Source organism: Genypterus blacodes, unplaced genomic scaffold (genome assembly GCF_046128005.1).
Source record: "Genypterus blacodes isolate CSIRO-AG114 ecotype Tasmania unplaced genomic scaffold, CSIRO-AGI_Gbla_v1 ptg000017l_1, whole genome shotgun sequence".
NCBI lineage: Eukaryota > Metazoa > Chordata > Actinopteri > Ophidiiformes > Ophidiidae > Genypterus > Genypterus blacodes.
In genome coordinates, this window is record NW_027466831.1 from 7,028,421 (window position 1) to 7,170,000 (window position 141,580).

General features: G+C 43.8%; 8 protein-coding genes across 16 annotated transcripts in view; 6 read left to right on the forward strand and 2 right to left on the reverse strand.

Moving 5' to 3' along the window:
• The first annotated feature begins 1,289 nt into the window (after positions 1–1,289).
• On the forward strand, positions 1,290–29,005 carry sox13 (SRY-box transcription factor 13). Of its 4 annotated transcripts, none has more exons than XM_076140999.1 (14): positions 1,290–1,835; positions 18,079–18,295; positions 18,401–18,503; positions 19,935–20,021; positions 20,274–20,449; positions 20,846–20,914; positions 21,097–21,211; positions 22,922–22,998; positions 24,051–24,216; positions 25,291–25,409; positions 26,683–26,788; positions 27,317–27,487; positions 27,925–28,141; positions 28,720–29,005. In XM_076140999.1, the coding sequence occupies exons 2-14, from the start codon at positions 18,080–18,082 to the stop codon at positions 29,003–29,005; spliced, it is 1,908 nt and encodes a 635-aa protein (XP_075997114.1). In that variant the 5' UTR covers positions 1,290–1,835; position 18,079. The 4 variants fall into 4 exon arrangements, with proteins under 4 accessions (XP_075997114.1, XP_075997116.1, XP_075997115.1 ...); XM_076141001.1 differs by having other exon boundaries at positions 21,100–21,211; XM_076141000.1 differs by having other exon boundaries at positions 20,277–20,449.
• Positions 29,006–32,140: 3,135 nt separating this feature from the next.
• etnk2 (ethanolamine kinase 2) lies at positions 32,141–42,259 on the reverse strand. Of its 2 annotated transcripts, XM_076141004.1 has the most exons (10): positions 41,850–42,259; positions 39,629–39,766; positions 39,404–39,525; positions 38,831–38,971; positions 37,363–37,505; positions 37,080–37,163; positions 36,806–36,966; positions 36,625–36,698; positions 36,090–36,195; positions 32,141–32,490 (listed from the first exon to the last, which is right to left on the reverse strand). In XM_076141004.1, the coding sequence occupies exons 1-9, from the start codon at positions 41,994–41,996 to the stop codon at positions 36,123–36,125; spliced, it is 1,083 nt and encodes a 360-aa protein (XP_075997119.1). In that variant the 5' UTR covers positions 41,997–42,259; the 3' UTR covers positions 32,141–32,490; positions 36,090–36,122. The 2 variants fall into 2 exon arrangements, with proteins under 2 accessions (XP_075997119.1, XP_075997118.1); XM_076141003.1 differs by lacking the exon at positions 32,141–32,490 and having other exon boundaries at positions 32,619–36,195.
• Positions 42,260–44,043: 1,784 nt separating this feature from the next.
• setmar (SET domain and mariner transposase fusion gene) lies at positions 44,044–46,262 on the forward strand. Its single transcript, XM_076141080.1, has 2 exons — positions 44,044–44,191; positions 45,302–46,262. The coding sequence occupies exons 1-2, from the start codon at positions 44,105–44,107 to the stop codon at positions 46,094–46,096; spliced, it is 882 nt and encodes a 293-aa protein (XP_075997195.1). The 5' UTR covers positions 44,044–44,104; the 3' UTR covers positions 46,097–46,262.
• Positions 46,263–53,515: 7,253 nt separating this feature from the next.
• On the forward strand, positions 53,516–110,816 carry itpr1b (inositol 1,4,5-trisphosphate receptor, type 1b). Of its 4 annotated transcripts, XM_076141016.1 has the most exons (61): positions 53,516–53,684; positions 55,094–55,207; positions 57,779–57,849; positions 60,217–60,332; positions 60,450–60,536; positions 61,081–61,239; positions 61,479–61,577; positions 61,730–61,813; positions 61,944–62,090; positions 62,260–62,364; positions 62,510–62,554; positions 62,676–62,705; positions 63,262–63,416; positions 65,604–65,703; positions 65,793–65,953; positions 66,140–66,281; positions 66,365–66,523; positions 66,609–66,781; positions 67,101–67,220; positions 67,302–67,496; positions 67,584–67,835; positions 67,918–68,059; positions 68,148–68,301; positions 68,449–68,642; positions 68,734–68,860; positions 69,008–69,062; positions 69,167–69,332; positions 69,496–69,663; positions 69,797–69,868; positions 69,975–70,112; positions 70,209–70,334; positions 70,440–70,640; positions 70,790–71,041; positions 71,361–71,486; positions 71,707–71,835; positions 72,855–72,975; positions 73,084–73,268; positions 73,696–73,844; positions 73,954–74,065; positions 79,055–79,090; positions 80,838–80,967; positions 82,352–82,536; positions 87,990–88,173; positions 88,391–88,653; positions 89,182–89,382; positions 91,376–91,486; positions 91,920–92,015; positions 92,089–92,223; positions 92,570–92,677; positions 93,143–93,374; positions 95,482–95,607; positions 100,077–100,252; positions 100,597–100,761; positions 100,914–101,103; positions 101,373–101,465; positions 102,361–102,509; positions 102,591–102,756; positions 103,741–103,901; positions 107,983–108,144; positions 109,540–109,627; positions 109,907–110,816. In XM_076141016.1, the coding sequence occupies exons 2-60, from the start codon at positions 55,116–55,118 to the stop codon at positions 109,624–109,626; spliced, it is 8,265 nt and encodes a 2,754-aa protein (XP_075997131.1). In that variant the 5' UTR covers positions 53,516–53,684; positions 55,094–55,115; the 3' UTR covers position 109,627; positions 109,907–110,816. The 4 variants fall into 4 exon arrangements, with proteins under 4 accessions (XP_075997131.1, XP_075997133.1, XP_075997132.1 ...); XM_076141018.1 differs by lacking the exon at positions 79,055–79,090 and having other exon boundaries at positions 109,540–110,816; XM_076141017.1 differs by lacking the exon at positions 62,676–62,705 and having other exon boundaries at positions 109,540–110,816.
• A 2,703-nt stretch (positions 110,817–113,519) lies between these two features.
• On the forward strand, positions 113,520–117,008 carry bhlhe40 (basic helix-loop-helix family, member e40). 2 transcript variants are annotated; one of them, XM_076141094.1, is made up of 5 exons: positions 113,520–113,990; positions 114,113–114,176; positions 114,307–114,414; positions 114,648–114,771; positions 114,883–117,008. In XM_076141094.1, the coding sequence occupies exons 1-5, from the start codon at positions 113,914–113,916 to the stop codon at positions 115,704–115,706; spliced, it is 1,197 nt and encodes a 398-aa protein (XP_075997209.1). In that variant the 5' UTR covers positions 113,520–113,913; the 3' UTR covers positions 115,707–117,008. The 2 variants fall into 2 exon arrangements, with proteins under 2 accessions (XP_075997209.1, XP_075997210.1); XM_076141095.1 differs by having other exon boundaries at positions 113,521–113,990; positions 114,648–114,772; positions 114,887–117,008.
• Positions 117,009–121,438: 4,430 nt separating this feature from the next.
• LOC142990941 (N-acylethanolamine-hydrolyzing acid amidase-like) lies at positions 121,439–124,370 on the forward strand. Its single transcript, XM_076140829.1, has 11 exons — positions 121,439–121,685; positions 122,147–122,311; positions 122,412–122,535; positions 122,622–122,712; positions 122,796–122,881; positions 122,968–123,140; positions 123,229–123,291; positions 123,386–123,452; positions 123,540–123,568; positions 123,922–123,991; positions 124,108–124,370. The coding sequence occupies exons 1-11, from the start codon at positions 121,504–121,506 to the stop codon at positions 124,123–124,125; spliced, it is 1,068 nt and encodes a 355-aa protein (XP_075996944.1). The 5' UTR covers positions 121,439–121,503; the 3' UTR covers positions 124,126–124,370.
• A 4,640-nt stretch (positions 124,371–129,010) lies between these two features.
• On the forward strand, positions 129,011–133,010 carry LOC142991208 (EF-hand and coiled-coil domain-containing protein 1). The gene is made up of 9 exons (XM_076141251.1): positions 129,011–129,791; positions 129,987–130,431; positions 130,530–130,664; positions 131,304–131,386; positions 131,564–131,702; positions 131,786–131,936; positions 132,027–132,134; positions 132,275–132,344; positions 132,446–133,010. The coding sequence occupies exons 1-9, from the start codon at positions 129,203–129,205 to the stop codon at positions 132,616–132,618; spliced, it is 1,893 nt and encodes a 630-aa protein (XP_075997366.1). The 5' UTR covers positions 129,011–129,202; the 3' UTR covers positions 132,619–133,010.
• Positions 133,011–135,897: 2,887 nt separating this feature from the next.
• The window catches only part of slc41a1 (solute carrier family 41 member 1), a 15,699-nt gene continuing 10,016 nt past the window's right edge, over positions 135,898–141,580 (reverse strand). The window contains exons 4-11 of the mRNA XM_076141253.1: positions 139,893–139,964; positions 139,158–139,302; positions 138,789–138,935; positions 137,623–137,767; positions 137,434–137,513; positions 137,197–137,331; positions 136,897–137,045; positions 135,898–136,706 (exon numbers count right to left, since the gene is read on the reverse strand). Coding sequence (XP_075997368.1) covers positions 136,521–136,706; positions 136,897–137,045; positions 137,197–137,331; positions 137,434–137,513; positions 137,623–137,767; positions 138,789–138,935; positions 139,158–139,302; positions 139,893–139,964 — 1,059 coding nt within the window. The 3' untranslated portion in view covers positions 135,898–136,520. The remainder of the gene's footprint in view (positions 136,707–136,896; positions 137,046–137,196; positions 137,332–137,433; positions 137,514–137,622; positions 137,768–138,788; positions 138,936–139,157; positions 139,303–139,892; positions 139,965–141,580) is intronic.

Genomic DNA, 141,580 nt, shown 5'->3' on the forward strand with positions numbered 1-141,580 from the left:
TTGGCTGAACTGTTTTGCCATATTCTTTTGCCTACTTGCATAAAGTAAACAAACCATGGGCTCATTTTATCGAAGGCGAGTTCAGCCAAAACAGTAGTTCTGTCATTTATGGAGCCGGGGGAGCTGTAAAGATAGCTGATAAACATTCTGTCACAAATGCGTGTTTGTTGTGCATGGGTCAAACTTGATTACACTAATAAGATGCATCAAAAGTCTGAGTATGTGTGTACACTTTCAAGCTATCTTACCACTATAATTGCAGTGTGTGGTTGTGTAGGCAATGTGCACCAGTCCTCTGACAGCATCATTGACATGAATGACGTCACATATGTTAATGACATCGCCATGATGTCACCAGAATGAATGATGTCACCGCACTACTTTGAGAGCACATTGGAGAACAATGGAAGCCGGAATTGCTTTTCAATGCCTGCTCCGTGCGGATCTACAGCAGGAACACACTGCTTTGAGAACACTTTGGAGAACATCAACAACAGCATTGCACTGGCCTCTGCTCCACTAAGTCCTCCTTCATCCACTCTGCACTTGACGCAGGGGGAGGAGGGAGGGTCAAGGGCCCAAAGGGTGCTTGGTCACTTTAAGAGGACAACTTTCTGTCAGGTCAGTTTATGTTTTAGCATATGTTGTGTGTCCATAAGGTAAGTCAGATGCGTTGTCCTTTACCTATTTTTCTGTAGTTGTTATTAGATAAATGAATCAGTATACAAGTATTTAGCATCTGATCAGCAGTTCATCAAACCCTAATCAAATCACCATTCTGTGCTTGTGAAATCATCTGAACAGAAACAGTTAGATAAGTCAGTGAGAACTGATCTGTTCAGCTATGTATCACACACAAGTGAACAGGAGAGGCAATGACACCAATGACACCTCACAGCGAGAAGGTCCTGGGGTCAAACCCGCCTGAACTCACCGACAACCTATCTAGCATCCTCACGTCTGGCCAAGGCGGACGCGGACATCAGGAAAAGTAGATGGATCAAATAATCTACAGTAATGATTAATCATTATCATGCTTATTGTATGTGGAAGAGAAATGGATGACTGAGTAAAAAGAGAATGAGACAGAGTCATCACACACACTTACACACGCACAGTATACTCTGGCATAGTTTACTGTTTAGTGACACCTCTGTAGCTCTAAAGTTATACTAAACTTTAAATGTTTGTATGAGGGAGCCTCTCTCTCTCTCTCTCACACGGAAATCTGTCGCTCTCCCTTTAAGTGGGAGGTGAGCAGTGGACGGTGAGTGTTGGAAACCCTGAGCCCTGCACAGAAAGTCAGCGGCGACAGAGAGAGAGACGGGGGGAGAGAGAGAGAGAGAGAGAGAGAGAGAGAGAGAGAGAGAGAGAGAGAGAGAGAGAGCGAGACAGACAGGGAGAGATAGAGAGTGAGTGAGAGAGAGAGCGAGAGAGAGAGAGAAAGAAAGAGAGAGAGCGAGCGAGAGAGAGAGAGAGAAAGAAAGAGAGAGAGAGAGAGAGAGAGAGAGAGAGAGAGAGAGAGAGAGAGAGGCGGGTCGCGCTCTCTCCAAAACATTACGCAGCGCAGCTTACGTCTCTTTTCCTACCGTCATCTCCACATCCAGCACTTCTACCTCCGCGAGGGACCGGAGCACAAGTCCTGCGCTCGAGCCGCCTCCGTCCCCCCTTCACGCGCCGCCGCCGCCGCCGCGCTGTGCACGCGGTGACCAATTAACCGGGGAAAGGAAGAGGAGAAGACAAGAGGACGGAAGTTTTTCAGTTTTGTTTGTTTGTTTCGTCGTTTTTCTTCTGTTGCGTGTGTGCTTGGAGAGCCTCAGGGCGCACCGGGACTGGTGAGTTGGAAGCGCAAATCGATGAATTTCACTCTCACTTGACTCACAAACTGAGCGTTGTTTCGTTGTGATTGTTGAAAGTTGCGGGGAAACTGCGTCTGTGTGAAAACTTCCTAAACTACTGAATTTCACGAGGGGCAAAGTTCCGGTGTGTGTTATGATTATTAGATGTAGTTCACCTAACTGTTATCTTAGTGAGGTTTTCACTTCCAAAACGCATTTCATTTTCATTTATGCGTTGCTTTACGTGTGATTTAGTCACATATGGACGCCTTGTACATGTAAAGTTCACCTGAGCCATCGTGTCTGAGTGTGATCATTCCAGCCCTTCGTGTGAAATCCTTTACATTTCCCCCTGAAAGTGTCTGAAAACTGAGTTTGACAGCATGGCACAGCTGGCAGCCCACACAATTATCTTCTGGCTGTGATGAGTATGATGATGACGATGATGTCAGCTCTGTTGACACATGCAAATGAGTGGTTATCAGCAGGTTTCACCAAGAATAGGCTCATGTGTGAGCATTTTTTACAACAGGTTTCAACACCCTCGTTTGTTCGACGCGGCTGATTTGCAAAAGTTTGAGTCACGGGGCTTTGGGAAGAAAGATAAAAAGTTTCAGGAGGGAGGTAGACTGACCCTGACAGGTTGTCTAGGCGATGAAGAGGTCAGGGTCGAGCAAATGTAGCAATGTTGTCGTCGTCCATCATAGAGTCTGAAATGTAAGCCGTAAAGTCTGCGGTCCCATTCGGTAGCTCTTTGAAGAGGGTCCTGTGGGTGCCATCATGTGAGGAGGGTGTGTGTGTGTGTGTGTGTGTGTGTGTGTGTGTGTGTGTGTGTGTGTGTAGGGGGGTGGTCTGTCTGTCTGTCTGTCTGTCTGTCTGTCTGTCTGTCTGTCTGGACACCTCCACTTCAGACGCTGGTTTTTGTTTTGCACCGACCAGTTGAGATGAAAAGCCTTGATCTCATCATTCAGCAGCAGCAGAGTATGCAGCATGTAAAAGCTGGTGGGGGTCAGTTGTGTGTGTGTGTGTCTGTGTGTGTGTGTGTGTGTGTATACGTGTGTGAGCGCTTCTAGTCTTTACAGTGGCTGGCTGCATACAAAGCTGTCCGTCAGTGGGGAGTCCCTGACCTTTCATTCCGTCAATCTCTTTTCTCTCTTCACTTATTTTGCTCTTCCATCTTCACACCCCCTACAGCTGCAGCCTCTTGTCTTTCTCTGTCTTTCTCTGTCTCTCTCTTTCTCTCTCTTTCTCTCTCTCTCCTGGACTGGTGAGAGGTAGGGCTGTGTGTGTTTATTGAGTGCCGTCTAAATTGTCCTTGTCCGGTTGTTTTTCTCAAGCCAGCACAAGAGCAGTTTGATCTTTTTCTAGGGAGGCAAACTTGTTTATTGGTAACAACGTGAGGCATTTGCATGATTTTGCTGAGTTTGACACCTTGCCTGGTGAGCGAGTGGACAGAGGGCAGCGCTGCCTGCTGATATCCAGCCTGCAAACTGCATAGAGAGAACATGCGCACACTCACACACTCCCATCGTGCTCTTTGATCTCCACAACAGACAGAGGAGTGTATATGTGAGGAGAGCCTGTCTACACGCACACACAGACACAGACGCCCACGCACACGCACTCACACGCACGCACACTCACACGCACACTCACACGCACACACACACACACACAGACATAATAATCTCTAGGAGTAGTTTGGTATGTCACCCTTCACCTCTGCACTTGCCCTCCCTTCCCCTCTTTTGGGGCTTTGTCTTCCCAGGTGAATGGGTTCATGTAGGACGAAAGGTGACTCGGGTGGACTCTCTCTCTCTCTCTTTCTCTCTCCCTCTCTCTCTCTTTCTCTCTCTCTCTCTCTCTCGCTCTCTCTCTCTCTCGCTCTCTCTCTTTCCCCTCTCTCTCTCTCTCTCTCTCTCTCTCTCTCTCTCTCTCTCTCTCTCTCTCTCTCTCTCTCTCTCTCTCTCTCTCTCTCTCTCTCTCTCTCTCTCTCTCTCTCTCTCTCTCTCTCTCTCTCTCTCTCTCTCTCTCTCTCTGTGTGTGTATGCACTAACAGGCTAAACAGACCCCGCTGTGGAAATGCGGAGAATGCTAATATTTGATTGGCTGGTGTCTGTTAAAAGTGTGTACCGCAACACCTTAAACACATTACTGCCAAATCGTACTAATATTAAACAGTAGGTAACCACAGCAACAAGGTTACCAGCGAGGTTTGTTATTTGTTAACTCAGCAGGGAAACAAATTTAATCATGGGATAAAATACATATATATATATGTAGAACAAAATAATTGGGATTCTACCTTTCTTTTGTAATGTGGCTGTGGTCTAAATGCAATAATGCACTGTAAGGTGTCCTGATGTAACAAATAATGCATCCTGCGAGTGCATTATTGTTTTAATTCCATTATAGTAGAACACCTGCATTATTGCTTGCACATTCATCCTGTCACACCTGTTTGAGACTTAAGTATTTGTTGTTCTAAATACTGTGTGTGCATGTGTGTTTGTGTGTGTGTGTGTGAGCATGCACACACACACACACACACACACACACAAACACAAACACACAAACACATTTTCTATGCATCAGGCATCTCCATAAGGGCAACAGCGCAGATAAAGGTTTTCTCTCTCGCTCTCCCTCTCTCTCTCCTCCTGACCTCCTATACGCCGTAGTCATTGTTCTCTGCACCCTATTGAACGAGAGAAAAGGCACAATGGAGAATAATGGTGAGTGTGTGTGTGTCCATTTTGTGTGTGTGCGTGCGTGCGTGCGTGTGTGTACGCCTCAGCGCGGTGTGAGGCCAAGCCAATCACACGGAACAATGTGAGATTAAGGGAAGCCTTGTGATCCCGCCGCATTGTCTCCTTTGAAGCATCACAAGTCAGTTGAATTGAAAAATTAGAAAAACTCAGCGTGTTCACTGATGGCAGCGCCGACAGCTCACGTTTTTATTTACATGACGTGTCTGATGTGCTGTTAGGGTTCAGCAGAATCGTGCAAAAATCATTTTAGTCATGGAAGGAAGTAATGAAATCTGCTCTGCTACGTTTCGGAAGCAGATGGATTTTATTGCTTTTAAGCTGTGATGGTTGAAGGATTTGCTTCCGGATGAGTGTGAAGGTAGAAGTACTAGAACTTTAGAAGGGTTGTGTCATAGACTGGTGACTTGTGTGATGTTTTAAGGGCTTGGGTTTGTTTGTTTATTAGTTCTCGACCGAGGACGATGTGTTGGAGCCAAGGTAAATGTTAAGCAGAAGCAGAAATACACAAATATTTCAAAAAATAAAAGTAAACATAATTATAAATTCTTCAATCATAAAATAAATAATAAATAAATAAACAAAATACCAATAAATCATTTAATTCATATTGCTTGGAATGCACAATAAAAATATGATTGAAAATGAAAAATACAAATAAAAAAAAATAAAACATTTCTTGCATTTCAGATGTTTTCGGGTATTTTTGAGAATTTACTAAAAAATATATATATATTTGTCACATATTCATACTATTATCAAATTGATGGGTATTTTGTTGCCCGTTTGACCCTCTGAATTCCAAAGATACATTCAGGCCTTTACAAACGGCAAACAGCCTTCCGTGCCTGAAATGTAGATAACCTGAGTTGTTGAGTTGCGGCGGGTTCATTATCCGCTCCGTCTTTGAAGTGACCCATGAACCTCAAGTCTCCTATAATTCCCTGAACCAGCATCACCAAAGACTAGCGCTTTTCACTTTTCTTCTATGTCTAAGGTGTGAAGTCGGAGCTTTTTTAAACCGTTGGTCTTCCTGTTTGGTCTTGGAGGAAAACAGGGTGAGAAAGATTAAGCAAAGTATAAACTGAGATGTGAAATGTTAGGTAAGGAGCGAGCAATCATTATTCTATAAAAGTGCAAAAGTCCTGTTGTCTTCCTGGGCTGATTAACAGTTAAGAAGATTTCTGTCTTTTGCCTTCAGTGGTGGAAGGAAAATCGCTGTATGGCCTTTAGACATAACACACACACACACACACAGATTAGAAGACACACTTTGATTCATGCTGGAGATAAAGTGTGAATCTCAAAGTGGTAAAGGTCCGCCCTCAAAGACGGAGAACAAAAAGACACCTCCAGAGCCCGTAGCTGAGGCACACACTCCTCCTTTCCTTCAAGGTAAGATTCCTGCTTTACTCAACTGCAAACTCGCTGAACTCAATCACTTAACAATCCTGCATTAACCTGATTTGTATGCCTCTCTGTTCACAAGGTTACATGGTGTGTGTGTGTGTGTGTGTGTGAATGTGGCGGGCTGTTTGGATTTTGAAGCAGGTGCATTGTTGAAACATAATAACTTGCATTTAGTTTGCTGTAGTAAGGGGAAATGATGCGGGGGAGCTGATTCTGAATGAAGCGTCTCACGTGGGAGCGATTAACAAACATGCTGTAGTGTTTTCATGCTATCAGGGCCATTCATCCACAGAGCCAGACTACGCTTGAAAAGTTTCCAAAAGAAGAATAGATTTTTGACAGGACCAGGAAAGAAAAATAGCCGATGTGATCTGATCTTGTTTTTGACTTTCAATCAGTACATTTACAGGCAGATTAAAACTTTTACAATCAAAGTAATAAATCAAACCTTATGTTGATGATGTACTCCAAGTAGCAGACCCTGATGGTGCAGTTGTATAAGGTGGAGTCCTATCCTCTCCCAGTCCATCAGTGCATGTCTTACGTCTACGTGCAGGCAAACATCAGACTCGTCATATAAATGCACGAAATGTGGCGGGATACTTTCTTTTACTTGCATATTTTGGATGCAATCAAATAAGTAATGAATGAATCTTTTCTTTAAATATGAGTGTTGATTCTTCTCTCTGTATTCTCCCAGGAAACGCGGAGAGCCATTTAAAAAGAAAGAAAGAAAAGTGTGTTTTGAATACATAGAAATGGACAAAGTTCAACGCGCATTTCTGTCTGCCAGAACAGAAACTGTTGAAAGAAAGCCGGCAGCTATTCATGTTTTCGACATTATTTCAATCAAAGAAAGTGTAAAATAAAGTTAAATTAATTTCCTTAATGCGGTTGAACAAAAATGAAGCGTAGAATTCCTCCAATGTAAAGATTCCACTTCATTTTTTTTTACCTTTATGCAGGAATTGTTAGGCGTCTTTGGCGTGTGTACCTTAAATATGTACGCACTTGTCCATGAATGTGATCATAAGCTCATAATGAGGCACTAATACCGCGGGAGGAGGCTTGTGCTTTCAGCCGTGGCAGCGCTTTTTATCACGACCTCCGCATCAGTATGAAGAAGAAAGAATGGAAGCATCCTTGAACGCTGACCTACTTTTGTACACTTTATAATCCCTGTCAAAAACGTTGTGTACTTCAGGGTTTTCTCAACGTGTGTGTGTGTGTGTGTGTGTGTGTGTGTGTGTGTGTGTGTGCTCATGCAACACGTGCAAATGCAAGCTCCTACAGGACTAAGGTGTGTAAGAGGGAACGTTTTGTGCGTGTTGCGTATTCATTTCTGGTGTGCCAAAGTAACACGATGGCCGCGACGGCGTTCTTGCTTTTGGACTGTTAAAGGAGCTCATATAGAATCGACCCAGAGAACTTGTGGCGTTGAAATAAGGGTTAGATACACACACATATCAATCACACTTACACTTTTACCTGAAGTCGGGGCTCTAAAGGCCATTTCAGCGACTTTTACAGCTTTTTTCTTCCCCGTCGATGCCCGGTTCATTTGCATGGCTATCAGAGAAGTGGGCACAAACAGATGTGTTGTGTTCACTGCCACCCAAGATAAAGCTAGAAAATCGGTTCGTTGCCATCATTTCTTCCAGAGGATTTGTTTATTTCTGTGGCTATCGAGAGAATTCACAACCACTCTATTGATGCGTGGACTCACACGCAAACAGAGTTTCCTTCTTCATTTACATGCTTTTTGCCTGCCCTCGGACAACGCCGCTCTGTTATCACTTGAAGCATTAACTTATTTTTTTGGTTATAGGACCCCTACTCATCAGTTGTGTGAGTATGTGTGTGTGTTCCCCGTCGTTTGCAAATGACCAGAAACCGTTTTACTGTGCAGCAGTCCATTGGCAGAATTTGCATTTGTTTTAGAAATGAGAGAAATTTGAAGCAACAGTCGTTTTTACGCGTCTGATTTGTTTAACTTATTTGCATCCATAAAACAAACACGTGTACATTTGTGTTAACGGTTACCTTTACATCCATAAAAGTACACATCATGTAAGTCATTTTTTCACCCTCATCACTTAGCAAAATCTCATTTATGAGAGAAATGAACAGAAAAGGTGCATTCCTGTTTTGCGTAGAAGGCTGAGGCTCAACCACAGCCGCCTCTTCCTAAATCAGACTCCGGCCTGACGGAGTGCACTTTATGTTGCTGCTCTGCTCTGCTTGACTGGCGGTAAATAAAGGCCGAGTGATTTATCAGCAAGACGATATTATTGGTCGATATTCGCTTATCGGAGATGAATGGTGTGAGCTGGAAGATGACGTCATTTTCCTGTTTCCTTTATTTTCTTACCTGGGCTTTAAATTTGGATTCTTAAATGTGTATGTATATTAATGTAGTTAGTATTCCCATGTTCATTTTGTGTTGATGAGCTCTCTCAGCTAAACTATCTATCATCCATTCAAAGGATGAATCATCATCATCATCATCATCATCATCATAAAGCATCTTTTCTGTATTGATTGTCTGTACTTTTTCTCTGCAAGCTCAGCGACATCAGTCAGGTCACAGATCCCCTGGGAGACAAACCACTGTGCGTCTTTAATCCATATGGGCATCTTTAAAATAGTGACATGTACACGTTTTATGGCTAAAGACAAAAGACTTTTCCCTTATAAAGCGTGGCTTCAGTATAGACAGTGCCGGGCCTACACATAAGCAGCTGCTTGGGGCCCCTGGTTGGTGAGGGGCTCAGGGGGGCCTGTCATCATTTTATGGTGGCCAGATTGGGGGCCCGATGTTAAAGTGTGCTTACGGCGGCTAAAAGGCTTGGGCCGGCACTGTGTACAGAGGCAGTTGACCTGTGGTTTATGTAATCAGTGTGTAGTCAGATGTCATGACAGGCGAGTGAGACCTGAGCTGGCGTGTAAAGCCGGGTGTCATGTCGTCACGGTGATCATCCCAAAACTTCAGACATGATCTGTGCCTTGTTGGAGCTGGTTAAGACCAATGGCACAAAGTTGTTTGTAAAACAGGCAACTCAACTTGTCGCACACGCACACACACACTCACACACACACACAGACTAGACCCCCTGCTGCTTCTCAATGCTGAGACGAGCAGGCCCTCTGCAGAATCACCTGTTGTGCTCCTTACTGCTCAAAGGCGTTTCCATAGCAACACCTCAGAGCCCTGGACCCTTGGTCTATAAGACCCTTGGCAAACATAGAGACCCCCCCCCCTACACACACACACACACACATACACACACACCCACCCCATACACACACTGCCACCACCACCACCATAACAAACTCCATAAAACACACGCACGCGCTCACAGTGCACACGTGGGTGCTCTCAGGCAGAAGCGGTGAATGGAGTGAGGATATAAAGTGTGCCGGGCTAAAGGAGGGAGCACATTGTGAGAGTCGGGCCTCCTTTGTCTGAACTCGCCTGAAGGAGCAGGGGGGTAGAAAGGGTGGGGGGGCTTTGTGAAGGAAGAGAAGAAAGTGGCTCTATACACATCCTTTCTTCCCTTTCTCTTGTTCTATCTCTTTATTGGGACCGTGTTTTGTCTTCTCCCCCCCCCCTCCTCCTTGTCCTCCTCTTCCTCCTCCTCCTCCTCCTCTGATAAATGCCACAGTAGCCTTTCGCTAGCCGCCACAATAGACGACCTGTTTCAGAGAAAGCGAGGGAGAGAGGGAGAGAGGGATGAGAGGAAGGGAGGCATGAAAAGGAAAAAATGGCTCGCTTTTTAACCTGTGTCTTTGAAAGGCAGGAGAATAAAGGGACTGCGACTAAAGCCAGAGTCCTGTTCTCCTCTCCTTTCTTTGTCTGCTCGGTCTTTGTGATGGGCACAGTTGTGTCATCAGCCTATTTATACATCTTATTTAGAAAGCCTGGAGTGGAGTGGACGGCCAGAGAGGAGAGAGGGAGAGGGAGTGCAGAGTGTGGTGGAGCAGCAAGAAAACACACCTGTCAGGATGTGTGAATTGGGCGAGAGACCAGAGGATGTGAAGGGAGAAAGTATTTAATCAGAACAGAGGTCTTTGTTTTCCAGGCAAAGAGAGGAAGCAAAGACAGACCAAAATTTGAAAAAGAAATAAACCCACAGAGACACAGACAACTGGAGGTTCAATCAAACCATTTTACCTGAATTCTGACATGGATTTGAAGTGGAACCACAGCTCCACCAGATCCTCTGTGAGCACCTCACCACCAGAGATGACCCCTGGGAGGAGAGAGGGGGGGCATGGAGGGTGGGGATCCTTTACCTGGATCCATGTGGACATTGTCTTCAGCCACCTGTGTAACCAATCAATGTTGAGATTGGGTTTGGTCAACCAGGAATGGCCACATAGGAACCAAAGGGGAGTCCATCCCAATCTCACCTGTTGAGAGTTCTTCCCATAGATCAGGAGTGGAACTGGGACAGCCACAGGTGGAAACACATTCATGAATGGAGAAGTTACTCCAGACTCCAAACAGGGAATCTTGTTGTGGAAACCATGGGATTTGATTGTGAGCGTACCTATAGAAGAAAGTGTTTTCTAAAGTGTGAAATTGAGCTCCATACACTCTGCTGTCTGTCCTCTCAGGGTCAGATGTTATCTGACAAATCGTTTCTGCCGGTCTGTTACCAATCTTTTTGATGGGGGTCACAGATGGTATGGGAGGGAAATGAATGTGGGATAGTGATGTGTGCTCATGCATGTTGCGGTGTGTAAATGTGTGTGTTTAGTGTGAGAGGGCCTCTGTGGGGCAGCCCCTGAACTCCACAAGGAAAAGGGGAGTAAAATGTGCTCTTTGTGATGTCTCTATCACTCAATCGCAGCACTGGAGTTCCCAACACGGCTCTTTGTCTGACGAACTGACCAGCGACCGCGCAGAACAACAGCGCCTTATCAGGGCTTGTAGCTCTATGAACGCTGCTCAGCACACACACACATGTACCACACACACACACACACACACACACACACACACACACACACACACACACACACACACACACACACACACACACACACACACACACACACACACACACACACACACACACACACACACACACACACACACACACACACACACACACACACACACACTCGCGCGTACACACAGTCTCAGTGCGATATAAAAAACAAAAAATTAAGGAAACCCTGTGTGTGTGTATCCTTGATGAGCTTATTCATTGGACTGTGTGCAGCCCCTTTGGTTCAGTACCCTTGACATCAAAAGGCCAAGAGAACAGAGGAAGAGAGGGGAAGGAAAGGAGAAGAGAGTGAGGCTTTTGTGTCTCCGGCCCTGAGAGCTCATTCTCTAATGAGGCCCAGTCAGCAACGTAAGAAAGCTTTGTTTGAGAACTCTCTCTGTGTGTGTGTGTGTGTGTTTGTATGTGTGTCTCTTACTAACCTCGCCAAAATAAAAAAAAAACAAATCTACAACATACACAGTTGACAGACCATTGAGCTGCGCCATCTTAAGAGTGTCCAGTGTGAAAACAAAAAGCCCAGTGTATGTTCAGACCTGTGTGAGCCTGAAAGCATCGCTGATCATTGAATCATCTGTGCTGAAAACAGATCAATCAGCCCTCCCACCTGTCAGCTACCCCTGGTTTTGTCAGTTTCGGTAAGTTACCAAACTGCTTTGATTCTTAGCGTTCAAATTTATGACAGTCTATTGACATTTGTAACTGTCTTTGCGTTGAAAATAATGAAGAAAACAGATGTTTAAAGTTTGCGTTGAACATCGTCGCAGCAGATTGATAGAATAAGAACACAAGCAGGACTCCTCATGCTTCTCATTGAATATCAGTTCAGCTTAAAATCCTCCTAAGTAGCAAAGGAAACAAAGTAAAAGCTTCAGTAGAGAACAGTCATCAGATATAAATACGTACTGCTGGCTGCAGTATCCATGGATATCCATGACGGTGTTTGGTTGAGACTTGACAGTTTCTCCACTTCCTCAAAAAAAAAATGAATACCCCATACATTTTGATTCAGTTTGTCTGTTTGTTTTTATTTTGCCATTGCCAAGCTACTTTTTTTTTTTTTTACTGCTTCACTTTGCCTGTTTCCAGTCAGGTGGGCAGGAAATCGTAACCCGGAGAGAAAGCAGACTTTGTTAGAAAGCGTAGACGGCGGCTGAATGCTCTTATCACCGCCTTTCACACCTGTTGGCGGGTTGATATTCGATCGGCATCAGCATCGAAGGTAACTTGCGACAACATGCTAATTATGCAAATAAAGCTCTTATATGGTGGGATTTGAAGAGTCTCTTTGTACTTCTCTCCCCCCCCCCCCCCCCCCTCTAGAGAGGAGAAAGGGGGGTGGGAGAGAGGGGCAGAGGTAACGGAGAGTAGAAAAGACAGGCGTTGCGTTACTGGTGAGGCAGAGACACGGACTGGACCAGGACTTGAGACCAGGAACTTGTCCAGTTAGGGAGCCTTGTTGGATCCCCTCACACTCCTCCTGCCAGGTCAGTGCTGAAAACGTAGCGGGACCCTCAGGGAGGGGAGAAGAGGGGGGGGGGGGTCAAGGGGGCTGAGGCGGGGGTTAAATTCTCTCTTAACAGTCCTGTCAGTTTTCTCTTAAATGCTTGGGGATTTCTTTTCCATCAGATGAGTTCTTCTCTTTTCCTGTTGCCTCTAAAAATGTAAATCTGCCTTTTAAAGGGACGGTTATTCTTCATTCTCCTCAGATGCAGATGAGTCACAGAGGGGCTTTTTTTTTTTTTTCTGAAGAGACACAGTATCAGTGATGTTAACGAGATTCAGCGTTGTGTCGTGGGAGCGTTTGTTAGCCGAGCCCTGTGGGCAGAGAGAGAAAGAGAGAGAGACTGTCGCTGGCACAGGATGCTGGATTGTTTTATCATCCCTAAGCAAATAGTGCAACCCGCTAAACATCTCCCCAAACATTTGTTTATACATCGGTTCACACTTGTCCTAACACGACTGCCCAGCAGGTTTTCAAACTTAATCGTCCCGCCGTCACCGCATAAAGCTGTGAAAGGATCTGTGTGAGACTTTGTCCAAATGTTTTTCAAAGTGTGAGGGAATCTGTTGTTCTGTCTGTGTGTGCGTGTGTGTGTATATGTGTGCGTGTGTGTTGTTTTGTATTAATTTGTGCTCCAGCCAGCTGACTGAGATGTGTTTCTCTCTCCTTGACAAGTTCCTGCAGAGAACCTTCTGCCATTACAGCTGTCACTCTCAGCTTTTACAATGAGAGCGTCTTTATTTGTTTAGCGCCAAGTAAACGGCTTTAAATGTCTTAACACTTTATCCTGCTGCTCTCAACTAGTGTAGACTGGCTCCTCTCCCTCTCTCCCTCCTTCTCTCTCTCTCTCTCTCTCTCTCTCTCTCTCTCTCTCTCTCTCTCTCTCTCTCTCTCTCTCTCTCTCTCTCTCTCTCTTTTGTGCACTCCCTGTTATTCTCCTTCGGGCAATATTTGGAAAATGACAAAGATGACACAAACCCAACAAACTGCTTCTGTAGGGAGGGGGAGAGAAGCCAGTGAGTGAAAGGATAAAGAGACAAAGAAAGAGAGAGGGAAAAGAAAGAGACGGAGAACAACAGAGAGGATTTGCATGACCGAACCCCCGGGGGGGAAATGTTGGGTTTTTACGTGTTACAACTTGTTTGGTAACTGAATGTTTTGTGTGAAGTGATTCTTGTGTCGTGGGAAGTGTAAGGTTTCAGTGTTGTCAACGCTCAAAGGGAAGGAGCCGATCTTTATCTGCGGGTAAAGATCAGCTCCATCCAATGTCATCCTCCGTCCTGCAACCAGAGCATCCAGCGGGACGGGCCGGAGCGCCCCAGCGTCCATTACCGCGGTCACAGTGTCGCTAAGCCACAATGGACTGTTGTTGTCGCATTCTTTTGAAGTTCTTAGATTTGCCGTCTCGCTCTGTAGGAACGTCCTTCTTCTTTACATACGTGCCACAATCAAAGCGGCGTGTTGGCGAAGTTTTCCTGTGCAGTTGAGCCGGTTTCACAAAATGTCCTTGAGACAGTTGTGAGACAAAGCAGAACCGAGCACGTTGCGACAGTAAATGTTGGAAAACGACTTGAAATATCCTCCGCGTGTGTGTGTGAGAGCTGTGTGTGTGACTCTGCGTACTCGGTTGCGTCTCCAGCCGTTATTGTCATGTCAAACCTTTTCCTTTTGTCCCGATTGTCTCCCGGATTTCCCGCGTCTCATTGTGCCTCATCAATGGGTGTTTATGGATTAAGGTTTAAATGCGGGGTTTGGGATCCAAGGTAAACCGGGAGTGCAGGTTGTGTTATAAAATGATCTTCAGCGTGTCTCAAATTAGGCTGGAACCTGCATAAAGTCACAGGCATAAATCATAAGTGTATGTCTGTTTACACAAGTATAAAGATGAACTCGTCTTATAATTGATGTTATCTTCACACATATTTTCCTCGCCTGATGTGTTTGCTATTGTCAACCTGGCAGTGCACAGGTATGTGTGTGTCTGTTTGTCATCACACGCAGTAGTGCATTCTGTAATGGTGTGTACAGTTCACAGTGCGAGTCCATCGGCTCCAGACGTCACCGCTCCACAATCCTGTTGTGTTCACATCAGCAGCTGGTCGGAAGTTTGCTTTGCTCTTATTTCTCGGTGTGTGTGTGTGTGTGTAGAGATTCTATAAAAGCTGGGCACAGCTGTGGGTGGCAGGAAAATGGGCCTCAATCAGATAACCCTAAGAAGAAGGCAGCGCTATTCAAATCATGTCATAGGTGGAACAAAACATACATGCATGAAATCAGGTTCCACACGCAGCTGCAGGGAGGCTTAAGTGTGTGTGTACAAGAAGATGAGTTGATGTGGAGTGAAGCGGTAACCTTGACTGGCACGCATTGTTTCAGCCATTGTCTTACAAAAAACTTAGCCCCACTTGTTAAAGAAAACACACGCACGCACGCGCGGGCTCGTGCACAAAACACACGCGCACCTTGACGCATTCCTCGCTGTCAACGGCTCCATGGTTCTTTGAGATTCTGGGAATACCTCTGCATTGGGTGACACACACACACACACACACACACACACACACACACACACACACACACACACACACACACACACACACACACACACACACGCGCGCGCACGCAGACTCGGGCACACACAGATTGTAATGCAGACATGACGCGTGTGAAAGCCACCTGTGGCCGCTCTGCAGTCCAGCCTCTTTGGAACGTAGAGGGGGGAGACCCAGGAATAACTTCCAGCGTGGGACAAAACTCCTACCACAGACACACACACACACACACACACACACACACACACACACACACACACACGCGCACAACCCCCCCACCCCCTAAGCATCACACACACAAACACACTCTGACCACTTGCCGACAGCAACTGCTTCAGTGTCGCCTGAACAGTTTCCCACCTCTCTTTCTTCATCGCTCCATCTTCATCCCTCTCTAATCCTCCAACCAACTGTGAGGCACATGACAGTCAGATTTGGTGGATTTCAAGATGAAGTCACCACAGATTGGTTCTGGAAAAGAGCTTCTGTTTGCTTCACTTTGACCATTATGATCCACTTTTTCTGCTAATCTCTTCAGTCTAACTACTCATAATACACAGGGTCATATTTGGGATTAATCAACCTGACTACAATGGATGCCTGTAGGTTGAGAGCTGTATCATTATATAATCAATGGAAGCTAATATTGCATCATTTGTCCTGTAGTTTGTTTCCTTCAAACCAAAAACCAACAGTTCCTACTTGTTCACTGCTCTACATCACCTTTCCAGATGGATTTGATGTGATTTAGGTTTGGATTACACACGTATAGAAATAATAATCCACACATTCCAGCGTTGCTCGCGGGCGTTCAGCCTTGGCAGACAGGTGCCTTTGTGCTGAAACGCAACAACAACATTATTATGCTTTTGGCAGAACTGCAGTGTTTTTTCCTCGTGTTCCTGAGGCGAACAGGCAGAGCAACAATCAACTTTAACTTTAACTTGGTTGATCACAAGGACTGACTGTATGTGGGATGAGGTGTTGGTGGTATTAGTGTTAGTAGTTACAGGGGGAGGAAAAGTTGTGATAGCAGTGTGGCCCAACGTGGCCGCGCCTGTTCCACAAATCACTGAAATCAAACACGTTTTACGATCCGGCCCGGCCCGGCCCAACATCCTGTAGTTTTTGGAGCTGACTGAGGACACAGGAGTGAAAAAGGGACAGTCCAACATCCACGCCTCCACCTGTCCACGACGTCACACGTTGTTGTTCTAACACAGCTAAGTCGTTCCTGCCCACCATCTGCTGTGTTTGTTTACCCTGCAGTCACATTCGATCTGGGGTTCGATCGCGAGAGATTTGGTGCGATTTCCTGTTTGGGAGATTTGGGAATGTGGCTGAGGGGGAAGAGAGTCTACCAAATTGCAAAATCATTAAGTGTGTTTGCTCCTCACACACCAGAGGAGGAAAAAAACGTGAAATTTGAACGTCTCTCGCAATTTCAACATCTCTACCTCTCAGTGTGAGACGGTGTTAGTCGACAGGAATATTGATCACTAACTACAAATGCAGTCGTGTCTTTAGTAAAACCCCCCCATGCATTAGGACTGAGATGAAACTGAGATCTTCATCCTCGGTCCAATATGAAAACAAATCAATAGTCAAGGTCGTGAACCTAACCCCAACCAATCTTTGCAGCAGACAGACAAATGCCAGTGATGACGACACACCTGCCTGCTGCAAGATATAGCAGGTAGAAGTGTCTCAGTTTAACTAAATGAACTGATTGGTTGATTTCTTCCAGCAGTCAATTGAAAAACAATGAAGTAAAATAAAGTTTCCCCACCTGTGACCATACAAGGATCACACTTCTATTTACTGACACCACTGCCGTATTTTCAAACACACACACACTTTGGTATATATATTTATATGTATATATGCAAATGCAGTGGAGCCGTCCTCATATACATGCATGTACAGTACATGATGATGTCTGGAGCCTTGGACCCCGGCAGACAGGTGGCCTTGCTGGGAAAGATGTAAAGGCTGGATGAAGGGGGGGGGGGTCTGTAATCATTATTATGCTTTCCGCAGAATGGTGGCGCTCCGCATTTTTTGCCGTGTTCCCGAGTTGGTCGGCACATTCCGCTGGCATTGTTATCCGGCCTGTTTCCTGCGGCCGGCGGCTTTTGTCAGCCTCTCCCCCATTGTCCCGGCTTCCTTTGTTCCCCAGCTCCAACAATGGCTTTTTTCTGCCTCTTTATATATATGTGCACTTTTTGCCCTTGTGTGTTCTGTTTGTTTTGTTCTCCTGTCTGCTGTGTTTTTCTTTCCTCCTGCAGCAGACCTGGGAAATAACACACGCACCGGCAGACACACACACACACACGCACACACGCACACAGCCTGAGTTGATTTGTTCAAGTTCATTGTGGTCAAGCCTCCCTCACTCAACCTGCCTTTCCTCCTTCCCCCCCACCTCTGTCTCTTTCATTGAGGCATTGTCTCTCTCCCTCCCCTCTAACCCTGTATTATTCACTGTCACACACACGCACGCACATACGCACACACGTGCACACACGCACACGACATATGACTCATGACAATGACACTTGTTATGACATTTAGGTGGTGGTAACAACAGCACCAACTAACCCTTTGACCTTGAACATCAGCAGTGACATAAACCTGGCTTGTTATAAGAAAACAAATATTTTCACTCAGAAACCTCATCTAATGACTCGACTTAGGTGAGCTGCTTCACCGTATGTGTCGACCAAAGTCCCAGTGAGCTGCTGCAGTGGTTATTGATAGAAGTGATAAAGTCTCTCGCTGGGATAAATGATGACATAAAGTTAAGGAGAAACGGTTCAAGCATCCAGGATTCCACTGGCAGACAATAGCTTCCAACTGCGATAAATACTTTTGATCATAATTTTGGCTTGGTTGTTGTTTTCTTGCCACACCCAAATGACACCCAGCTCTCTCTTCCTCTCCCCCTCCCCCTCTCCCCGTGTGTGTGTGTGTGTGTGTTTCTCTCTACAGAATGGTTGAGCCCAGCCCTCCAGCACTGCACCTCCACCCGAGCGGGGATGTCAGCATGGCGGGTGTCGGTATCAAAATCGAACAGGAGGAGTCTGGCGGAGGGGGCGGAGTTATTACCTGCACCGAGTACCCTAAAACATCTCCCTCACACAATTGGTCAGGGAATCAGATGGTGGAGACTCGCCAACTGACCCCACCGCTCTCACGTTCACCTTCGGTAAGAAAAAATGTATGAAGTTTAAGAAATGAATGAAATCTGTGAGCCTCGTGTTGCTGATGTCCCCTCTCCTCTGTGTGTGTGTGTGTGTGTGTGTGCTGGTAGGAGGGCTCTCCAGGTAAGGAGATGCCACACAGGCAAAGCCCCGTGGAGCTGAAGGAAGCCAAAGTGCACGAACGATCACAAGGACAACACAACTTCAAAGAAGGTACAACAACGAGGCCATACGTACTCACATTCACTTTTATGTCAGAGTGCAGCAGCAGCATCAACCGCCGACATCTCCACCGCTAACTAACATGTCAGATAAGCCCATAAAGAATGAGCTTGGCTTTACAATTCTGCTACATTTGTCTATCAGTCTTGAACGCATTGAGCACTAGAGGCCAAAGTAGACACATGCACATCCCGCCGAAATGTAAATCTGAGCTTTAATGTCCCACTCACCGTAGGATTTCCGTATTCATTTTAATTTGATGACGGTAACATGCATATGAAACATTTTCTATGAACAGATTGACATGATTTTTGTGCACATAGGTATACAGCCATAATCGCAGCCAGTGCACTTGTTGCTCTCCATGTGGTAGCAGTGGGTTCATGTTGGATAATGTGCACTAAATAGCAATGCCAAATGCTTTTTTCTCATAAATACTTAATAGTGTGGTCAACTTAATAAAGATTCAGTACACTTTATAGTGCCCTTATGTGTGCTTTGCTCCGTTTCTGAGTGTGGTCATGAATTACACCATTGTCCCACAATGCAGCACATGGGGGAAAGGGGGGAACATTGAGTTTGTACAGGGAGTGTGTGTACAGCAGTTCTACTCTAGTAGTGTACAGTAATGTTATATTGTAGTTGTAGTGCATAGCATTACAGCTTTGGGACACAGCTGTGATATAAAGTATAAAGTACTGACTGCCTTCCTCAGTTTCTGGTTCTGAAGCTGTGGTGTCGATGCAGCTGTTCTCCTTTCTCTGCCTATTTTCTCTCTCTCTCTTACACACACACACACACACACACACACATTCAAAGCACTTTAACGTCTCATATCTCATGTGTTTAAGTGCACTACATTTTGCTGCTATTCAGCATTACACAATGCAGTTTGCTGAAGATCGATGCATGAAAAGGGACGGTTTGTCTGGCGAGGCGAGCGTGTTGTTTTGGTTGCTAAATGCATGCGGGGGATCAGGGTGCTTGACGATTTGTTTGATTTGTTCGGCGCCTCACATGCGGAGTAGAAGGCTGCTCTCTGAGCCACTCCCGAGACTCTCCCTGCCCTCCAGTCTTTCACCAGCCTGCACTCCTCGCCTTCGGTTTCTCTGGGACCTCTTTTCTCAGCTCTTTTGTTTAAGAGTCCCGCTCTTCAAATCCTCACCCAGTACCTGACCTTGGATTGTTCTCTGTCCAAATATTGATCCACTCAAACACTCAAAACTTCTCTCAGTCACACAAACAGCCTCTGCCCTTCTGCACCTCCAATACCTTCTTCAATCAATGCCATTTGGAAGGCAGAGGAGAGGCTGAAAAAGTAGTTTGGTGTCAGATGTGATTTATTTGACAGAATGTATTTTTCACACCATCTAGTGCAACCCAGTGCCATTCTGCTGAGTACCTGTTGTGTCTTGTTAACAGTAATGCCGACCATTGAGAAGCTGCTGAATGCTGACTGGAAGGAGAAACTCCTGGATAAAAGCACTGTGGGGGCAGGACAACTCAAAGGTCAGCTTTCAGACACCGCTATCCATAATACACAACACCTTTACACCTTTTAAAATACCATTTTCATCGCCATTCCATTACTTTACGGCTATTTACTTTTTTTGTAAGCCAAGGGACTGCATAAAGCTGATCCACCAACACAGATGAGGTTGTAGATGTATAAATGTAGAGATGAAGGGGTCATCAATGTAGTTAACTACAAATCTGTCCTCTTCTTCTTCTTCTTCTTCCCTTATTTTTATGTGATTCTAGCAGGTACCCAGGACTCTCTAGCTGAGAAGGAGCTGCAGTTGTTGATGATGATCAACCAGCTGAGCGGTCTGAGGGAGCAGCTGCTGGGCGCCCACTCTGAGCAGAGGAACATGGCCGCCCTCCTGCTGGAGAAACAGCAGCAGCAGATGGAGCTGGCTCGACAGCAGCAGGAGCAGGTAGATCACCAAGGCTATGCTCCCCACAACAACAACAGCTAAATCTCTGACATATGATCATTGTGTTCATTATGAGACAAAGGCCACAGATGACAGTAGTTTGGAAGGTGTTTGAAACCACAGATAAACATAGACAGTCTGCATAACCTGTTGGCTTTAGACTAAATTAAAACATTTACTGGACTAAATCAGGAACTACCAAGAGTGGGAACTATGAGGTTCCTACTTCCTTGATCATGTTGGCACCACATTTCTGGTGACGCTTGTGGGAATTGGTGTTACTATTATCACTAAGTGGATATTCAGGTTGAGTTTGACTGAGTGAAGACCTAATCACAACAGCTTGGCACAGTACAGAAAGCATGTATGTGAGAATGAATCCGTCTTGTGTCTCAGATCGCCAAGCAGCAGCAGCAGCTCATCCAGCAGCAGCATAAAATCAACCTGCTCCAGCAGCAGATTCAGGTAAGCACCTCTCAAGACCTTAACGCCTCCTTTTGCACCACAGCAACGCACAGCAGCAGTGTGTGTGTGTGTGTGTGTGTGTGTGTGTGTGTATATATATATATATACTGGAAGTGCTGATGTTCCCATTTCACTCTTTTGGGGTGTTGTATGTAAGTTCCGTTTGTCCTGCTTTGTCCCAGCAGGTGAATATGCCCTATGTGATGATTCCGGCATTCCACCCCAACGCCCAGCACCTCCCCGTGACCTCTGACCAGCAGATTCCCATGCCATTGCAGCCAATCCCCTGCAAGCCAGGTTAGTGCTCAGCCAAGCACAGAGACTTCAGCAGGGACTAAGTAGCTTCCATTTAATGAGACATATGATGGTTTTTGCTGTTTGCTCTCATTTTTATAGTGGAATTAATGTAAACATGTAGGAGGTTGGAATTACCTGCTTACACACACACCTGGTTAGAAACAAGTACAAGGACAGTGAGCAATTATCTATGATTCACAGCCTGTGGGTGTTGTCAGCTTCAGCCCGACGTGGTTGGCCAATCAAGAGCAGATCTGGTTTTTCAGGAGGAATCCTTAAAGAGACAGTACCTAAAATTGTTTTCACTCAGTGTGGATAGCACTGCTGCAGCAAGGGAGAGTCGGTGTATTTCAAGTGAGCATTGAAAACGTGGCACTGACCAAACCAGATCAAATGAAGTCATTGTAATGAGATCAATAAAGAGTTTTATGTTTGAAGGTGTCTTGGTCTCACCCACACCCGGGTTTGTCTTAGCCAGGCATCTGGAGCCTGGAACACGAGGCTTTTTCTCAGAGTGTTATCCTTACATACCCTGCTGTTGGAAGAGTTCACACTGAGCCCCTCAGACATTAGCTGTGTAGTTTTAAGGCCAGAAACTTAGTACTGACAGTTTGTCTCCCTGTGTGCAGTTAAATGAGTTGCCAGCCTCGTTCCCTGAATGTCTCCTCACTTGAATATTCTTGCCCGGTAGCCTCTGCTTATGTACTATATCCACTTCAACTCGAGGTCTATTTTATAGAAAATGGAAATGCCTCAATGAGCTGGGAATGCAGGCTTCAGGTGAACAAAGTGGCTGATGGTACCTCTCACACACACCTATGCTCGTACAGTTGGTTGGCTATAGACGTACAGCTTTAGAAAGCCACTGCTTTGTGCAAATCGCGCGTTCAGTCTTAAAAGCTGTGCTCATGAGCGACCTTGTGTCCGCTCTCCTTTCAAAGCCCAAAAGACACAAGGCCAGTTTTTAAAAATGAGAGATAGGATTCAAGGCTTGGAATTCATTCTTTTCTTTAGAAATCCAAAGTAAATGTGTACATGTTCGAGCGTTTTGATGAATGCGAAACATTTTGAGGAAAAGACGAGGCCGAGTGGTGTTAGGGTCACAAAGGACCACCGTATTATTCAACTGATTATCTGCTTCGGAACAGCACACACACATTCCTACAACATTTGAGAATCCGCTTCTTCAAACGCAAGCAAAGTAAAGCACAAAGCACCGTCCTTATATTTCCTTTATCACAGCAGGTGAGTTACAAAGTGTTCAGTAGCAGACACAGATGTTTGCACGGCTTTGCTCTCTGAATCTGCAACTACATTGAGCTTATAAGTTCAGTGTGTGTGTGTGTGTGTGTGTGTGTGTGTGTGTGTGTGTGTGTGTGTGTGTGTGTGACGGCTGCACACTTCAAAATGTACAACATCGTGTTTCATACACAGGACACAATTTCAGATGATTCTCTCTCTCTCTCTCTTTCTCTCACCCATTCTCTCTCTGTCTTTACCTTTGCCTCAGCAACATCATCACATTTCGTTCCACATTCTGATTGGCTGTTTTTTTTTTTTACAGTAGTTGGAAACTTTCTGAGCAGAAGAGAAACCACTTCCTGTCTCACACCACATCCTATCTGTTAGTGTATTTGAATGTGTTTTGCATGTATGCACATTAAACATAAAGCATTGCTGTACAGAAAATTATCGCTCTCTCTCCCACAGCCGTGGACTATCCCATGCAGCTGCTGTCGAACCATCACGCTACTCCTGTCAAGAGGGGCGGCGGCTCCTTCCGACAGGTAGAGTACGCAGCTGCAGCACATGCATGTTTACACGGGTGTGACCTTGGAGGAGCTATTTCATTGGCATGGGGTTCAATTCTGTTTTGGAGCACCGTTAAGTGTTGGAGCACGGTACAGGAATTGATGAATTTTTAGATTGATAGAGTGAAAGGTACAAGATCATGTGTGTAGTGTGAGGGAAGTTAAATGTAATTCCAGGTAAGCGCTGCAATGAAAACCATCCAGGCGAGTGAAAGTGTTGTGTTGCCAGTGATCATCAGTGGCAATGCTTTCTGAACCGGTTTGCCGCCCCCCAATATTTTCCACAGTAACAGCAGCTGAGGCTTATGGGTAATGTAGAAAACCTCACGGGAAGAGATTTTTTTAAAACCAATGCCTATAACATACTGGAACCGTGTGGAAAGAAGAAAGAACGTTTTAGATCCCAGAGAGTTTAACAGTGAGGGGACAGTGAAGGAATCATGTGAAAATATGAATGAAAGAAAAGATTGTGTAACTGTGTGCATGCGTGTTTGTGTGTGTTTATGTGTGTGTGTGTGTGTGTGTGTGTGTGTGTGCTCCCTCGTGTCCATGTATGGGTTCTTTTCGGGAGAGGATGAATCATGAAACATTCAATGAACTTTTCTGGTATGTAGGACACTGAAAGACTTTCCGAGTCCACCACACCCTTTGTTCAAAGGTTTTATGTGTGTTGTACAGGTGTGTGTGTGTGTGTGTCCGTACGTTTACTTGCGTGTGTGTGTGTGTGTGTGTGTGTGTGTGTGTGTAGAGTGTAGAGTGCACTATGGTCACACATTGTTGCCACTGCATCTCCTCAAGAGGAGCGAAAGCAGGACAGCTTAAATAAACAAAAGGAGCGGGAGGATAAGATGAAGACAAAAGAGGATAAACGCTACGAAGGTGTGACAGATGCGCTCCGACATGCCAAATCTTTCGTGCATAACCAGAATACGTGAACACCCTCGCCCTTTTGTGGTTAGGCCTACATGTGTGTGCCACTAGCCCCACCCATGCTCTCTCTCTCTCCCTCTCTCTCTGTGTGTCTGTAGGAAAGCAGTCAGCCCTTGAACCTGACCTCCAAGCCAAAGGGGTTGGAGCTGGGGAAAACGCCCAGCCCGCAGAGCCTGGAGCTGGGAGCGCTGGTGCTGCAGGGGGCTTTCAGACCCAGAGACTTCCACAGAGAGCTGTCCCACAGCCCGCCCAGAACGGCCCTAAGTGAGTTACGCTGACAGTTCCGCCGCTATGATAGAAGGTGGGAACATGTTGGCACAGTCGGTTCTGTCCTCACCTCTTCAAATTAAAAAATGGTGCGACACGGTTTTAAAGGGAGACTCCACCGATTTCACGCAGCGAGTTTTGTTTCTGGTTCCTGAGAAGCAGTATTCAACACCTGAAAAGAGGCGTGTAAAGGCTTAGCTGACTTTGTGTTGATGTTTTAGACAACAACCTTGAAAATGAAACGAAGAAGTCGAGCAATCTAAGTTGAACAATCTAAAAAGATCACAGAGGTTCGGTTTCTAAGTTGTAGCACCAAACCACGTTGCAGATCTCCCTCTAATTTCACAAAAACCTCCTTTAAAAAGCCTCCATGGTCAAACCTCCACATCTTTAAAGGCGTAAATGAGTATAAAATGATAGGTAAATGTCACTTTCACTGCCAAGTGGCGTGCCGGTGTGTGTGAAGTGATCTCCGGAGAGCGACACAAAGTTGCAATGAGCACAGCTGTGTTGCATTCAAACAATGTTACTGCTGTGTATTAACAATATAAATACTGACTTTTCATTTCATTTCAAAACATGGAAAGAATGAGGACTTCAGTTTGCCTCAGCGTGTGCCAACGTGGCCTTGGCTGCAAAATAAACCCTCCTTTTCCAACAAAAGGCGCTTTTTGCCAATGTGGAACTCAATTGAGTACATAAGTCTATTTAACACCACCCCTTTTGTCAATATGACAATCTGAAACTAACCTCAAGGGATTCAAGAAACACACAGGTCCTTTCAAAGTGTGTATTCTGTCATTGAGCTCAAACAAATAAAGGAAAGACAAAGGGAAGGAAACAAGCCAGGTTAGATAATCAGGCAACATTGCAAACATTACTAACTCTCTCCCTAACAAAGTACATAAGATAATTAAGAAAAAGAAAAATTGTTGTTATACGATCACTGTTCTCTGACAACATTTCCTCCTCCTTCTTCTCTATCGCCGTCACGCTCTTCATCAATACTGCCGTCCTTCTTGTTATTATCATCTCGTCTCATTTTTCTGCTCTCTGTGTTCCTGCCCGCAGGTTTCCTTGGAGACGGCGATGTGGTCACACAGGCCATCCACGATGCCCAGCAGCTCCTGAGGAGCCACAGCACCACGGGACGAGAGAGGGAGAGGGAGCGAGACGGCATGGGGAAGATGGTGAGCTGGGGGCCAAACTGTTCACAAGACCCGGTTGTTCTGTTCGACCCGGTTGTTCTGTCTAAATGTGGATCCCATAACAAAGCCAGACAGACAGCAGTTAATCACCATGTAATCATTGAAAAGTCACTGTCACTATTTCTGGGCTCTTTCCTCATAGAAAGCCGTGTGTAGACTTATAAGAGATGCAAAACAATCTCCATGGAAACCAATAATACCAACATTGAGGTCGTTAGCAACAACAAAATATAATTTGTGTACCCAGTCATTAAAAAATATGAATACCACAACACACACACACACACACACACACAAACACACACACACAGGGGGTTACAGGAGTGTTTAGGGTTACAGGGAGTCGGGCTTTACCTCCGCATTAAACCAACTAACAAATATCTCATAAGCCATTTCTCCGAGGCTCCTTCCTGTATTTGTTACATCAGTCACAGTAACACTTGTGGTTTATGTGAAGATGTAATAAATGCTGTTATCCTTCCATACAGTAGAATAACAGCAAAGTGGCTTCTTGGCTGACGTCTCTCTCAAACATGTCCGGATCACATTTTTCTCCTGGTTGTAAAAGCCCAGTTGTTATTTTAGATTACTGTTCCTGTAAAAAAACACTCTTCTATTCTGGTCCTCTGGTTTTCATTCTTTGAGGTGGTTTTGGTCTCCGCCACGTCGGGGAGCAACAGCTGTTGCCGCCTGACAATACCACAAAGCCTGAGTGTGGCATTGACTGAGCCACCTGCCCTCTTTCTTTGTCCACTGTAACACTGGAGACTGCAGCTCTCCTCCATTGTCCTGCTTTGTCTAACCTCCATGCTCCACATTTTCAATTACACCCATACTGACCAACCTATCCCGGTGTTACCCTGAGTGTTGCAGCTCTGCACAGGGACGGCGCTGTTTTATAACCCTAGAACCGATGATAGTATAGCCGGGGTAGGATAGCTTTGCAAATTCGGAGTTCTTGTGCCGCCGCCGCCGCCGCTCGCTTTGCCCCTCAAACAATAAACACCATTCTTCCTCCTCCACTGCGTTATAATTTCTTTTCTTTGCATTTACTGCTCTGCATTTAAACACCAGCTGATACGGCCGGCGTCCCATTTCTTTACCTTAAATAGCGCCGCGGCGACACATGCACGCCCCGGGCTCAGCTCTTAAACGCCGAGTCACCGTTTTACTGCAGGCAAATTCAAATATCCTCTTTGTGATGCCAAGTGTGAATATTTGTGTGTAACATCACCTGTGTTTGGTGTGACTTTAGGAGTACAAAGATGCTTCCCGCAGCGAGAGAATGTCACACTCTGAGCGCGGCGAGGACAGACACCGCCTGCCGTCCGCCGATGACCATCTCAGCAGCGATTCTGAGGGTAGGGGGCCGCTTCAGTTTAAGAGCCAGACGTTGGTCCTTTTAATGTTTTTAGACTGATGTGTATTCAGAAGTAGCTGCTGAATCAGTTTATCAAAGTACATCGTCATCTTCTGACACTGAAGCAACTCAATTAAGAAATCCTTCAGGTTGGAACGATGTAGGCGGGGTAAAGTGGAACGACTTGAATGTGGAGGTGAAGGTCGTTTGTGGTTTTTTTCCACATTTATATTAGCTTCCTGACCTCTTAAAACACATTTCTTACTTATCATTTTCCTTTGTGCGTAACTACAAACTCAAGTATGGAGTCTGCAGCTTTTTAGTATTTTTGTAAGCCAATTGATAACAGGTTGGCACTGTTTTATTTAGAATTATTCATCAAATACACAGATATTTCTGATTTCTGGCTTCCGCGTAGTCTTGTGACTGAATCCCTCTCTCTCTCTCTCTCTCTCGCTCCCTCTCCCTCTCTCTCTCTCTCTCTCTCACTCTCTCCCTCTCTCCCTCCCTCCCTCCCTCCCCCCCATAGGTGCCCTCCCTGCCTCGGTCCCTGGGAGCTACACGGAGGCCCGGCCCCCTCCCTCCTCAGGCCACATCAAGAGGCCCATGAATGCCTTCATGGTGTGGGCCAAGGACGAGCGCAGGAGGATCCTGCAAGCCTTCCCCGACATGCACAACTCCTCCATCAGCAAGATCCTGGGTGAGCCGCCAGCACCGGAGTCTGTTTACTCTGGGGCTCTATTCTGAGACGCTGCTTGGCACAGGAGAGAGGCGAACAAAAGCCGCACACACGCACACGCATGCATATGCTTTCCAGTCGTGCACCATTATTCTTAGTATATATGCCGTTAGCTGTGCAGAGCTCAACTTCACTCACACACACGGCAAAGGCTCGTTGTGTTTTAACTCCTTGATGCTCCGTTTAAAAATTCTGTTTATGCATTTTTATGAAAATCCAACTACAAAAACAACATCTTAAACTGAACCAGCAAACGCCTTTGATTTGGTATCGAATGAAACGTGCAGACTCTTTCTTTGACTCTGAACCTTTTGTATGATCTCAATCTGTCCTCTGGTGTGTGTTTGTATGCGTGCACGCTTCCGTCTTATTCCCATCTGCCTCATTACTGTACGCAGGCTCCAGGTGGAAGGGCATGTCCAACCAGGAGAAGCAACCTTATTATGAGGAGCAGGCCCGGCTGAGCAGGCAGCATCTGGAGCGCTACCCCGACTACAAGTACAAACCTCGGCCCAAGCGGACCTGCATTGTGGAGGGACGAAGGCTGAGGGTGGGCGAGTACAAGGCCATGATGAAGAGCAGACGGCAGGAACAGAGAGCCACGTACACACACAGGTAACCAATCACAGCCACCGACCAACGGAAAGAGGAGATAAGTGCGCCTCACACAAGTCTGACATAATGCAGAGAGAGAGAGAGACTTTGTCCCTGGCAGACGACACACACTCCACCATTTATTCCCTCAGCAGCGGTTTGCTCCGTTCTTCCACACACTGAAGACAAAGATGCGGCTCCTTCAGCTTTTTTCCCCCCAAAGTCACAAACAAAACTAGAGTAAGGAGACAGCAGCTGGGCTTTTTTTCTGTCTGCGCTCCAGCATGAATAGCATCCCTCTACATTGTTTCCTTCAACTTGTTAAGCAGGAGGAGTTTCAGACGGGAGCCGTCTCAGGGTCTGGGATGTGATGGAGCGTGTTCCATTCCATTTATTCCCTCTTTTCCTGTTCTCTATGAGTTTAAGGTCCTGGTTGTTGATATTTCATGGATCACCCATAACGTTCTGATCACAGAGCATCAGTGACTGACGATCAGCCCAAACACACACACCGGCACATCGACAGGTGTCAGTCTTAGTTAGGGCAGCCGCTTCCTGCTCTGACTCCAGCATGCCCGTGTCACTTCCTGTCGTTTCAGTCAAACGGACCCCCAGCAGATCCACTACGCCCGCAGCGACGGCCAGTACCCGGGCGGCGCCGGCTCGGTCTCCGTGGCGACCATGCCCTTTCACCCCGCGTTGCTGGAGCATTACCTGCCACAAGTCCCGCCCACCTCGCGTCGCTCAGAGGGCCAGGCCGCGCCCACGTCGGCGCCCGGCGAGAGAGATAGGGAACAGGAGATGGAGCGGCCGCCGTACAGCGAGGGAGAGGAGAGCGACGGCGGGGAGAGGAGCGAGGGAGAACTGGTGCTCCTCACAGACTAGGGGAGGGAGGGAGGGAGGGGAGTAGATTGTGGGGAGGGGGGGAAGGAAAGGAAAGTTTATTCTGGAGAAGGAGGTAAGGAATGGGGGACCTGAGGGTAGCAGAGGAGAAACTTGTAACATGTGTTGGCAGAAACAAAGAAGGGGAAGCAAAATCAAATCTGTCCCTTTAGGCGGTGAAAACAGTTGAGATGGAAGGAGCTGCGTAATTCTGTAATTTTGATAAAACATCCACGCCATCACAAGGAAAGCTGAGGGACCTTAAATCAACCGAGCGTCATGACGTTGATGGAGGTTTAGGTGTTATCTGTATGCACGTGCTGCCCCCTGCTGGCTGGGCTGGTTGCTGCATGGAGAAACTCAGCTGTGCTCCAATCCCAGACTACACAATAACAGCTTCCAGTTTGGACTACAGATAAATCCTCAAAGTAAACAGTTCAAGAAATGAAAACAGTCCATTGATAATTACCTCTTATATTTAATATTTCAATGCTCATGAGTACTTTCAGACACGGAGGGAATTTACTATGAGTACTGAGGTTTGCAGTACACACGCTTCATTCTCACACGTGTGTAGAGTTGTTAGGTAGCATGGGATAGGATCACAGTCTGGACCCGTCTGAGATCAATGTCCCTCCCATCAGAATGATCCCTGTAGCTCGTGTGATGTTTGTGCCGACCGGGGTTTGACACAATCTGACACAATCTGACACAATCTGACACGCGGCGCCCTCATCTCTCCTCTGATCTCTGTTTAGACACGAGAGATCGAGAAAAGGGACAGAGATGTATCGATAAATTCAACAGGGGAGGGGAGGGGGGGAGCTGGGTTTGCATCTCAATCAGGCTGCTTTTCAATTTGTTTTCGAGATGGCACGCATCAAAATCCTCTTCCTCCTCCTCCTCCTCCTCCTCTGGTCCCTCTCAGTGTGGGCTCTGTATATGCTGTATTTGTGCGTCTATCATTTCCCCCATCCACTGCACGGTGGGTTGACCTCATCCTTTTGCCTAATTTTTGTTTTATAACTTTTTTGTGTTTTGCCTCTTTTGTGTGTGTTTTTATTAATGAATGTTGTGTTGAGCGCCTCCTATCTGTGTAACCAGACAGTCTGCTGGTATTCCTCCGGAGATGCAGCCTTAAGATACACTGCAGAGAAAAAAAAAGAGATTTTAAAGACTTATCAAATGATTTATGGAATTTTTTGTTGCAGTGTGGGTCGGCCTCATGTTGTCCCAAAGGACTCAAGTGTTGTTCTCTTCTCTTCACCTGTGTGTGTGTGTGTGTGTGTGTGTGTGTGCGTCCCTGTTTCAGATACATAACAGGGACTTGTGTGTCTTATGGCTTAGCTAGGCTTTAGACATGACTCATCTCTCCTGTCGACTAAGGTCAGGTGATACCAGCTGATATTATTACTATTGTTATTACTATTATTATTATTATTATTATTATAGCACCGCCCAAAGTGAAAGGAGGACGCAAGGTTTTGGGGAAAACTGCTCTACTGGCCAACGTCACGAAAATAGGAGAACGTAACAACATCTAATGAACTAAAGAACAGTTTTGATGAATTTGAGAAGCGTTCATTCAGATTTAATTGTTTTTAATGTTCCACAAAGTAAAAAGACACTTTGTACACCTCTGAGCCCCACCCCCCTTATATTTGTTATGGATCTGTACATCATGTTTACATACAGTAGATTGTGTTTGCGTGTCTGTGTTCTCATCACTCATTGGTCAATGGGGCGGTTGAACCTGGACCTGTGTATTCCTTGAAAAGCTCTGGGGGTTAATCCACTATTTTACTGACTGCAACATGGACAAATCAAAAGTGTGTGTGTTTGGGGAGGTAGGGGAGGGGGAGGGGGGGTTTCCAAATTTCCGACCTCAGGGTTAAAGCAGAAGCCCTTATCTGATCCGAGCTGTGTTAGAGTTCATATGCTGGCTTTGTGTATAGACAGGAATATGAGAGGAGATGTTTTTTATGTTGTTTGAGCGGAGACGTGCTGAGGAGTCTCCTGTCGTCACCCCTGCTGATGTAAATATAGAAAAGAGACTTTATTTTGTTTATAAGAGCCTGTGTAATTTAAAGGTGTACATTTTCTCTATGTTTTCAGAGTCTTGTGTTCCTTTTTTTTTTTTTTTTCTTGAAAGACAATAAATTTGGATGTGTTAACTCGCAGTGGTTTATTAATAAGAGTGTAAATGACTCATGTGTGTGTGTGGCTCTCTCTCTCTCTCTCCATGGGCCGCGGAGGGCTCAGTAATTAGTTTGTGCCATAAATCGAGATGTCCCACAGGGTGTTTCCAGGGTAACGCACCACCACCACAGCTGTTTCTAGCTCATCCACAGTCAAGGATCAGATGAATGTGGAGTGTGTGTTCTTTCTTCTCTGAGGTCTTTCTCAATATGACTCAGTTACTGGAAATCTGAGGGTAAATTAGCAGGGCCAGTGAAGTTATTATCACGTTATCACCATGTCATGTCGTGAAGATTCTGTTCTGCTGCCTGACACACACACACACAGTTTGACCCTTATTTAGCCACCTCCCTTCAGGCATCCCATCCCTTTATTTGCAGCACTGGTGTTGCTTTTTGCTGTCATATCTTTATAATCTTCGTACACCTGTTTCATTCTTCAGCTCTTCAGATGTGAAATATGAAAGAGTCGCCGTTAACTAAGCCAGTTCATAACCGGCACCATGACACCCACTCGGCCTGTTTGCGGTGCTCAGGCTTTGTCAACCCAAAACAAACACAAACAAAGCCCGAGTCTGTTAAGCTTCCTTCATAGTTCACTTCACTGGTTCCCCAGAAATAAAGATCATACAGAGGAGACTGTCCACTGAGTGGGGCTGTAGCACTGGGGCAAATGGAGGGGACAGGAAGGGAGAAGTGATACTTTCCTTACCCAGAGAAACTCCCTCCCCTAGGTTAGAAAGCTACAACTTCACAAACAAAGCTCAGATTTACGCAAACATTGACTTTGACAATACAAAACAGCTGAAGGTTATTTAGTGTGGGGACAAATTTGCGGCCCCACCAGTGAAGCTATGATGAGTTATTAGTTTTTGCATGTTAAAGACTAAACTTAGTAAACAATGCTTTTCTCCTTTAGTGATGCTTCCATGCCTTCACTTCACCAAGACCTCACACACATAGATTGAACTTTGCTGTCTTTTTAATTAAATTTTTTGTTCCTTTGACAGTAAATGTTGCTCATCACAGATGCAGTTCATCACATTGGTCTCGTTTCCCTCCAGTGGAACATTCCGGCATATTTGTTCGTCCACTCATCCTTTCATTATGATGCTGTGCTTTCCATTTAATCCCTCTCATGGCAACCAATTCACTTTTTAATTAAGCCAGTATAATGAAATAGTGAGGTGGGGAGCGGAAGGCCTTCACAGTGCCGTGTGTGTGTGTGTTCTGAACCGGACATCCACAGCAGCGGATTTCCTCTTCCTCCCTCCTGTCAAGGCCACAGCTCTGGGTCATCCAACAGACAAACATACAAGGAAACCTAACAAACACGTGTAACCCAATGACGAACAGATGAACCCGACAATCCTGCAGCTTAACAATCAGTCAACAAAGTTGCTCTGGAAACCTTTCAGTCATTTTAAGCATTTTAATGGAAATATTTACTGACAATTGTTAAATACCTCTGGTCACTCTTCCAGAGGTGTGAAGGATCACTGTACAGTCAAACTTTTCACAGTATTTACACGCTCCATCTCAGCTGGCCTCACGCGTTAAGCAGAGCCTCGCCGTTAGCAAAGTACAAATACAAAGTCACATTTGCAAGCCGAACGCCGGGTCTCCTACACACACACACACACGCGCGCGCGCGGCCTTCAAGTCAAAAGCATGTACAAAAACGTAAATACAGGCATATAAAGGAGACGGATCAGTCATCTGTACAGTGTTTCTTAGAATGAAGCCAAGTTAGTACATTCACACACACACACACAGAGAAACAACATGAGTCAATCTGAACTGAATGAGGCTCGACATTTTGGTATAGTTTCAGTTTAACAAAACAACTAAAAGAAACAGTGAGAGAAATACAGTACAGTGCTAGATTTACCCAAGAAGTTTAAAAAAAAAGAGAATGCAGTGTTTGTTTGTTTTTTCAGCCGACAGGGAGCAAGAAAACGCAGATGACCAGTCTGACTCAATCATAATAATAATAATAATAATAATAATAATGATATAAGCTATTTGAATTATTCAAAGCATGTCAGAGAACCTTTTCACATCCAAGTGTCGTGCTGTTTTCGTGATGTGTGGTCTGACGATTCATAACTTCCGGTGGACAAAAACCTGAATCTTCATCGTCAGCGCGGTCGACGGTACCGACGCCTTCACCGACTCCTTCATCAGTACGGTACCAACCAGTACAATTAGATATCACTAAACACCCCAGTGTACACCAACAGACAGGAGATTAAACTGTTATACTAAGTCTTATTCAGTGGGGCCGGAAGTTTCTGCCACAACAACGATCTTAATTTTTTACTTCAGTGACGGCAAAAACCTGTGCATCTTTAACCAGAATCATTCAATATGTACATGTGGAGTTTCAGAGTTGGACTTATCGGACACAACATTTGTATTTTGTGTTGTTTTTTCTTCACATAATCACAATGGAAAATACGGTTTCCTTTGGTGGCGGGTCCTGCCGTCACACACTTGCCGAGGTGTGTGACAGGGCTTCAAAGTTTCAAAGGTAGTGCTTTCCTCTTAAGGAGTGCAAAGGTTTTAGGATGACTTCCGTCCAAACATACATACATCTGCAGCCTTTAAACCCTCCACCAATGCCGGCTAGTTGGCTTCTAAGGTGGAATTTCAAAGGGAAACGCAGCGGACCGGAGTCTGAATCCGCTGCGGGCTGAATGGAGTAACTCATTCCGTACTCACGGAGACCGGATGTCCTTTTTTCAATCTCGACTCCTTCTAAAGTACGCGTTAGGAGTGCTGTGCGTGCAAGAAGCAATTCGACGTTTGCCTGCGACTTTGCCGCCTTTTTTTTTTTGCAGATTATTCCACCGCTACTTTTCACAATAAGAGCATGATTGGGGCGATTTCAGCATTCACACTCACAAATTCACTCTAAATGTGCTTCGGTGTGGTTTTTACTGTTTTACACCATGATCCCATCAAAACAACAGGGCAGATATCCTTTTTTTCTTTTCTTTCAACCTCTTCATTAGATACGCATGCCTAAAGTGACGGTTGGATCATCTCCCGTGTACACACACACACACACTCTCACACACTGTACATGTGAAGACATCAGCAGAAGGCCGATCCCCACTTTTAACAAGAACCACTGACATATCTGTAAACCAAGTCAGATGTTGGTTTTTGTGCGGCTTGGTTGTGTAACATTTACAACGATTCCCTCTCTGCTCCATCCGGCCGCTGCTCACCTGGTGAATCATTAAACCTGTGTGTTTACGCGAGACCAGCAGACAGTAGGACAGACAGAAGGTGGCAGCCCAGTGTCGCCCCCTGCTGGGCCTCTGAGGGGCGAACCAGCGGAGAGGAGTGAGGGAGTGAATCCCAGTTCATCGCGATAGAACCAACTGGTGCTTCCTGTGGCCAAAGGGCTCTTATAAATGTTCATTTAGAAAGAAATCTCTGGTGCATTATGGGAACGTGGACGCAGAGCACCAACATAAGACACCAGTGTTTGGTAAGGCCTCTAGCCTAAAAGGGTTTACTTTAATCTTTCAAAACGTTTCTAAATGAGGTTTTCTTTTCAACTCGTTGCATTTCATCTGATGGTGACCGGACCCAAGCTACGCTGCGTTCAAAGCAACTTGGAGCCCAGCTGCTACTGCCAGAGTCTCAACGAAGGCAGGGAGATGTGCGCAAATTGGGGGAGTGGGAGGACACTGGGGAGAGCGGCGCATCCAGGGAGGGAGGGCGGCGGACAGAGGAGGGTGAAGGAGGGGGGAGGAGGAGGAGGAGGAGGAGGAGGAGGAGAGGGAGGTTGGGATTTTCCGATTGGAATGGAAAGTTTAACAGAGCGATAGCTACAACCATAAAAGCTAAAAAGGTGGAAAGTGATGAAGAGGTGACCAGGGACGAAAAGCACATGCAGTTCAGAGCAACAATAACTTCAGTCCCTCACGTAACCACCATCACGACGAGACCACCTTCAGGAGAGAGACAGAGCCCAGAGGATTTCACCTGAGGTGGTAAAGAACCCACAGTTTTCAGAGATGTAAATAAACCTTTCCTCTCTCTAACACTGATTGCCAGTAGACAGCGGCCTGACCTGTAAGCCGGTCTGTGACAGCTTCTACCTGTACCGTTGGCGTCCGGTTGGTCCCACAGAAAGGCAAAGGTTGACATTTCTAGCAGCAGATAAAAAGTAAACAGAACAGACGAGTCGACGAGAGACAACAGACAGAGAGACGGAGCGCCGCCGAACGCGAGCCCAGACTCTCAAGAACCATGTACAAACAGGAATGTTCTATGAACTATACACATAAGACTCTGAACCGTGAGCCCCAACCAGAACAAACGACCCTTGGATCAATCAGGTCTGGTCCCCGTGTTGACCTCCGTCTCCTCGGCTAGCGCCTCAACACGCAGGTTAAAACTTGAGATCAAACACGATTAAGGAAATAAGTCATTGTTTTTCCAACGTTATCGGAGTAAATCGTCTCTGGCGCACTTCCAGGATCTAGATTTCGCAATTTTTAAGTTTATTTTGTGTGAAAGCTCTGCATTGGTTTAGATTCTGCTCGTATGCGAAGGGAGCCAATAATTTTGTCCACTTATGATTTTACTCCGGCTTTCTGACCCTGGAGTCAGACCACTACGCTGTCTCTATAGCAGATAAATTAAACTCAATGCACACATACACACACACACACACATATATACAGAACACGTGGAGGTTTGAGGGACGCGGGCCGAATGGAGGAGGGGTCAAATCATAAATGCGCGTGTAAAAAGGAAAAGCCCGGTTGGACCATGCAAGAGGGCCAGTTGATACCGTTTGAAGGAAAACTCCCACCCGTTAGAAAGACCCCAGCGTGACACCCGGGCCTCGTGTTGACCCTCCTCACGTGTTCTCTCCTGTGCGCGGCTTCTCACGCCGGTCACTCCGGGATCTGCAGGGCCATGACTTCAGGTTTGATCTTGAAGTAGTGGTTGAAACGCAGCACGGCGTACCTGCGGGGGAAGGACGAGCAGAGGAGCGACGATGAAGCTCAAGCTTCACACACACACACACACACACACACACACACACACACACACACACACACACACACACACACACACACACACACACACACACACACACACACACACACACACACACACACACACACACACACACACACACACACACACACACACACACACACACACACACACACACACACACACACACACACCTCTCTGTGTGCATTAAGTTATGGAAAGTCACATTAGAAAGGAGAGCCGTGTTTGCTTTGGCGGTTTTTGGTTTCAGTCATTCCTTATTCTCCGTTTAACTCACACAGAGAGATTATTTACACACACACACACTCCAACTGACCACTTATGCAATATCCCACACAGGGGGTCGCCCCCCCCCACACACACACACTCACTTACCCTAAGAAGTCAAAGTCAATGGAGGAGTATTTTGCCTGGATGAGCGCCCAAAAGCCCCAAAAGAAGTGAGAGGCCTTGAGGGACAAACAATAGAACAGATTAAGTAAAGTAATACTCCACGTCTCTGATCTGGAGATGTGTTTGTGTGGGTGTGTGTGTTCGCCGCCATAATCCTCCTCACCAGGGCGAACTTGTTGACCTGCACGTAGAGCGTCTCCAGCTCCCGCTCGCTGACCTCCTCGCTTTTCTTGGTGAACATCTTGTACGCCTGCAGGTAAATCTGCAGCCACTCCATCTGCATCTCTCTGCTGGGGTACAGACCGTAGTCCAGCTCGCTCATGCCTAAAACACACACACACACACGCACAGGCACAGGCACATACACACACACCGGTGAACTCAGCCGTACTTCCAATGGCTCCCAAATGAACTCTGGTGTAGTTTTGGCCACAAACCTGCAAACTCGTTGAAGTGGTTGCCGATGTCAAAGGCCTGGTAGTTGTAGCTGGAATATTCATAGTCGATGAAGCGAACGTGACCTGAGGGACAGGAAGTGAACTCATCACTCACACACACACACACACGTCACAAGCAGGGTTTCAACTCTCTGAAGCGTATTTGCAGCTTTAACCCAAGTCAGTAGGGGAAAGCTGTCAGGAACCACATTAAATGTTGCGACACTGGGCTGCATGATGGTGAGGCTTCCCTAAGGGGGCGGAGCTGCGGGGGGGTACCTACCCTCCTTGCTGTTGTGGATGATGTTCTTGCAGAGGAGGTCGTTGTGGCAGAGGACGACCGGGGAGCCCAGTGTGGAGAGATGCTCCTTCATCCAGGCCATCTCCTGCTCCAGCACCTCCTTACTGGGCACCTCCTGCTGGATTCTGAGCCAGAGACATAGGACAAAAGGTTACATCAGCCAATTCCCTCAATCTGGTTTCATTACTAAGAAAGCAGAAGTGCAAACACAGGAAATGTAAGAGCTCAGCATGCACGGGCACCACAGGGTCTCAGCGGGGCTCTGGACCGTGGCCCCCCTGAGAACGCAAGAGAAGTGAGGCCTCAGCACGCAGACGTCGTTTTCCAGCGTGTTTGAGTCGCCAGAGCGTCATCATTTGGTGCCATCTTTTTTCAAACGGCTGTAATTGAAACATTTCCCTTCACTTTGCTGCCTTCATGTTTAACAACAAACTGCACCCTGTCTGTGCTTAGTGGGCGAAGGGTTAAATGGCCGGGCTGAGCGTCTCTCCCAGCGAGGGCCGGGCAGTGAGCGGCGAGGTCGTTGCCGTTGCCTACGGTAATGAGCTTTTGTGGCTTAATCCATAGTCAGCCTGATAGCAATGAGAGAGAAAGAGAGAGGAAGGTGGAATTATTACTCCCAGGAATTCAAACACACACCCTCTCCCTGGAGATCTGCCTACTCCTACCTGGATAGCTGGCTTACCTTCACACACACACACACACGCACACACACGCACGCACGCACGTTATCGTCTGAGCTGGCCTCTTCTTATCTGGTTTATACTGCTGTGCAACAAGTGTCCGTTGCCAAGGACGCGGGACACTGTAACTGTCTGCGTTACCGAGGAGGAGGACAAAATGTGACCTGATAAAACGAGGCTGCACAAACATCTGCCGGGCTGCACGCACGCACACACACGCACACATGCCTCAGACTCCCTAATCTAGCTGGCTATTATTGATGCAGTTATATAAACCACACGCTGGACTGAACACAGCCGTCTGCACAGAGACATCAGAGGCCGGGTGAAACCAAGGGGCCCATCTCAGACTGGAACACGGGGCTGAAGGTTTCCCAAAGAACAAAAGACAAGAGTTTGTGTCGGCCGGTAGGTGAATGATTGATTGATTGATGCGGGTCACTTCCCATAATGGTTGAACACTTCCTGTCAGAGCGGACTGTGATCATATTACTCTCATACCTCATCAGCACAGCACTTAATTGCTTAGAACTTCCGGAAAGATGGTTCCACGTCCTTCCTGGTCATTAATAAATAAACCGCGTGACGTAAAGCAGTTATGCGATCCAGGAAACGGCTCCACTGGGTGTTCCAACTGCTTCTGTCCTCATGACCGACGTCGCAGGCAAACAAGGCTGTAATCTGTCAGTCATTTGAATGCTTCTCAAATGTTATGCAGATGTGCGGATGTACGTAGGGACGTGCAGACAGTGGACACAGACGCTCACCTGATGTTGGACGCCTGCTCTGTGAACTCTGTGGCCACCAGGGAGAAGTATTTACGCATCTTGATCCAAAGGTCGGGTTTGGGGACGCAGCCGTTGTGCGCGTGGATGGCGTGGATACGGGCCATCTCCCTGGCGATCAGTCTGAGAGGGAGATACAGATAAGACGGGTAGATAAACGACACAATAATCTAATCTAATCAAGTCGGGATTCCAATATGAAACTAGGACATCGTTAGATACATTAGCTCCCCGCAACAAAGCCACTAGACAGTTCATCCAGACACTTTCATCTCCATCTTAGATAAGAATGAAGAACTGAAAGTAAGAGTAAGAATCACACAGTGGAGTTTCAACCCAAAGCTAAATTGCCTTTAAGTTATCCTGACGCGTGTTTGCAGGACGGATCTTCTGTCAGTTATCCTTTGTGTGCCTATGACATGTGATCACCACATTTGTTTCTTTCCTTTCCTGTGCGTGTCTAAGCTTTGCATTGAGCAAACAGTAACACAGGGATATTTAAAAATGTTTCAGCTCCATTTTTGAACCGAGTGAAAACCCCTGACGAGTCCTGACCTAAGAAGCGTAGGATCCCTGACGTCCTGCGTCCCGAGAGCGTCACCCTGCATGAACTCGTAGCAGATGCCGTTCTGGAAGGTGCAGTAGAGGCGAGGGGCGCAGCCATTAGCGTGTAGCACCTAGAGGTCGGACACAGAAACGCAGAGGAAAGACGAATTAAACGGTGAAAACAAAAGCGATTCTCAAGCTCATATTTAGTGTCCCAGTTGTTGTAAATGCTACCTGAAAGCTCTTGAGCTCATTGTCTCTGTCCACAATCAGCTCGGTTTTGTGGCCGTACACTCGGACGAGGACCACGTCTTCTGGACTGTCCTCCACGTAGCAGCCTACCAGCTTGTTGGTGGTCCCGTCGGTGAAGAGCTGTAGCAGGGGGAAGAGAGGAGGCTGTTAGCTTTCTTTGCAGAAGTAAAGATGCAGAGAAACAAAAACACGAGCCTGTCACGGATGTTAGGTCGCAAGTTGGCGTGTTTACTTAAATTAACTTCATCTGTGTAAACGTGTAAATGTGTGTGTCATGCCCGCAAACTGAAACAAGCTGAATAGGCGACTCCTCCTTTCAATAGGACTGAGAAACAGATGTGTTCTTTGATGAACGGAGACTTCAGGCTTGTATGGTCTCATTCATTACATCCTCTAAAATGGAAGACTCAGCTAAAATACGGCAATGACCCGGATAGTGCCTCACACTCCGTGACTGTTGACCTTCCTACAGGGCGATGATGACACACCAGTGAGTCAGCAGGGTGTGGTCTCCTCTAAAGTAAAGTGTATCCTAATAGTGATGTGGATCTGTAGAAATGAACGACATCGTCTCTCCAGTGGCCAGCAGATCCCACCCAAAGCTCAGACATCCACCCACTTCATACATAACTTGCATTCCACATGTGGCTGACCACGCCCAGGCATCCATGTTGTGGCCATACCTCCACCAGCAATAACGGCTCTTCTACCACATGACTGATCTCGTAAACAACATACAGCTGAGTACATCATCAGAAAGACAAAAAGCTCTGAACCAGGCGGAGCTAAACAACATTCCCTCTCCACATTCTCATCATACTGTGTGCTGCCTGAGTGGAACAATGACGGTTGACGATTCTTGTTTCATACATTTCTGACAACCGATGAGATTCCAGGTTTGGTAGTCTGACAGGTAGGCTTTGTGGGCGGAGCCTAATATTAACAACAAACATGAGAAACTTTGGCTGTTGCTGCTTGAGGACTTCGACCATCAGGAGCTTCTGTCCACAGCTCTGACCCACATCCTCACCATATTAGTCAAATAACACGTTTGGACGAAACTTAATCAATCTTCTGATTTTAACCTGAAACTCCCTGCAGAAAAATCCTTTTAATTCATTGTCCCTCTTGTTGCTGGGGCACAGGATCACCACAGATTCACCACTAGGCTGCAGACACTCGGCTCCTGTGTGTGATGGCCTCTGAGTAAACGCTTCTTTGTTTTTTGGTCACAGCCATTCCAAAAGCATTTGACCTGGGCATGAAATATGAATCACCTGAGGGCCATAAATTATGCATTTCCCTTTAGCTGAGAATCGAGAGTCAAATAAACGTTTTAGCTTTGGAATGAAGAGGCGTAACCTTAAGAGAAGGCTCATGCAAATGTGGAGGAGCAGGTATTTACATTGGGAAACAAATTCAAAGAAACTTTAAAACAAGAACTACCGGTTGCTTGGAAGATTCAACATTAGTCAAACTAGGGTAGTGAACATAACCGGGGATGCATACTGATACACAACAGTTAAAAAGAAAAGCTGGAACCGTGTTTTAGAGTTTTAGTGTTGAGGGATCAGGCCATAAACCCACTTGTTATAATGAATCACTATGAACAATATATCCATTGTTAGATGTGAGTTAGTTGGGCAAGAACCTAAAACTGCAATCATATAAAACCTCCAAGAATCAAGAGCCTCAAGGGGCAAACTTTGAGTGTGTGTGTGTGTCCTCCCCCTCCTCTTTAAACACAGTTCACATCCTGCACCTGACATTAAAGCATCCCCGTGTTTCTCCGTCACGTCACCACCAGCTGGCCTCTGGCACGGAGGTGACAGCTCGGCTCTCCTACTAGATTTGGTATACGCGTTTACGTTTGAGTGTCAACAAACTGGAATCAAATAGTAAAATCTATCAATACACTTGTCAATTGTTTGGGGGGGTTTAACTATTTACTGTCTGTAGCTGACGTTAGCTGGTCACGAGCGTGTATCCATCCTGCCGCTATCACATCAAAACGTCTTTATTCGCAAAAATACAATTAATTACAGGTTAAATAAGTTAATAATGATATAATATGAACCCCTTGTTATTTGTAATTTAACGCGGTTCTTTCTTTCTGGAGGCTTCGTGTTGCTCGGCGGTGCTGTTCGGCTGTCAAGTCTAGCCTAGCATACCGCGTACAGCTTAGCTGGGCAGCTAACGTTACCTTCGTCTTGACTTGATTCGCGTCCCACGCCGGTCTCAGTTGTTTTATGAGCTTCATCGCTCCATCCGTCACGTTGTGTTCGTCCACGAAAATGGGGATTTTCTTTATTACCGGCGAGCCGACGGGCACATGTATTTGCGTCTCCATCCCGTTCGTCTTTGACGGTTTTTACCTGCGAGCCCTCTACACAGATGTTTCTTGAAATCGGAGCATACAAGTGTCGGCTCGGTATGTGTTGTATTCTGTGAAGGGTTGGTTTCTACGAGATGTAACAGAAGCGCTTTATCGTGTTTACAGCTGGAGGAGTGATGATGGTGGTGATGAAGAGGAGCTAGACACGGTGTTAGTAGCGCTCTCGTACTTAAAGTGAGCTGTATGACGCCAGACTGCCGGCTGCAGAGACTCGTCGCCGGTTGTATTAGAGAAGCTCAGCCCGACCAACCAGTCACTTCCTCCTACTTGGCCCCGCCCACACGGGATCATCCGATTGTACCGCTGCTGTAACGACAAACCACATTTGAGCACGCCCACTGTCCCGACTCCCGAGCGAGTCCGACTGTATCCGGAGATACCCGAGTGCATGTGTGGCAGGATCTATGGTACTCCAACAATTTTACACACCAGACTAATTTTACTGCAGATTATCTCATGAATTTGCATACTTTGTTAGTCTCGGTTTTAGCAGAATTATATTTTATTATTATTTTATCGTTTTAAACATTATTAGACACAGAACTTTTGTAACCTTACAAGTTTCCGTTACAGTATTTGGAATGCTGAAGACTGCAAGGTTGAAAACTAAAGCCTATCCTAATAGTTTTCATACATTATCGTCTTTTCATTTATTAGAAGCACATCAGAAATGTGCAGAACTGACAATGCAGATGAATTGAAGTGAATTAAGTATACAAACAACATATAAAACTAATTAGCAAGTCAGAACTTTCCTTTACACAGTAGTTGTGTGATCACTACCAGTATATTTACACCTTGCATACAACTTGCATTGATTATGTATAAGGCATTACCTGGCACCAGTGTACTATATAGAGAATGTATTGAGACTTGTGGGACGTTCCTGGTTTATTTTACATTACATTACGATCATTTGGCAGACGCTTTTATCCAAAGCGACTTACATTACATTACCACCCTTCGCAGAGGGAGGAGCAATTGAGGGTTCGGTGCCTTGGCACTGAGCCACTGCCTCCCTATTTGTACATTGTGGTGTATTTTGCTGTGATCTAGCATCTCAATAAGAACGTATATTCATTCTACTAGGGAAGGCTGTACAGCTGACAAATGGACAAAGGAGAAGTGTACCTTAGGCCAGTCTAAACCGGACAAGTGATGTAAATAACATAGAAGGTCAAGTTTAGGGAGGCAGTGGCTCAGTGGGTAGTGCTTCCGCTTGGGAACCGGAGGGTCGCCGGTTTGAGCCTCTGCCGAGGTGCCCCTGAGCAAGGCACCGAACCCTCAAGTGCTCCCCCCCTGCGAAGGGTGGTAATGTAATGTAAGTCGCTTTGGATAAAAGCGTCTGCCAAATGATCGTAATGTAATGTACATGCCAAATAAAGGCCATTACAAAATGAACTGTCACTCCCTCAGGATGGCCACGTAGTGTTTACAGTGGCTCAGGTGTTTTGTCAATACCCACTGAACAGGTCTTTTCTGATTGAGAATCAACTGTATAAATATGTCAGAAAGTTAGAGTTCGAGAGCGACTCATTCTGGCTGCAGAGTCTCTCACAAGCATTCCATGGTGCTTGTTATGATGCTGTACTTTGTATAATAAAACCCTATTATACAAGCAAAGACAGTGTCAGCGGAGATCCTTCCTTCCTTCATCTTCACATCATCGCAACCCAAGATTACACTAAAACATGAAAATACATTCAACAGCAGCTCTTTGGCAAACACATAGGCATCCCTACTGGCTTAATACTTCCCCTACTGAAGTTTGCCACCTGCTGGCCAAAGCACATACTTACAGTGTAACAACTCGGAAGAAAGAAAGAAAGAAAGAAAGAAAGAAAGAAAGAAAGAAAGAAAGAAAGAAAGAAAGAAAGAAAGATATTCTATGCAAATTATATAGAATATTATGGAAATCAGGTACATAATGCTGTAGGGATCCACAATTACCGCTAGAGGGAACCAAGCGCTTCTAAAATAACCGGAAGTTCCGCATGTAGTTTCGGGGTTGTTGACATCCTGTCTCTGGCCTGTTCATTCAGCTGAGGTTTTTATACTAAACCATGATGTTGGATTTGAGTAATAACCTGGAGAACGTTCCTGTTCTGCTGGAAGAGAATACGGCTTTGCGGACATTGCCTGAATTCGAGGTAATACCAACACAGCCAGCACGACAATCGCGTTACTTTTGATCATATAACATGATATAAAGTTGTCTGTTTGCTCTTCAATTTAGAATAAAGTAAACGAATGGACTAAAATAATGCACCATAACACGTGTAATATTAAAATTCAAAGACCATTGGTCATCCATACATGAATTGTTTTGCCCCTACAATGTTTTCATACCAATTGGGGGCAGATCGTTCAATTTGAATTAGTATCTCCGGTATTGTGAATCTTCTAATCCCTAATTCAGTTTAAATGGGAAGATGTACTGCTCTGCTCCATTACGTCACTGTGTTTACCCAAGTAAAGAGGGGGAGAAGCAGCTTTGTTTGCTGCTCCTGGCACCGACATCTTCCCCTTATCTTCTGTTGATGCTGCTGCTGCTGCTGCTGTCACTCCCTCCTTTGTCTATTCAGTTTGACATTTCCATTGAGATCTTATCTGTAGATTGGCATTAACACGGTGAAGAGGCATTTCGTGTAGTGATGGGTCATTTCCATTCACTAACACTGATAAGAGGAATAATTATTGAGCCGCCAAAACTACACGACAGCCAATAAGACACACACAGATACATGCTTTACCATTAAATGAAATACATCAGGGAAATGAATCCAAGGTTGCCCCTGGAGACGATATCCTGTGTTGTTTTATCAGCTTTAAGTGAAAAGTTTAGTCCAGTATGCTCATCTGGGACTGTTTCATAGACTATTGAAATGTTCTGTTTTACCATGAGATGGCAGCAAACCATTACAGGGCACCACTGCACCAACTAACTGCAGTACAGGGAATCAAAAAATAACCTCCCTGTCCTGAACCAGAGGAGTTGTCCTACTTTACAGGCCTGATCCAGAAGACTTCCCAGTCAACACAATGCAGCACATTAACAGAACAGTTGGATACATTATAGTGTTGTTGAAATAATGAAGCTGTTAGATTTCCCTGTTGATGGGGTTGTTAATGATACAGACCTGTGTGGTTTAACATTTCCCCTTAATGTGACTGTTGGCCTAATTTAAAGAGATTAGGTCAAACTGGTATCACAACTTTTTTTCTCGATCTTTCATTGCGATTCCCTTTGGCATTTTCAGTATTCACCAGAAAATATTCAGGGACCAGGATGCACCGTTGACCCCAGCGAGGTCATACTTCCTGGATGTACCTGCCTTTCCCACTCCTGTAATCCTGAGAGCTGCTCCTGCTTACAGAAATATGGGCAGGCGTACTGCCGCTCTGGGACCCTGCTGAATCTTAACGGAGCGGGAACTGGTTACTCTACACCTGTGTTTGAGTGCAATGCTCTTTGCACCTGCAGTGAAACCTGTTCCAACCGGGTGGTCCAGAGAGGACTCGGATTCAGGTTGGAAGTTTTCAGCACAAAGGAGAGGGGCTGGGGCGTACGGACACTCGAGCCGCTTCCACGTGGGACGTTTGTGTGCGAGTATGCGGGGGAGGTCATCGGTTTTGACGAGGCCAGACGCAGACAACTTGCCCAGGGATCCAAAGAAAATAATTACATCATTGCCGTAAGGGAGCATGCAGGTAAGGACCACGTCACCAACACATTTGTAGACCCGGCCTCTGTGGGAAACGTAGGCCGCTTTCTCAACCACTCCTGCTCGCCCAACCTGTTCATGGTGCCAGTCCGTGTTCACTCTATGGTCCCTAGACTGGCACTGTTTGCTGACCGGGACATCAGTGCCCACGAAGAGTTGACTTTTGACTATTCAGGAGGCTACAGTAACCAGCCTCCCATAGAGCCGTCTGCACAGAGCGACGCTGCTCTACAGACCAGCAGGACAGACGCTCTCCCAAGGAAAACCTGCTTCTGTGGTACTGACAGCTGTGCTCAGTTCCTTCCACTGGATTTATCTGTTCTCAGCTGATCTCATTGGGTTCAAATTTTGCATTGTGTCTGTTTTGCAGCTGTTAATGTCTTTTTAAAGCGATAAAGTAGATTCAAATGACAAATGATTGTGGCTGTTTTTTTCCATAATGTGGTTTCAAAATTCTCTATTTAGTCGAGCTGCAATCTGCAAATTGCTGATATTGTTTGTGAATGAAAAGGGAATAATGCAGTTTATCTGTGGAAATACAAACGCAACAGGCTGAATGAGTCACGTCTGTGCTGTCACTGTTTACGATTTTGCGACTATGTCCCCCGAGATTTCATAATGCTGTAACACACTCATTAGGTTAGCTGGCGCAGTGAAACTAAATCATGAGGTGCGAAAAAAAGTTTGTGAAAAAGTAAACCTGTTAACACCATTGACTCTCCTGTATGTCTTATTCAGTTTGATCAATCTTGAAATGCTTCTTCTATATAGGACATGTCCCACTTGACTCACAGTCTCAAAAGGGTCATCTTGTCCGCCACATGTACGTCTCATTTCTCACATGATACAAGAATCTGGATGGAACAGGGACATCATTAGTGAATTAAGATAAATGTGTTCCTTTAATAGCCATATAACTGACAGGGATCATCTAATTTATAAAAAGGAAAGACGAGCTGTTAACCAAAACAGGAATTCATCCAATCTACAGTGACAGAACTGTCTCTCTCCTGCAACCTGACATTTCAGTCTGTCTTCTGCAATGCAGTCTCACATTGTAAGTGTTCTCACCCTGACATCACTCTCAAACCTCACGAGAGGTGGGACCAATTAAAAAGGGCCGGAGGGTAATTTTATATAGAAACATATTTTATTCCCCTGTCAAAGGAGGGGTGAAGGTGTCCCACTTTAGTGTGACCATTCTCAAATCAGGGCCTTCTCTCTCAGTCTGCCCCATTTCCAGTCAAGAACTGCTTTCATCTTATTAATATCCACATCTGGGTTAATTAGAAGGGAGACCGTGTTTCATCCAGAAATGGGACCAGTGCTTGAGCCACGTTGAGGCTGAGAGAGAGACAAAGTGGTGGGGAGATGGGAGCCTGTTGCTGATCAGAGACCTCCGCCAAGTCGATTGTTTTTTGTGTCACCCAGCAGAGAGGCAAACAGAGGAAGCCTTTGTGCGCTCCGTGTATATAGTTCCTTTGTGAGGATTGTGTTGAATATCTTTCGGTTCAGTTTCTGTTCTATTTGTCCGAACGTGCCACAATAAAACAAAACAATAGAGCTACGGTCAGGGCCTGGGAGACAGCTTGGTCAGGGCCTGTGTGAAAATGTCCAGATACTTTTCAAACCATATGGAATCTAAATAGGATGTGATTGGGCAGATGTACGCAGACTGTTCCCTAACTGTTGTGTAGCTGAGCTGCAAAATGAAAGGTTGGTTTCTGCACGGTCACCTAGCAACCACCACTTAATCACATGGGGTGAACTTCTCCCCCTAACCTTTTTACCCCTTCACACAAAAGCGTGTTGAGGATTTATTCAGTGCTAAAGAACAGAGTGTGATATTTTGTTTGTTTGTTGTTTATATTCATATTGATTGAATGCTCTTCAGACCGTTGTGGTGACTCCAATCAGCCATAAAAGCAAAGTCGATGAACAACCTAAGAAATTCCAAAAGCAATTGACCTGTGTAACAGGTCAAAATGTAACAGTAGCAGTAAGTCACAAATCTGAGGTGTGGTGAGTCCAGCTTTGTTTGGCTGAAGTGCAGTGAGATTTGGAATTTCATCTCACAGATGGAGCTGACCTACATACATCCATTTTTTATGCACCAGGGAGTGAAGAAAACTTGTATTCATCAGCAGCACTGTCAGGAAGTTGAAATTCTCCAGGATACTGGCTTGTTATGTCTATTTTGAAATAAGCACGTTATAAAGTTCAACTAGCAAGAATAGCAAAATGCATAGATGCACTATGGACTTCTGTGTGTCATCTGCCACATCAATAAATGAAACACACACTATTTCAGGCTGAGAGACCAGTGGAGAAATTGTGACTGGCAGTCCATTTGTTCAAAAATGGAGCACCTCTCTGATGAGGGCACAGATGTCCTTGCCTCGATTTATGTATGCACACACACACACACACACCCATAGACACACACCACAGAGATGAAAGAGCAGCGATCCGCTGTGCCACAGAAGGCAAAGGCAATGAGGAGTCAAATTTAAAGCACAACTCTCAACTCTTAACTTTGTTGTGACGCTGTTTGCAAGTCGGGGTCTATTTCACAATTTTCTAAAAGCATCACATGTACGAAAGTGAGATTGCGAGAGAGTTGTGTAATTCTTCACTAATCAACACACAGGATCTTTATTCAGTATCTGTCAAGTGCACATGTGTCACCGTAAACTGCAAATTAGAGCAGGAGCATAAGAGGACTTCAATGAGGGTTTCACAGTAGTTCCTCTCCTCGCAGATGTTGTGATAAAATAGAACTGTGACATCTGTGGGGGGCTCAGCAGGAAGTTCTGGTGCCCAAAAAGCATCCACAACTGCAGCTGCGTCTAACACCTGTACACACTGAACCTCCACTAGCATCACAGTGCACCAATTCTCATGCATAACATCTATTTAGTCTTCTTTCAGTATTTTTGCTAGTGTACTTAAGTTGATACAATCTTTCCTGGGGCAACACTACAAAATTCACTGTCACTGCAGTCACAGTTCATAATTAGGGGTAAAGCCTGTAAATGATTGCGCTATGACAGTCTCATTACCTCTCACTCACCTCTCACATCACCTTTTCCATATCAGATAGCACAGATTCTCTTTAATAAAATATTATTTTTGTAGGATAGAGCATAAATTAAACGGTTTAGGGGTTAAAATCTGAGTGACTAATTATTATTCGATGTAATGGTCTTCTATACAGTACATGGACAGACAGTCATACCTATGAGATCAGGCAAATTAAAGCATTAAGCGAAAGTTAAGTCAGCCGTCCTTCGCATCCGACTGATCATATTGGATTACGAGTAAAGCTGCTTAAAGAAACTGCTTACAGAACACATTCTTCAGGTTAAAGTGGCGAGGTCGTGACTACTGCCCCATTAAACGTTGTCCTCTATCAGTGTAGTGGAGAACAGCAGCGTGCCAAACCCCATTGCATCTGTTTCCACAAATCATGCACCTGGAAGATAATTTCCTCTGGCATTTGTGTAGCGTCTGGCATATTGATTATGCTGTAACCAAGGGGATGAGGTGCAGTGATCCTCCACTCTGCACCCAGTGTACGTAAAGAGTTCTGCAAAAAATCAGATAAGCTTCGTCATATTTTATATTCCAGATAATGTCAATCAAAGTATGTTATTTTTGTTTTGTTTATTACTTTAGAATGTTGTATTTTTAACACTGTGTCACATTTGATTGATATTACTGGGAATGCAAACCCTCCCCGACACGAACAGGATCTGTTTTTGCAAACGAAGAGGAGCCTGGCTGAATGCAGACGGTAATTTGGTCAATGCTTTTGAACAAAACCTTGTGTTAGAGCCGAATGTGGAGGACAGAACATCATTATCTGAGGTGTAATATCTGGAGTTGCAAACAAACAAAGTATATTTGTCAGTGCCCACAAATCCTCTCCTTGGCACAGGTCAAATCACTTTTATTCCACAATATGAAACGCAATTTTTATACTGGTAACTGTTGTAAAAGTAAGACCCCTAAAACACAAAGCCTAATTAGAATATCTCTGCTGCTGGTCTAATCAGACTGTTCCCTTTGGGTGTATGAAGGTCATTATACCAGCGTAATTGTCTTTTATTTTTAGTGAGGTGGATCTCTACCTTGTAGGGTGTTGAACCAGTACCTGGTATTTTGCAGGGTGGCAAAGACACAGAATCAGCAGGATGAAAGATGAGAAGCAAAAAACACCACAAGGTTTTTTACTGCACATTCATCCCTGGCATGATTATTCAGCTCCAACCGTTTTTTGCAGAGGATCCCAACCAAACTCAAAAGGAAGTTCTTTTATCACCCATACACGTTTTAAAGAAGGGGCTTCTAACTATAAGAAATGCACCTAACACATTTCTGAGTCAGAGTGTGTGAGATTGAGAGTGAGTAAAGGGAAGTAAACCTGATAAGCTTTGAGTGTGTAACTGACTCTTCACAGAAAGGTGGTGTCCTTCACTGCCCCTGTGTGTGTGTGTGTGTGTCACAGACTCAAAAGACTGGCAGACAGAGAAAGATTGAGGTATAGATTGAGACTATTGTTTCTATCAGCTTCTATTCACAGCAGAAGGCTCTAAGCACAGTGAGGTCAAACAGGTGTTGTGTGATTCTGGATCACTCGCCAACACCATCTTCAAGTTGTTTAACTTCATTTTTGCATAGTTCTTATTGTCAAGTCATTTACGTTTGAACAAAGGAAATGATTACTTCCACCAGGATTTTCATTCAGTTTATCAATAGTTCTGTGTGTCATGTTTGTCATGGTTTACTGCGGCAGATCCACAGTTAGATCCTGTTGTGTTTTTTATAGCCTTAGCTTACTCTCTTTTAAACAAACAAATTAGAGTTTGTACAATAGCACATTAATAGCTTTGTTTGTGTTTATATTTAGTCCCGCTGTGATATTTCTGATGAATGTCGGGACTACATTCAAGGCCTGGCCCACACAGAGGACTATCCAAGCCTCAGACAAGAAAACTATCAACCATTGTGCCCACACATCAAAGGGAAGTGAAGGCCTGAATGTGCACACGAACCAATTCACACTCACACACGCACACAATCTACGCGCCCACACAAATGGTTGCTGTGTTTTGTCATTCTACTGTCTGTTGGGCATCACAAGCATGCAGAGGCTTTGTTTATAATCTGTTAGTCATTTGTGAATTATGTTGGAAAATAATTAATGAATCACCTCTCCCTCACACCTTATGTGTGCTTGCTCATGACCCTCACAGAAAACCAATCGGTCTTCACAACATCCCATCCCATCTCATATCAATGTTCATGTTTGTTTGTTTTTGCAGTGATGTACTGCATGAAAACCGTAATAACAGGTTCAGTCAAGTTACTATAAAAGTGCTCACCAAAACACCCAGAGAATTAAGAAAACATTCCATTTATCGAGCCACAGTAGCACATCTACAGCAATACAGACATAATGTACCATACTGTGGCTGTAGATATTTGTAGACAGTCAGCGAATTCATTATCTGTTATGAAAATAAAACATTTAGTGACACCAGACTTCCCAAAAAGTGCAAACCACAGCAATTAAGTACATTGGTAACGTATATTAATGCCCATACTTGCTCTGTGCTCGAGTTGCAGCGAGTGTACACCGTATCCATGACAACTGAGAACTCACTTCACGTTGCACTCAATGGAAGCCTGGAAAGACTTTTAGTTAAAGAAAAGGCTAGCCTCTCATACATATTTATGATCTTATTGTGCTTTTAGTCAGACTTGCATGATCTCCATCTATAAACCCTAAGTGTCTTATATTTCTGCTTAGATTAATATGAACCAACAAAGACACAGCCTATCTTCAAAATTTTGGTTTTGCCTGTCACCGTGTTTACGAAATAGTTGATAGAGTTGATGAAATGATAGAGCATAAGGATATGAATTGCAAATTAAAGATGCATGATCATGCTGCCAACTTTTCTTGCATCTTGCATCATCAACACCAGCTTCAGTGTGTAACAGGTAGCAATCTCTTTACATCTGAAAGACCTCACTGTACCAGGGGATGAGGATGTTTAAAAGAACAAACAAAGCACCATTATGGTAATGTGACGCCACCTGTTCCACTCACTTTATCCTTCTAGAACCTGTAGCTAAGTAACAAAATTACAATATAATCAACAAGAAGAGCTAATGCCTCTGAGCTCAATTTAGGGATGAAAGAGCTTTCTCTTTTTCCACTCGTGTCTTAGACTCTTGCCACTTTTCCATTAGCAATTATAATGTCGAATTAGGGATTCATACTTTATCAAATTTAATCATCTAAGTGAGCAACCCTGGTATAAACCAAAGTAAACATCTGTGGAAGGGTCGGACGTTTGGGACCCTTCCTACTCTCCAGTTTTTGTGACGTTAATATTGCATGATGCTTTTTAAACATTTCAGTATGTAGAAATATCTGTTCCAATTACAGTCTGAAAAAAATGACAAGAAGTGATTTTAATAGGTCAGCTGCAAATAAACCAGATCACTCTGACGTTCACTCAGATTGAGCTTTCCAAAACTTATATACCAAACTTTTCTGCTTTAGCAAATGGCATTACCAAATGTTCCACATGCTGTTATCCAGAGCAAACATGTGACAAATAATCTGTAATATTCAAGACAGTTTTCTTGTAACAACAATGGATGGCTTTACAAACAGGCTTTAGTCTTCGGGCTTTCGTCATTACGAACCCAGGAATCTGACCGTCCTGGTTGGATCACAGTGTTTTTGACAGGAGACGGCACACACAACTGATGTCTTTATCTCATGTTCATTCACGCTCTGACATGCACAGCAGGATCCCTTTTTGCCAAACAGCAAGTGTGCTCCTGTTTTTGACATGACATACATGAAATAATCTAAACATAAGCAAAAACAAGTCACATGTATTTGATCATTCAAAGAAACAGCATAGTCTACAGATGTGATCTTAAGGTGTAATATAGGGGTTGTGTAGCTACTACACACACTCCAACAGACACAAGCCACAAGTAAACAGATGGCAACTCAAAATGGCCCTTCTAGTCTATTCAGATTTGTATGACTACGGAATTTGTGATCACTTAACTCGTTAACCCAGTGGTACCGATACCGATCCAAGGCCAGGGCCGGGAATGTGATGATTTCCAAAATTTCAAGATGGTTTTTATTCATTTCTTTTTTCGCAAGTAAAGCACCTATCTCAATTAAGGAAATGTGGCATATTCATCCTATGGTAGCCTATTTTTAGCCTTTTTAAAACAGCTTCCTATAATTATTATTATCAACTATAATTAACTAGTGTAATTATAGTTATTTCCTGCTCTTCTTCTGTGGATGATGCAAAGGTTTCCTTTCACCAAACAGGTTCTGTGTATTTAGGATGGGTCATTGTGCTATTTTTAAAATGTCAAGAACAAGAGGCAAATTGTTAGGGGTTAGGCACACTAATGCGTTCATTAATTGTTCTTCTTGTTGTAGTGTATTTACATAAAAAAAAAAACCTTTTAAAAATATTCTTAAGATACACATCAACACTTTAATCCTTTCCACCAGATTCATCCAAAAGAGAAATACTGCTCAAGCAAACAAACAAACACAGATACAAGCATTGATAGTCACAGTCACATACATGCAGAATGGGGCATCAGTGGTCTAAATAACTACATTTCCCAGAATCCTTTGCCTGCAGTATAAATAGTACCGAAAGGGGCGTTCCCTCAGATGCATGTGGAGGAGGTAAGAAGCGGATTGTTGCCGAGGACCCACTCAGCTGTCAGAGATAACAACCTGCCTTTACCTGGAGTTTCACTACCATGGACTTACCCGAGGATAGCTCTGATGTAATGAGCCTTCGCTGACCCACTTGTTCTCACGTTTTCCAGCGTGTCGTTCGTTTTGTGTCAGGTAAAATGGCTCTTTTCTGTGTACTTTTCTCTCCCCCCATCTAGAGCGCCGTTCATGTATCACTGAGTAGCATCCCTGTCAGGAAGTAGCCCACGCGCTGCTTGTTTTGTAGCATCAGCTCGTGCCGTGAAAAAAAACAGCTATTTATGGTTTTAGCTAGCGGAGACGTTACATTACAGTTATATTTCAACAAAAATTCCGAAAATAACACTTATTAGGCGTCACATCACGTTCAGTTGTCTTTACATATTGCAGCATTTGGCTTAAACAGACCTATACAAAGTTTGTGTGGTGTAGGTTATCATATACTCGATAGATTTTAACGGCAATACTGAGGAAAATAGTGAGCACCATTGTCCTCCACTTTTCATTGAAGATGAACAGGAAACACTCATGTCTTCCAGTCATGCGAGTAAATTTCACAATTCAAACAATGACATCTTTTATAGTTTCTGCTCCTCTACTTTGGCATGTTCTGTCCACATAGCCGCTCGTTTCCTTAGTACACAGTTAAGTTCAGTTTATTCGTTTTCTCTTAGCTCCCAGAGAATCTAAAGTGTAAAGAGTGGTGACCTAATTTCCCTTCTGTGTTTGCTTTATTTAGTACAATGCAGGAGAACCTTTGTGTTTTCTTTAAACCTGGCAGGAATAGAGTCTTTTTCTGTCAATTGAGAAAAGGTGATACAACGAGGTCCCTCAGGACGAAACGTGATTATTTATTTATTTATTTATTAAATTGTCTAAGAATCATTATAACCAGTACTGTTCATGTATGCATTTTAAGCAAGGGTTTCCAGCATGAATACTCAAGTTAAGCACCTTTTTTTGTGGTATTAATGTGTTCAAGGCAACTGTATTTTACTTCCACTGTGAAATCACATAGCCTACATGTTCCTAATATACACGGTACAGTTAAACCAACAAATGATCGGCCTAACTGTTCAGGTGCTCTACAATGCAAATGTCATCTTAAAGGTGGTTGTTAGAGGAAGGTAGGGGGAAAATACCACATGATAAAAGATCTACTAGGTCTACTATCTTGTTACAATAAGATGATATAAATGAATGTGTAATAATAAGTTATGTAGGTTATAAATACAGGTTTTTATATCGTAATGTCATTCATGCTTCAACTCAAACACTTTAAAAACTGTTTAAAATAATGCAAGGGTTAAGAAAACTGGGACAAAAGCATGACAGGCAGCATTTGAAACCAAAAAAGCTAGTCTACTTGGTGATCTGTCCATTTCAATCTTAACTGCTCCATCCTCTACAGTTGTTGAGACCCAGCAATCATTTAGTATTATTTGTGTGAGTTAAATAAAGTTCAACTGCCCATGAAGTCAAATCATTGTCATGAGTCGGGCTCAGCTTGATTTTGTAATGGTTGAAGTATCAATCATTTGCAGGTGAAGTCGAAGCAGAGGAATCATGTCGGACAAGATGTCCAGCTTCCTCCATAATGGGGACATTTGTTCCCTGTATGCTGAGGGCTCCACCTGTGGATTTATCAGCACTTTAGGGTAAGTCTGCTTCTATTTGTCTCTCCACCACCTCGACTCCCCTCACTTTCTTGTGCCATAGTTTCCCATGTGAACATGCTGGGTTTGACGGAGCTACAGCAAATATTGTCATACTGTGCAGGATACAGAAGTATCAGTATCATTGAGTAGAGCCTCAATAAAAACACAGTAGCCTGTGCAATTATTTACATGGTTTTTGGTTGCTCCTGGGAAAATGGAGGCTTTATAAAATTCCCCTACCCACTTCACAGCAGATTTTTTATCTTAATTTCAGAAACCTTTATAATCCTGCAGAAGAGAAACTGGAGCGTCTACCCTCTTTGTTTCTATTTCCTGTACTAGGGTGTTTCTCTTCCAAGGTGAAAATGAACCCAACATCATGCTGTCATATCCCCCCCCGCCCCCTGCTTTTGTAGTGCAGCTTTTCTTCATCGTCTTGCCATGTCACTGTTTGCAGCTCACAAAAGGCCATAGCAAGCCCTACGTTTACAAGGTCTCAGCAACCGAGCTCTTCACAATTCAGATTGTGCGTCACCCACCATGGCAACAAATGCGAGCACAGCTTCGAAAATTGCTACCGTGACAAAACCCATTCGTCAAGTTGTCCGTCTTGGTATGTTATGCCTCGTAATCATTCCCCCCCATTACTGCTGTGAGGGCTAACTGTAAAGTGATGAGCTTAGAGGACCTGGCTATAAATAGTATAATTGTATTACAGTAGGTGTTGCTTTTGCTGTCTGTGTCTGTGACCTCTGAAAGACAGCTGTGTAATTAACCACCTGGACCACTGCTGGCACAGAGAGGATGGCTGCAATGTGTTTAGAGCCTCGGCGCTGCACTCCAGAGGGAGGAAGTAACTTAATCTGCTCCCCTGCTGTCATGTTTTATTCTTCTTGACCTTCAATACAGATATCTCTTGTAACTTTGGTTTTTTGGTGACTCTCACAGCATCTGCTTGCTTCCTTAAACACAATACAGTGCTAATACAATCCAGTATATACTACATAAACTAAAAATAGAATCATCTGATTGTACTAGAGGGAAACCGCTAGGGATCTGCAGGCTTTCACCAGAATGCCTGGGTTGCTTTATCGTCGTATTTTGTATATTGTATTGTGGCACTGATATGCATTCTGTGTCACATTTAAGGAAGGCCATTATGTCACTCCTGTCAGGTATTACTGTTGTTTAATCATTTTTAAGGAAAGCTACGATCCTTTGAAGGGTTATAATAGTATCATGGTTTATCGTGGCCATAATCTGTTATTTTGAGAAATCAATCAACTATAAACTATTTTCTATCCTCACCCTCATTGTTCTTAGATGACAGCTAATTTTACAGCAAATATTTCTGTTGATAATGCTTTATAGTACTAATTTCAACCAGCTATACAGTATATGTGGGGACTGGAATGGGTAAAAGCATGATCCCGATACAGAGTAATGCAGCACTGCAGCATAGTCAAGAGGATTATATGTCACAAGGAGGAGGTTAATGGGCTACAGGCGACGGGTGGCACCATGCAGTTGATCCACAAGCTCTACCTGAATGTCCAACTTGGACACTTACTCTCTCTGTCTCTGCCAAGAGCCTTAAAAGGCACAGCTACTAATATGAAGAAGGAAGATCATCAACAGATTAGCTACAGTCAATCCCTAAGATTGCTTAGGCTCAGTGATAATGATACCATCAGGCAGTTTGCTGCCAGATGCCAACGCACCAGCACACAGCATCCTCATCATCACTGAATCCACAACAGCCACAGCTACAGTGATGCTGGAGATGCTTCTGGAGATGATAAGCTCACACCACTTTCCCACAAGAGCATGTGGGAAAACGTCCCATCACACAATACCAATGTCCACTGGCTACCAGAGCACCACAGCCTCCACAATAACAAGAAGCAGCCATCATTACAACTGTTTGCCACATCACAACATGGACAACTCCTGTCAGGAATTGTAGCCATTAAGCTAATGAACCCCTTGGCCAGTATATGAGCATAGCCCAGAAGGGGATTGAAGGCAACACCAGAGCCCCCAAGCAACAAATTACTGGTAGACATAGCCGTCCCCCAAGACTCAAAGTCCAGAGAGATTGAAGTGAGCACAACGGGAAATTGACTATTAGAAAGCTTATGACGCCATGCCACACATAGATCCCAGGATGCTTGGAATTATACAACAAAAACCTTGATGGGGATTATGGAAAACAACACTTGAAGACCACAGCACGTACAGCTGAGACCTGGAATGTGCCCTCTGCATCTGTTCCATCCCAGCTCAGCAGCTGAGTGCATTGATCAAGGGCAAGAGCATGAACACATGTACACAGGGGAAAACATGGACACGTCACACAGACAGGATCTTCCTGTTGTGAGGCAACAGTCTAACCCTGTGCCACTTTGATTGTTTGACCATGTACTATTATCTAATTTCTTATGAAGACATTATCTTTTCTGCTATGTGCTGTTATGAAAAAAGTAAAAGGAGGAGGAAAGGTCTGTTTTGATGTTCAGTCACAAGGTACCTTTAGAGACTAAGGGGATCTTGTGCTGGCTGTGTCCACAGGCTTGTAGATGACCGCTGTGTGGTACAACCAGACACAGGGGACCTCAACAACCCACCCAAGAAATTCAGAGGTAAGGCATCAACAACACTTGCATATCATATCATTGATTGCATTCCTATATGAAAGGTTTCTTTAAGGCGTAGGGGTAAGTTTGCCATTTTTGTACTTGAAATATGAATGACCAGACATTTACATTCTCAGTTGTTAAAAAAATGGAGTGTGTGACCTCTTTTACAGCTTCGACTTTAAATGCGATCTCAGTATATATTATGTGGACAATGACAGCTGATGACGGGACACCTTGCATCAACGTCTGCCCTCTCTGCAATGCTCTCTGCAATGCTGCAATGTCTTTCCTCTGTCCTCTGTGCATGATCCCCATCCATTTACAAAATAACTGAACCAAAAAGTATACTTAACACTGTTGGGTGAGCAGTTAGGCTTTGCTGTTCTGTGGATTTGAACAAGGCGTGCACTTCCATTCGGGTATGCAAAATCTGTTATCTTGTCAGTTTCTAACTTGGCTATTCAAATTCTTTGCAAAGCTGTGATATAGCACCATCCAAGTAGCTGCAGAGTGGTGCTGGCTAAATACTGTAGATATCGTATAGTAGCCCAATTTAACCCATGATCATACTCAAACATTACAAGCACAAACGTGTGCAGGTTATGTTTCCAGTCTCTCCTCCCCTTCAGACATCAGAAGAGACAAAGTGTGCCTAGACTAAATCCCTGTTGTGTATTAATAGCCCACTTAAGCCTGTTCTCCCGGGAGCTTTAGTTGAACATTTTAAACCTTACTTCTACCTTTTGGATAACTTGAGTGCATAACACCGTGAAATAGAATATTAGTTAGTGTTTTGTGTATGTGTTTTTGCATGTGTGTTCACACTCACAGGTTCACTACACAATGGCGGCTCTCAGGGATAATCCTCTTAATCTTTGGACGTCCTGATAGCTCTAATAGTGTTGACAGTGCTCCCACACTTAATGACCTCAGGTTAGGGGAGGGGAAATGTTTTTTAGAACACGTATAGAGACAGTAGTCAAAAAAGTGAGACCTCCTTTCAGGGCTGTGGGGATGTGCAGAATTTCACTTTTATGATTATGTTTAAGTGATGGAGTTTAATGCCAGCATACTCTACCCTACCAGTACCTGAAATATAGGTTCCAGAATAACTGAAAACGCCTACAAGGTTGCGTAGGGCATTTAAATCCACATTAACGTTTGTTGTTGCAGTGTCATACTAGCTTTAAACCCTTACAGGACAGGTTAGATAAGAAGTATTGACACAGTCACACTAACCTAGTTTTTCCAAACTACACGCTCATATTTCAGCTGTGTGATGAGCCGCTGTGTACATGGTTTTCTGTGTTCAGGTGAGCGGAGCCTGTAGGGTGGAATAGAGAATAGAAAGAGATCAATATTTACCTTGTTTAAGTTATTAATGATCTGGAATACATTTGATATTTATGTTCCATTTAATCAAGTGTATTTTTAAGAAATACATGAATAAATCATCTGAATTCCCTCATTGTTTATCAGTTCAGTTCTATAAATGTACTTGTGGAAAGTTTCACTAAATCCCCAAGCCTAACTTTAGCATCCCAATGTTCTCCCAGTGCCCCATTTTCTCCATTGATTCCTGTGCCTCCTTTTCCTTTTGTCTATTCTCCTCCTTCTGTACCACTTATCCATCCCTCTCTTCCACCCGGTGCCCCATTTACTGCAAATCCCTGGACATTGCCGAGTTGGCAGTGTGTCCGACAGAGGCTGCCAGAGTGGATATTTTTACCACTGTGAAGCCCATCTAGCCCCTGTAACAGCTTGCAGATAGCTTCATGTATGACATGTATGCATGCATCTATGGAATCTTGTATATTCCATTATATTTTCAGTTCCAATTTCACTGTTTTATCGAAGGAATTCTGCTAGATATTAGAGATTGACCCATTGGTCAAATTACCCATGTGCCTATCTGGTGCTCTATGCTATCATTCTTTAACCATTTACATAGCAATAGAATTGCACACTGTCTTAAAGAAATCATAATCAACTGGTATTATATTATAATATTATTAAATAATACCGGCCTATTATACTGTAGATGTACACAAAGGCCATGTTTGGTTGGGTTTTGATGAGCTTCATTGTAGCATTTGGAAACAGTAATATAATAACATGGAATAGCACCTTTGAGATCTGTTTTAATAGGACTCTAATGTATTGGTCTGCAACTTCTAGTTCTAATGGTAATGCTTTTGAAAGAGTTAACAATTCATGTTAATATGTAAAACTTCTTCAAAAGAGTCATTAAGATATGCTGGTCTTGCTTGATATGTCACGAAACACATAACTGTGCGCTGAAGTGAGGATGTATTTGATTTTTTTTTGTGTCTGTGATCTCATTTGTTTTTTCTTCTCCCCATTCCACAGACTGCCTTTTCAAACTGTGTCCTATGAACAGATACTCGGCACAGAAACAGTTCTGGAAGGCTGCAAAACCTGGCGGCAACAGCACCACTGACACAGTCCTCCTCAACAAACTCCATGTAGGTTTGAGCTTTGTCCTTCAAATTGTTTTGTCTATGAAATGTAGCTTCAGTATCATATCCCCTTGGATGATGACAGTTTTCTGTAGTGTCTCTGTCCTCTGCTGTGTGTTTTAGCATGCCGCTGACCTGGAGAAGAAGCAGAATGAGTCAGAAAACCGCAAGCTGCTAGGAACTGTCATCCAGTATGGAAATGTCATTCAGGTATGATAAGGTGCCTGGTTAACAGAACTGTTCCACTGTTGGTCACCATATGAAACTGTCTGCTTGATAGGGCAGAGCCGTTAGAGGGCAGGTTCAAATTACAACTGCAGCACAAAGTTCTTCTTCAACTTTGTCTGTTATGAGGTCTTATCTTGAGCCCTGCTCATTTGACCAGAAATGGTTTGCAAGGATGTATTGCATCATTCACTCATGAAATACAAAGCAGAGCAGCCATGCAGGCTTTTTATATGATGCATTTGATCTCTACCACTTCCTGGTTTGTCATGCAAATGTATTTATATATAGACATCTTTGGACTAAAAGTGTGTTGTTGGTGGAAAGATAATTTCCCAAAACAGGTGCATTGTATTGGCTGACAACATGTCTGAAAATGACAAAATTCACTATATCACACGTTAAGCTATGTAATACAGGGATTGGGCACTGATCTATGTTTAACTCATGTTGTGATGCGGATGCTCATCGTCATTGTTTTAATCCCAGTATGTTCTATTGAATGTGCTTTTGTTTCCTTTCCTAACAGTTGCTTCACTTGAAAAGCAATAAATACCTGACGGTGAATAAGCGTTTGCCTGCATTGTTGGAGAAGAATGCCATGAGAGTGACTCTGGACTCAGCAGGCAATGAGGGATCTTGGTTCTACATTCAACCCTTCTACAAGCTACGATCTCTGGGAGACAGTGTGGGTAGTTAGCTGTCAGTCTGGAGTTAAATTTGCTGAAATGGTAGACATGATAAGAATGTATTTTAATACATTTCACATTTAATAGCTTTCAAAGTTTTGCAAATGGAAGTTGCATAGAGACACCAGAATTGTAATTTTTTTATAAATGTCTTTCTTTGTAATATATTAATTTTGTAAAATATAATCATTATGTAATTGAATGCATTAAGTCCTGATTGTTTGTGTTGTTTCTTCAGGTTGTAATTGGGGATAAGGTGGTCCTTAACCCTGTGAATGCAGGACAACCACTACATGCCAGCAGCCACCAGCTAGTTGACAATCCTGGCTGTAATGAGGTACATGAGTATCTTGGGCTTCCACTGCACATACAGATAATAGACAAAACATCAAGAAGAAATAACATCACAACTTATACTTGTACTTATTTTTTGTAAATTGTACAAGTACTGTATTCTTTGTCTTTCATTATCTTATCCCTTCTTTTCAGGTTAATTCTGTAAATTGCAACACAAGTTGGAAAGTTGTTCTCTTTATGAAATGGAGTGACAACAAGGAAACCATATTGAAAGGGGTTGGTAACTTTTGTCTTGTTTACTAGATAAAAAACAGAAGTAAAATCAAAGGCAGGAAAAAAAGTTTCCTAAGTACAGTAAAAGGCCTTAATACCAATGATAAACTGTTTGTGTGTAATATGTTGGCAGGGTGACGTGGTGCGGTTGTTCCATGCAGAACAGGAAAAGTTCCTCACTTGTGATGACCACAGGAAGAAGCAGTACGTTTTTCTGAGGACAACAGGTCGACAGTCTGCCACCTCTGCCACTAGCAGCAAAGCACTGTGGGAAGTAGAGGTGAGTCCAACATATTCTTCAGAGAGCTAATTATTTGATTTCATGGACAACTAAATAATTGGATCATATAAGTAATCAGGTTTTTATCATATTGTCATAATCCTCATGATGTCCGGTAAGATGTAGATTTGACATAAGGTTTCCTTTTCCTATCCTTTGCCATTCCCAGGTGGTCCACCATGACCCGTGTAGGGGAGGTGCAGGCTACTGGAATAGTCTGTTCAGGTTCAAACATCTGGCTACAGGTTGTTACTTGGCTGCAGAGATGGGTCTGGTACGTGTGGCCTTCTTTTCATTCATTTCTCAAACTACTATGCAGAGCAACAGTAGTTAAATGGAATGCAATGTGCAGCATCATCAGTGTTAAATGAATATATGGTGTAGTTGCTGAGGATATGTTACTGATTATTATTTTCCAGGTAAATGCAGAGTTTGAGGAAGAGAGTGCTGAGCAGCGGTCTTCAGTAAGTCATCCTGATTTCCTTTCCTTTTTGTGCTTTGTCATGACACCCCAGCTGCCCCACTGCTATTGACCTATTGATCAATGTATTTAATTCTGTGCTGGATCTTTGCTTTCTGCTTTAGGTGGTGGACTTTACACCCTTTAATTTCCAGGTACTGTTATATAATTTTACTTTGCTGCAGCATATACAGACTTCCAGAGCATACCCATTAAATTACTTATCTGTCTTTGTTGTAAGTACATTCGGCCCAGTTTCTCCTCTTCGCCTCACAAAATGCACCCTATTCCTCAAGAAGCATTTTCATGTAGGTTGTCCTCATCCCATTAAAAGCAGAGCAGCAATTGTAATAACGGTAGATTACCACAGGGTGTCAGCATGCCATCATGTCATCTGAAGCATGTCCCTTTCAAATAGCACCAGTGAGTGGCAGTGTTGTACCAACTTGTCCTGAGGTTGTTGTAGCAATACTTCTAACCAATGTGCTAACAAGGCCCATCAGTCTCTAAGGACAATTGCAACGTATTTTACCGATTTTACAATTTCAGTGAATGAAACTAATCCGCATCCAGTGGAGATTAGTAGGTAAATTGTTACCCTGCAGACTTCTGTGCCTTAGCACTGCAGAGCACTATATTCATGCAGTTTACTTTGTTGCCGCTTTCAGTCAATGGTTCACTTCTATTCACCACTTGTTTTTGTTGCTATAGTTGGATGCAGATAATGAAGCTTTGCGAGCTCGTCTGCGGGCCCCACAGGAGAAGATCATGTATACCCTGGTGCCTGTTCCAGATGGCATGGAAATCTCTTCCATTTTTGAACTGGACCCCACCACTCTGAGAGGGGGGGACTCCATGGTGCCCAGGTATACCCACACAAGTGTTTTGATATGCACTGCATAGAACCAGGGAAGTCATACAGCAGAAGTAAATATTAACCTCAACACCATCAAATGTGTAGAGTTAAGTGATATTTGGCACAGCAGTATGGAATTTGTATTTCAGAGTTTGTTTGAACATGTTCTAATATGTCTTTCCCACATTTGTCGGTCAGATATTGACTGGACATATAAAAGAGAGATAGTTATAGGAAAGATAAAATTTTGATATAAAAATCTGACCAAAACACTGCTGGTAGGGCATATTGTTTGCTTTCATCTAGATTTGTGATGTATGGGTGGTTCAGTTCTGTCACATTCCCCTAAAATGGAAAGTCCCAGTAAGGTTGACTTGTCATGTGTTTTCACTTATTATTTAAAAAATCACTGATGCCACTGAGACCTTCTTTTAAATAGACAGTTTCTACCCTGTTTCTTTGTCAACATGTGTGTGCTTGTTTGAGTATGTGTGTGTGAGGCTTTTTATGCACAGGTCATCTTTAAATGGTATAATGGAGTCCCAGGAAAGTCCCAGCTTGGCTTGAAACAGAAAACAATGATAATCGGTATGAAAGTGGGCCTGGATAGCGGGCAAAGAGGGGAAAAACAGGAGAGTTCACTGTCGTGTTTCTGAGCAAGGACTAGGCTTTGCTAAAACCACAGGCCAGATGTTGTATTGTATTGATGTTGTAGATCCATAGCAGCATACAGCCTTTGACAAATTACATATATTTCTTGTCAGTAAATGACGTAAAGACAAGGATTGGGTGAAGCAATCGTAGTGGTCATTTGGCATAAAACTACTGTAGTTTCCAGTGAATAATGTGGGGCTGTGTTGTAATGATATTGCTGGCATGTACAGGACTTAGGTAGGTGGATATGTTTTGGGGCTGTGGGTTTCTATAATGAGACTCTTAAAGGAAAGTTAATCTTAGGCAACTGGACTTGCTGGTAAAGGCTTGAAGATGTTTCCACTCAGTTCTGAACTGAAGAAGTCAAGTCCAGTGGCCTTAGATTAACTTTCCTTGACCTAGATGATGGAGAACCTTCATAGACTCTGTTTGTCTTTTTATTTTCATCAGTTTTGTGATGGAAGACATTTATGGGTCTAAAATTACAGTTGCACATTGGTCCCTGTTACCACAAATCAGATAAGAACAGAGCCTCCCCATTTTGTGTCAAAGCCTTCATTGTGTCACATCATCAGGTGTGTGCCTGCATGCTGTAGGCTACTATTGCAAGTCGCTCCCAGTCCTACCTGAAATAACCTTGCTACACAGGGGCATAAACATGGCACTAATTAATGCTTGGGAGAGCAGGTACACAAAGGTAAGCCTGTTAGTGTGAGTGGGTGGTGACCTAATGTCTGCCAAGAATATGGTAGCTGTCTGTGATAAAGACGTGCACACTCTTGAATCTCCCTCTACACACACACACACACACACTCACATACATACAAGGTGGGGGTGTTGTTGACTCAGTCTTAACTATGTGTAAAGCTTCCTTGTTCCCTGGAAGAGTAGTGACTGGAAAGTATGATACTGTACAAGTCACTGCTAGTTAATCTGTAATTATATTACACATTCAGATGAACTGTATTTGAAGCAGAATCTTCTATCCTTCACTCTGTTTGTTTAAAACTGATAGCAACATACAGCGACATGCAGTTCACGTGAATGAGCTGTACAAATGTCTCCTATATAAAGTTTTTTGGGGGAGGGGAGGCTGAAAGGCTTAACCAGAATTCACTGCAAACTTCTCATCAGACAGGCTCACCAGCATCGCTACAAAAACTGAAAGCGACTGCAATGCAATGACCCTTTCACTTTGCAGAGTTTTATTACATATCAGACAATGTAAACTATAATATGGACATTAAAAGGGATATAAAATGCAATTCAAACAAGACAGTACACAAACAATACATATATGGAAATCTCAGAAGGATAGACAAAACTTTTTCATAAAAACACTAGGACCAAGCAATGCCCAAGTAAGACTAGATAAACAGGAAATTGTGCTGTTTTATTCATTTATTTTATTTTTATGGTAGCTATTGATGCCCATAAAACTTCCTGCAGGGATCAAACATTTGACTTCCCTGTCTCTGGTCAAATCTTCTCCCTTTCCCTTCACGTTTGTCTGCTCTAATGTAATTTCATTTGTCGCCAATAGAAGCTCTTATGTGAGGCTAAGGCACCTGTGCACCAACACATGGGTTCACAGTACCAACAACCCAATTGATAAAGAGGAGGAGAAACCTGTCATGTTACGGGTGAGTTGCTGATTGGCGTGTCCTGAATTGTAGCATAATTGATATTGTTTAAACACATAAACACAAGTGAAATAATTTCATTACTCTAGATTGGAACATCCGGGGTAAAAGAAGACAAGGAGGCATTTGCCATTGTACCAGTGCCACCAGCAGAAGTGCGTGATTTAGACTTTGCCAATGATGCAAGCAAAGTGTTGGCGTCCATTGCTGGCAAGCTGGAGAAGGGTACCATTACTCAAAATGAAAGAAGGTATAGTTTACACCATTGTTTGGTATGTATATGTTGAGTAGACACTTGTGAAAATGGACTCAGTGAAAGGAATAACAAATATTTCAAATATTACTGAAGGACATGATTTTCTCAAGCACATCTGTCTTTATGTAGGCTATGAATGGAGCTGTACTGATTGTACACTTAAATATGTATTCTTTCCAGGTTTGTGACCAAACTCCTCGAGGATCTAGTTTTCTTTGTGGTGGACATTCCCAATAGTGGGCAGGATGTTTTGGAGATCATGGTTAACAAGCCAGACAGAGAAAGACAAAAACTCATGAGAGAGCAGAATATCCTGAAGCAGGTTGGCCTTACACCTACAAGATTGTTTCAATGTCTGTGCTTATAAACAAAGTTGGGCTATGAAAACTTCCATTTCCATTGCAGATTTTCAAGCTTCTCCAAGCCCCTTTCACTGACAGTGGGGATGGTCCCATGCTGCGACTGGAAGAGCTTGGAGACCAGCGGCATGCTCCTTTTAGGCATATTTGCAGGCTTTGCTATAGAGTGTTACGCCATTCTCAGCAGGATTATCGGAAGAATCAAGTGGGTGTTCCACTCACCTGCAGATGCTATTTTTTGTTTTGTCCTTGATTAGCTGTGATTATTCTTTTTCCCCTTTTTATTACAGGAATATATAGCCAAACAGTTTCGCTTCATGCAGAAGCAGATAGGCTATGATGTCTTGGCAGAAGACACAATAACAGCGCTGCTCCATAACAATCGGAAGCTCCTGGAGAAACACATCACTGCTGCTGAGATAGATACGTTTGTTACTCTAGTGAGGAAGAACAGGGAGCCCAGGTGAGACTCCAGTAAGAGACAGGTCTGGGCTCATGTCATTAATACATTGGCACAGAGGGGGCAATTGAGGAAGGGTTGGGTCCGACTTGTTTTTACAATAGCTTTTAAGGAATTTATTTGAATGTCTAATAAATGTTCTGTATGTTAGAGAATTAGGAATGGAACTGTATGTAATGGAACTCTGGATAAATCTTCACATTTTGAACTGTTATGATACTTGGAGAGGGAACATAGGCTCCAAAATCCTTATTCCTGCTTAATCTTAAACTCTTTTTTTCCTGCATCCATGAATTTTCTATGCATTTTTATTTACACCCAGGTTCCTGGACTACTTGTCAGATCTATGCGTGTCCATGAACAAGTCTATCCCTGTGACCCAGGAGCTCATCTGTAATGCAGTACTGGACCCATCCAATGCAGACATTCTCATTGAAACTAAGTTAGTGCGTTATTAGTGTTAACTTTATAAATCTCGCTAAGATGAAGTAGAAAGAAGAATTATTTTTGTGCTGTTCACCAGGCTGGTCTTGTCGAGGTTTGAGATAGAGACAACAACAACAAATGGAGAGAACCCAGTGGAGGCAGAGGATGAGGAGGAGGTATGGCTGTTCTGGAAAGACAATTGTAAGGAGATCCGTAGTAAAAGCGTCAGGGAGTTGGCCCAGGATGCAAAAGAGGGCCAGAAAGAGGACCAGGAGGTAGTCAGCTATTACAGGTGAGAAGATATGTGTATAAACACATAGGAAACTGTTGGTTAGACATCAACCATGAACAATTTGCCATTTACTATTTGTTCACACAGATGCCAGCTGAACCTCTTTGCAAGGATGTGTCTGGATCGCCAGTACCTGGCCATCAACAAGATCTCTGGACAGCTGGATGTGGACTTGATCCTGCGCTGTATGTCTGATGAAGACCTGCCCTTCGACCTAAGGGCATCTTTCTGCCGCCTGATGCTGCATATGCATGTGGACCGTGATCCACAGGAGCAGGTCACACCTGTTAAATATGCCCGTCTTTGGTCTGAAATTCCCTCCAAGATAGCTATTGATGAGTAAGTTCTCATCATGAGTATTTTTGGTTTGATTGTATTACCATTCGAAAGTCTCTGAGATGTGAATCTAACATTTTTCCAGCTATGACAATGATGAGACTACCAGAGATGAGATCAAAGAGCGATTCTGCCTCACTATGGATTTTGTAGAGAACTACCTGCGAGAGGTGGTGTCACAAAATATTCCCTTCACTGATAGGGAGAAAAACAAGCTTACCTTTGAGGTACCACGTCTTTGTGAATAATGTTTACAGATCAGGTTGCACTGTTTTAAATACATGTATAAGTCATCGTTATGATCTCTCTCTACAGGTAGTGAACCTGGCAAGAAACCTGATCTACTTTGGTTTCTACAACTTTAGTGATTTGCTTCGACTGACAAAGATATTACTGAACATTTTAGACTGCGTACATGTTAGTACCATATACCCTATCAACAAGATTGATAAGGGAGAAGAAAACAAAGGTAACAGTCTCACTGCAATTTTTCACAATCTGCTTTAGAGAAGCAAATATTGTATGATAGTAGTTTGATGCTACATACCATATGTTATATACAGTATATGACATTTATTCATAAATCTGTGTTGGTTTTTCTTTAAATATACTGTAGCTGGCAGTAACGTGATGAAGTCAATTCATGGAGTAGGGGAGCTGATGACCCAGGTAGTGCTGCGAGGAGGCAGCTTACTGCCCACCACCCCAACTCATCAACCCGAAGGAGATGTAGTTAAAGCACAGACTGAGCCAGAGAGAGAAGATATCATGGTCATGGACACGAAGCTCAAGGTTATTGAGATTCTACAGGTACGTCAAGAGGAAACTCGCTCCCTTTAAAAGCATCATTAAGTAATCCCTTTTTGTCTGTTTTATAAATTTGTGTTTTCTTTTCCTTAAGTTTATCTTGAATGTACGGCTAGACTACAGGATCTCCTGCCTGCTTTGTATTTTCAAGCGTGAGTTTGATGAGACCAACCCACAAGCAGACAACACTGCCAACCAAAATGGAAGCAATAATGTCACAGGTTAGATTACCAACATGAACCCAGATGATTTACAGACAACACTATAAAATGTGTTTATATTTTACCAATATATATTTTTTTTGCAATCTTGAAATAAATAAATTATTACATTTTTCTTTGAGGTATTTATTCTTGTTTAAATTTTAGGAAATCTGGACTTTGAGAACATTGAGGAACAGGCAGAAGGGATCTTTGGAGGAAGGTAATCCATTTCTATGCAGTAAAAGTTTTTTCTAGTACTCAACAATGTCTTGAACCATGTTGTTTAGGAAAATATGATGTAATTTTGTTCCACTTCGTCTTCAGCGAAGAGAACACTCCATTAGACCTGGATGACCACGGTGGTCGTACGTTCCTCAGGGTCCTGCTCCACCTGACAATGCATGACTATCCTCCCCTTGTATCTGGTGCTCTTCACCTGCTTTTCAGGCACTTCAGCCAGAGGCAGGAGGTCCTAATGGCCTTCAAACAAGTAGGGTGTTACACGTTTTCTTTTTTTCTACTTTTGACATTGCACACATCTGGTTTTGTACTCGTAAATTGAAAAGTTATAGTGGCAGCAGAAAGAAGAGAAGTTGTTTCCCAGATTACCTTAAAGTTCATGCAAAGTTCAACTCTTAATGCTAAAAACTCAGGTCCAGCTGCTGGTGACCAGCCAGGATGTAGATAACTACAAGCAGATCAAGTCAGACCTTGACCAGCTGCGTTCGATAGTGGAGAAATCTGAACTGTGGGTGTACAAGAGGCAAGGAGAAGATGGAATGGATGGAGATGGACCTTCGGAGTCTGACAGCAAAAAGAAGGTGGGTCAGAAATACCGAAAAGAAACTGAAAACTCAGACACATTTGGTGAGCCATTGAAATAGGAAGGTTCAGAAGTTCAAAAAGCTAGTTGCAGAATAATGCAGCCTTTTCTTATTGTTCATTGGTTTACAGGGTGATACATATGTTTCTGACAAAAAGGATTCAGAAAGCACCAGCAGTTACAACTACAGGGTTGTAAAGGAGGTATTCTCACATGGGTTTTAATCTTATATTGTATTTTTTCTTATATCGTTTTTGTTATGTGTTACGTGTGTCCTCTAATTCAAACCTTTCTACCTTATATCTTTAGATCCTGCTGCGCCTCAGTAAGCTTTGTGTTCAGGAGGGAAGCTCGGGAAAGAAGAGTAGAAAACAACAGCAAAGGCTGCTGAGAAACATGGGAGCTCACTGTGTGGTGCTTGAACTCCTACAGATACCCTATGAGAAGGTGCAATACTGGAAATATATATTGTTGAAAATTATTTTTACGCAAACTAATGGCTTTTCATCCATGACACTGCCCTTATGTGTCTCATCTTATTAGGGAGAGGATATCCGTATGCAGGAAATCATGAAACAGGCTCATGAATTCCTGCAGAATTTCTGTGCAGGTAACCAGCAGAATCAGGTTCTTCTCCACAAGCATATCAACTTGTTCCTCAATCCAGGGGTGAGTATTGTTGACTTAAGTTTACTTCTTGGAAAAACAAGGCAGCCCTTTAGTATTCTCTGCCACCAATAATTATTCTTTTTTGTACCTTTTTCTGACTCTCAGATCTTGGAGGCAGTCACCATGCAGCACATCTTCATGAATAACTTCCAGTTATGCAGTGAGATCAACGAGCGTGTGGTTCAGCATTTTGTCCATTGTACTGAGAGTCATGGACGCAATGTCCAATACCTCAAGTTCCTGCAGACCATTGTCAAGGCGGAAAACAAGTTCATCAAGAAGTGTCAGGACATTGTCATGGCTGAGGTCAGACCTAATTTCCTGCTTAAATAGGTGTTTTCGATGAAAGCAGAGATCAAATTCTGAAAATAATAACTAACATAAACAAATATACTGTGGACTTTATACCTAAAAATATGTTGTTGTTTTCTCTATCATGTGACTTTGTCATGTAGCTGGTGAACTCGGGAGAGGATGTCCTGGTCTTCTACAATGATCGTGCCTCCTTCCAGACTCTAGTACAGATGATGCGTTCAGAGCGGGACCGCATGGATGAAAATAGCGCTCTTATGTACCACATTCATTTAGTGGAGCTGCTGGCAGTTTGCACAGAGGGCAAGAACGTCTACACTGAGATCAAGTGTAACTCACTGCTACCACTGGACGATATTGTACGTGTGGTCACTCATGATGACTGTATCCCTGAGGTACAAGATACTGTTCCTTATCAATAATCACAATATTGAGCTGTAGCATTGCTTTTGTTCTGTTCTCCCTAATAGTGAATAATATAGTTACTTCTTACATCACTTCTTGAAACTCTTGCATTGATTTTAAATAACTGTACCTTATAATTTGTCTTGATTGCTCTGCTCCTGCCCTTTCTGGTTTTATATATCTGTTATATCATATCTGTTTGTTTGATATGAATTAATTTGTAACTTTGATTTAGATAAATGTATAACAACAATTTCTATTATTATTCTCTATCCGGCTTCTTACATTTTTATGTCTGCATCTTCATAGGTGAAAATCGCCTATATCAACTTCCTGAACCACTGCTATGTCGACACAGAGGTGGAGATGAAGGAGATCTATACCTCTAATCATATGTGGAAGCTGTTTGAGAATTTCCTTGTGGACATTTGTAGGGTAAGCCTGAATGTCTTGTATGTATGTTGAATGTACTGTTACTATGACAGTGTGATCAATAGATGCAGTAACCGCTTCTAATGTAAATATAGATTTTATGTCACGGGTATGAACACTAAACCCCCTTGAACGCCCTTTGTAAACCCTCTGCCTACATACAATGTGTATTCAGTGGCTGTGTATTGTGCAAAGGCATCATCTCATTTTTGTCCTTGTCTAGGTGTGCAACAACACCAGTGACAGGAAGCATGCAGATACCATTCTGGAGCGTTATGTAACGGAGACTGTCATGAGCATTGTCACATGTTTCTTTAGCTCTCCTTTCTCTGACCAGAGCACCAGCCTGCAGGTAATCATAGTTCCTTTTGACTGCTTTTCTCTCAGGGGGTTTCTTGAGGGTAAACCCTTCCTCACACATAAACTGTAACCACATCACAATTTTCCCTCTGCAGCTGGCTCGCCATATGTATGTAAGTAATAGTGACTCTCCCCTCTATATTTTTTTCCCAGCCATTAGGTATGTTCCTTATCAACAGGCTCCGATTGTTAAGAAGTACGGTGTCATTTGTGGTTTTTTACATTTTTAAAGCTTAGTCAGCACACAGTCTCTGTTGTTCCAAAATATGTCGGTGTGTTGTGCAAGATTTTCTTGGGAAGTCGGCCAGATGATGCCCTGACACAAATCTGGTCACTCTGTTTGGTTACTGTTGTCCTTGATGTGGTGTCCTCTAGCACACTCTCTTCCCTATAGTGTGACCACTATCCCCCATAGATTTCAAACATCCCAATGCCGTCACTTTGTGGTGGATTACATTTTTGTTATGTTGAGTAGTTTTGTTTTGTTGGCTCTTTAGAAATAGGGATTTTTTTCAACGCATCGCATATTCTGAGAATTCTGCTTAATGAGGTTTCGCAATACATAATGACATCGCAACCCTTTCTCCTGTAACAGGCCGCCTTTCTTGGAAAAATAACGGAGGTATTTATTGTACTCTAGTGCTGTGGCCAGGTGATAGATTATCCCCTCACTGTTGTGGTGGTAGAGATCGATAGTAACTTCAGTTAAATTTGGGACTACATTTTGATAATAACCAATAACTGAATCTTTCACATGCTCACTATAGTTGTTTCTGTAGACCTCCCTGGACGATATGTATAGCTGTATAACACAAGTTGGTTGAGTTGGTTGGTGTAGTAGTAGTAGTAATGTAAGCGCAAGCCAATGAATGTACTTGATTTACTGATGATCGTTTAAAATTAATTTACAAATTTCTTCATCAGGTCCTCTACATAAAGAATGCACTTTACCTCCTGCTGTCCTCTTATTATGTCTTCACCTTTTCTTTTTTTTCTTTCTCCATCTCACAGACTCGTCAACCGGTTTTTGTGCAGCTTCTACAGGGAGTGTTTAGGGTATACCACTGTAACTGGCTTAACCCTCTTCAGAAGGCCTCAGTGGAGGCTTGCATCAAAGTACTCTCAGATGTGGGTAAGGGATCAGACTAACACTGCTTTCTGTCTACTTTTGAAGATTTTCCACCACAATTTATAACAAAAGTCTGTGTGAGATAGAAACATTTTCATACTCACTTCCCAGCCAAGAGCCGAGCCATTGCCATCCCGGTGGACTTGGACAGTCAGGTCAACAACCTGTTTGTCAAGTCCAATAATGTTGTGCAGAAGAGCATCCTGAACTGGAGACTATCAGCTAAGAACACTTCCAGACGAGACTCTGGCCTGACCATCTGCAAAGACTACAGAAACATCATTGAGAGGCTACAGGTAGGTTCTGTTTTTTGGTATAAGCTATTGATGATGTACTGTATTCTATACAGCATCAATCAGTTTTCATACTTAATTATTAAGATATATACCTTATAAAATCAAGTGTACAGGGTGCTCATTGTTAACCCCACATGATGACTTAGAAAAAGAAAAGAATGAAAAGGAAGGATCAAAATTTTCGAAAAAAACACGTCATGTATTCATTGTTAAATGACTCTTAAATGTTCTCACTAAGAGTCTGGACATTATGACCTTGCTGGCTGAGACCAGCTGCTATCTCCTCTTACACAGGAAACATCTGTTTTTTGGCTAAGTAGTGAAAAGTATTTTCAGGAAATATGCATGTTTTTTTTAGGGGGAATCTGAGGGTCAGTATTGATAATTGTTTAGTTTGCTGACCAACTTATTCCCTCGTTCTCTGTAGGATATAGTATCAGCTTTGGAAGACCGTCTTAGGCCACTGGTCCAAGCTGAGCTGTCAGTGCTTGTGGACGTTCTTCATCGTCCAGAGCTGCTCTTCCCTGAAAACACAGAAGCACGGAAGAAATGTGAAAGTGGCGGATTCATATCAAAGTCAGTCCAAAACTAATATTGGTTTCTTTATCAATGATCAGGTTTGCTGGGTGGGGAACTGCTGCTATTATGAACTCAAATACTTTCTTTCATTCTGTTCCATAACCAGACTAATCAAACACACCAAGCAGTTGCTTGAGGAGAATGAGGAGCGCCTGTGCATCAAAGTTCTACAGACACTGAGGGAAATGATGACTAAAGATAGAGGCTATGGAGAGAAGGTACCTTCACTGATGTTGTTTTGTTGTCTTTAATTTGGAGTGGAAGATTCATCCATATTTGAGATCTACCTAATGACATCTCAGGGAACAGTTGCACATTTCCCACTGCTTGTAGTTTATTGTGAAACATAGGGTGAAAAACTCTAAATATCATATAAGCGACTGAGCACTTGTGTCACACAAGGTGGATCCTGTATGGAAAACTAATTCTAGCTAAATAGGCATGGAGATGACCGTGGCAGTTTCTGTGCTGCAATCTGCGTCTTGTTTTACCTTGACAAAAGAAGAATCTCTTAGCATGCATCTCAATAACTACGCAGTTGATACCAACCAGACTATTATCAACAGAAGCATCTATTTTCTCTCTAACACTAATGCACTTAATTCCTCGTTCTTTTGCTGACCCAGAACTATCAGCTTGTTTCTACCTGTGTTTTTCCTCAAGCAAATCCTTAATCAACAATGTATACATGACTTCACGAGTGAAAATGAAGTCGGTTCATGGTGGACTTTCTATTTTCACTCAGGAAATGTGAAGTCAATGCACATATACATGATATTACAAAGTTATACTGTACGGCCGAACTTGTTCTGGCTCAGCGTTTTAACTTGCTGTCATCTCTGTGTTTTACTAACTTAACATTGTTAGTGAGTGTGTTTACACTCTAACAAGCCGAGCTAAAACGTACTAATCGAGCTTTACTAACTCTATGCTCCCTACACTTTCTCTCTTCCAGCTGATTGCCTTTGATGATGAAATGGATGTGGCTGAGGTTGATCATTTTCTTATTACTTTTGTGGTGTACATTTGATTACCGTCTCCCACTAACAATGTAAATGTGCTTGTGCTGCAAAGAGACATTCCAGCATCACATTTGCATTTGTGACACCCGTCAGCAGCTTGATCCATCCCTCATTGTAGCCTTCCTCTTAAGCTCTGTGTTCAAATGTAACAGTCCTAGCCTTAGCTTACGTTATCCCTCACTAAAATAGAATATACCTGTAGCTTTATATGTCTGTGTACTGTAGGAACTGTGAAGGTTCATCTCAGTCATCCAGGGAATATGATATTCACTCCACTAAATTATTCAAATTGAAGACATTGGGACGTTCATCCAAAAGGCGTCTTCAGATTTAACTAGTGTACTTGTAGCAGCCCACAATGGGATGCAAGAATGTTCAGCACATCCCCTTACCAATTGGATTGATAGCAGAGCAGATGTGGTTGAGTACCTCTCCTCAGCTATGTCTGTCATATGTCAAAAGAAGCCTTGTCAATGAACAGCAAAATGATTATTTCACATCAGGAAAGGAAGCCTCGGTTCTCTGCTGTAGAGCTCTGCACTTAAAGAGAGGAGGTCTGTCTTGTGTCTCTGTTAGACCTGTCACACTGGAGAGTGGTGCAGTGTGTGTGCGACCCGTGCTATGGAGAGGAATTATGAGCTTATGAATGGTTGAGAGATCAATATTTTCATTTTATCTGGGTGTCAATATACAGCAGTAGATGCTATTTTAGTGTACACGATTTCCACACAGCATACCTAACGTTTTACTGCATTCTGTTTGTTTTTCATAAAATTGGTGGCTTTTTGGCGGTAAAAAGAAAACGTTTTTGTTTGCTCAGAGGTGGTAATTGATTCAACACTGATAACCACCAATAACTTTGATAACCAGTAAGCCTTTACAGATAGAAACACTTTGGTTCTTTTGTTGAAAGAACCAAAGTGTTTCATTGCTGCATATATGTATGTTTTGGAGGAGAAAACAACACCAGAGTTTTAAATGCCCTCTTGATGGTTGTTTTTCAGACAGAGTTTTCACCTCCTAAGCCCTTAGCCACCATTACTACAGCAGGTGTGAGTGTAAATATAGCTAGGGCTACTCATATATGCAGTACTAGAAACTGAATATCAGCCCACAAGTAAATAGCTGGAGTGTGTGCAGCTGCATCCAGTTTTCTAAGGGTATTACAACTGTATGCTGTATGTGTGTCGTCAAGACCTTTGACAAATAGCAAATGGAAAAAACAGAAGTCTTCTTTCTGATTTGTGAGTGTACCCCACAGAGCTTTGCCTTATGAAGTACAGGGGGCACCACATGTCACCCATTACAAAAGAGACAGAAAACCTTGATTTAGATCTTTCTTTGCTGTATCTATCTTGGTTTGTGGAGCACACATTAATATTTGCAGAAAACCTGGTAGTGTCTTTGCTTTATTTGATACATTCATTTGTCCAAACAAGAAGTACAAATTGTTTGAGAAGTTAGCAATTGTGTACCAGCATGGAAATGACACAGACGTCGGTTAATCAAGAAGCCGTTGAGTGTAAAGGAAGTGAATAGTAATAAGAGTTGGGAAAATGGACAAATTGCTCTAAAGGGTCTTTCCAGTGTTGCCAGGAAGCGGTGTGCTATGTCTCACTGACTTATTTTCCGTTTTTTCCTCCCTCCCTCCTTGCTGCTTGATAGCAATGGAAATCCCCTGCTTCCACAAAAACAGGGTTGTTCATAGGAACAAGTGCCTTGTTGTTGCCCCTCCCTATGTAGTGTCTCAAGAATATACACAAATGTCCTCACCTCCACAAACATACGACAAAGGCCACTCTCACCATAAACACCATGCTGTACACTGCCCTAATGGCCAGCTGTATGTATAGTATGTGGACAAAGTAAGACATCTCATATCAGCCCTGAATCAGACCGGTAGGGCAAAATTCCAACTTCCTTTCAGTAAGAGAAGCACTGGCATGGCAGCTTATGTAACCCCACATGTTGCCACTTGCTGCTCTCTGGCACTACTGGACAGCCATGCACCTTCTTATGCCTTTCGTGTCTCAAGGGGTGAGTGCATTTGTCGGTGCTACTACTTTTTAAACAACCCCAGTATGTCTCTTATTATTTCTGAGAATGCACCTGTGAATGCATCTGTGCCCCTGGGTTTGTGCATCTAAGGATAGTGAGCAAGAGGGATAATGAGGGATGATGGTTCCCCTTTCACATTCTACCAGAAATAGAATGTTCATAAAATATCAGCCAAGGCTTCATTATATCATTGACTTCATGTGTCCATGTACATGTGCAGTTATGAGTTTCCAAAAGGCTGAAGGAGGCGATGTCTCTTTAAGATTAGTAATTTTTTATCAATTTTATTTTTTTGTAAATTGCCCCTTAGTTTCCTTTTGCTAATGCATTTTTCTAACCTGTTTATAACCATGTTTGCTTCACGAATTCATTTTCCACTTTCTGCCCCAGCACTCATGTTCTCTCACTGTGCCAATGTGCAACTGATCCAGCGCTGCCACTCCCATCATGGCCTCTGCCAACCTCAGTTACTCTCTGCTTGTCCTTGTCTATCCTCATGTGCTACTGTGGGTGAAATGAGGAGAATGCTACTGTTATCCGTTCAGTCAACAGAGGGAGCTGCAGACGTTGCTCAGCAGCATGAAGCAATGGCTCACTTATCCTAACTTACTGCTGCAGGATTTTTGTATTCCAGCCATGTCTGGGCCAGTACTTACACAAGAGCCAGCAATTTTCAGTTGTATTTTCACAAAACTTTTATGCTAATGTTTGACCTCCAACTGTAAATGCCAATCAAAGTGAAGTGGAGACGTCTTCTAGAAGATACTGACAATGCTGCCAGTTTGAAGCCGCTAAAGGCCTGAGGGCCAATGTGACGTTGTGAGAGGGGAAAGGCACACTACAAACCGCTCCTCTGCCCTTCCCTATAGGAACCCTTTTCTTTGATTATAGAACAAGCTAGTCTCCTCCATTATATCCCACCTTGGTGAGACAGAACAGGGTTGGCTGTGTCTGGGTGTTTTGAGATAGGGCTTAAGCTCCAAGCTTTAACCTAACGTAACCTTCACACAATATTACCTTGCCTAGCATTGTCATAAATGTGGCAGGTGGAAATGATGTTGGCCGTTGAGGGGTCACACTCTCCAGCTGAAGAGTCATTTTGTATATGAGAATGCGTCAGTAAGCTGCTCATAATGGTTAAGATAGAAAATGAGGTCATATTACTCACATGATGGCTGTCATGCTCAGTGCAAATTGAATTATGAAATTGAAGACTTTAGAGACAGTTTGCATCTGTGGATGCAAACTCGCATCATCCACTTTTCGGCGGAAATCAATGTGTTAACGTAAAAAGAGGCTCCACATAGGGAAATTCCTGTCCAGTTGCACAATTAATCAGCGTAAAACGGCATGACAGGGTTACTGATGGAGACTTAAACCCATATTTGGATGTTCCTTCAGCTTTACAGTTTCCCATATTCACTGTCCTACCAGCACAGCTTCTCTGTCTTTGTCTCTATATGTTAACCAACCTAAACTATCATTTATTTTCTGTTTTAAGTTATGGGTGTTTCTTTTTTAATTTTATTTTCCCAAAAAATTGAAATCGATTAATCAGAATATTATTGTCAATCACCAATCAAGTCTTTTTCTTGCTTATTGTTCGAAACGTTTGGCTCTTGGCTTTCTTGCTTTTGTAAATTCACCATGCCAGAGAGGAGGAAGCCAGGTAACAGCACTCTGCAACAGGAGGGACAGGAGGGAACAGGGTTTTTAAACACAGTAATGCACACAGTAATGTCCTGCTGTAGGCTCAAGACTGTTTTTGTACAATAAAGGCAAATGGCAATAGATGCATGCTGAACTGAAACCAGATATCACTCTGGTCAGTCCGGGTTTTTGCAATCCATTATCTCTAGAATTTTACATACCAATGTCTGCTTGTCCTCTTCATCGCTGCCTATGGCTCTCTATGAGTAGTTGTTCACCTAACTGGCAATCTCAATGAGCTGTAGATGGCCAGATGCAATGAGAAGAGCGCTATATACCCTGTTCCATCAGTAAATAGATCTGGCAGATGAGTACATTGTTAGCTACGGATTTCCATGAGGATGCTGAGTCTGACTAACTAACTAACTAACTACATTTTCAAACCCTTACTAAACCCATCCTTTTATTTCCAATCAGCTGGCACCCCCACCTGAGCCTGAAGTCCCTGCTGAGGTGTGTTTAAGACCCATATTGACTTTTGTAAACTAATATGGATCATTGCTGTCCACAGTTTCATGTCTCACTCTGACTCTTGACTTTTTGATTCCATTCCATTACACTCCATTTTCAATATGTTCTTATCTAGATAATAAGAGTCACATCTGGTCTTCACATATTTCCTGTCTTGAGGGAATCTTATTTCTTCTTTGTTGGACATGAGTACTGCAAAATGTTGGTCTTTGCTTCCAACTTGTTCACTTGTACACACATTCTCCCCTCTGTCGCTCCATTCATCTTTCCATTCATCACTTGGTTCTGGTTGAAGTCCAATCTCCTGACATTAAGGTTGTTCGTGGGTCATGGGTGTGGTGTTTTTCTGTGCCAGATTCAACATTAGAGTGTGTGTATAGTATACGACTCAATTATGTAACCTGGACAGTCTTTTATGCTCACTCTCATGGCTTGCATTTCTCCTCTGGCCGCCTGTCTTTCTCTTATGTAAATGTCATGGTTACTCTTCCCACTGTGACTGTGGAGTCATGAGGGAGTCATTTGAAATTGATCACAATGCCCTTGGGGTCTGACTATTGGGTTGAAGAAAATGGTGGTGATGTGATTAGATTTGGTAGATGCATTTGGGGTTTATTATTATTATTATTGATAAACCATTTGCTGGTATTGATGAAATGGGAAGAACACTTCCCTGCATGAAGCCTTGCATGACTTTGACTTTACCTCACACCTTCCCTCCCTAAACCACTTCCCTCTAAACTGCATGATCTAATTTTCACCCAATTTCCTGCATGCTATTAAATTAACTAATATGCACTGTATTCACTCTACTTGCTTCTCTAATTTCCAATTTATTTTTATTATTTTCTTATCGCTTTCTGCTAACACCTCACTTTTAAGGAGCTTGATCCCAATCAGCCACAGAAGCAACTGGAGGATCAAAGGAGGGTAGGTACTAAGCAGTCTGTCTTTGGTTTGACGGTGTCCTGTCCATGCCAGCATCTTACTCATGGTTGACGACTGGCTGTTGTGGTGCACCCATTGTCACGCTGCTTCCACGGCATGGCACTCTCTCACATCCTGTTACTTAGTGGGTGTATGACATGTAACCTTTGAGATTTGAGACTGACAGATAAACATTAACTTTTGTTCCTGGAGGGCTTGTGATGTGCAGCCTTAATATAGGCGCTAAAACGGTGTCTGCATTGGATCTCCTGACCGTCTCCATTTGTTGAACTGAGAGGGGGCACAATGTGACCTTTGAACATCAGAGACTGGGGTCAGAGGGCAAAAGTCGAGTAAGATGTTCTTTGCACGCTCTATTTAAAGGGAAAGTAGGGATTAGGCTTCTTAGGGGCAAAAGTGGTGGTTCACTGTGGATCATGTGATTCTCAAACTAGTTAGAGAAGCAGAGTCATGCTTTTTTGTGTTATGTATGGCATTGGTTTTATTTCCTCAGTGACAGATTGCTATAAAAACTTCGCTTTTTATTTGATTGTCTAAAGGTAGCACAGTTGATTATAGAAATACACTTAACATGGCTGAATGAACACTTGATGTGTTCATGTAACCATTTTACGTCTTGAGGTTGTAGACAATCAAGTTTTTATTATACCATAAAGGGTATTTTTTGCTTTTTTTGTGATCTTTTACTTGCGCATCAGCCCAATAAAAATGATGGATTCCACCTCTGTTACCGTGATAAAATAACTGTACTGGGACTTCTAATTTATTGTGTCATTTATAGGGGGAAGCTCTCCGACAGATCCTGGTCAACCGATACTATGGGAATGTCAAACCTGGTGGGAGGAGAGACAGCGTCGCCACCTTCAGCAGTGTCTCCCTCACTCCTGGAGCACAGGGAAAAGCCCCTACAGGTGTGTACAATAATACGAGTGTGTCTTTGTGTTTATGGTCATAAAGATATGATGGACCTCAAATGTTTCACTTTGGTAAACTGGGTCATTACACCAGCAATTGGACAAAGCATTAGCATTAGACATAGTATAGAGGAAGTAGTATATAGCTGCAATCTGGAATATGGCAACCGAGAACAGATACGTCCTTTAATGACTAAAACGGGGAATGAGAACATCACACATCACAATTTGTCTTCCTTGATACTTCAGAGGGATGTTTTTGTTTTTTTAAGGAAGGCCACAAGTGTTTCCCCCTTTGACTTGAAGTGTTACGTCAAATATAGTTTGGTAGTTTTGGAATTGTATCTAACTAAGCTATTGTCCATTGTAATCTGTTTGGAAAAAATGTGTGATTTGGAAGAGATGAAGAGATGGACAACAGCAAAGGGTAGATTCCTCTCTCGTGATGAGACATGACATCACCTGCCAGAAACAATGCAAAGCAGTGCCAATATGTGCATGTGTGACTGACAATAACACAATTCACTACTATAAATAAATCATAAAAGGGTGTGCATACATGGCTTATAAAAGGATTCCCTCCACCCATCTTTCAATCTCTTCTCTGTCAAGACTTACATTCATACATTTATCAGATTTTCATCCCTGACTCGCCAACTCCTATTACAGATTTGGTTCATCATTCAAATGTAATGCTTTAGAAAGAAGTATTCGCAGCCATGACCTTGCCCTCCTGTGAGCCTTTGGACCTTACTCCTCTGAGCATACAGGCTCTCTCCTTAGCATAACGTAGGCCGTGTTGTTGCCAGGCGACCTGAGAGCCAAGCTCCAGCTAGAATGGGATGCGTTGTTGATTCAGTGGCTCACCCAGCCAGAGATGGCTCTGATGGGGGCTGTCCTCTCACCACTTTCCCTGCATGGCTATGGGAGCCAGCAGCTGCAGGAGGAGCATAAGTACGTCCATGGAGAGATGTACTTGATCTCATATTATTGTGGCTGAATGGAGTGAAATGACAACTTCATCATGGAAACTTCTTTTGTCACAATGGGGCCTATGTAGCTCACAGCTTTTTCAAATTGAATGTTATTGCTTTACTTACTTACTAATCATTTGTTCCTTGTTTACCTAATTTGACTGCTGTCTTTCAAACCTCAAAATCTGAGGATTGTACATCTAACATCAAAGCTTTGTGCCATAAGGTGTCATTCCACACGTGGCCACACTTGCCAAACATGTATGTAGTTACTCGAGATTTGAATAAAAGCATCCACCAAAGTGCATAAAGACATGTGATGGGAACAACCCAACTCTTAAGTTATGCATTTAAGCATCGTTTATGATGACAGATTGTGACCCTGCCAGTTTCTTTTTTGTAATTAGTTGTCAGCTCTGGGGTCGGAGGTCGAGGGGAACTAAGTTTGGCAGAGGTCCAATGCCACCTGGACAAAGAGGGGGCATCCGATCTCGTCATTGACCTCATCATGAACGCTACCAGCGACCGGATCTTCCAGGAGAGCATACTACTGGCCATCGCACTGCTGGAGGGAGGGAACACTGTGATCCAGGTAAAAGGGGTTGCTGGTTTCAAGAGCGTGCATCAGGAACACTGTGGGAGAGAATCAGTGGGAAGTGTTGATGAGATCAGTACTTCCCACAACAGATACAAGTAGATGTTATCTCAAAGTTTCAGTTCTGTGATTTAAGAAATTATGATATTACAGGAACGCATTCTGAAGATTAACTTTGCTATTTGCTGTGGAATTCCTCATGGGTTTGAACTCACTGACATTTTGTGACGTTAAAAAGGGAAAGTGAGTTTGAGCCATGGATGAGAGGAGAGAGAGAATTTAGAAAGGAAGCGGAACAGTAGTCTGCTGGGAGAGGTCCAAGCTCTGCAGCCAAACACGTCATTGCCTCCCTACAGCCAGCCAGGGGTTGCTATGGTAATGTAACTCTTTGTGAACCTCATAGCAAGGTTGAAAGAGGATAGAGCTCCTGTATTTTGAGGCCAACTCCATCATTTCAGCTGTGCAGGGCGATATGTGTTCACATATGTAGGTGTACTGTATTTGCACCTGTATTCCAGAACATGAGTGTGATCTCTCGCTGAACGTGTTTGAGCTTGTGTGCTGCTTATAAGGCATGTGTGGATATTCCGGTGTGTATTCTGTGGAGTGTGTGTGTGTGTGTGTGTGTTCTTGCATAAACAGGCCCGTTGCATAATGGCCTGCTATTTGCATAGTGTTGTTACCTGACAAAGCTTAACAGCTTACCAGAGTGTACACAAAGGCACTCACATGACTCCTGTTACGTAAGGTGCTGCCTGCCTGCTTCCCTGTCTGCGTGAATAATGACCAGAACCCTGGGCCTCCTAACATTCCAGCTCTTAACTGGGTCACGCTTTGCTAGTTGCAAGAGGGCAGTAAAAGCCCCAAACCTTTAGAGGCCTCAGGAGAGATCCTATAGATTCCTAACTGCAGAAAAGCCACTCCCTATTGCTCCCCACCAGACTCCCTGCGGAGAAATCAACTGTTCCAAATTGCTGACATGTCTTTTAATGTGCTGATTGACCCTCTGAGGTAAGGACCTGACAAATGAGCCAACAGTCTGTTCCTGAAAGCAGCATGTAGCGTGCACTTTATGCTGGGCCGGGGTTTTTTTGTGCAATGTCCAACTGTTCACACACGTGTGTTTTTGCGTCACAGATTTTAGTGTTTGGCACAGTAGATTGAGAGAGTAGTTAGGATCACTGCCATTTGTCACAAGGATATTTGCAATATTAGGTATACACTTAAGATACGTTTCTATTTGCATTGGGACTTTTCTATTCTATCTCTGATGCTACAGTGTTCCTAGATTAGATATTAAGGCAGATTGTGCTCATAAAGATCGTGAAAGGCAGCTGCCTTCCAGTGAAGTTGATAAGCAGGGTAGTGTATTGGTTTATGAGTGTTATTCTCCTCGTCTAGCATGGGACAGGGACAAGTGAGCTTTGTTAAAGGATCACGTATGGTCTGAGTGAATTTACAACACATCAGCAGATGCATCACATTTCCTTGTCTTGCATAATGATGGCTTGCCTGCCCCCTTTTTAGGACAGAAGGGTTCTTGTTGTCTAAATGAAAAGCAGGACAAAAACATGCCCGCAGATTTCTGCAAGCAGTGTGTTTGTTTGTTTTTGAGGTAATCCAGGGCAGCAGCCAAGCCAACTAAATGTCTGGCAGAGAGAAAGTAAGAGAGGGAGATGGAGAGATGGTAGTTGGCTTTATAATGAATTCATCCAAGGCCCAGAGCTGTGCTAGCTGTTCTCCATATGCCAGCATGGTATTATGTCATCTTCATATGTTGGTGAATACACAAAGCTATGGGCCACGACACAACGAGTGAGCCTTATCCTGGCTGGCTTCCTGTGTGATGTGTAACAGTTACACTTCAAACAGGCCAGCACTGCTTCACAGCCTAGGGGTGTTTATCTGTTAGCCATACTAATTGGGGACATTGCCATGGCGCCACTTGCTAGAACATCACATTAAGCATATTAAAGGACTGGAAAATCAGGATACAACCAGTCTTTGTGTATCCTTCTTTTAAATCCTTATATTTCACTTTTGTTGGGTTGTCAAGTCAAATCCTCTGCAGCCCCTAACATGTTTTACAAAGCAACCTTTGCTTGTGTGCAAATTCTCAGAAATAGAGAGAACAGACAGCTCTGATCATTCAAGATCATTACTGTGCTGAGAACACAGTGTACCTGCTTCAGACCAGCCGGCAGGGTCACAGTGAGGTGAGGAGGAAAGCTTTAAGGTCTCTCTGTGGTGAAACATGATGCCCATGCTGTCCACACTGAATGCAATTTATATTCACACCATATATACACACCTGATGCATTTAAGATTAGCTTTTTAAGGACTGCTACCTATTTAATACCTCCTTTACCTGTAATATCAGAGCATATTTAGAAATCACTGATTTTGCTGTGGCAATTTCCTGAATTCTTTTACAACTTGCCATGATTTAGATTTGACGTGCCACAATAAATTAATCTAAGCATACTTGAATTTATTCAGCTTTTGATCACATTAAGGTGTATTCAGGATGTTTTGAAAATGTATTGCTGTAATCATAGAATGATCAAAGAGCATGTAAATGTACTGACGGTGGATTTCATCTAAAGGAACATTCCTGCAGCTCATGTACACGTGCGAAGATTGACTCAAGTCAACAGGCAAAACCAGTTTGCACACTTTAGGTGACGTGTGTATGTCACAGTATATATTGACCTAGATAAGTAAATGCAAATATCCAAGTCCATCAAGTCTCTCATAAAGTTAACGTGTTGCACGAACCGCAGACACTGGTTTTGATTCTAGCTGCTAGATAAGCAGCAGGTACTCAAATGTCCCTCAGACACGTAGCGCACACACACCGTCTTAACATGAAACTACACTCTTGCATGCTCATCTCTCAAGCTTGCACCACACACACACATGCACAGAAACAGGATATTCATAGAGGCTAGCAAGCTTATTCCAAAAACAGCCCTTAGAGTGTGTTTGTGTGTGTTATGCAAGAACTTTGTAGCAGTGTCACTCCTCCCAACCATCTATCCGTCACGTCAACACCATCCTCATATCCTTAACTCTCACAGGAGCAAACAGGTGCTGCAACTCTTATACAGGAGGCTTGCACCGGCTTGCTGTTGCAATCAGCCTCATCCGAGTATGATTTACACCCCCAAATCCCACTCCACTTAGTTCAGGTTCACCTTACAGCTTCCTCCTGGAAAGCTTTTAAAAGCATCCTTTGAAAAAATATTGAGGTTCCAGGCACCATCCACATGCTGTGTGACTGCAGAACTGACAGGGGATTCTCCTCTCCAACAAAGGTTCTTTTCCGTTAAGTTTGGGTTTTTTATTTTCTTCTGTCCTTAGCAACATGCGCTAGGTCGGATTCGTTCATCTACATTTTTCTTTTTGCCTTCATTCAGCAGACAGTTGAAGACATTGGCTGGATGCCTGTACTTTCACTCTTTTTCCAAACACGTGTATGTCACTTTGATTTGGAGCTCTTATCTGGTCGCCTGTGGCAGCTTGAAAGAGCAGATCTCTGTGTTGACCACCTGTATGCCACAAAAGCTCTCCAGCATGCACAGGGATCTCTTTGTCAGTCACAGAGGCGTCTGGATGGAAAAGCAGGAGACGGCTAAAAAGAAAGACCCGGTGGTATAAATAGATCTTGCGTAACTGGCCCTTGTTGACGCCAACAGCCGAGGTGGCAGCTGACAGGGAGTGGAGAGAAAAGTAGAAACACAGTATAATCATACACATAAAGGAGGCACCATGTGCCACACTGCTAAATGGGAGCTAATTAAGATTCGACCTAACCCTGCTGTGCTGAACATGACTGGCAGCCCCAGGTTCAGCAGATCTCCCAGGAGGCTTAATGGCCTTGTGCATGTGTGTGACATTTAGAGGGCTTAGCTACCTCAGGGAGAGAAGCTGCCTGGCTTGCTGAGCATTTTCCTTGAAAGAACAACTTCCCCACTCAGTTGGAAGATATTTGCCAAGTTTGCCCATTGTGAATATTTCATATATTCATATTTTGAGAGTGATCTGAACCACTTTCCATATGACAGAGTCATCCATGATCCACTATTTATTTGTGTCAGCAGTTGGCTTGCTTGCATAAATATGACAACAGCAAATACAAGCAAGCAAACAGACAGAACTACATAAAAGAGAGAAGGAAAACAGCAGTAATAATTAACTGAAGTGGTTTGCATCAAGTGCATTGTTTATTATAGAGTTATTTGAAATTAGTTTGTGCAGATAAGTGTTGTGCACTTGCATGTGGTATTACTATTTGCATGTTCTCCTCCCTCTCGCTGACACTTAACTGAGTTGAACCAGGACAGACTGTTATGTAAGCAGCTCTCAGCACTGCCTCAGAGTCTGTGTACTGTATGTGAAAACTGTGTGCATTGAGTCTCCCTCCCACATGTACACACTTTGGGACCCTCCTCCCTCTCACACCACACATTCACTCCGTGCCGTTCTGGCACTGAGAAGTAGGACAGGACTTTCCTCACTCCCTCTTCCGACTGCTTACTCGCTGTAGGCTGATGTAACAGTGTTTGAGTTGAGCCACAGTGAGCCTTTACTGTAACCACTCAGCTGATTACAGGTCTTATGTAAGAAGGGATTGTCAAGAGGGGGAAAAAAAGGACAGGACATACCAGCCTGTTGCGAGAAAAAAACAGGCCCATGCATGCAGGACTTGAAAAAAAACTGCCCTTTGTGTAGTTCAGCCATAGGTGAAACATTTCCTTCCTCAACTTGACTTCATAATAGTCACACCTCTATAAATCTCACTTATGTGGGTCCCATGAATCCATCCTGGGAATGCTGGCACACCTTTGTCCCTGTGCGAGTGCGTGTGTGCACCTGAACTGTATTTACATGTAATATGCCTGACAGGGTGTTTGGCTGGAGCGCTGGAAGTGCAACTAGTTATCATTGTTTGTGTATGCATAGTTTTTTATTTGAGTAGGTGTGTAGGGTGCACAACAGTCCCAAACCTTGTCTTCGCTTCTGCTCGTCTGGGTGAAAGTGTTTCACCCAGTGTAGTCCTCAGGGCTCCAGAAGCATACAGGGCCCAGAGGGCAGAGAGCAGATGGTGCAAGCTCAGGTGAGCACAGTAAGGCCCTCCAGTGTGTTTCCTTGGCAATGAAAGTGGAGGATTATGTGGCTATTTCTAACAGATCCTTTGGCAAAAACAATAACAGTATGTCACAAGGGAAGTGCAGGTCATTGCAATTGATAAATACAAAGTTTATTTTGATAATGAAACTTTTGAGAAAGACTTTGTTCTGTGACCAAGGTTAATTTTGAAAATTGCTGCCACCATGCTTATAAATCCACTTTTGTCAACCTGAACGAGAGAAACAGTTAGTAAACTACTATATTGTTATATACTGATATTTACTTTGTATTATCCCTTTCCTTTTGTTTTCCTGCAGCGGTCATTCTACCATCGCTTAACAGGAGACAACAAGTCAGAGAAATTTTTCAAGGTCTTTAATGAACGCATGAAACTGGCTCAACAAGAAATCAAGGCAACAGTAACAGTCAATACCAGTGACCTGGGCAGCAAGAAGAAGGATGAAGAACCACCAGACAAAGACACACCTGCACGAAAGAAAGGTTGGAAGCCAAGTCCTAAAATGCTATTTTTCTTAAATCAAGTGGAAAAGACAAAGGGAGAAAAGTTTGTAATCAGATTTACATTTCTTCATCATTCTGATCATCAGCCCTCTGCTGCTTAGGAAAGAAGTCACAATGCCAGTAAAATGATGTGTCTAATGGACTTTCCATGTAAAATAGTGTATTACATCTTATGGTCTTTGTTTGCTGCACTCAGTCAAAGATGTGCCAGTGGTGGCAGTGGTCACCGAAGAAGTGAAGGAGCAGCTGGTGGAAGCCTCCGCCATTACCAAGAAGGCCTTCACAACCTACCGCCGCGAGGCCGAAGCTGAGGAACACCAAGCAGCTCCTGATGGGTCTGCTGTCCCCACCACTGATAAAAGCCAGGAGGAAGGCGAAATGAGCGTCATCATCACCATCATGCAACCCATCTTGCGTCTCATGCAGTTGCTCTGTGAAAACCACAACAGGGACCTACAGGTCAGCCCTTACAACAAAGGAGAGAATATGTCTTGCTTTGTTTTGCCTGTTTTGTTTTGTTTTGCCTTCCTCTTGCCCTGACCTGTTCTGTGAATTCGTACCACCACACTCACTTATGCAGAAATGAAACCACACTGAAATTAGGCATCATCTGCAGAACATCCTGATGCAGCTGTTTCCATATTTGGCATGTCTCGTTCTGGTTTCACTATGAGGGGTGTGATGGTGTTTGGCAATGACAGACAGACAGTAAACTTCCTTCTTAAAATGACTATTTATATACAAGACTGGGCCGGGCGTTCATTAACACGTAGTTGACTCGTACTCTCACCCATTGTGGCTCAGCGCAGGTGCCTCTTTCTGATTTATTGCTAGCCTTGCTGTTCTGACGTCAAAGTCCCAGAGGCATTGCTATGCTTTTGCTGGGAGTAAATGTTTTCAAGGAGTCAAATTATTGCATTTTACATTCACGAGGTGGAGGGGAGGGATCTATATTTTAGTCTTTATTTTATCTCCATCTCTCTCCAGAACTTTCTTCGAAACCAGAATAACAAGAACAACTATAACCTGGTGTGTGAGACACTGCAGTTCCTAGACTGCATCTGTGGCAGCACCACAGGAGGACTGGGTTTACTGGGACTCTACATCAATGAGAAGAATGTAGGACTCATCAACCAGACTGTGGAGAGCCTGACTGAATACTGCCAAGGTCCCTGTCATGAGAACCAGGTAATATCAGAATCACACTGAAGATGAACATTAAACATTTAGCATTAACTTGTTTTATTTCTAGTATTGTCTGTGTTCCATTTCAGTGCTTACATGTGGTGCCTTTTTAAAATGTATCCCCTTATTTTACATCATTACATCATCACTAATTAGACCTATGCACGTGTCTTGTGCGCAGCATTGTTAAAGCCCCACCACTCAGCCCCCAGAGGCCAGACTTTGAAGTTGCTCCTCCCTTATTAACAGTGTAACACCAGCCTCCTCTGGGCAGTGTGCCTGTGTTTGTTCTTTGGCGTGGATTAGCATTGCTTGGTCTTGTCACATGATGGTGGCATCCACTGTCAGTGCTGCTGTGGGGTCATTCAGTGGCAAGTGTGAAACTGGCATGACTAAACAGGCAACTGGCTAAGTACTGCAGCTTTGATGGAATTGGAGTTGATTCCCATCAAGAGTGCTGAAAGATGAACTGCCAGAACAAACGGAGCTCTTTGTTCACATTTAGTTGAGAGGGAAATTTCCTTAGTCTTTGTTCTCGTACTGTTAAAATGATCAAAATACATGCCATTACTGCTGCCACATTTACATTTAGTCGTTTAACCCTTTTATCTAAGGTGACATAAATATGTGACTTTAATACAGGTCGTCCCCAGGTTATGGAAGTTAAGTATGAGAACACCTAGTGTAAATTAGTTAAAACACAATGCACACAGCAGTGTTTACACATGTTGCTTCAGGCCAATGAATCGCTGAAAACGGCCAGTGTTTTCAGTGTAATTCACACGGGTGCAAAGTAGTTCACCTGTGCGTTAGCAAGAACCATTGTGTTTAACACGATTTGTTTATAATAGGCTCTACAGAGGTTGTTACATAAGCATGAGCTTACTTGTGGAATTGCTGTACAACACAAGCAAAGATCTAGTCTAGAGTAAACAACAAGAATAAATGCTAAGAGCCTAAGTAGTCGAACAACTGGACAAAGGTGCCAAGAGGCAGGTATAGATGGAGAGAGGGTGGGCATCAGGTATGAAGGTGTTCATACAAGTGTTTTAAAGACAGAGAAGGACTCAACGGAGCCAACAAAGTTTGGTAACGCATGAACTGAAGAGGAAGTGCCATAAGCCACACGTTTGATTTTAGGGTGTGGTATGTATTTAGCAAAATTGACAATTTGAATAGTTAAAATCCAATTTGCAATTCAACAATCAGCATTCACACGTGTGCATGATAGAGAGCATTTAAGGTCATTTCAGGCTTCTTCAATCCCATCTATGCCATTGGTCTAATTACTAAACAATACAATCTTGCTATTTGTCCCTTTAGTGCAGTTTTCCTATTTTTTTCAAAGTAATTTTCCAAGTATTTTTCGTGACATGCATTATGTTAAATACAGCATATACAAGGTAACTATCAATATTTATGTATCTATGTATAAACAAATGTGTATATGTATATTTGGGCTTAGGTTGAAATTCAACAGTAACTTGTGTGTACAAAGTTCAGTGCTTATGATGTCACCCACCTTTTCAGTAGATGACTGTGTTTGTGAAATTCAATTAATTCTGCACCTCAGCAGGTCGAGTTGAGTTCCAGATGAAAGTGAAACAGTCTTTTTGATGTTTACAAATCAAAGTTCAGTAGCTCTATAACTGAATTTTATTGCACCACATTGTAAAAACGTGTAAACCTGTATATGTTTATTACTGCTATCAGAATTTCTGGATGTTGGATCAAGTTTTTTTAGTAGCACATTTTGTTCTTTTTGACTTAAACTATTAGATGTAGACTGCGTGTTATTTTTCAAACTGACTTCTTTGTATCATCTCTCATTTTAAAACTTTATTCATAGTCTTGTCTTTAAACCAATTATTCAACTTTCTTCATATTGGGCATACAGTATGTGGGAGCAAAATACAGCTTGATCTTTTGACTTGTGTGTTTAAAGTAGCATTGTCACCAGTTAAAATGATTCATCTACTGTATATTCTTTCTTCAGAATTGTATTGCCACTCATGAGTGCAATGGCATTGACATCATCATCGCGCTCATCCTCAATGACATCAACCCTCTTGGCAAGAAGAGGATGGACCTGGTGCTGGAACTCAAAGTAAAAACATGATCAGTTACTGTTGTTATCAGTAGTTCCATTTACTGTAGGCGTTGGTGATGTATTTGGACCAATCTCTTTGTCTGTTTCAGTTCTTCGTTGTAAAACAGTTCAAATGTTGAAAAGCAGACTTTAATTTTGGTGCCAGTGATTCATTGGTGACAAAGAGTGTACCAATTTCACCATCAACAGTAGCTTCACACACACACCCCAGTCTTTACAAACATTTTTGCAAGTGCCTTCTGTATACTCATTGCCTTATGTTTGATGTGAGAGCTTACCAATAGTGTCAGAAATGTAGAAAATTGCTAACTGAATGAATCTTGGCACAACTAGTATATGAAAAGACAGGAAAGACACTCCTCAAATAGCATTAAGAAGGTAAAGAAACTAATTATTGCTGCCTCTGTACTGTACTCCCATCTTTATGTAGAATAATGCATCCAAGCTTCTTCTTGCCATTATGGAGAGTCGCCATGACAGCGAGAATGCTGAGAGGATTCTCTACAACATGAGGCCAAAAGAGTTGGTGCGTATGACTTAAAGTATAAATCATCGCATGGTATGAAGTTGATATTGTCTGACAAACTACATTCTTGCAGGTGGAAGTGATCAAGAAGGCCTACATGCAAGGGGAGATAGAGGTGGAAGAGCCACAGGATGATGAGGATGGAGAGGAAGAGCATGCTGCCTCTCCACGAAATGTTGGTCACAACATTTACATCTTGGCACATCAAGTAAGCTACCTGTACGAGGACATACCTGTACGAGGACATCCTTTTTTCAGCCCTCAGGCTATCGCAGGGTGTCTTTTCAAACCATGATTTAGTTTAATGGCAGCAATTACGGTTCTATGACAACCACTGTCAGTCCAATCCATCGCACAGACAAATGAAGGGAGGATCTTGCATCACAGGAGACAAAAGAATAAATGGAATGTTCCAGCTCCACACAAACCACAGACACACTCTTAAGTTAACTTGTGTGAACCTTATCTGTCAGTTAGATCAAATATTTCAGCTCTATCTGATAATCCTGTGTTTTTTTATTATTATTATTAATTTGATGATGATGTCATTTCAGTTAGCCCGTCACAATAAGGAACTTCAGGCTATCCTGAAGCCAGGAGGGACGTATGGAGAGGGTGATGAAGCCCTGGAGTTCTATGCCAAACATACAGCTCAGATTGAGGTCAGTTGTTGGGACTATAGTCCACTGAACTGCACCTTGTGCTGTATTTTTCTCTGAGATATGCTGCTCTCCAACTATCTGAGTTCCCAGAGAAGTGTTAACCTTGAAAGGCGGAACGTGGCACATGACACATGTCATTCTCACAGGGAACATTGTGTACCTTGTAAAAATGCCAAGCGCCTTTGGTATGTTGGCACAGCTTCTATTGTGTGCTCCTCTAGAAAGCGAGCTTGATTGTTTTCAATGTTCCGAACTTAATACATGCCTTTGTTTCATTTTATTGACCATTTAAATAATCCAAATTACATTCTATTTGGACTGTAACCAGTCAGACCATTTTAAAGAATTGATTTGAATAGCTGCACGTGATATTTAAATGCTTAATCTTCCCGAGGAAGTACAGGGTCAACCATCCCCAGTGATGAAGGGTATGTGATAGATGCCTACTCCTGTGGTTGTGTCCAGATTGTACGACTGGATCGCACCATGGAGCAGATAGTCTTCCCTGTGCCCAACATCTGTGAGTTTCTCACCCAAGAGTCCAAGTTGCGTGTCTACTACACCACAGAGCGGGATGAGCAAGGCAGCAAGATCAATGACTTCTTCCTGCGCTCTGAGGACCTGTTCAATGAAATGAACTGGCAGAAGAAGCTGCGAGGTACCCAGGAGGCTACCGGTAACACAAACACGGTTCCCTGTACGTCTTTCTTCTTACCTTTTTTATCTGCTAGTTGTTCACATGCTCTCTCATGGCATCCCTCCAGGTCCTTGAGAGCCATCCTTGTTTGAGATGCAGACACCTAGACCCCTCTCACACCTTCACTTTATTCCAGACATCTTTTGTTAATTTTAGATCTTGCCGTCATGTGTGAACAGGAAGTGGAGTAAAATTTTCCATGCAAGTCTTGCTGCTAAAATGACTGCGTCTTTCATATGAACAAAAGCATTGAATGAAATGGCCACCAAAACAACCACAACTTCCTGACTTTATAGTACTAATTACTAATTGGTTCACTCATTATTGATGATGATCATTATACCACTACTTATCTACTCTTAGTATTGGTCCCATGCAAACGCAGCAGCATCAGCTCAACAACATAAACCACAGCCACAGCGGTCTTTTGCTGAATAATTAAAATTCTATCATTTAGAAAGCTTGTGTGAGAACACGGTCCTTTATTGGTTGTCTTATGTTCCACTGTTCTCTGTTGGTTTGAGAATGTTTACACATGACATAATCGTTACAGAAAGGCTAGGGATTTACTCACCAAGGCTGGCAACACTGCAAAGTTGCAGATTCAATGTTCAAAAGTTTGCTCAACTCAACTCTGAAACCTGGAGGGATGCAAGTAGAGATGGCAGGTGAACTATGATGAGCAACTTGTTTAAAGTATTGCATTGCATGATTTAATTACCGTACATGCTTAGATGGAGAAAATAACATGTTCAGAGCCAACACTATGCTGTTATGTGAGAGTGGAGTGGTAATTTATTGCATGCTTCAAACATTTTCATAATATCTGAAATATACTCTTTATGGTACATAAAGAGTATATGTAGTGTTAATGTAGTTATGTAGTGTTAAGTAGTTGTGTGTCCCCTGTCTTAATAGACAGGGGACACACAACTACATAAATTAGAAGTAATGAATAAACCCACCTCACCAACCTGCAATTTTGGGGAAATCCCAAATCCCCACACATTCTTTGGATGTGGTACAACACAGTTACAGGGACCAAGGGAGGATGTGGTGCAACAGTTGGCCACTTGTGGCAGTATAGGCAGAGGAAGTTGAGGCAGGAGGTTGTATAGAGACAAAAGGTCAAGTGGAATCTCAGTTGTCTTGATTTAGTTTTTCCCTTTTCTCTTGGACTAATTTTAAACACTTAAGTGATTCAGACTGTTACTTTAGTTTGTTTCCCTTTTATCTTAGGATGTCCCCTGTTGATCCCGTTTGCCTGTGGCTATTGCAGTAAATACTCTAGACTGTGTTCTTTGTGCCTTTTCTTCTTTTGCGTGAGAAGCATGTTGTGGCATGTCCCATGGCCAGGCTTCGGGGAGGTGGTCTGTCAATACTGTGTAAACACGTGACGGCCATGCTGCTCTCTTATCTGAATGATTCGCCACAACTGGAGACCATATCGCTCAGTTGCCGTTCACCACTAGTCGTGACTGTAGTGGCTTGTGTTGCTAAAAGGCCGCACCCACAGTTCCAACATTTTTAATCAACAGCCTATTTCAAAAATAGCACTGGCCCTGAAACTGATCTCCTGACAAAAGTCTGCCTAGGGGGTGAGTGTGTGCACTTGGGTGAGTGCACAATTGTACACATGCATGTTTGTGCTTATTTGATCTTATTGAGTGTGTACAAAATGTTGCAAGACAGCTGGCTTTGCTCCAAGTTTGATCCTGAATTTGATTCTTCAAATCCTATCCTTTGTGTTGAGGGTTTGTAATGGCGCGTTAAGTCACACAGATGCACTGTTTGGTTAATGTTTCTCACTACAAATGTAGATCATTTCTTGAATCACTGACATGATATTGATTGATGTTTAAGAACTACTATTGCTGTGCAGAGGAATAAAGCGCCTGTAATTATAGTGATATAAAATATAGGAGTTTTGCTTCTCTTTGGTGTGAAACAACAAAGTGTCGGGGTACATTTTCCTTTTCATGTAAAGTTGGTCTTTCATAGTAATGGGCATTTCCTTTCTAGTGTGTTTAAGATACGCCTGCAGTGTTCTCTCTGTAGTGCAGTGAATTGACCCCGTCTTACCCTGCTTTACTTCCTTCTCCTCCAGCCCAGCCCATCCTCTACTGGTGCTCCAGGAACATGTCGTTCTGGAGCAGCATCTCTTTCAACCTGGCTGTGCTCATGAACGTGCTTGTGGCCTTCTTCTACCCCCTGGAAGGTGGTGTCCGTGGAGGTCAGTGGCCCAATTTCCTGATCTTTGAAACCTTTTCTCGCTTTACCACTTGGACAAACGGCAGTACAGTAATTTCTATGAGTGTACATGCATTGCAGTGAGTGTGACTATTACAACACAGGAAATGGGAGTGAGTAGCATAGTTCAACAATCGCTAAGGGTGGGGCAGAAGGCGTTACGCTACATACTGTATTATGTATTACACCACAAACCTGTATGGGAAAGCTCAACAAGTAATTGGGTCACGTCTGTTAAGATTTTGTCTCTACCATGAATAGCCTTGTGATTCCAGTTTCCAGTGCCGTAAGTTGCTGCAGTCGGTTGTCACATTCAAGTTTCCTTTGTAAGGATTTCATACTTGCCATGCTTCAGATTGCTGTGCTTTTTACAGCGGCTGTTTTTAAATAATAAAATCCATGCATCTCTAGAAGACCCAAATTATCTTCTTAGTTCTCTTCCAGCTTACTTTACAAATTATTCTTTTACAAACTTGCTGTAACTATGCTGATTTGCCCTGATATTCTCCCCTGAAATCCATGATTTCCAATGCAACATTTTGCCTATTGCTACCTTTACAGAAACAACTAGCCCTATCTGAACAAAAGTTCATTGAGGGTCTTGACCTGAAAAGAAGCTTAGTCGTGACTCAGCATAACTCAGCAGTTTTTGCAGGCTTTTTGAGGCCTTGTTGCATCAGATACATTTTAAGTCGGCTTCATAGAGGGGAAAAAAAAGGCTCGTATAAATTCCAATTGCAACAGATCTTCTATAAACGTGATCACCTGAGTGTGGTTTGAGCAGGGAAATCCTAGTGGGCCCTGAAGCTATTTTTTGCACGATCGCATCTGCATTTATAGCTGTCAGCTTGTGATTAAATCACCTGTGATACATTGTTGTGCCAATAGTAAACAAAGAAGAAAGAACATGATGTCCTCCCAGTGCCTGTGGTTTGGGTGTAGCCTCACACCTCCCTAACCAAAGTGAATTTCACAGCAAATAGATGTGTGATAAGACTGTAATCCTAGCTGAAGGGTTGGATCTTGAACGCATTGCTGTCACAAAAGACCTAAACAGATACGCTCCTCATTGCGCCCTGACCTGTTTATTGATACCTTTTACTGAGCTTGACACTGACACACAATTTAACATGTTATCAGATTTCCAGTCCTACTCTCACACTCATCGTGGTTTGAGTAGTCTTCCGTGTGGACATGTGTGTGTGTGTTTAGACTTATGTAATTGCTGTGGTCACCCCAGAAGGCTTCGAAATGTAATACAATCATTTTGACTACAGTGCTTGGGCTACTGCGGAAAGTGACACCTGTGTCATAACAGGTAGATACAAATAACAATAAGGCAGCTGTCAGGCTTCTTGTATTACACCTATGCAACCGCCGGTAATGAATCCACTGAAGCCAAGCTGCTACAGTTGATTTCACAGTGTAAAACATGAAACATTATAAATAGGCCGAAATTTCCACTTCAGCGGTATAGGGAAGAGAGAACGGTGCACCAGACACACCAGTGGACATCCCCTAATGTCCTCAAAGCCAGAAAAAATAGAGAACCAAAACAAAGACACAGCAGGCATTTACTGAACAGACTTTTATAGCAGCAATGTGCTCTAGATAGGCTGAAAAGGTATTGACATAGTGATTTCAGCAATTCAGCTTCATTCATTGAACCACAACAAGTGAGATTACATTTTTGTTGGTTGATTTCTTTAAGCCAACAAAAAATTGCCAAAAGAGCTGCTGACTAAAACTGTATTTTACCCTGAATAGCTCAAACAAAAAAGCCTCTTTACAGCATCTGCATATTTGACCTCACCCCCCTCATCCTCTGATCCAGCCTGACCTTATTAACCTTTGTCTAGGTTCTATCACGGGGTACAAATTTCCAGATTTAGGTTGAGAAAATCTGTCTGTCGGGTCACAAGTTATTAATACATCGCTTCATATGTGTAATTTCCATGCAGTGGGTTGATAAACATGGCAGCTGGGACACAAGTCATACCAATAGCTGTGTGTTATGAGCTCTGTGCGAACCCAAGGCACATGTGAGAGACCTGAGCATGTTTTAACATGCAGTTTCAGTTTGCTGTTTGTTTTGCTGTCTCTCTTTCTGTTACGTTTCTTCCCAGCTCTCCTTGAGGGCAGTATTTGTGGGTATGTGAGAAGCCACAGCCATTAAGGCCTCCATTGTTCCAGTGCAGAGAGTAGAGAGAAGACACATTGTGATTCGCATAAACTTTCAATTGTTCTGTTTGGGGTCAAACGGCGAGGTCCCTTTTGTTTGAACTTCCTCTGAGTGGTATAGAGGAGAAAAAAGGGGTTGTTAGCTCAGTGTTAGAAATTTCTTGTGGTTTTCAGAGTCAAAGGTCTCCTGGGAGCTTAGCTGGTCATTTCAGGACAAGATTGGTTCAGTGATGTTGGCTTCAAACCGGTTATCAGAGAACACAGCTGCTGTTACTGAACAAAGTGAATATGAATACATGTGTACATAACACCTACACAAATGTACATGTGCATTATCACACTTGGTCTGGATTCATATGGTATCCACTCAAACGATTCTTGTTAATATTTAAGCCAGCAGCTTGTAAACCAAACTACTCTGGCGTTGTCAGGCATATCAGGACGATCTAACACGGCAACACATTTATAGTCTTTAAATGGTTAATTGGCAGACAGTATAGAGGCAACTCAAACACCATAAAATCATCTTGAACATTTACATCTGCTGCACAGCTCACTTGCATGATTTCAAACAAATGGTTCATCTAGGTCAGTTGTCAAACTTTTTGAAGGAAGTACCTCCTCTGAGCAAACCACAACATCCACAGGCAGAACATTTCTACCTAAATTAGCTGGAACAATCCAGAGCGGGGACACAGAGAGAGGCTACACCCCAGCTTTGATAGTGGAATATAAGATTTGATAAATAACTCGATACCTGTTTTTCATGTGATTTCTATAACATATGCCAGTATATTTCCCATGCGTTATCATTGGGCTGAAACAACGAACTTGACCTTTAACTTTTACATTTTACTAACAAATCAATTCCCCTGATTCAACCCCCACCAATCTGTCAAGCTGGATCAGCAATGCAATAGAAAGTGTTGCTGATTGTTACTCGCCTGGTGTTGCGTAGGTGTAACGTCATGCTTCCTTTACCAAGGTCTTTATTATTTTACCGTGACGATGAGGAACCAGATTATTATCTCATGTCACCCAGAGATGTCTGAGATTACAATCCACTGTGTCATACCACTACCACATCCCTCTGGGAAGCTGGTGTAAAGTAACATTAAAACAAATGCCTACCATGCTTATTATAATAATAATGCATATTATGAGAGTGTCGGGTTCATGTTAAAATTGGTTTAGTGTGCAAAAAGAGATTCAAATGTGTTACTCTTTTGCTGCAGTGTAAGCGAGTCAGAAGGCAGTGTTGATGTGTGACACTCACACTGCCGTGCCTGGTTTGGCTGCCAAGTCCAAACCCTGGGTGGGTTGTTACAATGCCGTACCCAGGATCACTTCTGGAACATCCCCGATGCATTTAGCCGAAGCTGGTGTATTTTTAGCCAACCGGGCTTATATAACCAGTACATGTCATGTGATCTGTATACAGTGACATGAGGCCGAAGAAGGGGGAGTGGAGGGAGACAGTGGTCTGAAAGTGGTGTCCTTAATGCCTCGTAGTAAAGAAATCCTGACCGGCCTTAACACTAACAAGTATTGCCACCCTTCTGTTACAGGCTGATCAAGACAAACCTTCATGATACACCTGTGCTTTAAATGTGTTTTGGTTTTTGAACCAGAGTTCACATGACACCTCAGTCATTAAAGACCTCTCTAGGGACTAGAGTATGTCATTGCAAAACTATTTGGTTTTTGGAATATATGTATGATGTCGTCAAAACACAATTCACAACTGGTGGATAGGTTTGTTTGTTTGTGTGTTGCCTGATATTCAACTCGACCTATGTAACAGTTTTGTATTAATGACTTGAGTCACCTGTGTGTGTCTGTGTGTGTGTCTGTGTCTGTTTGTTTTGTTTTTGAGGGGATTTTTTGTTCTGGAACTGGCGTTGTTGCAGTCATGATTATCTAAAATTGTGAAGTGAATAACAATTCATGACATTGAATCCCATGGTGCTAAACTGTGGCTGTCAGTAGTGTTGCACAAGGTGTTGTTGCTCTACTATGTAATTCCAAAGCAAGTATGATGCAAGACTTCTCAAGCAAGCAGTACACATGCCCAGCATGCTTCTACAGCCAAAGCCGGGATTTTTTAAGTATACGTATAGATTCATAGGAATTCATTTTTATTCATAAAGAATTTTAATTGATTGTTCGTACCCAAATATAGAGGACTGAAGTGCCTTATTACAACTGCAACTATCTGAATTTGTGACATGAAGTGTAGCCCAGTGCACTCATCTGTCCCTTGTTCCTCAGGTACCCTGGACCCCTATCTGTCTGCCCTGTTGTGGATGGCCATGCTGGTGTCCCTGGCGATTGTCATCGTTTTGCCTCAGCCTCACGGCATTCGGGCACTCATTGCCTCCACCATCTTGCGCCTTATCTTCTCTGTAGGCCTTGAACCCACACTGCTCCTGCTGGGGGGTTTTAATGTAAGTGTATATGAAATTAAACAACAACACTTGCTGAATACAAGGCTACAATGACGTAATCCACTGTGTTCCACAAATGCAGACCCCAATGTAGCGCAGCATTAGATAAACTAAGATGTCGTTTGGTGCATGCAGACAGACTACACGGCAGTTTAGCAGCTAGATGCTGGAATGTGCCCAGGAGATATTTGTGGAAACTGGTTTTTAACCACATCCACATATTGTAATGCACATCCAAAGTATGTTTATGCTTTGAGCAGTCTGACCTATGGGCATTTTAAAATCTTTGAACAGGCTGTATATTATGACATGACTGTACATTTTCTCTATCCATTGTTCCTCAGTTGTGTAACAAGGTGATCTTCCTCATGAGCTTTGTGGGGAACCGTGGAACCTTCACGCGTGGCTATAAAGCAATGATCATGGATGTAGAGTTCCTGTACCACCTCCTCTACCTGATTATCTGCTCCCTGGGGGTTTTCGTCCATGTATTCTTCTACAGCCTGCTAGTGCGTACAGACACACACACACACACACACACTGAATACACCTAATTTAATCTACACATACTAACATATGTCAAACAAACATATCATGTCTAAACTACCCTAAATAGAACAACAATACATATTAACAACAATACAATTATTCCTCCTTTCAGCTCTTTGACCTGGTTTACCGAGAAGAAACCCTGCTAAACGTAATAAAAAGTGTGACGCGCAATGGCCGCTCCATTGTTCTGACAGCTGTGCTGGCTCTCATCCTGGTCTACCTCTTCTCAATTGTGGGCTATATCTTCTTTAAAGACGACTTCATATTGGCTGTGGACAGGATACCCAACAAAACATCAGGTACGTAGGAATACTGGTTCTCATGGCCTTGCTGGAATGAACATAAGTCATTTGCCCTCGCTGACCCTGACTTTACAGCCGAAAAACATGTTAGTCTTATGAGAAGCACACACTGAAAACTTGGAACCGGGTTCAGCCTCTTTCAAGCTTGTTCCACATTACTTTTGTTAATGGTCCTTAAGACACTATTCATATACATAATCAAATACATATGATTAAAAAATGGTATTGCACAATGCCATATACTGTGTCTTGTCTCTTTTAAATAGAGCATGGCAAAAGTATGATGGGAGAATTCCTCTCTGGTGCAATGTGTCAAAAAGAAAATGGGGAGAACTGTTCAGCAGAGGCTGTGATGGATGGTAAGTGAACTGGAATGAAAGGTAACTTTGTGTGTGTATGTGTGACAAGGATGGGGATTGTCGTAGGTCATTGGGTTCTTTAAGCTTGAATCCATGTGTTAGCCCATGCGTGTCTTAGAGATTCCCAAGGGGCATGTGTTGTGCCTGTGTTTGTGTGAATGTGTATACTTGCACACATCATAATGTGAAGGTCTTTCTGTCCTCATGGACCCCTGACTCAGCTGTAGGAGATTCATGCCCGAGTCTCACTGAGCTGCAAATCTCGGTGGCCACGCAGTCATGGGATTAACCCTGGCTGGGCTAACTGGAGGCTTTGGGGAAGCTGGGTGGAACAATTGGGTTTAAGACTGCTTGTGTGTCTCAGAGAGCCATGGCTAAGACCTGGTGTTGGGGGCCCCTGGGTGGAAAGGTCAGGAATTAATATCCATAAGACACAAGTAGGTCAACGGGTCCACTGAGTGATCGCACAGAATTCTCATGGTCTTCACATGAACAGTGAGTTCAAGCAAACTGGCTGACCTTGATGGGAAAACACTCCTACCAGACACGAATGTATGCACTACCTTAAAATTAATCAGCCAACCATGTTGAATCCTCAAACTGCCTGGTGGCTGACCTTGTCTCAGGGTCATTATCCTTCACCACCAAGCTGCCTCATTATGGTGGTCTGGTTTTTGTGGGGATGGTGGATGAACGTCCTTATGCCTCCACAGATCTGATAGGGCTGATCCAATTAACCAAAAATACTTGGCAACCAAATGCATTCCTCTGTTTTTTAGAGTAGCAGCGTCTCCATTTGAGATCTTAAAGCATTGTCAATGGGTCATGCAGTTAATCAGACAGGTCTTTGTAGCCAACCTATGCTGTAATTGACTAGCTTCCTTTATCTCCACAGGTGCCTTTGCCATGCAGCCATCAGCAGTGGTAATCGAGGACAAGGAGCGAGCATGTGATTCCCTACTCATGTGCATTGTGACAGTGTTGAGTCACGGCCTGAGGAGTGGAGGAGGTGTTGGGGACGTCCTGCGGAAACCGTCCAAGGAGGTACAAAGAACAGGGGTGCAGAAATCGCACATAATTCTAGTTTGATACGTTTTACAAATATTCTCCCTTTGCCTTCTGTAGGAGCCATTGTTTGCAGCCAGAGTAATCTACGACCTGCTGTTCTTCTTCATGGTCATTATCATTGTCCTCAACCTTATCTTTGGTGTCATCATTGATACATTTGCTGACTTGAGGAGTGAGAAGCAGAAGAAAGAGGAAATTCTGAAGACAACATGTTTTATTTGTGGTGAGGAATAGCAGTGATGCATATTATCCCGGACATGAACAATTATGGCAGTACGAGTGGGTGTCTTTTTCACATCAAGTTTGTTTGTCTGTCCCAATCTCGCATAAAGTACAGTGTCTCAAAACCCTTTGAACCCTTTAGAGCCCGTTCCCCAGCTCACTGGAGCACACTATGGATCATTATTAAAGGATGACTCATATCCAAAATTCTAGCCAAATCAAAACTGCAATCGATACATCATACACTTCTGTGTAACTCAAGGTCTAATGAGGACACTCAGATAATGAACAAATCAAAGGAGCGGGTTGGTCTGAACATCCCCTTGAGCGAGCATGTGCCGTGTTGCAGATTTGCGTCAACATGCTTGCAAAAAGGGGGCTGTTTTTCTGGTTAGTGTAAACAACAAAACGCCTCTTCTTCCCAGAATGGCGCGTTAGTCATGACAGGTGCTGTTGTGGAGGAGGAGTGTTTCTTCCTGTTGCCAAATGGGTCTTGACCATGTTCAACTGTACACTCACTCAGGCGCTGGCCTCCTTGATCATTAAATCATAGTCACTCATTCCTGTTGCATCATAACAATCCTAGTCATTTCTTCTCTTTCTTACTGCTTTGTGGTAAGGGTTGCATTATTTGATATGTTAATGATTTGACCTGTGAAAGCTTTCATACTTTAAGAAATGATACATAAGCATCTAAAATAAATCCCACAATTCAAGTTTGCTCTCTATTTTATGGCCCCATTTTCTGTGAGTGTTCCCATTTAGTCATCTTCTCTGAGTTCATGAGAAGGATTAAGACATCGTTGCCGTAGCATGTTTTCTTGGTTGAGAGAGCAGTATTTTAACTTTAGGTATTGCTGTTGTTCTATGTGTGTCTGATAAATACAGTAATGATTCGAAAAGCAGAGACAATCCACAACATTTCATTGTACTTAAATTGTAGCTAAAAACTAATTTGCATCTGTGTGTGTCCTTTTGTGTCTAGGTTTGGAAAGGGACAAGTTTGACAACAAGACTGTGACCTTTGAAGAGCATATTAAAGTAGAACACAACATGTGGCACTACCTGTGCTTCATTGTCCTGGTGAAAGTGAAGGACTCTACTGAGTACACGGGCCCTGAGAGCTACGTGGCGGAGATGATCAGGGTAAGAATAGAGTCGTGCACGTGTGTTTTGCACACTAACTGTTCAGACCTCCTACGTATAACCACAAACCTTTTGTGCTTTCACAGTGGAGGGCTGATGAGTAGATGTCTTCTATGGGATGAATAAAGTATATGTGCTCGGAGAAAACCCTCAATTTCTTGATGTCTGCAAATACAGCTCTGATGTTTGTTGTAAGATACTACAGATTATGACTCGTGTGTGTAAAGTTTAGGCACGTATTTGTGCTGTGCAGCTGAACTGAGGTAACCTTAACTCCTTACCAACACTGTTGTGACTTTGTGACCTTCAGCCATTCAGCATGTTTGCCCAAATTTGAATACTTTCTTGTTTACTGCACTAGCGTTAGACTAGCATCAGTTATAACCTCGTCTGCTCCATAGTCCAGGGTTGCCTTATGTAATCCCTGCCTCCGTGACCTTGAATCCCTCCAAAGCATTATCACACTCTGGCTTGTGAATAGAGAATTAACATCCAGAGCCGGACATTTCTATGGAATGTGTTAATCCCCCAAGCAGCCAAGCCTCGCTTTAATCATTAACACAGCCAGGCACAGGTTTTACTCTGCAGATCGCTAAAATGATGAGGCTATATGCAGGTCTGACTATCATTAGGTGAAGCGCGATGTTAGAATAGCTCACCTACATTTGTAGATCAGTATTTTGTTTTCCTAAGCTATTTTTCTTATCGGGGGAAAGGTGGCTGGGACGTTGCCAAACCAGAAATAAAGCAGTGTGGTATTACCAACTGGACGGACACATTTAGGATTTTTAAGATATGGCTTTCTATATTGTATTAAGATAAGTGTAAGGTATAATGTTCATTACATGAGCTATGTTCCTTTACTTCCACATAGTTTCTTAGATATTTCTAAATCATTACTTCTGAGTGAGGGATTTTAAGTAACATTAAATTAAAGACTTATGGCCAAAGGTTATATTACAAAATTTAATTACGATTACTTCGATTCAAATACATAAATGTACTGTTTTTTTATTCATAGCAGTTAGGAAGAATTTGAACAGCCAAAGGAAAGCCCCTGTTTCTTAAATGGTTCCTTCCCTGACACCCTCGCACTGCCGTCAGTTTCTGGCACAGTTTCTCATCAGATGCCTTTTTTTATCCCAGTTCATTGCCTTGATCTACTACGCTCGGTCTTATCTGGAATCACCTGGTTTGGGATTAACCCCATCCTCTCCCTCATTAACCTTGCACCCTACTGAGCCAAAACGAGTTTGTCAAGGGAATGTCACGGTGATCACGTTAAAGGGGAGTCGGGTCAGAGAGGGGCACATGGTGCGAAAGACCTCACTGACCCGCCAGCTGACCTCGTCAACCTCAACTTTAATGTGCAGCATCACATGTGGCTCTGCTCTCTCCAAAGTTTCCTTTTTTTACAGTGTTTGTCAATTTCACATATTTCAGCAACATGAAATTTGGCTGTAGATTTTAGTCTTGATTCCTGCAAAACGAGTCATTAGAGTAAAAACAAATAAATGGGGGGTCTCCTACCGATAGAACACACAAAGGAGCACATGCAAGTCCAACAAAACGACAAAATTCATCGCACATATAATCAGCCTAATATCTCAAAACATTTCGGAAATCATGCTCAGAGCTTAGAATCACATTTATGACAAAATCGTCAACAAAAAAACCCACCTCGAAACTTTTTCACATGACTTTAAGGCATATCCTAATTACTGCACCACAACTCTTTGTAACCCCTTTTGTCTCCAATCTGGTTTGCCTCTCGCCCACCTCGTTTCCTTTCATTTGATCTCGCTGTAATGTGGAAAGAAACAGCAGGACAGAGATGAGGGTGTAGAAATCAAAGAGTACTCTGACAATGACGGGGACTGACGTCAATGGTGGAGGGTTCTGGGTGAAATGTCACATCGGAGGTGGGAATGAATGATGCTCGGCTTCACTCGGCACACCTCATTCTGATCACATCCAAGATTCCTCAACTGTGTCATTTGCTGCAGCCAAACATACAACACACTTTTTTATTTCTATTTGATTTAAACGACGTAAACCTGTGTCGGTTTGGATATGTGAAGATTTTTGGGGCTTCATTTGCATATGTGTAGTGAGTGAGTGGGCTGTCAGGCGGCTTGTGGCATGACATGCTGACGTTTTGTGTTGCTGTTAAAACCACAGAGCATCCTGTTTCTGTGTTTTGGCCCGTGCGGTTTTAATAATGAAAAATGTACTTCCGTCAGTTCCATTGAACCAGCGTGTGCCTGCGTCTTAAGTCATGGCAGCGCTTCTCAGTTTACTGGAAGTGCTTGCATTTGTAAACAATGATGATGGAAAGAGTGCGAGCTGACATCAGCAAACAGACGGCCAGCAAACAGACGTGCTTTCTGCAGTTACACGCCATCCAAAATGGAGAAGTGACCTTTGATTGCTATTTGATTTTCTGGCGTGCAGTGTGAGTTGTGTGAGGCAGCTTATTGCCTTTAATAGATAGTCTAAGTATAATCTGTGATATATTAGTCAGCAGGCATTTCAATAGAGGGAAGTTCTCATATAGGTTATGTTTGTTTGGGATGGGGGTGTGTGAGGCATGTATACTAGGTAAACACTGCGTGTGTCTGTGCATTCAGGAAGTGGAACACACACGTTCTTCTCTTTCTTTCAGAATGACTATGTGCTTTTCACGATCTTACTGTTGCGTGATTCCCCTCCGGCTGCCATATGACCTAAGACTGTTTTGTGGTTCTGATGGCCATCCTCACGTCGCCCCACGTCACCCAACTTAACCACTGAAACCCAGGGACTTTTCCAGTCCTGCAGCACAGTGCCGTTACCAGCCAGCGATCTCAGGCCCTGCGCTGAATCCTCCTCAGAGCTCTGCTGACGACTTTTCTTTGTGAAGCTCATGACGGTGACATGAGTGTGTTGGCTAAGCCTGTGTGTTTACGCTCAAAGTAGTTTGTGTTTATTTGCAGACAGGTTCAGACGTTGCACAATATCAATGGCATGTGGTGGCTAAGTGCCGGAGGAGATAGAAGTGTGAAAAATGCAGCTCCGTGCCCCTCGGGCCAGGTGCCTGTCTGAACGCAGCAACCTCTCTGGTCGCTGCTCGCTTCCACGTCAGTGCGGGTTTTTGCTGATGTATACTTACGTGTTGTGTTACGTATAAGTGTTGAAGTCACAATGAAATTGAGAGTGCGTTTCCCGTCACAACAGTGCCTTTAGTGTTTTATGTAATCGTTCACAGTGCTACTCTCCTATATTTCTTCAACAAAATGCTATTCTAGTTCCTTCAATAAAAGTAAATTGTAGTTGTTGTTTCCAGATGAGTCTAGATGTGTCCTGTTTGCTAACTAGTGAGCCATCAGCGCCATGTTAAAGCTCGTATTCCTGCTGGGTGAAGCTGTAGAGTAGCAGGATGAATCAGTCCTTTGTGCACATCCTATGACTAAGAGTAGATCCTGTGAGAATATTTTTACAAAGCACCTTTAAGAATATCAATCTTTCATTCCGTTCCAACCTTTTTCCCACCAACCCCAAACATCTCATAGATAACTTAAAAGCTACACTTCAGCTCTTTCTTCACATAACTGTATTACGGCTGTGAAACTGCTTCTAGGTTTAACGACGTACTTGACGTGTGTGGCTCACACAAGTGTCGGGTTTATCTCAATGCCGTGTGTGTGCGTGTGTGAGGTGAGGCATTCATCAACTGAGGAAGTTTGCTGCTTTATGTTAGATTAGATGTTATTGTAGATTTCCCTGTGTTGTGGATTTACAATTAATCCTGTGGCAGAGAGTTAAGGTGAGCATAAATGGAAAACACATACCTGTAAGTGAACTGTGTTCCTTGGTTCAATTTCCAAAGAATGCTCTTTCCTCACGTGATTCTAAGGTGGAAAGTCCCTCATGTTAAAGTCGGTGGTAGCTGCATAAAAAGACACAAACATTTTATTCAGGAAACTAAACTGTGTGCTTCCTATAAAAAAGCACAATCACAAGGAGAGTATTACATGTATTTGTGTACTAAAAGATGTTTCATTGTACTAAATCTACCCAAATTCTTATTTCTGTTGCCCAGGAACACAACCTGGACTGGTTCCCACGGATGAGGGCCATGTCTTTGGTCAGCAGTGATGCAGACGGGGAGCAAAATGAGATCAGGAGCCTGCAGGAGAAGCTAGAGTCTACCATGAAACTGGTGTCCAACCTGTCGGGCCAGCTGACCGAACTCAAAGAGCAGGTAGGTTCAACTTTAAAGAAACCGCCGCAGACAGAACCAGAGACACGGTCAGATGTGACGGTTCTGACTCTGCTGCGGGGGAAAATACGAGCAGTGACAAAACAGGTTTACTGTGGACAACAGGCGCTGCTCTGCTTTTTGTTTGTTTGTTGGTTGTTGCCCTTTAGATACCGTGCTTACTAAATCCACAAGGCTGTGAGTCATAGTTCACAACACGGCTCATCAGACTCACAACCTGATTTTTATTTCCATCATTGAGCAAGGAGTCAAATTTAGTTCGAACCTCTTTCATCATGGGCCTGAAAGCTCAAACTAGACTTTGTTCAAACTTCACCGACCGACTTATTAATAGCTATTAGATAGTGTTGCTGATAAGGAGCATAAAATTAACCTAAATTTTCACAATTGCACAATCAATCTGAGGCTTCTAGTAACCAGAATTGTAAAGGAACATCCCTACCAGTGAAATGAGAACTATCTGTGAGGAAGTGAATGTTATTGAGACATTTTGACCCAGACAGGGGAAATGATTATTGTGTTGTTGAAAGCTTTCAAGGGCACAATATTATTCACACACACACACCACTCCACATTTGGCTTTTGTAAGGTTCCATTTATCCTGCGTATAGATTATAATTTGATGAGAAGAAAAAGCAGCGTTTAACAGATGTGTGGCAACTTGTTTGTTAATTGATCTAAATTAATTACTTTCCCCATCTACCCATCCTATGTATCCTTGGTAGAATCTCTGCCTGGAGCGCGGTGCAGCATAATCAGGAATGTCTGGTGAACAAGGCCAAACAAAGACGCTCTGTATACATCATTCCAAAGAAAATTGCTTTAATTAGTTAGATTTGGTGTAAAAAGAAGCCAGTCTTCTTCTGTGAACTGTCTGCTGTGAGCCTCACCATTGTACAGCTTAGTGGGCTTAATATTTTTGCTAACACATCCTTCTATCTTGAATTGTATTTCATGAACACTCATTACAAGACTGCTTTCTTCTCAGTTCGGATAATGTTGTGTTTCAGTGTTGAGATGCAAATGGCCACCTTATGTTAGTTAAAGTTGATACTCAACAGTAAAGAACACTAAAGGTTAACACCTGTGTTATGACTCATGCTTGCTTCATCACTGAAATTTATTTTGACTTTTTGGGTTTCACTATTACTAGTTGTATTGTGCCGCTTTCGTCAGAAGCAACAACAATCCGGTTGGGTAGGATGGGTTAATTCAGAAGATGCTATTTTCCGGTTATCGTTCGACAACGTCTTTCTAAATGTGAGGAGTCGGGCTTGAGGCCGGAGGAGCGGCCATCTTTGACATGTGTTAGCGTGGTGGAGGAGGTCACTCAGAATATCAGCGGTACATTAAAAATGTCTCCTCTGTGGTATTCAGATGACAGAGCAGAGGAAGCAGAAGCAGCGGATCGGCCTGTTGGGACATCCTCAGCACATGAATGTCAACCCCCAGCAGCCCGCATAAGGTCAGCGTGTGCTCCAACACACACACACACACACACGACGAGCGGCCCTGGAACATCTCCGCAGCGGCTTTGTGTGTCTCATAGGTTATGCACCCTGTAACCTGCACTGAGTGTAACGGTAGGGAAACGTTGTAACATACATAGTCATAGGTTGATGTGTAGCTCTACCCACCAGGTGTAACCGAAACAGTAACACTCACCCACACTGTTCTGTTCAGTCCAGTTGGAATTAGTGCCAAATCTTTTCTATGTAGATAAGAATTGGGTTTCTTAACACAGGGCCTTTACTGGGTGAACTTGAAAACTCACAGTGCTGACTGGACAAGAAGAATTCATCTCATTTGTCATTCTTTTTTTTTTTTTTACAATTGTTACTACTTGTATTTATATCACTTGCATATCCAGCAGTGTTACATTTTATTTTATTTTGAATGTTGTGCAATATTCATAGTTATATATGCAACCTCACTGGTTTGTTGATAAATCATTTTGTGTTTGAAAGTGTGGGCCAGTGTTTTTGTTTGTCCATATTCATCTCATCAGGTAAAATAGGGAGTTGCTCTTTGTCTTTACTTACACAAATATAAGACAGGCTTTACTTTATCCTTTTATTTCTTAAACAATTGCGTAATTCTTGAGTGTCAAATGCACTTATAGGGATAGTATATTGTCTGAGAGCAATATATACAGGTAGAGGTTTCTAGATTTGTAAATCCAGTGGTGTCATATCTCAGCGCTAATATATGATACATTTGCTTTCATATTTAAATGAATTATTTGGTTGGAAAAAAACATTTAGATGGTTTGGCTTGAATCATTTCTTCAGTATCCCTCATGGTTTTACAATTTGCTCAGGAGTTGTGTAACTCCATTAGCATCATTTCTTCTGTATTCATGAAACTTTCCATCCGTGCCTGTTCTTTGTCATATTTAACGTTTGGTACACATCTGTTGTGTGGCGTCGATGATGTTTATGATCAGGTTGGGTTCCTTGTATTCCTTAGGTTTTACACTGTTTTAAGATTGTTTTTTTGTATTAAATGTGCATAAAGTTTGCTGCTTATGTCATCGCTTTTGTAAGAGAAAATTAGATGGAGAAATGAGTGAATTTGATCAATAAAAATCAATTACTGTCAATTTGTATATTAAAGTTAGAGTTATTTATTAAAATTGATGTAATTATCCTTTACTTTGTGTACTGTGTTTGATGTTTTTCTTTGCAATGCTTACAGAATACATAAACTCACACACGACGACTCACGGCATGTGTGTCATCTAGTGTACAGCGTGTTTTCACAGTTCTTACAATTCGGAACACAACATTTTCCAACATTAAAAAAATTAATTGGAACAATGAAAATAGACAATAGAAAATAAATGACTATTTTGATGTATATACTTTTATATATTGTATGTGGAAATGTATATATTTTAATATAGACGAAACAAATGAATATAATTTAAATATAAAGTATGTATACTTAATGTAACATATTTATATATATATATTTACATTTCAGATCTCTGTCATATTGAACATATGCCACAAGTCAACAAATGGAATGTGTTACATTAGGCGGATATATTGCTCATCCTCACATCCTCATTAATCAGGGGCTTTCCTGCAAAAACTCCCCACATCTCGTGTGCTGAGTTCAGTTCAGCTTTAGATTCGCTTTCTAATGTATTAATTGACCTCTGGAACTCCTGAGTTGGCGACATGGATTCGTGTTTTCATTCTTGTCTCTTAAGTGCCGTGTAGTCTACCATTCGCTCTGTCTGATTACAGACTTTAAATAACAAAGTGCATGTCAGGCCACAGCAAAGGCTTCCCTGCTTATCAAACTTACTCATTCACAAAGAGACCTTAAGTCCTGCTCTGAAAAAGTTCAGTGTTCTAAAGGATTGGACTCGGCTAAAGTGGTGATGCAGAATGAGGTGTACAAAAAAGGTCATGCATGTCATACTGGAAAAGCTCTGACTGAACAGGGGAGGTGAGTTGAGCTGCTGATGGCAGCTGATTGCCTAAATCTTACTACCCACAATGCCGTCCTGTCATCTCTTCCCAAGTTCGTATCTATTCACCTTCTTTTATACGAACCTGTTGATCGTTCCATGGCGACGACGTGACCTCAGTGACCCTGCAGCCAGTACAACAGAGCAAACCTTGTGGTGAAAGACATGGACAACTGGGAAACTGCAGCCTTGAGCAGAGCTTCAATTCTCTTCATATAATTCATATAATTTCCCCTCGGGGATCAAAATAAATAAATTACCTTTTATACGGATGAGTTGAAGGGACAAAATCATAAGAGATGCTGGTTTGTAGCCTAATCAGATTTTAATACTGAAACCCCTCAGCACCAGATACATCTTTAGAGATCTAGTCACACTTCAACATGTTAGACCCATGAAACTATGTATAGCACCCATTGATCACGAGGTGACCCCCCATTTATTGAAAGAAAGAAAGAAAAATAATAAATAATGTGTTTTCTAAAGGCTTATTGGTTAGGGGGAAGTTTGGCATTTGATTGGAAAAAGACTACAATAGATAGACAGATGTTAAGGTAATACACCCTGCATTTAACCCTCTTGGTGATATATAATAAACATATATTGATAGTAATAATAAGCCCGTTTGACCCTCAAAATATTGTGTTAAATTGATGATAAACATCTACATTTCAAATACTCATATAGGCAGTATTGGATATATCTACGTTGACTTCGTTCGCAACGTTTATGGACAAACAAGCCAAAGGCAACAAAGGTTTCTTCATGGTGGAGCTCAAACACACGATGGCAACCCGGGGAGCCCAGTGCGTCTCCCTCTCTGCGGGCCTGGAGCTCCGTGTCTATCTTTAGCCACCGCTCAGGACGAAACAACCGAGCTGTCGGCTCTGTGTGTGTGTGTGTGTATGGGTGACGTCAGCGTCTCTCCCAACCATGAGGAGCTCAACGTGACCGGCTGCTCGGAACACGGGGGCTTAATCGTGTCGGTACAGCCGCTATCAACAAAGCGCCGCGCGCCGGTCACAGCTTCAGCTGCGCGCGCGCGCCCCCGCCCCCGCCCCCACCCGCGCAGGTGCGGCACGTGCGGCGGCAGCAGCAGCAGCGTGTTGAAGTGACACGGTGGCCTTCCTGGGCGCATGACTCGCCGGCTGCAGCATGCGGGAAGCCTCGGTGTTCCCGCTGCGGATCACGCACACATCTAGTTTAGCTGGACGCCATCATGCTCGCTACCTGACACCGTATAATGTCAGCCGAGGTTACGATCCGTCCGTTTCTTATGATTTTCTTACCCATATCATCAAACAAGCATACGTATACAAATGTATAAATCATAAATAAACAAAGGCGTCAAGTTAAACGCACATAACCAATATATACTCATTATTGGTATTACGTTGTTGTTGTTAGAGTGTAGTCTGTTACACTTAATGAGTTTATTTACTTCGTTTTATGTCACCTAAGACTAGTCAGCTGTCACGTATCTCAATATCCCATGAAACTAAATGATCTATACACTATAATAACCTTCAAAAGGGGCTACTTAAAACGACTATTAGCTTTAAATTGTGTCTTATTTCAGTAACTTTTGCCGCTTATTTCAGTTTAAAATGTTTACTCGTGAATAACAACTACTTCTTAACTCGGGGGGGTTATTTTGCCCTACTTTCCTTCTTTGTAAACAAGGGTCGCCTCCCTCCCTGTGTTCTCTCGCAGGGCCGGAGCATGGTGGTACACGGGACCCACGGGCCCAATGGAGGAGTACTACTACAAAAAAGGGTTGTACTACAGCAGCGAGGAGCGGGAGAGGAGGAGGAGGAGGAGGAGGAGGAAGAGGAGGGTGGGGGTGAGGAGTTGAAAGCGCCGTCCAACACGTGAGGCTCATGTGACGGAGCGAGTCTGAGACTCGAGCCGAGTGAGCGAGTGAGACGTGCCTGCAGTCACAGGGTTTATTTAACACGTAGTCAAATACCCACCCAGCTCCTCACACACACACATTCTGCGGGCGTGGAGCCTCCTCACACCACTACTGAGTCCGGACGTCAGGGTGACAACACTGCCGCCGTGCCCAGCTGTAGCTCACACACACACACACAGCGCTCCCTCACACACGCACACTGGATATCCGCAGGATACTTTTTCCCTTTTCTTCTCCATCGTCTGTGTTTGTAAATGAGGTTGTGTCGTTTTGAATCGCATCCTCGGAGACACATTTGGAACATTTGAAGGCTGTTTTTGAAGTTGTTTATTCGGGTTAGAGACATTGACGCGTAATGGAGCGGATTACCAGCGCGCAACCTCCTCCCTGTCTGCCGAAACACGCAGCGCTGGATTTAACCAACATGCAAGGGTAAAGAGGACATTTTTCATTCTATTCTATTCTATTTAATTCTATTCTTATTGAACTTTTTCTACTTTTAAGCTGAATCCCTCTATAACCCAACTAATCTTATTATTTCTTGCCCCCTATAGAATGGATTTCCCCGTCTATGTGTACAAATCCAGGAGAGGAATGAAGCGCGGGGATGACAGCAAGGTAAATCAGAGTTAACACACACACGCACACACACACACACACACACACACACACATATATAAATAATTATGTTTGAATTAGTTTAGATTAAGTAGACTGGATTTTTCTAACATCACGTCATCTCCTTTAGGACACATACAAGTTGCCACACAGGCTGATCGAGAAGAAAAGACGCGACAGAATCAACGAATGTATCGCTCAGCTGAAGGATTTACTGCCTGAACATCTGAAGCTCACTGTGAGTATTATCTTCTACATATGGCGCGTCTGCTAATAGCAACAAAATCTGAGACAGCGTGTCTGTGCAGCCCCTCTAGGCTTCATATGTCAGATTGTTATTTGTTGCCGAGGCTCAGTGTGTCTGTGTGCTGTGCCTGACTTCCCGGGTGTTCTAGGCTTGTCCTCTGTTCAGCTGCAGAATGTGTTACATAAGAAAGATCAACATGCTTATCGAAGGTCTTCCTGTTTTAGACGCTGGGTCATTTGGAGAAAGCCGTGGTGCTGGAGCTCACACTCAAGCATGTGAAAACCCTGGGTGCTCTGCTGGAGCAGCAACGGCAGAAGATTATTTCCCTCCAGAACGACCTGCAGATCAGTAAGTTTGAATCCGGACCAAGCATATAAAGTATTTCTCATTAGATTCAGCGGATTTTAAGTGCAGTCGAGATGAGCAGGATGTTTAATTTTGCATTTCTAATCCCCTCAGGTGATGATCATGGTGACAGTGCAGAGAGCAACGAGGAGATGTTCCGCTCCGGATTTGACTTGTGCGCCAAAGAAGTCCTCCAGTATCTGGCCAGCAAGGAGAGCAGCAGGGACCTGACTCCCTCCTGTATCAGCGGCCACATCCACAAGGTCGCCGCTGAGGTCCTGCAGCATCGAGTCAGCGTCCACCCAGAAGAGTCCGCGCGTCAATCCCCGGAGAAAGTGAAGAAACCCGCCATGCAGCCCCCCAGGCCCTCTGAGGGTCACGCCAAGAACTGCGTCCCCGTCATCCAAAGGACTTACCCTAACGGGATCGCAGAGCAGAGCGGCAGTGACACAGACACTGACAGCGGCTACGGGGGAGAGCAGGAGAAGCGTGACGCCAAAGCGCAGTGGTCAGAATGCCACACGCGAGAGGGAGAGCTCAAGCACGCTCTGTCTGAGAGGACGGACGCCTCCATCAAGCAGGAGGGCGCCGAGCCTCAGGCCAAGAGGCTGAGGTCCGAGTCCCCAGAGGATGAGATTTACTCTGGGCAACTCGCCGGAGGTCCTGGCAGCTACTTGGGTTTCTCCCCTAACCAACCTCCATTTTGCCTGCCCTTCTACCTCATCCCCCCTGCGGCCGCAGCTGCTGCTGCGTATCTGCCCATGCTGGAGAAATGCTGGTACCAGGGCGGCGTGTCTGTCATGTACCCGGGCATGAGTCCCTCTGCGGCCAGCTTATCCCCTGACTCACACCCTTCCTCTCTGGTGATGTCCCCCAGGGCAGGCTCTCCAGCACCCAGCCACACTTCCAGGGACTCATCTGCTCTCCTCCATGCTTGAAAGCTCTGTCCCTTCATTGAACTTTCAAACAGTTTGTCTCCAGGCGTCTGAATGTGAGGGTTTGAACAGCTGACCCACAGGAAAGTATTGAAGGGAGGGGGAAGCAAACACAAACGCGCCGGTATCCTCGGTAACCCCTGTAGCAAACACCACAGCAGTTGTTTGTCCTAAAATGAACATTGACTGACCGTGACAAAGACGCCCCCTCCTCCTCCATATCAGCTTTTCACACAGACGGGGCACCTTTGGGTGTCACCTAGAGGACCTGTTGCACGGCTCTGAAACACTGTGAAGATGCTCCGTTCAGAGATAAAAGAGGATGGGAGCCAAGACGTCTCCAGTGGGGTTTCTGCGAGGGCCTTGGTTTCTCTGCCTTTAGTGTTAGAGGAAAATCCAGAATGTAAAGCTCAGATAAACCCCTGAAAAGATTTGGACCTAGCTTTTGCACACACACAGACACACACACACACTTACACACACATACACCAGTCTGTAATGAATGTAAAGTCTGTAAAACCCTTGTAGATGCTGCTTGAACTATTACCTGCTGTAGATCTGTGACTGGAGATCTACCAATAACTTCAACAGATTGTTTATTTTTTAGAATGTTTCCAAAAAACGTTCGGCTCGATGTCGAACAGAGACGATGACATTTCCTCTTTACACCCAGCAATTATTTTTGATGCTAAATGCTTTTGTTTATTAATGTACAATGAATTCAGGGCGTTGTCACTGTACAAGGTGAGTCACTCGTGTCATTAAAGAGTGATGTGGCCATTCATGCTTGTTAGATTTGATTTTTAGAGACGCATTATAATTATTTGTTTACCTAGATTGAGTTCCTGTGAAGTAATGTATTGTAATTATATTTTGTTTATATTACTCTTACATCTCTATTTTTGATACGCGACCCACTGAGTGTTTGTGTTGCTACCACAGGGAGTTTGAGGGTAGTCCTTTGCTGTATGCCAACAGAATGTGTACATAACTTCATGCTCAACCGCATTTGCATCATCCCCTACAAATTGCCAGTCAAGTTCAGGCTCCATCTTAGCTCTTTACTTGTTTAACTCAGACACAAAACCCATCGCAGACGTTTCCTTGTATTTGCTTTAAATCTTAGTGTCTGTGGCAAAGAGAGTGAATGTAATGTTCAAACAAAAATAATAGTTTTGTATAGCAAGAGGTACTTGGGATTTTTATTTTAAAATGTAACACAATGTTGTTTTGTTGTACATATTTTGTCTATAAAGTATTATTGATATATATTAAATATGAATAAAGATTTTTTTTCTTCCTTCACTCAGTGGAAATGGTGTTTCAGTGGCGGATGGCTTCAACGTGTTACAGCAGCCGGGCTTCACAGCTCCTCACAGCAACACACACACACTTACATAACCATTACATAACCTGTAAAGCAGCAGCACCTCTGTAAATCAATAGCCTGTCTGACATTACAGCTGCTAAACATTTGATATTTCACTGAATTTACGAGGAAGAACCCATAAACTGACACTGAAGTTTAAGTTTTAGCCACTTTTGGTTAAACTTCAGTAATATAACAAGAAATGTTAATATATATTCTTTATTACATTAAAGTGAAGAAATATAAAGCAATAAATACAAATATACAAAATATATACATTAATGTTTATAAATAAATGTAAACATACAATTACAGAAAAGTTGAATAAAACTAAATAAACAAAGATGAAATACTATTTTACATTTAACAAAGACTGTTTACTCAGTTTCATTTCTTGCATACTGTACTTGAGCCTCTGTAACTATATTGAAACTGTTCTATACAGGAGCAGAAAATGCGTGCAGCTGAACACCAACACCTTGGACGGAGATGGTATTTGAGGTTGTGGAGGGAAATCTCTTGTGTCTTTGATTTACATTGATATTCAAACTAGAGTATGTGAGTCTCCAAACACATTCTGTATCTTTGAAGATCTTACAGATAACAGCAGCACCTTGTAGTAATAATGAGAGGAGAAACATTGATTTTGACCTATGAGGTCAAAACACTGATCAGTCATTTCATAAAATGACCTTTATTTCTTTTCGTCTGCTGATCAGTGTGATATGTTATTAACCACTGGTGATCTGAAACACACACAGCAGCACTGCCCCCTTGTGGTCTAGAAGCTGTATTGCTATAGCTCAGAAGACAACGGGGCTTCTTCTTCAAGTCTATGGTTCATATAATAAGAACTGCTAAATTTACAAAGGAGTGTTTAAGACCCACCCGCAGCTCTAGGGACTATAATTTAGCGGAATTTGCAGAATCATATTGAATAAATGCCACAGAAGCACATACAAACCCTCTCACTCAGGAGTCTGGGCAGGTTTTCAGGGAATAAAGGACGAGGAATCAGCCACAGTTTACAAACTAAAGTCAACCCTAAAAGTTGGTCAATGCAGAAAATGTGAAAAAAAAAAAAAAAATCAAGATAACATCAATGCAAAGGTTAACAAGTTTCACCTTTCACCACCGCTGTAATTTCCCACTAAGGTCACGCGTATCAGGGGACGTTTCTGAACCTCGTTGGTGTTAAGTCAGTTTAATTTATGATTACCTTGACATATAATTAGCTTTTCCACAAATAAATCCTTAAACTAGTTTGCCTCTGCAGGGATGCTTCAGAGTTTTCGCTTCATTTTCCTGATCTAGATTCTCTATTAAAAACCACAGTTGTTTTGATGGACTTTGATGTTTCCCTCAGTGTGAGAACAAAAGAAACATGTATAGAAGTATTTCCATAGTAACCTCTAAGCTCCAAGGGAAGATTGATGTTGTTGTTGAGTGTTGCAATCTATATGTTTGTGGACCCATAAATAGAGACTTTAACTCTCATGCCGTTATGTTTTCTCTCAGATCTTACTGTACTGATGATTGAAGAAACATCACACACACGTGGAAGAGGATGTCTCAAGTAGGATATAATGAGGACCGTTGCCACAGACCCTGGGTCTCACTCGATCACCAGGGGGCGCCAAAACCAAGGTTTTGGCCAAGTACAAGAAAACTGCTCTGCTGCCTAATTCAGCTCATCGGCACCTTTTGGGGGCTTTTAAAAAGTGGAAGGATTTCAGCTTTGAGAATTCCTGCTGAGGAAACTCTCACATCTTTGATTGAGACGTCAGCATATTGGGGTTTTCCCCCATGCAATCTTGAGAGGCATAGTTCACCCTATAAAGGTCACCAGCCGAGGTAGAGTAGTGCCCTGCTGTGACCCTGGGGGCCGCGAGGGGGCACCAGGGCTGCAGCAGGTTGGAGGGGGAAAAGTTTGCGCGCGCGTGTGTGTGTGTGTGTGTGTGTGTGTGTGTGTGTGTGTGTGTGTGTGTGTGTGTGTGTGTGTGTGTGTGTGTGTCGGCGGGGCAGATCTGATAAACTTCAGACTTTATCTCGCGGGCCGGATACGATAATACCGCGGGCCGGACGTCTATCTGACGTCATCGTTACATCATCAAGCCCCTTAATTCCGCTGTGGAAACGACGCATGCGCATTTGTGTCTCTGCTGTGCGCGTGTTTCCAGTTTGGCGCCGTCGCACCGCTGACGATGATTACGTGTGTGGACTAAACCAAGACGTGTGCGGATCAAACCAAGCTCGGCACATTCACACACAAACATAAACATCACCCCATTAGGTAATTGTATATAAATTGCAACTCTGACTTTTGAATTTGTTGTGGTTCATTTTGTTGTAGTTTGTCATGATTAGTCAAAATGAGCCTACCTGTAGAAAGAGACAAAAGCTCTTCGAAATCAAACAAGTCCTACCCGCACTCGATCAGTCATGGTTTAACCCGGCTCAATATGACTCACCTGGAAATCGCTGCATTTGTTTCCCTCAACAAGACGACAGAAACAGACGAGAACTAAACGCACCTGATCCCACAACAAGATGACAGCTAAAGGTAAGAAACAAACGCACCTGATCCCACAACAAGATGACAGCTAAAGGTAAGAAACAAACGCTCCTGATCCCACAGCAAGATGACAGCTAAAGGTAAGAAACAAATGCTCCTGATCCCACAACGAGATGACAGCAACAGGTAGGAACTAAACGCTGCTGATGGGACTGAAACATGGGCACAAGCTGCTGTGTGTCAAACTTTATCTGTGTTTGGTATTTTCTACACACAAGAGCTTGTGAGCTCCTTGGCTCTTTGTTTGCTTTGGGTTCATGTGTGTTGCAGTGGCTGCCACTGCACATGCTCCAAAACTGATACGATGGTGTTTTGGGTTCATGTATATTTAATAAAATGTATTTAAAAAAGCAAATGGACGAATTTCCAAACTGCGCATTTCGACTTCACGCATTTCGACTTCACGCATTTCAACGGCACCCATTTCAACGCCAAGAATTTCAACTCCAAGAATTTTTCTGCAATTTGCAACATTTTCTATGGAACTTCTACATTTGCTCGTCACTTGGAAATGGGAAAAGTGCGGCAGAGTCCAGGTAAAAGGTAAATGACTTTAGACTACTTGCCTCCCAAAAATCCAACCCCTCGTCCTCGCCGTGGGAGGTGGAAACGGGTCGATCCAGGTCCAGACGGGCTGGGTTTGCTCACCTGGAAACGTCCTGGCTAACGGGGCACTGGTCAAATTAGTTACTTTTGCTTAGTTAGTTACTCTTTCCTCACAGCCCGCCATGCCTCTTGTCTCCACCGCAGGGCGCTGTAGCAACCTCACAAACTCCTGTGGTGTAACGTGGTAACACAGCCATCATGCTGATGGACGAACCAGGTCCGAGTCCTGGTAGGAGTCTCTGGTTCTTACAACGCCGTCCTGTAAACTCTCTGACCTCTGACCTGGGCTGCACAGATTTACCACACATCAGACATACAGGAAGTAATTCATCTGTGACGAGTTGGACCCAAACGGTTGATATGTAATGTAATCTTCCTATGTTTAAAATTGGTTATCTGGGCCTTTAAGGCTGCATGAGTCCTACAGATAACTGAACAATGACCTCACCATTTTTGGAAAATGGGTTTCTAATTTCACAAATGCATTTTTAACAAAAACTGTGTGCGTGCATGTGTCCCATAGAACTCTGACCCACACTCCCTCTTGCCGGGCTCTCAGAGGGACGAGCCGGCGCCAGGTAAGGTTCATGTTAACAACCACATTGCTTCCAGGAACTCCATGAAGCAGGAGTAACTTATTTTGATTTCACACTTACACTTACAACTGTAATGTAAAAATACAGTTAAGTGGTAATTGTCATAAGATTTACAAATGGACTCAAATGGTGTTCGTTTTTACTATCAAGGCTTCATATACATGGTTTGTTCAAAATGTTAAATATAAATGTTGGTGTCATAATTGTAGATCTACTCAGCCTTGGTGCAGGTATGCTCTCTTTGCCCTCTAATCCTGTCCAGAACTCTGCTCCTCTAGTGCAGCAGTCCCAAACCACCGGGTCATCTGGTACCGGTCTTGCATATGGGGGGCCTTGGCTGAAACCTAATGGTGTATAGGGGGCCTTATCATTGTAAAGTTTGGGAACCCTTGGACTAGATCACCTCCAAACAGCTCTTCCTGTTTTCAGCTGTTCCCTAAAAACTTGCTATTTCCTATTACTATTTCCTTCAGGCCCTTCATAATACTTCAAATTTGACAAACGTTTTCAGCAATTGCAATCATACTAGTTACATATCGAGCTCTTATTCTGAAATCCTCCCGGAAGTCTCCCCGTGGTTGTTTTTCCCCCAGCGTTGCTCCGTCCTCCGTGTTGTGGTTCAGCCCGTGTCAGCTGCTCTGGTCCCGGCTCAGGATGCTGCTGCTGCCCGCGGTGCTGCTCGCCGCTCTCACGGCCTCACGCAGCGCGGAGGGCTCCGACTTCTCCCCGCCTGTGGTCAACGTCAGCCTGGACGAAGCTCCGGAGGTCCGCTGGAATGATTTGCTCAAAGTTTTTGACATCAACTTCCTGAAAAAAGCGGCGGCAGAGGTCATAGAGTGAGTAATCATGACTTCATAGTGAGGTTAGCATGAAGTTTAACTGATAAAATAAGAAGAAGTGTAGAAATACAAACGCGTTATAAATAGATAAAACTAATCTTATGTAAATACTTCGAAACTGAAAGTCTTGGCGATTTTATCTCAACCGCGACTTTCACAATAAGCAGTCTTGATCAAACTTATCATGAAATTGAGAAGTTATTGACAATTTGATTTATTAATAATAGTAAAACCTGATTACCTCTGAAACTAAAGAAAAATCACGTTTTCCAAAACATTCTCGATTTAGTGGGTTTAAAGTGCAATCCCAAGCCTTGCAGCTAATGTGTGAGTGTGTTGCAAGCTGTTCAGTGAATGTATGAGTAAAGATTCCAATAAAAATACACCCCTTCCTCCCATCATTTGTGTGTTTACCTCCCCCCTCCTTACCGCACAGGTATGTTTACGTCTCATTCCAGCTCTACAGTCCCAAAGTGGGTGCATCAAGCTGTGGCTCCCGTCGCTCTGGCCTTAGACAAGTACATTCCTCAGCCGTACGAAGGAGAGATCCGCGGCCTGGCCTCACACTTTGGAGGGAGCCTGTCGGACATCATCATTCTCAACTTTGCCTATGAAATCTCGGCGTATGTATGATTTGGATCCATAACGCGACAACAAACACACTTTTATTCTTACCATGCATGTCAGTGTGTATGAATTAAGACTCATTTGTTGTCGTTCCAGATTTTGCACAAGCATCGTAGCTCAGGACACAAATGGCCACGTATACCATGGAAGGAATCTGGATTATCCTCATTCTATTCTAAGAAATCTGACCATCAACGTGATCTTCCTCAAGAACGGAGAGGTGCGGTATTTAATGTTTCTGCTCCCTGGTGAAGTTATGATTCCAGGCTGTCGTGCACGCTGAGCTGTAGCTTCACACACTTTCAGGTGGCGTACCGCGGAACTTCCTTCGCTGGTTATATTGGCCTGTGGACGGGACAGAGTCCGGACAAGTTTACCGTCTCTGGTGATCAGCGAGGTACGATTACACGTCATCATCTTCCTCATTTCCTAAGTGCACTCCAGGTGTGGTAGGTGTTCATGCTTGTTATGGTTCATCAGGGGATGATCACTGGTGGAACTGGTGGAAAAACCTTGTGTCTGCTTTCCTGCTGGGAAGATCACCAGTCAGCTGGCTGGTGAGGGAGGTGAGTGTGCTTAGGGAAGTTAGGAAATTGGGAGAAATCGGGGAAAATGAAACACTGACAGGTTGTGTGTGTGTGAACTACTGCAGACTTTGGAGAAAGCAGACGACTTCCAGGACGCGCTGATGCGTCTTTCCAAAATCCCCATCATCACAGGAGTGTATTACATCGTGGGTGGGGTGCGAGGAGGGGAAGGTGCTGTGATAACCAGAGACCGGACTGGACCGGCTGATATCTGGCCTCTGGAACCTGTGGCTGGAGCGTAAGGCTAGACCAAAACATCTAGATACAGTCTAAATATAGAGAAGCAATCTAAAGTAAATACCAAATCTGTGTTGTTCCTGTTCTAGATGGTTCCGAGTAGAGACAAACTATGACCACTGGCTTCCTCTTCCAGCCAGAGATCATCGCAGGTGATTCATGTCACGCCATCGGCTGCAGCAGCGTAATGAACAAAGCATCTACAATACTGCTGTTAACGCAATGCTGTTGTTATTCCTTTCTCAGAGAAGCAGCCGACAAAGCTTTAAACGCTACCGGCCAGGACCACATCAACATGGACACACTCTTTCAGGCACGTGCGGGCCAATAAATCGACGTTGGGTGTATTTCAGTTGAGCAAAGGTCACTTGCTTATTGGTAACAGATGCTTTCTCTGCAGGTTTTGTCGGTGTTTCCAGTGTGTAACGGGTAAGGAGGAAGTTCTCTGTCCATTATGTTCTCATTTTTGGCATCACTGATTCTCACATGACAGCTTCTGAGACGGGGCGGTTGTGTGCAGCTTGGTCGCTCTCACTTCCCTTTGTCCCACTTCAGCAATAATGTCAATGGGCTTTTGTTTGACTCCACACTTCAGCAAAATGGGAGGCAGCACAACAACAACACAACCACAATAGTTGAATGTCAGTCGCTCCCATATGTGTAAAGTTTAGACTGTGTTACTCTACAGCTCCACGTCATGGACGTAGCCTAGAGTCACTCTATAAGTGAGCTTCTGTATTCCTTTGTCAGTGGCCTTGTCTAATATCTGGCTCCTTTCCTAGAATTACAGTTTACACAACAACAATGAGCGCAGCCACACCGGAGAAGTACACTACACTGGTCAGATCAGAGGTAAACACATCTTCAGTCTTGTGGTTATCTTTGCTTTTTGTTTGCGGTCTTATAATTTGAGTCCATTCAATCAATCCAGGAGCCTTTTCTCACTCAGTCCTTTCCTCTCTTTGTAGGGCTGCGGCATGAACTGACGACGCTGCAGACGAGCGTGCCTTCATCGTGATGTTGAGATAATAGAATCAATGGGACTCAATGAATGATTTACAGATTGCAATATGCTGCCTCTAATAGAACTTACTGAACTGCTGGGATTTGTTTCTTACTTTTTTAATGTTTTAATGGGTTTTTTAATGTTATGCAGTGATTATCTTTTCTTTTCTAATGCACCCTCAATTCTTCTGTCAAGATGAATAAAATTTTGATAACTTTCTCTGTCGTCTGATTGGATTGTGATTGGATTGTGTGTTAATGAAGACGTAGTGTGTTTGTGTGTGTGTGTGTGTGTGGATCTGTGTGGTTGATTGCACACCCATCAGACAACAGATACAGTATGTGTTGTCGTATTAAAAGGACCAGAATCCTCAGCGGGGCCGTAATACTGCATGTTCGCCTCCATGTCACCACTAGATGGCAGTAAAATCGTGATCTCTCAAAATCAACTCCACTACATCTGACAGAGCTGCACTTCACACACTCACACACCCTCTGATGTGATTGCAACAGAACTCCTCTACCTCCCACCTATCACCAATGTAGAGCTATGCTGATGATTAAGCAGCGTGAAATGATGAAGAGGATGTCTGCAATTTGCCTGTAGAATGAATTAGCGTGATTACTTTCATGGTAATGGAGGTTAAAGTCTGGCTATGTAATGGCCAAAAGCTTTATAATAGTAGTAGTATTAGTAGTAGGGATAGCAGCAGTATTGTATTAGGATGTGTTTGTGTGCGTGGGTTTGTGTTGGTGTGTGTAGTCCCACCCGTGCGCTGCTGTTCCAGTGTGTGTGTGTCGACTGTCCTGCCTGTAGCCACACGCCTCATACGTTCACTTAAGACTGGCTCTTAGGAATGCAGTTGGCAAATCGTATGTGCATGTATGTGTGATTCAGTGTGTGTGTGTGTGTGTCATGAATATACACCTTAGCTACGACCTTGTACACAGGTGGGATGGCTCAAAGGTGAACCAGCGCTGCTTTGATATCTCAGGAATGAGGAAATGTTTACATTGTTGCACACTCCTGCTCTGGTCAGACACACACACACACACACACACACACACACACACACACACACACACACACACACACACACACACACACACACACACAGCAACGCAAATGATAAATCACATTCCCATTGAGAACATACACTCACATTCTCCTCCAACTCTAACCTCATTTCTCCTGTCAGGCCGCTTGTTGACACACACCTCATTAATCAGAGATGGAGTGATTTGGCTGAATGGGAAGAGGGACCAGGCACTCTGACTACATACACACTGTTTACTTTCACACACAGGTTCATAACACTTGCACACACTCTCAGAGAGGCCCGTGGCTTTGCTTTGAGCGCTGACAGATGTGGTTGGGCGGCCGAACAATAGGCACAGTTTGGGATCGACGACAAACGACTGAAGTGAAGGTCGCTCAAGGACGTTTGACCATCTGGACAGTGTGAAGCTGAACAGGACAAATACAACTAATAACCTCAGAAAATGAATCTACTTTGGAAAATCTCACAACCTTTTGTACTTTGCCATTTTCGGCCCGTGTGTCTCCTGGTTCCCACACCTTCATTCTCACCTTCGTCTTCTTCTTCTTCTTACTTAAAGTGGCGTTCACATTCCTTGGTTGTGCTTTTGCCAGAGATTTAGCTCAGTGATTGTCTCATTCTAGATATGAGATAGCCACACCTGAGCACACACACATGCGGCGAGATCAACAGAGCACTTTGAGCTCACACACACACACACTACTTAGAATACCGCAACATAAAAACCCAGATTACACATTGGGTGACATCGGTGGCTCAAAATGTTTCTGTTCCATTCTGTATCAAGTAAACGAGCAAAAAGAACCAAGAGAGAGATCAAGTGTATTAAAGATATTCTTCAAAATTGTAATAATAATGCATTGTAACTTGATTTCAGAGCCTTTTCTCTGCCTCCCCTCCCTTTTTTAAGACAGTTAATATTTTTCTGGTTTTCTTGTTTTTCAATTTATGCCTCAGTTCTGCTGAGAAGTTCCTCCTCTGCATTTGACCCTAACACACATGGTTTTGATGGTGGTGTTGGGAATCCAGATGAATTCCCCGAAAAACACAAGGATCTGCTCTAATAATACAGTTTATTGCTTTGTGTGTCATAAGAAACTGTAATGTCAAACAGCAATGTAGGCTGGTACAAATCGAATCATAGGTTGTGATAGAGAGAGAGAGAGATAGGGGAGAAACAAACGAGACAAAACAATTGATATTATTGAGATTTATTTGAATAGAAAAATTGAAAATGAAATAAAAAGAACATGTTTACCATCCTTCAACTTTAGATTGATCCTTCATTGACTTACACCCAGAAATATTGACAAAAAACCCAATAACATCATTGTTTCTTAATCCATAGTATACAGAAACAATGGTGAATCTTGAAAAATTCAAACCTCATCGTGTCCATTATTCAACACAGTGACCACAACTCCAAATGATCACAGATCAATAAAATGGCAATGAGGGCAAACAAAAGCCGATGAATGTCTGAACATCCATGACCTCCTGATAGAGACCTCCACATCTGAGCAGAGTCACACTGCAGGACAGAACCGGGCACAGCATAACACTCACCGCCGGTGCTTCAAAGTGGTGTGTGTGTGTGTGTGTGTGTGTGTGTGTGTGTGTGTGTGTGTGTGTGTGTGTGTGTGTGTGTGTGTGTGTGTGTGTGTGTGTGTGTGTGTGTGTGTGTGTGTCGCTGTGTTTAAGTTTTTGTTGACCCCCAATGGGCCATATGGCAGCCAACACAAAGCCTCAGCCCGAACCCTATCAATGCTGATACTGGCTCACTCCTGCTCTCAAAGGTTAACAACAGGGCACTCAGGCATTCATACACACACACACACACACACATGCCCCTTCAGACCCCCCCCCCTCGTTTATTTACAACTCTTTCACTCGCTTCCCAATCCTTTCATTTTCAGAAGGGCTCCTTTCAGAGCAGGGCGGCAGCTGGAGGGAGGCAGGCTGACAGCAGGGCTCGGCCGACTCCTTCCAAGCCACACATTAACTACTAATTACCCCCCCCCCCCCCACACACACACACACACACACACACACACCCCACACACCCACCCACAAAGCAAGAACAAGATAACCAAAACACTTATTAAGTGTTTTCAGCATAAGCCTCTTCTCCTTTTTCCATGATGAGGCATCTTGACACAAGCAACAACCGCTTTGATCCAGAAGAGATTCCATTTAAGACACACACACACACACACACACACACACATACACACATACACACCTCCTGGGGCTACAGATCTGCCACTACTGCACAACACCACTGTGAAAAAGCGTTCGGGGATGACTGATCTGTGGAAGTAATATCTTTGCTGCCTCTGGGGAAAGATGAGCGGCTGCAAGTTTGAGCGACGGCATGTTTTAACCCTTCACCCTCTGTGTCTCTGACAGCAGTGTACTGCAACTGCAGGTGGGCGTGGTACAGTGTGTGTGTGTGTGTATGTGCAGAATAAAGTTATATAAAGTCGTTCTCTTGATCATGTATGGCTTCATTCACATATTAAGAGCTTAAATTGATGCTTTCCTTTAGAATACACATCATGATCCCCTTCATATTCTGCTTCATTTTGCTTCTCAAATCCAGCTCAGTGTGCTTCTTCTGCTTTTGCGCCCGACCTTGCACATACCTTGACCTTGAGTGTCTTATCATTCTCCATCTTCAGCCCCTGGAAGGAAACACACACAGTTTCCAGAGTCCCTGACATCATCTGCTTGCCTCCACACGTCTGCACACAGGAGGCCCACGGCTGATATTGTCTTCTGATAATCTCTGTGACAATCTGTATGTGTGTTGTTGGGTGGGTGCAATAAGTCTTTAATGACACATACGGTCAGACTGATACTGTACACACACCTTCACACACCCTTTTGTATAAGGGGAAGAGTCAACATGAGAGCTCTGCGGTTTTCCTTATATGCAGATCACTCCTGTGTATCCAAACAAAGACTAAACTACATGTGATGTGTCCCTGTGAGTCAATGAAGGGCCACATTACACACACACACACACACACACACACACACACACACACACACACACACACACACACACACACACACGTTAGTTATCTGCAGTGTAGTTTGATGTAGTTTCTGTAGTGTTAACGTTGTTGTACAGTTGTGCGGCCCACACTCGTCATGTGTGGGTGAGCGTTACCGTTGGTGAGGAGGGTCTCTTTGTTTTGGCTGTCAGGTGTGTGAGTGGTGAGGTCGGGGGGGGGGGGGGGTATTTCCGCTGACAGTCACTGTCTCCTGAAAACTGATTCCTGTTCGGCTTCCCAGGTATGTGTGTGTGTGTGTGTGTGTGTGTGTCCGTGTGTCCGCACGTGTGTGTGTGAGAGAGTATCAGGAGTGCTTTTAACTTCCAGGTGGTGACTCAGATGCACTTTAGATAAATTCCAGTAAAGATGCAAATTGAAACCCACCATGACTCACTTTGGGAGGCTTTTTGTCCCTCAGTGGGCAGGGAGGTGTAACACTGCAGGACATCCGGAGCTGAACACAAAGTCCTGCATGAGACAACATTCAAACACTTGCAAAGTAGATAGTTGTTATTTTTAGTCTATCCATTTGTAAACGGCTAAACAAACTACAGACTGGGATGAATCAGGAGTTCAGTGTTTCCTGGAATGCGAAAGGAAAAATGAAAACTATAGGACCTCCAAATCTCTCACTTTTGTCTCGAATAAAACACAAAACAACATAAAACCAACTTAGGGTTTTGGAACATAGACACAGACACACGCACAGACGTACATACAGGCACACACACACGCGCCCGGTCAGTGTGTGTACAAAAGGGTGGAGCTCATGGATTGGGATCAGATTCCAACTCGGTGTGCCAGCAAGGAATCCGAGGCGAGGTTTCATGGGAATTCCGCGGCGTCACAGCTCAGTGAGATGTCTCTGGGGGTCGCTTCTCTCTAGGTGAATCCATCTGGACGGAACCAACCCTAACCCACCCTGCCTGCGTGCGGACATGGAGCGCGTCCGGGCCTCTCCGCGGGCAGCGCGTAAGAGCGAGTGGCTGCGGAGCGCTCTGGCCCATCACCACTGCCCCGACCCCGGCGCGGAGAACGAGATCATCGTCCTGGCCACCGGCATAGATCAGTACCTGCAGGAAGTCTTCCACCACCTGGCTCACACCAGCAAGGAGGACACGGTGTCGGCGGAGGATTTCACCGCGCTTTGCTCCGTGCTGGGGCTCACCGGAGCGGAGGAAGGAGATCCGTGGAAGAGGAGAGACGCGCACGACGAGGAAGAGGAGGATGAGGATGAGTTTAAGGGTGTATGTTCAGAGCTTCCAGACCGTTTGTACTTTAAAGACTTCCACTCGCGGCTGTGTGGGTATTTCCGTGTGCGCATCGCGCGTAAAGGCGCCGGGGAGAGCGGCTGGCGGATGCCCGTGACCGCGGACACGGAGCTGGTGGAGCGGGAGATCCGACTCAGGTGGCCGCGGGTGAGGAGGAGGAAGAGCGTCAGCTTCGATCTGAGCAGGGACCAGACTGGACATACGAGTAGATCCGTTAAAGGATCGGACAGAACCGGAACTGAAGAACAGGAGCCAGGTAGTCAATGACACACACACACACACACACACACACACACACACACACACACACACACACACACACACACACACACTCAATATGGGGTCAAAGGTCACCTGTGTGCTCGAGGCGACTACATCTCTACCAAGAGATAAGAAACATCTTGTTGGATTTAGCCCTGACTTATGAAAGTTTCTTCTTCTTCTACTCTAGACGAGGCCGCAGGTCTAAGAGAGTTAGTGGAGGACCTCCGCTCGGCGCTGCAGGGGAGTGATGCCCGCTGCTTGGCGCTGGAGGTGGCGCTCCAGCGGCAGAAGACCCACATCCTCCCTGCTCCCTCAAGCCTTAACGCGCCCGCTTCAACTCCTACAACCTCCATTACTCTCAAACATGGAAAATTGGTCCCAACAAACAGAATAAAGGGACAGTTAAGCAGCATGGGAGGAGAGGTGGGGGTGAGGAGGCTGGCGAGGAGGAGGGACATCACGGATCCTCTGGTCAGGGAGCTGAAGCTGATCAGGTCCTCGCGCGACGGACAACTGGAGGAGGCTATTAAGTTCAATCAACGTCTGGAGGAGGAGCTGCAGTGGGCCTACAAGGAGGTGCGGAAGCTGCATGGAGGGGAGTCGGCACTGCGGAGGGAGAATGCCCAGATCAGGTGGGTGTGAGGGGCTGTGAGGTCTGACTGCTATCTATCTGAGCTGTGAGAGGAAGGAACATGAGCAGATCTTTGGTTTGCTCTTTGCTGCCCGTCAGGAGACGAGCAGAGGAGGCCAGGGAGGCTCTGAGTCTGGGACTGCAGAGGGTTAGACAGATCCAGGAACAGGCTCAGGCTGTGCCACAGCTCCAGACCAGGATCACCCAGCTGGAGGCTGAGCTGCAGCAGTACAGGTACACACACTGTGAACGTCTGTCTGTGTGTGTGTGTGTCTGGGTGTGTGTGTGGGCGTGTGTGTGGTCTTGGGCAAGTCGAGGAAAGTGCCTGGGTGTGTTTGTGTTTACATCATTTGCCTCTCTGCTGCTCTGCTGATTTGAAATTCAATGCCCTCAGCCCGGCTCAGGTTTCACTCCGACTAAATGAGAGTGAAGAGTCAAAGCAGATGGAGTTCAGTTCCAACAAACCGCCGCATTAACGCACAACAAAGGCTCCTCTCTCTGCACTGGACACATTTGATTCATACTCATCTGACTTGTTCCCTCAGTGTGTTAAAGCAGAGCAGAGCACAACGTTGCTTATGTCTCAGATGTGTGTGTTCTCCATCACACACACATGCTGACCCTCTGCAGACACGTTTGGCCTCCAGCTTCACATTATGCAGCCGCCAGATGAGTTCCATAAAAAGCTTTACCTGTCTGGTAGCACAGAGGAATGAGGTCGTCTTCATTAAACAGGCCCACACCTGTGAAAGGCTCTGAAATAACACACACACACACACACACACTGGCTGGCTCATTCAGGGGCGACTCCACCCTCTCTATTAGCACATTTGCGAGGTATTTGAGGCGTCTTCTCACCTTTTCCTCCTGTAGATCCTGCTGCACCTGCACCCCCGCCCTCGCCCGTCCACTCCTCTGTCCCACAGCAACGCTTGACGACCCTTGTGGCAAAACAGGTGAGTGACATCTGATATTAGGAGTGTGTTCTCCGATTTCCTGTCTCCAAATGAGTCCAACTATGACTCAGCATCTTCATCTGTCTCACATCTCCTGCTCATCCAAGAGAAAAGGCACCGATGAAGTCATGACCACGGGCTTGTGTTTGGAATTGTTCCACTCTTTTCCACATGCAGAGTGTTTGCAAAGAGCGGTGGAGGGGAGAGCTGCCTCTGATGAAGAAGAGGAGGACAGGGGGAGGCGGGATGATGAAGGACAGTGCTGCCTGCACGAGGTGAAGAAGCTCATCAACCAGCTGCACGGCTGCAACAAAGGGTCGGTGCTGACGACTGTGAACCAGACGTGACTCTCTGTTCAGCCAAGCTCAAATGTGACTCCTCTTCCTCTTCTTCCTCCAGTTGTCAGAACCCGGTGGTCCACCAGCTTCTTTCTCAGAGTCGCCTGCATGACCCAAGCCCCCTCATGGTGACTTTGGACAGCAGGGGGCGCTGTAGCCTTAAAGGACAAAACCAAGATCAGCTGGAGGTCAACAGCTTTGACAAGGAAAAGGTACAAGAAAGAGGATATAAATGTACAGTCTCATTACAGTGATGAGTGGATGAAGATGAGTCTTGATCCTGGGCTTCTGCTCCTGTTTAGCATCGGCCCGAGGAAGAGGAGGATGAGAGGAAAGAGAGGCTGCGACTGTCTCTGCTGGAGGCGAAGCTGGCAGATGCTCTCAGACTGCTGCTGCAGCTACGCAACAAAGTACAAACAGTACACACACACACACACACACACACACACACACACACACACACACTTCTCCAATCTTCAGCTTTACACTTGCAGCTCTTCACTGCCATCTGCTGTCTGTTCCATGTGTCTCTCTCCCTGTCTGTCTCCAGAACGTGTCCCGCAGAGCCCTGGGGAAGATCGTCATGGACGCTCTGGATGTGCACAATAGGAGTGGACATGGTAGGACAAACCTTAACCCTCCATTTGTCCAGATTCTATTCTCTACTTGTGCTTTGTTTAAGTATTTCTAACCACTTTTAACCCATTTGTGGCCTACCAAGGTCGGCCTCAGGTCCTCCAGGTAGCTGACGCCTTCTGTGTCCAGTTGTCCTCCAGCGATCTCCTTGGAGGAGGAGGAGGAGACGGAGGAGCAGAGAGGGAAGAGAAGCTCCTGCCTCCTTCCTCGGGCCGCCGAACCAGCAGCGTGAACACTCGGCTCATCTCATCCTGTTAACTCTGCTGCTGTAGCACTTAACTGTCCTGTGCACCATCACAACGCACACAGACACACACATACACACGCACACACACGTCTCTATATTTATCTGTGTAGCCTCACAGCGACCTCACATTTTAATGTATTTAAAGATTTATTTTATTTTCTGCTGTTCTACTGTATATTATATATCTATTTAATTGTATTGATTGATTACTTTTCTTTTAATCTAATGTGATTGAGTGCCCATTTAAGAGCAAATCAAACTGGAGAAAAGGAGTAAACTCTAATAAATGTAATACCTGAGACATGTTTTTATATTGTATATTCTCTATGTTTGCACTTCTGTTTACTTGTTCCTTTACATTTATATTGAGTTTTTATCCTGATGTCATACATGGAGGCTCAAGTAAAAACTCCCACTCTCATGCTGCTGTGTTTTGTGTAAGATCACTGGAGAACAAAGGAACAAAGGGATGATATGAAATAATAGAATCCTTTATTTCCAGCAATTGACAAAGTCCTGCAGGGAGAAAGCCCCTCCCCCTCTCCTCCCCCCTCCAGCCTCACAGCAGAGAAACACAGGGAACACCCAGACCTCAGCCTGAGTGGAGCTGGACAGGTTTTGTCATGGTATGTAGTCAGGCTGGATGTTGGCAGCCTGAGCGTCAGCATGGTTTCCCTGTGAGTTCAGGGGTCAGAAGCTCTACAGGTTAATAAGGCAGGAAGTGGGTTACAGGTTTGAGGGCTGGATGCTTCGATATACAGGGAAACATCTGGAATCATAGCAGGGGGGACACCGAGTTCTGTTTCTGTCGGTGTGGCTGCAGTGTTTGCTGCGTGGGTTTGAACCTTTCCAGACTGATTGAACGCCCTGCAGATCTCTGTTCCATCACTCTTTCACCATCAAAGCCCACAATCCTGCAGATCTCACATGAACTTCTTGTGTTGCCAGGGACTTCCTGTCTCTGACGTCCCACCTGCCCCCCTTCATCACTGTATCGTTTAAGGTCATTATTAAATTAGACATCAAAATCAACTTACTGTACATTCAGTTATAAATCAAAGCTAATTAAAGAGATGCTACTCTGTGGCGAGCCTAGCTCCTGATTGGTTACTCTGAGTAGAGCCTGGCTCTCATAGGTTAAGGCCATTCTATAGTTTGTGAGTATGTTTTTCCTGCACAAAACAGGGTGTGGGTGTGTGTGTGTGTGTGTGTAAGGTTCAGGTTGGTGTTAGGCACGATGCTTCTCATTAGCTGTACCACCCATCTAGTGTGGCTAGTGCCAAAAAGCTCAACTGGCCCGATGCAAAGAAAAGAAAAAAACATATAAGGAAAAGAGAAATATGACAATTACAGAAAAAAAACATTGTGACAAAAAAATTTAGCCAAAACAAAATGACAAAATAAACAGCCTTATATATAGAATAAATATAGTATATACAATTTGCTTTGTGTGCATCTAAAAATAAATAGACAAAGCATTACGTGCCCCGCAGAAGTATTCACAACTTTCCATTGACGTGGCGGCAGAAGGCTGCACGCCGTCAGTGAGACAGTGAGGGACACAGACTGAGAGGACACACTGAGGACGCAGTCTGAGAGCGAATCAATGTGGGATACGAGCCGAATGCTGCGGAGAATAAGATGAAACAATGCCACTCTGGGTTTACACCTGCGGCCTCCAGTCCATCCAGAGGTCACGTGGATGCTGTACACTTAAATGAATCCCTGCATCACAGTGCTGCCCTCTGGTGCCCGTTTAGAAGATTACAGTACTTTGTGCACATGGACAGTGTGTTGAAGTCGCTTCATCTTACAGTGGTTTGCTTAGAATCCATGATATTAAACAAAAATAATTCAACTAAAGAGTTACAAATCACAATTTTAAGCGTAAATCTCACAAAAACAATCAATCCAAAGGAAAAGATTTTTTTAAAACAATAATGTAATCAACAAGTTTTGCATAATCAGACTATGTGCCCTGCACATGCGTTCTGCTGGCCCCTTCAAAACAGCACAGGAATCTGACAACCTCCAGTCAGGTTAAGCATCACATGCAGCTTTCACATACACACACATAGGGTGAGCGTCTGTACTCGGTACAGTCTGGCAGATTGGCCGAGTGCTGTTTCTCTTTTTTCACCAGTGACTTCCTCTATACTCCTCCTCCTCCTCCTCCTCCTCACCCGTAGGCCCTAACAGAGAGACTTCACTGCAGTCTCAAAGTGAGTCTAGCGGCAGATACTGTGTGTGCGCGTGTGTATGTGTGTGTGTGCGTGTATGAGTGACAATGTACAAAAAATTGATGAATGAGATTTTGCTTTTTGATGAAGCATCAAGCGATCAGTCAGCAGCAGGCTCCTCCTCCCTGACCACAGCTGGAGAACTATTTCATTAAAAAAATGTATATTATTATTTTTTTTTTACATTTTAGCGACCAGAAGAAAAACACTGTATTGTGGTGTGGCAGGATTTGACTCCATGTTGTAATTAAACGTTGGTTGCTCTCTTTACGCAATCTGAGATAAGAAGCTTGGCAACACAAAAGACAAAAGTGTCAAATACCAAACACGTCAAACGGTTGAGAGACTTCTGAGAACATCGCTCGTCTGAGAGGAGAAATGAAACTTTTACAAACAGCTGCATAAAATATTGGCAATCCCCTCTGATCTGGTACCGGACGTACCGACTGAACCCTCGTGAGCTCATCCTGACTGAGGCAGTTTTTCCACTTTCTCGCAGCCTGAACTGTGTGTGTGTGTGTTCTGAACACTCAGGGATGTTTGTAGTGAGTTGCAGCACGTTGAGCACCTTGACACTTACTGTATGCCTGCACTGGGCAACACAACGCTTGGCTTGTTGCAGAAGACGTTCCATTTTCCACTGACGTTTGCTTACGACTAACCGAGGAAAAATCCAAATCTTGGATTCACGACTTTTCACAATCACAGTAATTGGAAAATTTGGCCACAAAATACGACATTTGAATGTAGATTTAACAGCTAGAGTTCTTGACTTTAGAGGGCATCTTGACCCTGAGTGAACCTACATCCATTCCAGTTTACTGAAGGGAAATCTGGCCCTGTTCATGAGCCAGAGGGGTTATGGGTTGGGTTCGTGTCCCTGTTCCTACTTTAACTAATGGGAGCAGAGCCGAAAGGGATTTTGGTACGATTTTACCTTCGTGGTCTGGCAGAAACACCACCCTGTTAACTGTCATAGGACGGGCCAAAGAGAGAAGAGCTACAGCTACATTACTACGCACTCTACTGAATCAGAGATCAGACACGTGGGAAAGTCACATCTCATATAATATCCATTCACTCCTGTTTACATCATAGAGCACTTGGTGATTCTAGGCTTGTCTAGGTTTCAGTTTTTTGCGGTCTGTCTGTCTGTTTTTACTATTTGTCTTGGTTTCAAGTGTTAAAGTTTGATCTCCAAAGTGGGAAAGGCTAAAGTCCCCATTGAAAATAATGAGGACAGGCCCAACAAATCGATCAGATATTGATTCATATCAAATGCATTATTTACCAACAATAAGAATCATTGTCAATAGTATAATAATAACAAAAGTGAATTAATAACAAAAGTAGTAGGACTCTGTTGTTAAGTAAAAGTAAAGAAAGGAGAAGTGAAGTCAGCTGCTTGGCTGAGACGCAGACGTGTGCGTGTGCGTTGGTCGTGATCACTGTCCTGATATCCTGATGGGGAAATGCTGTCGCCCTCAAAGTTCACTACCATTAATTCAAGACTTACAGGAGATTAGCCCTTCCATTGTACAGTTGCTGTCCAGCTTTAGATAAAAGTTCAGATGATGTTCGTCAATGTTGTGTGCTTGCGTGCGTGCGTGCGTGTGTGCGTGTGTGTGTGTGTGTTGTGCGTGCGTGCGTGCGGTCTGGCACCGTGCGTGCATTCAGTTTCCCGCGTTGGAGTCTCTGTCCCCTATGAACCAGCGCATGTGGAAGCAGAGGGCCAGGAAGCCGGTCCCCAGCAGGTCGCCCAGGGCCGTTAGGTAGGGGATGGAGAAGTTGTCGGGGTCCATCCCACGACCCCACATCCAGTGGACCATCCAGTCTGCCAGGTAGAGGAGGATTATCACCTGAGGAGGACAACAGAAAGGACCGGGCGTGAGCTGCAGAAATACTGTGTTTCCCATCTCTGCATTGTGCTGAATAGTTCCTGGATCCAGATGTGAGATCTGATCACTACAGACCACTGAGATCCTTCCTCCATGGACTGGATTCAAGCAAGACAAACAAGCTGAAACTGTTTAGTGCCTCTGTGTGTACCTGCAGTAGAGCAGCAGACAGGTAGAAGCTGATGAAGATGGGCGTCAGGGTGGTGTGACCCCCCCTCAAGGAATTGATGGTGTAGAGGAAGACGAGATGACCCGGCGCCACCAGGAGGAAGAGCACACGGGCCGAGCGAGAGTTCACAGCTGAGAGAGAGAGAGAGACAGAGAGAGACATGAACCTCACACATATTGCTGGATGTTAAGTGTTGTTTGTTTGTTGTCTTGGAAGGATAAAAAGATGACGAGACGCTGCAGGAGGCACAGCGGTGGAATGTTCCGCCGCCCACAGACTTACTGGAGCCGAAGAAGGTGACGCAGGGCGTGGGGCATTTCCTGGGGACGGGGTTGGGATCCCCCAAGGGAAGACCGTTCATGTGCAGATAGGTGGAGATGCGGCTGGCCTGTACTGCAACCAGGTTACCGCCCACACCTGGGACACACACACACACACGCAGAGGGTGCAAAACATGAAAACAAAGAACAAAACTCACTCAACACAGTTATCTTGTTATACTACATTCTGACTTCTCACCGTTGATGACCGGGGTGAAGACGGCCATGCCAGCAAAGTTTGGGTTGGTCACCGTCTTATCCAGGATCAGACCGCCGACACTGAAGGACACAAGAGAATGGATCATAAGTACAATCAAAATATATATAGTCTATATGTTTACATTACTTTTATATTCAAAGATGATCGGTGTGTGTGTGTGTGTGTTACCTGCTGATAGCCATGGCGATGATTACCGGCTCCCAGCCTGAGTACAGGACTTCCCTGGTTGACGGGATCTTCCTGGCTATCAGCACCCAGAGGGGACACATCGCCACAAACACGGCACACACCAGCGGGTTGGCGTAGTTGTTCCCTGCACAAGAAGTAGAAGAGTCACATAAATAGTGTACAGTGTGAAGTCAGTGTTGGTCTCTCCTATGGCCAGTAGGGGGCAGTGTGACTCTTAGATTCACACTACAGGTTAGAGACCAAACATTGACGCAGACTCGCCCAGACACCAACTGAGAGTGTGAGAGCCAAAATAACACAAATAAGCTTAACATAGTTAGCGGGTGTGAGTGAAGGCCTCAGACGGTCAGACGGAGGAAGGAAGTGTGGGATCACACCACATTCTGGTCAGCTCCTTTGCATGGCCTGTGCATGTGTGTGTGTGTGTGTGTGTTTGTGTGTTGTCTGTCTGGTATGGAAACTGGAGTAGAGCTGGGTGTGGTGGTGGCGGTGGTGAAGACACTATCACTGGCTAACAATAGAGACACATAGCTGAGGTTGAGTGTGGGCGGCTTTCATTAAGTCCAGACGGTCGTCCTCATTTATCACAGCAAGCCCGACACAAAACAACAACAACAACAATAATAATACTTATAATACATTTTCTTCAAATTAGATTCCAGTGAGTCCTTTTCTTCACTTCTGCTGGGGTTGATATTTGTTCACTATCACAGTTCTGTAACAGCACTTTGTACACACTGGCTTACAATGGATCCATTTCCTCCAAAGCCATAACACTTATTGATAATAATCCTTAATGTACTTTTAAACTATTAATTAAAATTACTAAGTATACTATTACAACATATTGATCTGTGACATTGGTCCAGGATTGTTCATGATCACATTGAAGCCTTGTGAATTTGAGGAAAGTCACACAAATCTGGATCCAATAAGCAGAATTCCAAAGTATTTGATCCTGAGATGAAACTCTTTGTCTATTCATATGCTGACATTTAAAACAACAAAGAAGAAATGGTGTTTACACAATACTCCCCTCCTTTGCTTGTGAACTCCGCTGTTATCATTCAGATATTTGTTTAGTAACGTGTTTGTGTGTGTGTGTGTGTGTGTGTGTGTGTGTGTGTGTGTGTACGTGTGTGTACCTAGTTCCTTGTACAGTCCTGTGGAGATGCCTGCCAGCAGTGACAGGGTGATCAGGTCTCCCAGGCTGGCAGCGATGGGTGTGGCCACGTTATCAGGATTGATACCAACCTTCCTGGATGCAATGATCACACCGATCATGATGAGCCCTGAGGAGTCAAACACATCCAATGTCAACACACAACAACGCCACAACAGTGGAAGCCCAACCGGCCTCCTCTGGTCCCAAATGACTCCTACAGACAAACCACAAATGTTCCACTGGAATTTCTATCTCCATCTAACTTTAGACGTTGGCATTGGCACAAAAAATCCCAGAAGTGTGTGATAAGACAGAAGTGTGAACATCACAAGTGTTCTATAGTTGGTACCTAGCAGCAGAGAGGCGATGAAGGCTGTGGCCACACTGGAGGCACACAGCAGCACGGCGTGGCCCAGCCTGAAGTGGCCCTCTGGGATCCAGCCGAAGATCACAGCAGCAATGGAGGCCAGGAAACCCACGACTGTGGCCTGGACCTGGACGCATACATACAGCATATACATTCAATAGAGTATGGAAGAGTGGAGAGTGTACAACTTACAACTATGATTGGATTTGTTGTAAATAGATGCATTGATAAAGTATCTTCCCCTGTAAAAATCTGTGGTGTTATCTGTGGTTGTTGTGTGTAGTGTATCTGCTCAGTCAGTTAGATTCCCAGTACAAACAGAAGGATGTGTTCTTGAACGCAGCACCAGTGTGACCCAGCATGATTGCACGCTGACCCTGAGTGACAGTTGGTGTCAGCACCCAGCGCTCCTGCTCTCAAGTGTTCCAGGAACTATGGACTCTCCAAATATATGACATGTATGACATAAGCACAAGCCCACTGCATCAAGACCAAACACAGAGCTGGACTCTGGCCGGGGAGAAGAGATTTTAGAATCAGGATTTGGTCAAATAAAGATTTAATGCATCAATGTATGTGATCTGATTACTTTGTGTACAATACATCAGTGTGTTCTGTCTTTCATATTTCATTTATATATTTTTTATTTTGTCCTCCTTTTCAATAACATGGTTTCTTTAATTTGTCACTAATATTTTGTGATGGTATCTCATGTACCTGGATGAGGGCCAAGTTCCCCATGATCATCTTCCACATGTCCTTGGTCGTGTCCATCTGGCCAATATTAGCCTGAAGGAGAAGCAAGAACACACAGCATTAGTCTGTGATAAGGTCACTGTGCACACTGAGTGAAAACAAGCAAGTCTCCTCAAGCCCTCTCATGAAATGCCCACTCTGTCCTGATTGGCCGGCTCAGTGGGAGTTTCTGTCTGATGATGTCAGCATGTGGGCACTTGAGGAATCATGGGTTTATTTTACTGGATGTATTTTTGTGGCGGGAAAGTTTTGCTAATTTAATAATGTTTAAAACATCCCAATAATGTTACAGAGCAGCTGAACCCTGTAAAGACTGAACACATCTTCCTGTTGTGTGTTTTTCTGCCACCTCGTGGAAAAAACATGGATTCATATGGTTTCATATATCAACATTTAAAAATAGAAAACCAATACGACTTCATTCATATTTGTATTTTTCTTCTACAAATGAACCTAAAAAGCTCACTTGGACACACACACACAGCTGTGGACACACAACTAAACAAACGAAATCTGAGCCTTTTCTTTAGCCCAAACAGGTTTTATGTTGCTTGTCCTTCTTGTCACTGAAAGAAAATGAACAAAGAAGATGAATCAAACTGTAAAACAAACAAAGCGTCTGTTCACTGCAGCGCTCCAGAGACTCTGAGGCTCTGAGGCTCTGAGGCTCTGAGGCTCTGAGGCCCCTTTTTGCTCCTCTCTGCTCCTCTCTGCTCCTCTCTGCTCCTCTCTGCTCTCTGCTCTCTGGGCCTTCAGGAGCCACCAGGCTGGCTTAGGATTTGGGCTGCCTATGATATTCATTCAGTGAAGGCCAACGTATTATTGTATTATTTGTGTGTGTGTGTGTGTGTATGTGGCTGTTTCAGCATGTGTGTGTGATATGGCCTCTCAGTGCCATCAGAACAATAGAGTGTCAGTTTTCTGGACAAAGACACTCTGATCTCTGATCCCCCACCCTGCCACCGACTCCACTTATCTCATCCCACCCTCCTCTTCCACACTACACTACACTACACACACACACACACACACACACACACACACACACACACAGTCTCAATCGTCAAGTGGCTGTGGCTACAGTAGGCTACTGTGTGATCGGGGCTATGATCCCAGCGCTCATCCACATTGAGAGGAGACAAACAGAGGATCTCCTCTTCCTTCCTCGACTCAGCATTTACATATGCAGAGCGATGAGCAACATCTGGATGCATGAGTACACATAAACAAACGTACGTGTGAGAAAGCTCATCTCACGCCTGTCAAAAAATCTGAATTGATCCAAAAGAGGAGCAGTCCAGTCTGTAGCTCAATGCAGCAGCTAGTAACCTGAGAGGAGCAGTGTGAGGAGCAGTGTGAGGAGCAGTGTGAGGAGCAGTGTGCAGAGGAAGGGCCACTGCCAAGTGCCTTGGTCAAGAGCAATGGCAAGAGGATCAAATAAACACACACGTGTGTTTCTGTGATGGTGGTGAAACTGGAGTACGCAGAGGAAAACCACACACAGATTCAGATCCAGCACTCGGCACTGCGCCACCTTGCTGCCCGTAAAAGGTGAAAGCCACGCAGTAAGCAGGCATCGAGCCCACGACCTCCTGCATGCTGAGCAAGCGCTCGTACATTTGAGTTTATTCTTTTAAATCAAGTATCAT

Excerpts from the sequence above, each read along its gene's own strand:
- etnk2 (XM_076141004.1), bottom strand. The coding sequence starts at position 41,996 with ATGGAGACGCAAATACATGTGCCCGTCGGCTCGCCGGTAATAAAGAAA. Across the intron at positions 36,967-37,079 it reads CCACTTCAACGAGTTTGCAG|GCATGAGCGAGCTGGACTAC; the intron begins GTTTGTGGCCAA and ends TGTGTGTTTTAG. Across the intron at positions 36,196-36,624 it reads ATTGACTTTGACTTCTTAGG|GTACGCCGTGCTGCGTTTCA; the intron begins GTAAGTGAGTGT and ends CTTCCCCCGCAG.
- setmar (XM_076141080.1), top strand. The coding sequence starts at position 44,105 with ATGATGTTGGATTTGAGTAATAACCTGGAGAACGTTCCTGTTCTGCTG. Across the intron at positions 44,192-45,301 it reads GGACATTGCCTGAATTCGAG|TATTCACCAGAAAATATTCA; the intron begins GTAATACCAACA and ends TGGCATTTTCAG.
- sox13 (XM_076140999.1), top strand. The coding sequence starts at position 18,080 with ATGGTTGAGCCCAGCCCTCCAGCACTGCACCTCCACCCGAGCGGGGAT. Across the intron at positions 20,450-20,845 it reads CTCGACAGCAGCAGGAGCAG|ATCGCCAAGCAGCAGCAGCA; the intron begins GTAGATCACCAA and ends CTTGTGTCTCAG. Across the intron at positions 27,488-27,924 it reads CTCCATCAGCAAGATCCTGG|GCTCCAGGTGGAAGGGCATG; the intron begins GTGAGCCGCCAG and ends TACTGTACGCAG.
- LOC142990941 (XM_076140829.1), top strand. The coding sequence starts at position 121,504 with ATGCTGCTGCTGCCCGCGGTGCTGCTCGCCGCTCTCACGGCCTCACGC. Across the intron at positions 122,713-122,795 it reads CGTCTCTGGTGATCAGCGAG|GGGATGATCACTGGTGGAAC; the intron begins GTACGATTACAC and ends ATGGTTCATCAG. Across the intron at positions 123,569-123,921 it reads GTGTTTCCAGTGTGTAACGG|AATTACAGTTTACACAACAA; the intron begins GTAAGGAGGAAG and ends CTCCTTTCCTAG.
- LOC142991208 (XM_076141251.1), top strand. The coding sequence starts at position 129,203 with ATGGAGCGCGTCCGGGCCTCTCCGCGGGCAGCGCGTAAGAGCGAGTGG. Across the intron at positions 130,432-130,529 it reads AGGGAGAATGCCCAGATCAG|GAGACGAGCAGAGGAGGCCA; the intron begins GTGGGTGTGAGG and ends GCTGCCCGTCAG. Across the intron at positions 132,345-132,445 it reads GCACAATAGGAGTGGACATG|GTCGGCCTCAGGTCCTCCAG; the intron begins GTAGGACAAACC and ends TGGCCTACCAAG.
- bhlhe40 (XM_076141094.1), top strand. The coding sequence starts at position 113,914 with ATGGAGCGGATTACCAGCGCGCAACCTCCTCCCTGTCTGCCGAAACAC. Across the intron at positions 114,415-114,647 it reads CTGAACATCTGAAGCTCACT|ACGCTGGGTCATTTGGAGAA; the intron begins GTGAGTATTATC and ends TTCCTGTTTTAG. Across the intron at positions 114,772-114,882 it reads CCAGAACGACCTGCAGATCA|GTGATGATCATGGTGACAGT; the intron begins GTAAGTTTGAAT and ends TAATCCCCTCAG.
- itpr1b (XM_076141016.1), top strand. The coding sequence starts at position 55,116 with ATGTCGGACAAGATGTCCAGCTTCCTCCATAATGGGGACATTTGTTCC. Across the intron at positions 67,497-67,583 it reads GAGGTAGTCAGCTATTACAG|ATGCCAGCTGAACCTCTTTG; the intron begins GTGAGAAGATAT and ends TTGTTCACACAG. Across the intron at positions 100,762-100,913 it reads TATTCTTCTACAGCCTGCTA|CTCTTTGACCTGGTTTACCG; the intron begins GTGCGTACAGAC and ends TCCTCCTTTCAG.